The sequence below is a fragment of the Delphinapterus leucas genome, chromosome 9, assembly GCF_059928025.1.
Source record: "Delphinapterus leucas isolate spDelLeu-1000000601 "Yukka" chromosome 9, BTC_Dleu_Yukka2, whole genome shotgun sequence".
Classification (NCBI taxonomy): Eukaryota; Metazoa; Chordata; class Mammalia; order Artiodactyla; family Monodontidae; genus Delphinapterus; species Delphinapterus leucas.
The window spans coordinates 6,492,602-6,614,497 of record NC_143137.1 but is presented as its reverse complement, the minus strand read 5'-3'; the positions used below and the strand labels follow the sequence as shown (position 1 = coordinate 6,614,497).

At 52.5% G+C, this 121,896-nt stretch overlaps 6 protein-coding genes and 1 long non-coding RNA gene across 26 annotated transcripts; 6 read left to right on the top strand and 1 right to left on the bottom strand.

Annotated features, from left to right (window-relative positions):
- The first annotated feature begins 7,392 nt into the window (after positions 1–7,392).
- LRRC61 (leucine rich repeat containing 61) lies at positions 7,393–21,890 on the top strand. 12 transcript variants are annotated; one of them, XR_016394254.1, is made up of 5 exons: positions 7,393–7,690; positions 8,134–9,777; positions 9,881–10,035; positions 10,460–15,516; positions 20,397–20,557. XR_016394254.1 is itself a non-coding variant. In XM_089917236.1 (5 exons), exon 5 carries the CDS (start codon positions 20,558–20,560, stop codon positions 21,332–21,334), a length of 777 nt encoding a protein of 258 aa, XP_089773362.1. In that variant the 5' UTR covers positions 7,520–7,690; positions 9,704–9,777; positions 9,881–10,035; positions 10,460–15,516; positions 20,397–20,557; the 3' UTR covers positions 21,335–21,890. The 12 variants fall into 12 exon arrangements, 7 of the variants coding, with proteins under 7 accessions (XP_089773362.1, XP_089773359.1, XP_089773365.1 ...); XM_089917236.1 differs by having other exon boundaries at positions 7,520–7,690; positions 9,704–9,777; positions 20,397–21,890; XM_089917233.1 differs by having other exon boundaries at positions 7,520–7,690; positions 7,967–9,777; positions 20,397–21,890.
- Positions 21,891–22,162: 272 nt separating this feature from the next.
- Positions 22,163–24,352, bottom strand: RARRES2 (retinoic acid receptor responder 2). Its single transcript, XM_089917241.1, has 5 exons — positions 24,167–24,352; positions 23,832–23,936; positions 22,774–22,875; positions 22,474–22,609; positions 22,163–22,266 (listed from the first exon to the last, which is right to left on the bottom strand). The coding sequence occupies exons 1-4, from the start codon at positions 24,338–24,340 to the stop codon at positions 22,484–22,486; spliced, it is 507 nt and encodes a 168-aa protein (XP_089773367.1). The 5' UTR covers positions 24,341–24,352; the 3' UTR covers positions 22,163–22,266; positions 22,474–22,483.
- A 17,004-nt stretch (positions 24,353–41,356) lies between these two features.
- REPIN1 (replication initiator 1) lies at positions 41,357–48,440 on the top strand. 5 transcript variants are annotated; one of them, XM_089917225.1, is made up of 3 exons: positions 41,357–41,484; positions 42,242–42,356; positions 43,906–48,440. In XM_089917225.1, exons 1-3 carry the CDS (start codon positions 41,446–41,448, stop codon positions 45,615–45,617), a joined length of 1,866 nt encoding a protein of 621 aa, XP_089773351.1. In that variant the 5' UTR covers positions 41,357–41,445; the 3' UTR covers positions 45,618–48,440. The 5 variants fall into 5 exon arrangements, with proteins under 5 accessions (XP_089773351.1, XP_089773350.1, XP_030615623.1 ...); XM_089917224.1 differs by having other exon boundaries at positions 43,903–48,439; XM_030759763.2 differs by having other exon boundaries at positions 41,387–41,484; positions 42,171–42,356; positions 43,906–48,439.
- A 1,919-nt stretch (positions 48,441–50,359) lies between these two features.
- ZNF775 (zinc finger protein 775) lies at positions 50,360–70,469 on the top strand. Of its 2 annotated transcripts, XM_022578191.2 has the most exons (3): positions 50,360–50,417; positions 60,370–60,450; positions 67,762–70,469. In XM_022578191.2, the coding sequence occupies exons 2-3, from the start codon at positions 60,417–60,419 to the stop codon at positions 69,300–69,302; spliced, it is 1,575 nt and encodes a 524-aa protein (XP_022433899.2). In that variant the 5' UTR covers positions 50,360–50,417; positions 60,370–60,416; the 3' UTR covers positions 69,303–70,469. The 2 variants fall into 2 exon arrangements, with proteins under 2 accessions (XP_022433899.2, XP_089773358.1); XM_089917232.1 differs by lacking the exon at positions 50,360–50,417 and having other exon boundaries at positions 60,381–61,857.
- A 7,059-nt stretch (positions 70,470–77,528) lies between these two features.
- Positions 77,529–80,507, top strand: LOC111177016 (uncharacterized). The gene has a single exon (XM_089917240.1). It carries the CDS (start codon positions 79,654–79,656, stop codon positions 80,263–80,265), a length of 612 nt encoding a protein of 203 aa, XP_089773366.1. The 5' UTR covers positions 77,529–79,653; the 3' UTR covers positions 80,266–80,507.
- Positions 80,508–82,876: 2,369 nt separating this feature from the next.
- LOC111182654 (uncharacterized) lies at positions 82,877–97,381 on the top strand. The gene is made up of 3 exons (XR_002646781.2): positions 82,877–83,236; positions 95,325–95,515; positions 96,022–97,381. It is a non-coding gene; the product is annotated as an uncharacterized LOC111182654 (long non-coding RNA).
- A 7,843-nt stretch (positions 97,382–105,224) lies between these two features.
- GIMAP8 (GTPase, IMAP family member 8) lies at positions 105,225–117,028 on the top strand. Of its 4 annotated transcripts, none has more exons than XM_022578137.3 (6): positions 105,225–105,461; positions 105,891–106,078; positions 107,725–108,385; positions 110,014–110,059; positions 112,291–112,917; positions 114,618–117,028. In XM_022578137.3, exons 2-6 carry the CDS (start codon positions 106,011–106,013, stop codon positions 115,292–115,294), a joined length of 2,079 nt encoding a protein of 692 aa, XP_022433845.2. In that variant the 5' UTR covers positions 105,225–105,461; positions 105,891–106,010; the 3' UTR covers positions 115,295–117,028. The 4 variants fall into 4 exon arrangements, with proteins under 4 accessions (XP_022433845.2, XP_022433828.2, XP_022433837.2 ...); XM_022578120.3 differs by having other exon boundaries at positions 105,627–106,078; XM_022578129.3 differs by having other exon boundaries at positions 105,225–105,757.
- Positions 117,029–121,896: the final 4,868 nt, after the last annotated feature.

Below are 121,896 nucleotides of genomic sequence, written 5' to 3'. Positions count from 1 at the left end.
AGTACCTGGCGGCTGGAACCTCTCAGTGACAGGCCACAGAGGGCACGTGATGACCTGGGGTTTCCTGTGTGTCCTGGTGAGCTGGTTGTGTCCGGAGCATCTCCATGGAGACGCCCAGCTAGTGGTAGGATACGTGGGTTTGGTCTTCAGGAGGAAGATGTGGCCTGAAGACGTGCAGTGTATGTCTGTCCCTGAGTTCTCATGGAACCACTCGTGGCAGCCTCTGTTCCCCGAGTCCTGGGGCGCGTCCCCTGCTCTCTGGACAGCTTCTGCAACTCAGGGCTGGCAGACCCCCTCCCAGCACACTATCTTCCCGTCCTCCCTTTCTGCCTGTGCAGCCGTTCAGGGATGGGGAGCTTGGGACGCCCTCCCAGGATCTGTGCCCACCCGCTTTGCATGGATGGCGCTACTCTCAAAGCTCTTACCCCACTCCGAGGGGGACTGCAGGGTGAGCAGGTTTTGTCAGAAATGAACACAACCAGGCATTAGTTACAGAGGGGAAATCAGGTTTTATTCTGAAACAACTGACAGTAGGGAAATGTGAGCTCCGTGGGGTCCATGCCCCTGCAGGGTGACTGGGCACTTTAACAGGAGAACGAGAGCGGAGGGGAGGGGTGAGCAGGGCCAAGTAGAGCCAGGAGAGTGAAAAGTCACAAAGGATGGGTTGGCGTAAGTGTGAGTAGGCCACAGAGACTGGGGAACAGAGGCCCGAGCCTTCCTGATTTCATCTCAGAGGAAGGGTCCTTGGGAGCCACTCCTGGGTTGCAGGAGATACATCTACATCCCAGAGGGACAGAGGAAAGATTCACGGTCGTAAATGCTCTCAAAAAGGGTGGAGGGGCTAGGCGTCAGAGGCCTATGGTCAGGTATTGGCTAGAACAAACAGTAAATTCTTCTGACAGCCCAGAGCTTGGTCAGACAGGAACTGGATGGGGCCAGGTCGTCCCAGGGTTACGGCCTTAGGTGGCCAGAAGCCAGGCCAGGCTGGTCGAGTCTCTTAGTGCCTGGTGTGGACGGACTCGTTGTTTGTTTCAGGCAAGAAGTATCTCCCACCCCCCTTCCCCTGCCAAGTGGGAGGCACATCAGTAAATGTCAGCCTCTGACATAGATGCTCAGAGTAACTACAAGCAGCCAAAGATCCCTGAAGATGGGCAGTGGCTGGGGGTGGGATACCCCTGCACCACCCCTAGTGGCAGAGCGGGAAGCAGCCTGGGAGACCATCCTGGGACTGACCAGACAAGCCTGTGGAGAAGACAAGGCAGGTGAGGTTAGCTCAGCTGCACGTACAGAAGGTGGCCGACAGAGGGCAGTGCCGCCCAAGGGACGGAGACCTCCAGACCAGGTTGTGCTGACACTGGGAGTGCAACGCACTGCACTGATGTGAGAGGTTGTGGCCTTAGAGCGTGGCCCTTTTTGGGAACAGGGATGATTTTCCAGGTGGTACCAGAGCCTGGATGAAACCTCCTTGAACGATGTGTAATGACAACAGCGAGATGCCAGGTATTGCTCGGGGAATCCAAAGGGCAAGAACTAAGGGGCCTTGCCAACTGGATGCTGCTCTGAGGCCAAGCTTCCCAACAGTCTTCCGCGACTTTTTCCCACCTCAGCAACCTGAGATCTGGTACATTCCAGCCTATAATAGGGACACCCGTCAGCCCAGATTCTCAATGGAGAGGAAAAGTTACATACAGAAGATGGCTGTTACTGCAGACCGCAGGGTCACCCCTCCCTGATAAAGCACCTAAAGCAAGGCCCTTGATGAGGGCCTTTGGGTTGCTTTGTACAGAAGTTGGTTCGTTGATAACATTGGAAATACGAGGAGCAGAGAAATAAAGTGGGGTTGGCCATGTGCTGGACGTGACGTCTGTTTAAAAACCTTGGGGTTTCCAGGAATGAAGTCACTTGGCAGCCACCACAGTTTTACTTGACTTGGACCCAGAAGAGTGAGGACAGGTGACCAAAGTCTATGCTAATTCAGCCCACACTCCATGTAACGAACCTGCGTAAGAATCACTCGGAACAAACAAACCCATAGAATGCTGGGACCAAAGCCACACACGTCTGTTAGGACAGGGGTTCCCTACCTCGGCACTGCTGACAGTTCGGGCTGGATAATTCTCTGTTGGGGACCATTGGGGGCGGGGCTGTCCTGTGCATTGTAGGGTGTTGAGCAGAACCCCTGACCTCTGCCCAGTGGATGCCAGCAGAACCGCTGTCCCTGCCCTTGGCTCTGACAATCACACGTCTGCAGCCATTTTGAAATGTTCTCTGGGGGTCCAAGTCCCTCTCCCGCACCCCTACGTTGGGAATCACTACTCTAGAATCTCAACCCCTCAAGTGATTGATAAAAATTTAATCAGTTTATCAACCCAGACAGGAGGTTGGGGAACCTTGAGGGAAGCTGGTATCCTGAATACCAGGGTTCCCCGTGAGCCATTCCCAGCAGGACCTGGAGCTTCTGACCTGGAGACCATGCCCTGGGGAGAAGGAAGCACCGAAGCTTTAGAGGATTATTGGGTGCATGAGCGGACTCTAATCCCAGCACCATGTGGTCCAGCAGAGGCCAGATGGCGGGGGCAGGGGTGGGGGGGGCTCGGCCAGGGGTGGGGGGGAGCATCGCGCAAGCCCAGTAGAACTTTGGCTAACCCTGCAGGCATCTGCCCGGAAAGGGGCTGGGACAGATATTCTCAGAAACCCGCAGAAGCCCCACCTCAGCTTCCTAACCACAGGATTAAGGGCCGGAATTGTAGCATGGCTTCCCCCCTGCTGCAAAGGTCAGCCTTTCTTCCCCTGACAAAGCCCGGCAGACATTAGGGAGATGATTCTCTGCGCCCACCCACTCTCCGTCTCCTAAGCAGGAATACGGGAGGCGGGAAGGGTTACTGCAGAGGCTGCAGCCTTGATCCGTCGTGATCCTGGGTGCAACGGCCGTGCCCTTGGTCTGCAGCAATTGGTTTGGCAAACATATTTTTCTCTTTTTTCTTTCTGCCCAGCCTTCCAGGAGCTGTTGACTGAACAGCCTCAGCTCAGCTTCAAGGTCGAGATAGAGACTCGAGACCTGGGCTCCCTGGGTTCAAAGTCCAGCTCCTCCCGATTACTAGTTGAGTGAAAGTTAGTCTGTCTGAGCCCAGTGCCTGCTTCGTAGAGGTTTTGACTGTGAGCTGAGGGAACGGATTAAAGTGCCTGCCTCGTCAAAAAAATGCCATCAGTAAATCACACGACTTTTACATAGTAACTCTTTACTTCTATGGCCCCCTTCATTCTGCCAGGATCTCAGCTTCCTTCACCTTTTCTTGTTCCCACCATGGACACCACACGGATCCACCCTGTGGAAAAGGAAGTGGCAAGCCCCCTGGGTACTTCGACGTGTGCGATAGGACCTGGGAAGTAAGCACCATGAAAAATACCTGGGGCCTGTGTATGCATCTGTGTTTCTGTGCTTCACGTCAAATGTCCTTAATGTAATCTATAAATGTAGTGTCCTCTTGTTGAAAACAATGCTTTGGGGGAGTGAGGGGAGAAGAGAGAATGGGTACTAGACTAGATCTGCTGAATTCTAAAGTTCTCAGGGAAAATAAACATGTAAGAAATAACCATGGGGACTTCCCTGGCGGTTCAGTGGTTAGGACTCCAAGCTTTCACTGCCGAGGGCCTAGGTTCGATCTCTGGTTGGGGAACAAAGATCCCGCAAGACTCGCTGCACGGCTGAAAAAAAAAGAAGAAGAAAGGAAGAAAAAGAAAGAAAGAAAGAAAGGAAATTTCTGAAAAAAGCAGAGTATTTACAGGGACATTAGCCCTCCCAGATATTTAAAAGTATTATACAGTCACAATATGAAAGGCTACAGAAATGAAGACAGTGGTGCTGGGACATGAATAGACACATCAATGGAAGTAAACGAGTCCAGAAATAAATTGATAAACATGGCAAAGCTAATCCGTGAGGAAAAGATGAATAAAGGCAATGAACAGTGTCGGGACTCTCTCCCTCCCGGCAACAAAATAAATGTCAGCTGGATCAGAGATTTAACAAATGTAAATGAAACTATAAATGTACCAGAAGAAAACACAGGGGAATTAAAAAGAAATTATCTTGGGGCTCGCGCCTGCGCGGTCTGCGCCAACCCCGCGGGCTGCTCGGAGGGACGGAGGGACGCTCCCGCTGGGAATCCTCGGGACCAGCGTGTGGGGAGGTTCCCTCCCGCCCAGCCGTGAATGAGGGATTACCATCCCAAAGAGCTCATTTTTTTTTTCTTGAGGTGTTCGGAGTTAGTCCCACACCACAGATTTTCACTGTTTATTTTTATTTAGAAGGCAGCCTGTTCTCCTGATCAACTGTTAGCATAATTGCTAGCCCTTAGACGCTGAATGATTTACGGTGATGAGAGTGGAGGAAAGGGTGAAAATTATGGTGAGAGCAAGGCGACCATGTACACTAATGTGATTAACAAGTATGTTAAAGTTTGCATTTTGTTTGCTTGTTGTTTGAGTCGAAGATACTGTGACAGGTTGGACCCCTGAATTTTTAATCATATAAACTGGATAGGATACATGCGCTTTGGAGTCAGGTAAAATCTTCAATCCAGACCCTCCAACTTGCTGCATAACTGTGACTTTGGGTCACAGTTAAATAACTGCTCTGAACCTGTTCCTCCTTTGCTTAAAAAAAGAAAGAAAAAGAAAAGAAATTATCTTGTAATGGGGAAGATCTAACTAAGAGGGGCAAACAAGAAATCCAGCAGTGATGAAGATAAAGTTTGATAAATTAAAATTTAGATTTTCTGCAAGGCAAAAAGAAAAAAATTAAATAAAAAAGATAAATGACAAACGGGAAACGATTTACAACTCATGACAGACACAGAGGTCATCAACAAGATAAAAAGGACAGAGTAGGTAAATAGAAAAGGAGTCAAGCAGACGTATCACAAAAGAAGCGGTAGAAATGACTTTTGAGCATGAAAAGATGCTTCCCATCATTTATAATCAAGGAAAGCAAATTGAAACAACAATGTAGCCGCATCAGTACCTATTATATTAGCAAAGATCAAAACTGATAATAGACTAGACACGTATATTAGTAGCCATAGTCAACGTCCCCTGCATCTCCCCATGCTCTGAGTACTTCCATGCATACCAGCCAACTTCCAACTGCCAGCAGTCTTCATGTCCTGTGCCGAAGGCTGGAAGTGCCGTCAGGAAATTATTGCCATCAGCACACTCCTCAACCAATGGCTGATGGGACTTGTATGTACACGCTCCCAGGGTGTCTCCAGCTCCAGGCGCCCATAGAGCAGATGGCTTGCGCATGAGAAATGCATGCCCTGGGCAGCCTACCCAGCGAAGAAACATGGGGAACAGACTAATCCCAAAATGACCTGGAGCCAAGTCTGGCCAAACCTCAGCAGAAGCAGAGTCAAATGAGCAAAAAAATAAATGCTTGTTGTTCCAAGTCAGGGTTTTCAGGTGTTTATTATGCAGGATTATGGTGACATAGCTGACTGATGCAGTGTTATGACAGATAGATCTAGCCCAGGGTGATATACATGTTATGTTTCTACTCCCTTGTTGATGACACTTGCATTACTCCAGGTCTTCCTGTTATAAACAATCAGCATCCCTAGATGTGTCTGTGCAAATGTGCTGGAACTTCCTTAGGATGTATGTCTCCATGTAAAGAGCAGAGTTCTGGGTGATGTTTACTTTCAACATCACAAGATATTGCCCAATGGCCCTCCAAAGAGCTTGTTTACACTCCTACTAACATTATATGAACTCCTGGACTTCATCTGTTATTCAGCCTTTTTCATTTTTTCAATCAGATAATGTGTGTGAAATGGTATCTTGTTTTAACTTGCATTTCCCTAATAATCACTGGTGAGCCTGACTCTCTTTTCATCTGTTTGTTGACCATTTGGGTTTCCAATTCTCTAATGTGCCTGTTCATATTGATTGCTTTTCTATTATCTTTTTTGGGGGGGTATTTTTCCTATTGGTTTATAGAATTTCTTTATGTATTTTAGCTACAAGTCCCCCTAATCCTAGAGAATCTAGTGCCAGGAAGAGAGAGGGAAGAAGACGGTGTGTTTGGAGGGGATGGTGGTGAGATAAAAAACAGCCCCATCTTTTCTACTGCTCTTTGAAACCATCGTTAAAAAAATGAATTATTAAGAAATTAAGAAAAAATATTTGCAACGCACATATTTGTCAAAGGACTTGTATCCTGAATATATAAAGGACTGAACAAAATATAAGTATATAAAGAATATAAAGAATTCAACAGTAAGACAAACCCAGTTTTTAAAAGTGGGCAAATAATTTGAACCCACACTTCACAACAGTTTTTTCATTTTATTATTTGTATCTCCCAGTTTTGCAATCAAGTCATCCTTGGTTCTAGAGTGCCTCTGGGTTAACACTGCAAAGGGACCAGCTGAGCCCATTTTATACGGACCCTCATGCGACAGTACAACTGTGAAATCATCTGTGGCTCCCTCCATCTCTTACTTTAACTCTCCGTGTGACTGAGTCTCGTTTCCTCATCTGTATAATGGAGAAACCAATACCTCCATCTCTGAGGCATGGAGAGAATCAAATAAAATTAAAAATAACTTTGATAAAGGGCAAAGATATATACTCTCATTGCAGGGGTCCTAGTTTTAGCTCAAGCTGGAGGACTGCACCAGCCTGGAGTTGATGGGCCCAGAGTGGGGGTGCTGGAAGGAGATGGAAAGAACTGAGATCAACCCTGGGAAGGTGAGCAGGGAGGACTGCCCAAGGCCCGGTGGTGGCCAAGCCTAGGCCCTTGGATTTGTCTGACTCTGGCGGTGGAAAGAAGCTCAAGGTAGCCTATGAAACAAGAGTTGGGTACTTTGGTGTCCAGGTGGGACCAGGTGAGGAGAGGCATTCTCCGCTCAGCCCAGGAAACGCGGCCTTTTTGGCCCCGGGATAATTCAGTTTGGGGAGTTGGCAGAGCACCTCAGTGGAGGCGCGCACGGACGACCCGTGGGTTGTCGGCGAGGCCTCCGCAGTGTCACCGGGAATTTGCCCCAGGAGATACCCAGGGTGGGTGTCATGAAATGCTGGGTGAGCCCTCAAGGCGGGAAGAGACTCCGACACACGGATCATTAGCATTACCGTGGTCCCTTCCGTCCGCACGTGCGCACAAACCCCGGGCTGCGCTCGGGCGGTCGGGCTGCACTCGGGCAGTCAGGCTGCTGCGGCGCAGAGCCGGGGATGGAAGGGGCCTTACGAATCCGCCAGTGGAGGAGGAAGACTAGGCCACCGTCGGCCCAGAGCGCCTGCGAGTGCTTCCTCCCAGGCCACACAGCTAAACTAGCACTATTAAACACAAACAAAGAAACAAAACAAAGAAACAAAGTCCCCCCACCCCCTCCAAAAAAAAAAACCCCCAGCACTGTTAAACGTGTACAAACGAGGCCCGGTCAGGTGAGAAAAGCGCGCGACTTCCGGCGGAGGAGGCGGTGTAACACCACTGCTTCCGGCCGCTGCGCCTGCGCCTGCGCACTGGGAAAGTGCGCACTGCGCCTGAGCACTCGGTGCTGGCTGCCTGCTGGAGGAACGTACCGACGGCTGGAGAGGAGTGGGCGCGGAGGACCTGCTGACTGTCGCTCCCGGAGGTCGCCCCGGAACCTGGACCGCCCACCAAGCTCTGCAGGGCCCTTGGCGCCTCAAGGTAGGTCCCGCTGCGGTGCGGGGGTGGGAGCGAGCGGGGCGGCGGATGGCTTGTGCTTACTACCCGCCGCGGGGGCGCGGTCGGCCGCCGTGGGAGCTGCGCCGGCTTCACAGCTTCGCCAGCCCCGCTAGCCAGCCAGACTTTTGGCCGTAGGTAAGCCGGGGAGGGGGCGTTGTGGTCACAGACGTAGACTTGGGGGCGAGGCGGCTTTCCCTGACCTGACCTGCCCATCGGGCGGCCCAGGTGTCCCCCTTCCAGCTTCCCTCCCTTTCCCAGTGCCCCGCACCTGAAACACCCGGTGAGGCCAGAACTGGACAGCGGCTCGTATCCATCACTCACTCCGTGCCAAGAAGTGTCTTTAAACACTGCTGCTGTATGCGTACATTAACTCCGTTAATCTTTCACAAGCCAGCGAGGTGGATGCTTTTATCCCTGTTGTATAGGCTCGGAAACCGAGGCACGTAGCAGACGAACACAGCTGGTGGGTAGCAGCCAGAATTTAAACCCCCATAGACCGGCTCTGGACTTCATGCTCTCAATCCATTGTGGAGAGCAGCCTCGCAGAAAAGAGCAAAGGGTTCTGCTGGTGTGTAGTTTAAAACATCTCATTTTATGTCACTTTTGCATATTGTGAAATCTAATGAAGCTTGGTTATTTAAAATCTGTCCCTTAGGATTTAAAAGTAGTCAAATTTGCATGTGGGACAAAACCCCAAAATGTGTAGTGGTTTGCACTACTCTTTTTCTTCCACACATTCCTCTGGTCCCATGCTTTTCTTCATCTTCCATCTCCTCATAGGTGAGCGGGTGGGGGAATGAGAAGCCGAGGACTTGTAGGCTCACCAAGTGCTTTGAAGTCTCCTGGGGTCTGGTGGATAGACAGGCACCACCTCCCCCCCACCCCCGGCCCCAGTGCAGGGGCTGAGAGAAGAGGGGGCTGGTGGGACTGGGCAGAGTGAAAACTCGGAGAAAGGTCTGGCATAGGTATCGAATGCCCAGGGTGGACTGAGCTCTGCATGAGGCCCTAGGGTGAGGCAGGCCCAGGAGAAACAGAAAAGTGACCACTGTGCTTCTGGGCATGCGTGTGGGAAAAGGCCTGGTGAGCGCAGTGAGGAGGAAATCTCTAATCCATGGAGCCAGCACACGTGTAAGTGCTGAGGCACTTCCTGTCTCAGGCTCAGCCAGCAGGTTGCTAACCCCTCGGGAATCTATAGGCTCTTGGACATAACTGCCTTGGGCCCTTCCCCTGCCCACACTCAAGGACCTGCCAGCCACCATAGCTGTCCTTCTTTGCTGTGTCAGGAAAAATAAAAAACTTCTGTTTCATGTGCAAGGATAAACCCACCCACCTGTGCCTTGAGTCCCTCTCCCTCAGGAACTCCTGCCATCAATCCTCCCTTTCTTCCCACTGTACCTTTTCTCTCTTTTGAGACAGAGCCAAGCCTTTTCCCTCCCACCCCAAAGCGTGACCCTTTGACATTGCAAGTGCCTGCATCCCCTGCTTCTCATTGCATAGCCCCGGGGCTCCACTTGCTTCATCTGCTGAAGGGACCCTGTCTGTCCTTTCTGGAAAGTCTTCCCTTGGCTTCCCTAACATTACTTAGGTTTTTCTGTGTCTCTGTCCTCTGCCTGTCAGGCATCTTTGGAGTCTGCTCATCCTCTACCCTGCCCACAGTGTCAGTGTTGCCTGGGCAACCACCCTCCACTCTCTTCTCCCACCGGTGTTTCCCCTCAGTTTCTATGGAGACTTTTACACGGATCTGTATCTTTAGCTCAGACTTCTATCCCCTGACCCTGTATCTGTCACATCTACTCCTGAAGATTTGTTCCAGAAGAACCTCAAAATCACTATATCTGTAACTGAACTGTATTTAGCAGGGACTGGGGTGTCCCTCTGTATCCCCTCCTCCTCCACACCGCAGCCCAAGTATCTGCATGGCTCTCCAGACTGTCCCTTCCGCTCCAGTCCCACCTCTGTTACCTGCTCCTGCCCTCCTCCCCGCCTGCTTCCCAGGGCTGCACCTGCCGCCTGCCTTGTGTGGTCCCACCCGATGTGGCCCTGGAGTCTCCACCTTGTCGCTGTATCAGGTGCGTGTATCAGCTCTTATGAGAAGTGTCACAAACAACTTCTTACTAATAATCAAAGTCCTGGAGTCTGTGGGTGATTTTCTTTTTAAATTTTACATTTTAGATTCGTGTAGACTCCAGGCTGGCTCTCCACAGCATCCACCCTGCTGTCATCCTGGTGTGCTCCAGTGAAGAGCAAGGGGTGCCAGTCATTGCCCAAGATCCCAGACCTGCCCCGGGGACTGTCAGGGGATGAGGTTCCTCAAGCAGTAGCCTGGGGTAAGCGACCCTGCCACGACAGAATCTAAACTCCTGTGTCATAGACTCGATTTGCCTCTCGGTCAGCCCGTGGCCTGGCTCCACAGCACTTACCCTGCTTGCCTTGCCCTGGTGCCAGTAGCCGTTTCCAAGTTGTCTTCTCGTCCTGAGCCCCACGTGCCAGCCGGGCAGTGACTATCTTGTGTTTGTATGTTCAGGGCACGGTGCTGGCTCATGGTAGATATTTGACGAAGTATCGTTAAATGGTCGAGTGGCTCAAGGGTATCTGCAGAGTACAGGTGGACTGGTGGGACAAGGCTGGTCAGGGAACAGAACAGGGTTGGTGCCCTGGGTTCAATTAGTGTGTCCTCAGGCGAAGGCTTTGGGGTGTAGCCCAGGCTGCAGCCTAACTCACAGGTATTTTCTTTTTCTCTGCCCTCATCAGTGAGAGCAGGTGGGACATAGGCCTGGCTTCAGTACCGTGTGCTGTGTTCTCGGGAGCAGTGAAGCCTATGGGCTGCTCTGGTCCTCTGCTCTGCCACCAAGCATCACGTTGCTGCTCTGGGTTTCTGTTTCTTCAATCAAAATAAGAGCGAAGGTTAGTCCCCTCTGGCTCTGACATCTAGAGCCCTTCCCCTGGACCACGACGGTGTCTTGTACTTCATTTACACCTTGATCCAGCCCCTCCACCGCGTCACCTCCCGTGAGCTTCAGACCCCTGGTTTGGTGGTGGCTGACTGGGTCATCGAGTGATGGGCTTGGGCGGTTGCCTCTCGGTTCTTCCGAGGCCCCTGTGGCTGGAAGGGGCTCCTCAGTGTCGCGTTGTCCACCCTGGTTCACAGCTGAGTCTCGCTTGAGCCGCCCAGCGGGCTCGTCCCCAGTAAAGGCCATCCCGCCATCCCTGGTGATCCTTCTGAATGTTTAACATCACTCAGTGTCAGAATGTTCTGGTTTAAACCTCCCCATTTAAGCTGCATCTCGCTCTGGTCTGGAGAGACGCTCACGCTCAGCTGTCTGGGGCAGGATCTGCGCCATCTTACTCTACTCTGAATCTTCTCCTTCCCAAGGAGACACAGCCTAGCTCACTGGGCTTTTCCTTCCCTCTCATTTTCTTTTCTTCTTTCCGCATGTTTCTTCTCTGACTTCTTCACGTGTCTTTTCTTTTGAGAGCCCTGGATTTGGCCTCACCTGCAGGACAATGAACGGGGTGGGGAAAGGAGTTGAGGACTGTGCTGAGGTTTGCAGTCTGAGCATCTGGGTGAGCAGGAGTCCTGTTTACTGAGCTCGAGTTGACTGTAGGCCGCGCAGGTGAGGGGAAGCCTGCGAGGGAGTCGTGAGCTGAGAGGGGCTGGCGGTGCTCAGCCGGTGAAGGTGGCCCTGGTCAGGGAGAGGGTGTGGGAGGAGAGACGAGGCCTGGAGACGAGGAAGCCCAGGAAACACCATTAAGGGGCGGGCGGAGGAAGAGGGACTAGAACAGAGACTGAAAAGGAGTCGCAGGTGACAGGAAAGCTGAGGAGATGTGCTGTCCCGTAGCTGCGGGTAGCAGCATTCCAGGTGGGGGGCGTGGGCAGGTGCTGTAGTGCGGAGAAGCGCACTGAGGCGGGGCACCGGGGGTCCCTGGGGCCTCAGCGGGGGCACTTCAGGGAGCAGCAGGGGCCGGAGCCAGAGAGGAGTGGGCTTCGAGGGGAGGGGCCGCTGGGGGCCTGCGTCACCGGCATCAGGAGCTGCCCCATACCACGTGCTCTGACAGAGGCTCGGGAAGCCTCGGGCCGCGTTGCTCCCCGCTTCCGAGCGACGTTGCCTGTTTATGAGGCCCTGCGGGTGCCAGGCATGGCCCCGGTGCCCAGGACGCAGAGACTGGCCTCCACACCCCCGTGGCCTGTGCTGACAGCGCCAGCGTCCGCAGCTCTTCCCGGGAAGCCTGCCTGACGTCTTGGTGAGGTCCCTCCCGCCGCGGTCCCCCAGCCCTGCAGCGCCACTGCAGCGCCCCTGCACTCCCTGCACCTCGGCTCTTGTCTTCCCTGCCGTGTGTGGGGGGGCATTTTATTCTCATCTGCCCCCCGCCAGCCTGGGGGCCACGTGCACACAGGGGCATGGCCTACCTTATACTGTATCCATCACACAGGAAGACTGCCAATGCCTACTAGGCTCTGGATAAACATTGAAGGAAAAAAGAGGTGTGAGTTAACGTGGCAAAGAACATGGACACAGAAGCCACTCCTGTGCAGAGGGCTGGGGGCTCCGGTCGAGGGCTGCTCCGTTGGGTCTGGAGGAGTGAATGTCGGGCTTCACCCCGGAGGTGGCGTCTGGAGAGTTTTGTCCTGGGATTGGTTTCATATGGTTACTACCCCTTACATCCTCTGCTCTCTTCTCTCCCCTCCGGCCTCACTGTCCCGTCAGTGGGCCCCGGAGTAGGCAGCTGGCTGAGAGCCATTCTCTTCATCTTGCCTTAGATCTTGCCTTGTCTTCTGTCACCTTGCCAGAGGACAGCCTGAGCCTGTCTTCTCATTGCCCCAAGCTCCCAGGCACGTCAGAAGTCGGAAAAGTCAAAAAGCCCCACAAGAAACACACACTCTCAGGATCCATGGGGCAGGAGTCCCCTGTGTGTGCGGACTCCTCCATGATCAGAGCCAAGACCCCACCTGCCACGCTGGCTTCTCCTGGCTCCATGTTCAACACCGGAGCTCTCAACACCCCTTCTGAACTTGGCCGGGGCGCCAGGGAGCACCTGCCAGGGGCTGAGGTCAGACTTGAGTTTGTATGCGAAGGGGAGGAGGCCGCAGTGGCCCCGGCAAAGTCAGAAGCCCCGGCTCCCAAAGGAGGAGTGGGAGGGACCTATCCCTGCAGGGGAAGAGACCAGCCCGCGCCTCAGCAGCAACATGCAGGTCCCGGCACCTGACCAGGCTTTCCTGGAGGAGCAGGAGGAAGGCCTCCTGGGGCTGCGTGTCCGCAGTGAGAAGAGAGCAGCCTGCCCTGGAGAGGCCTGGTCTTGGCCTGGCTGCCCCCTGTGCAAATGGCCACCCCGCTGCTGGGCAGGATAAGCCAGAGGGAGACTCCGGACCCTGTGGCCTCCAGTCCGTGCTGGGGCAGGAGCCCCTGGTGCAGCCTGAGAGGAAGGTGTCCAAGTGGAAGGCGAGAGGAGGGGGAGCTGGCAGGAAGTAAGTCGAGGGACCCAGTGCTCAGCTGCAGTCCAGTCCCTTCTGACTTCCTGCTGCTCCAGGCGGCCAGCCCGGACAAGCTGGAGGCGGGCCAGCCTGGCGAGGATGAAGCAGCGAGGCCAGCCGACATCCTCATAGCCCACCTGGCCGGAGAGGCGCGTCACCTCAAGACGCGGAAGAAGAGGCGCTTGCTTCCTGGGGAGGACCGCGCAGGCCGAGGCCAAGGGCTGGGCTCCCGGGCACTCCCCGGGCCCCCTGGACACCCTGGGTCAGAGACCGTGCCTGAGACGCTTCTTTACCATCAACTGCAGGAGTGTCTGCCGTGTCACGTGCACTGTGTGCCTCCGAGCGTCAGACAGGGCAGAGTTAAGGGGCGGCCCCAGCCTGCAGCTCTGCTCTGTCACTTGGCAGCTAAGCGCGGGCGGGAGGTGGGGAGGAAGCCAGCTGCAGCCGACCCTGGGGGGGAGCGGGGAGGGGGGCCCGAAAAGGAGCAGAAGGACCTGCCCACGGGGGCCACCAGCCGTGCCCCGAGGAGCTGCATTCACCACGCTGCCGCTGGGTGCCTCACCTCTGGAAGATGGTGACGGACAGGCGGGCCCGAGCAGCTGGTACAGGCTCGGCCTCCCCCTCCTACTCCCACCGACGGCAGCTGGGGAGGACTGAGGTGACGTGTGTGCCCCCAGCCAGCTCCGAGCACGGGCCTGGAGCCAGAGCGCTGCCCCTCTCCTTTGTCTTGGCCCCGCTCTTCAGGAGGTTTAGGGCCCAGGTGGACCATTGCTACCGCCTGCCGTCTCCAGCCTTCTTCTCCCGTGAAGCCCTGCCCCTGCTGCACGGGGCGATGGGCGAGCAGGTGCATCAGGGGATGCAGTGGGCCGAGGGCGGCCGCGTCCACCTCACTGTTTCCGTGGCAGCCCGGGTCGCGGACGTGGACTACGCGGCTGTCACCGCCCACTGTGGGGTGACGCAGCTGCGTGGCCGGCAGGTGGCGTCAGGCAGCCCGAGGAGGCAGGCCATGCCTGGGTCCGACGCCTGCCCCTGGACAGGGCTGCGGAGACGGGCCGCGGGAGCTGCAGGGGCCGCTCAGCCTCTGTGGCTTGGCCACAGCTCTGCGCCTGGGCTTCCTGGTGTCGGGCGGCTGCCCGAGTCTGGAGCAGGCCGTGAGGACGGGGCTACACCCACACCCCTCGCTTCGCCCACTGCCTCGACTCCCTGGTGGGAAACTTCTGTGTCACCAACATAGTGTTCAGATCATGCTGGGCACGGCTAGGGCCAGCTGCAGCCACTTCCAAGGCTCCGCGGAAGCCCGGCGGCTCCTCCCAGCTGCAGCGGCAGTGCGGCCTCCCAGCCCACCAGCCCTTCTTGGGGCTCTCGCATCCCTGGGTGTCCGCCTACCACTTGCTGGAGTGGCTGGAGAAACGGCAGCTGGGGAAGGCAGGGGCAGCCCTGTCGGCCGTGCTGCGGAGCCTGACGGACAGTCTGGTCAAGCTCCCGCAGCCCTTCTGGATGGTGGTCCGGGAGGCGAGCGCCGCGCAGGCCGCCTTGAGCCTGGTGCTGCCCCAGCTGCGCTACCTGCACGTCTTCCTGGCGCAGGTTCACGGGCGCTTTGAGGAGTGGAGCACCGGGGAGATGGGCGCGGCCGTGCCGCTGGCCGAGGGCCTGGCCCTGCAGCTCTCCACAGACCACCAGCTCCCTGAGCTCTTCCACCGTGAGGAGTTCGTGCTGGCGACCCTGCTGGACCCTGCTTCAAGGGCAGGATAGAGGCTGCCCTCCCCGAGGGGGCCGACATCAACCATTGGAAGCAAGTTCTCGCGTACGAGGTGAAGGAGCTCGTGGTGTCTGAGTACTCCTGCCGCCCTCCCCTTCCCTGCAGGGCCCCACTGCTGTGCGTGTGGATGCCCCTGAGCCGCGCAGGAGCCAGGAGCCCTGGGGCCGAAGGGAAGGGCCGGGAAGCGCCCGAGCAGAGAAGTGGGACCTCTGGGTCCTTGCTGCTGGGCCAGAGGGAGAGGAGACTCCCGGAGCAGGTGGAGAGCGGGGGGCTGCTGGTCTCGGAGGGGAGCAGCACTTCCCTTTCCACGGGGAGCCACCTGGTCAGCAGCATCCGCAGGAAGTAGCTGCGCGAGACGAGACGGTGGGGGCCCAGGAGGACCGCCTGCTTACTGGCAGAAGCGGCGGGACGTCCGGCCAGACCTGGCGAGACTGGCCACCATCGTGGAGCATGACTCCCCTCTCCCAGGGGAGATGGCTGAGCGTCTTCTCTTCTTGAAGACCAACCTGGAGCATCTCCCGAGCTACACCCGCGCCCCTTATCTTCCCCAGCAGGGACCTGGCCGAGGCGCGCAGGCCGGTGAGTCTGACCGCAGGGTCTGATGCCCTGAGAAGCTGCCTGTGGGAAGTCTGCGTAGATGACGGGAGGGGGCACAGTGTCATGTCCTAGGACATTAGACGGGGACAGCCAGGCTCCAAAACTTGTTTGAAAAGAATGAGGACAGTTTCTCAGTTCTTGACAGATCGTCATTTTCGTTTTCGCGGAGATGTCATCTTCCATCTGCCCACTGCTGGAGTCACTGCCGGCAGTACGTGGGCGGGAGGGCGGGCTCTGGTCGTCGGTGACTCTTGAGTTGTACCATGCAGCGTATGGACCGCGGTGCTCCTTGAAAGTGTCGCTGGGCGAGGGGCCCTACACGCGGCTTGTCCGTGTGTGTCAGGGTGGCAGGCCCTCAAGGTCTGCGTTCTCAGAGAGCAACCAGGCACTGTGCGGGATATCCTCAGCCACCTAGGGCCTGGGTAAGCCGTGGACACTCTTCCTGGAAAGGAAAGAAACCCTAATATGATAGAGTAGCCACTTTAAGAGGGAGTTGCCCACGTGCACACTGGTCTTCTTAGGGTCTGTACTTGGCCGTGGATCCCGGGGTTCCCAAGAGCCCTGGTGGAGGGCGCCGCCCAGCTCCTGCGGGCATGTGATCGAGGAGAGCTGGGACGCCCAGTCATCACGTGGCCGTTGTCGCCTGTAGTTTGTTTCCAGACTACTGGAAGCCTTGGGGTTTCTTCTTTCTACAGTGAAAGCAGTCTGAGGAAGCAAGAAAGGGCATGTATCCCAGTGACTGACCGGCCTGAGTTCCTTTAGGGTCGAGTGCAGGACCTGAGGGCATGGGGCCCAGGCCCTGGTGGGATCAATGGGAAAAGAAGGAAGGGTGAGGCCGGAGTGTTTGGGGCGGGGCTCGTCACACCCAGAAGACACAAGTCCAGCTCCGCTGAGGTGCTGGACCGCTGGGAGAGGGACTTTGAGAGGGAAGGGGGGGTGTAGAGGCACCAAGGCCTAACTTGCACTTTGGCCCTGGCTGTGCAGTTGAGCCCGGGAGCCTGTCCCCTGGCTTCCCCTGTGTCACTGACTAATTCACTGTAGGACGTTCGGAAGTTACTGAGAACGTAAGGAAGCAGGAACAATTCACCGTAATCCTTTCACTCAGCCTCTATGAAAACTGACATATTTCCTTTTCTACCTTGAGGTCATGTCCTCTGTGCTCGTTAGTATGCTGTATTTTCAGTTTAACAGTGTAAATGGCGTTTTCTTGAATAAGGCTTTACACAGATTGCGTTCAGTGGTCGGAGCACCACGATAGGAAGTGAAGTCTCACGTCCACACTGCTCAGGTCGTGTCTTCTTCCCCAGCTGCTGCAGGGCATGTCTGCATAGGCTCCCTGTGAGGAGAGGCCAGCGCGCCTGGGGGAGAGGCTGGGACTAGGGCTGCGCTCCCTTAACGTCTGGACTCTGCATCCAGTGCATTTGGGTGGTGAGATCGGGGCCCGGCCCTGGACCTCTCCCTGTCTCCCTGCCTCCGTTCCTTAAATTGCACGTGGGTCTCAGACTTCAACGAGAATCACCTGAGAGCATCTTAAAACTGAGGCGTCCTGTCCCTCCCTCGCAGGTTCGGGTGTAGTAGGTCAGGTGGGGGCAGGATGTCATGTGCCCTAACTAAAGCAGTCCAGGGGGCCGTGTATTGGTCAGTGCTGCCACCCCTCGAGCTCCTCCTGGGAGAGGCACTGTCCCCTTGCCGTGTGGCCTCTCCTCAGCGGCTCTCCTTGTTCTCGGAGAGGGGAGGCCTGGACCGGCGAGGCACCAGGGTTGGGGGGTGTGAGGAAGACGAGGGCAGTGAAAGGGAGGAGATGAGAAGCTTGACGGTCCCGAGCTTGGGGGCTTGGGCTCTGGAGAGGTGGTTCTCAACCGGGGGCAGTTTTGTCCCCCAGGGATCATTGGGCAACGCCTGGAGATGTTTTGGTTGTCACAGCTTGTGGGGGGATTGCCACTGTCCTCTCGTGGGTGGAAGACAGGGACGCACAGAGGAGCCTCCGCAGCAGAGACTTACCCTGGCCCCAGATGGCGGCAGTGCCGGGTCCGAGAACCCTGCGCTAGGTTGTGGTCGGGAGGGAATGGGGCGGAGGAAGGGGCCCCAGTTCACCGAAGCGGCCAGGTGACTGTCCACCTGAGGCTGCTCCGAGTTGAACCATTTCTTCCCTAGACTTGGCTCTGCCCTGCCCTGGCGACTCACGGCATCCTCTTCTGGCCCATTCCCTACATAGGTAAACTGAGACTCAGAACTGCTGGCTCTGAACAAGGGAAGATGGGCCTCCCTCCAGAGATCCAGAGTTACCTGTTTCAGTCATAGCCTTGTCCGTGTGACCGAGTCCTTTTCACAGACACACGTTGGGCTAGTGCCTCTGTTCGCTCATTTCCATAAGAGGACCAGGGTGATTCTGGTTTTTTAGAGGAACGTTGACGCTGTTGCATGTGGACGAGCCATTCTCACATTGCGCGGAGCCTGCTGTCCGCTGCTGGCCTCTGCGTTGGCTGGGTTTGCACAGGCGTGTGGGCCCCGGCCTGGTTGAAGTGTGCAGATTTGGGGTAAAGCGGGGCACAGGAGCGGAGCAGAGGTCATGGACACGCTGGAGAATCAGGGTTTGACTGCGGTGCTGTTCATCTAACTGCAGACAAGGGCGTGGGACCCAGGGCCGAGGGCACAGAGCCAAGTGCTGGCGGGGCACGTGTCTCCTGCCAGATGGGACCTTGGGGGCACAGGAGGCCTGATGTCCAGTCCCAGTGCCATCTTCCCGCTCCCCTGTCCTCTTCCGCAGAACGTGGGCACGCGCACACCATTCTCTGCCCGCCCCCTTGTTCTTTCTCTCCCTTTGCGCACCACCTCCATCCCCATTGCTGGCGGGGCTCCTCAGGGCACCGCTTCCCCCCCAGCCCGTCGCCCCGGCGGCGGCGGGGCATCTGGACACGGGGCTGGTGGCTCTTCCCTGGAGGCCTGGCGTGTTGTATTCCCCACCCCCGGCTGCTCATCGGTACCCTCCGTTCAGCCTCGAGCATGTGGGTGTTCGCCCGACTTCAGCCCCTGGCTGTACACCAGGACTCCCTGACCGCTTTCACCCCCAACGTAGTGGCTGGGAGGATGTGCGCACCCCTGGAGAGAGGCCCGCAGATACTTGAAGAGGTGGTGTCCCCCCGAGGCTGGCCCGTTGCGCCTCGCTCTCACAGACGGTGCCTGGACCCCGTCATCCTGGACTCGTCGCTGCCTCCTGAGGCCGATGCCACAGGACACCCCAAGTGCAAGACGGGAGCCCGGCCTCCAGTCACATGGCCAGGTTCCGGGCACACGTCCTCCTCCCTCCTCGCCCTCGGGTGGGGTCCTCGTCTCTGGCTATCTGGCTAGTGCTTTTATGGCCCATCTCCGGTGCCCGGTGCCCTGTGGGCCAGAGCAGGTTTAACCAACGTGGAGGTGACCGCATCGCTCGCTGCTTACAAACCCAGCAGATGCTACCCCGGAGTGACCAGGTTTCTTAGCGGGTGCCTCCATGCCTTTTGGACAGAAACGTTGGTAGAAGTGAAGAAGGAGCTGGGCTGCTGAAGACTGGAGGGGGCCTGGGGAAAGATGTAGGGCCCCCTTCTCAGAGACGGGGTGGGGGTCAGATGTGTTAGCAGCCTCACCAGCATCCTGGGGCGTGTGGGAGGAGCTCTGGGTCTGATTTCCTTGGAGGGGGCCTGAGGAGTGGCGTTGCTATGGAAACGCAGCCTCGGGGCCTGGCGGAGGCTCTGGAGCCCCAGGTTTTGTAAACAGCAGGAGTGAATGGCTCCTTGTTTCTCTGCAGGCCTCACCCAGCCTGGCCTGGTCCGGGCCAGAGTCTGTGGGGTTGGGGAGCTGCCACTTGGAGCAGAGGTCTGCTTGTTTTCCTCTCTTCTTAGACCCTGAGCCTTCTGCGCTTGCTCGGCATCGCCGGCGTCCCTCCCCCTGGCCTCCTGCCTCGCGCTCTTGTCTTGCACTGACACCTGGGTTTCTGCCACCCCACGGCCACTGGCGAATAGAAAGTACCCTCCCTCCCCTTTTCTGGATCCAACATAGGTGCCACCCTGCCCCTCCCTCCAGGATGGCTTCCTTGACTGCCCGGCCTCCCCTCCCCAACCCCCCTTTGCCCGTGTTTGCAGCTGGAACCATGCTATCTGGCTGGCAGCAATGGGCACTGTTCTGTTGGTGCCACAGTGAAGAGCTGGTCTTGACAGGCAGGTTCGGGGAGCAAAGGTGAGGGGCCTGGCAGTGCTGCCACTTACTCCCTGTGCCTCCGCTGTCCCTTCCCTCCCTCGACCTCAGTTTCCTCATCAAGGACTGAAGGCTGAGCCCTCAGGCCACACAGCTGCCACCAGAGGTCACAAGTTGGCCCATGGAACGTGGAAACCACTTTGAATTCATTGCTGATTTTTTAAAAAATTGTCAAGGAGGCCCAGGTGCTCTCATTTGTGTTTGCCAATGCATGGCTCTCCCAGGAAGGAAACGAGATTGGCGATGATGGTGACTTGTTATCTCTTCAAAAATAAGTGTAAATGGTTAAAAGGAAACACCTCAGAGTTAATACAGGTAATCGTGAGCAGTTACGAGAAAGGAAAGTAACGAGATTGTGTCGCCGGAGCAGATCTGGGAGACGGGAAGAATTGGTAAAGGCGGGCCTGAATCCCATCCAGCATGGCCATAACCGCCAGGGCCGGGTCAGGACCCCCATAGGCAAGGGCCTGTGCCTGGCCCACCTCCCTCGGAGGGGCTCTTGACCCTCCTGCGCCCTGGACTCCTGTCCTCGGGTCCCGCCGGGCCGTCTAGGTCTCTGGCCCTGGCGGTGGGGGCTGGGCGGTCACTGAGGCGCTCAGAGGCCCGCTTACTCTTTGACTGTTTCTCCTCAGGGACCTGCTGGCCCTTGAGCGGGGGTGTCGGAGACAGGCGTCCAGCCCAGGCCGAGTGGACGGGGCGTCCTTTGGGGTGAGCAGCCCGCTGACCGCCAGTGGCACCTGTGTCACCGTGACGGAGCTGCCGGGGCCCCGGCCACCTGGACCCACTTCGTCTCATGGAGCCTCGGGGTGAGAAGTCGGGAGAGGCCGACGGGGTGCGTGTCACCCCTCAGCTGCTCAAGGCGCGCTCAGGTGAGTTCGCCCTGGAGTCCATCCTGCTGCTGAAGCTGCAGGGCCTGGGGCTGGTGGACCTGGGCTGCCTGGGGGAGTGCTTGGGCCTCGAGTGGCTGGACCTTTCGGGCAACGCGCTCACCCAGCTGGGCCCGCTGGCCTCCCTGCGCCAGCTGGCCGTGCTCAACGTGGCCAACAACCGGCTGACGGGGCTCGAGCCCCTGGCCACCTGTGAGAACCTGCAGAGTCTCAACGCCGCGGGCAACCTGCTGGCTGGCCCCAGGCAGCTGCAGTGTCTGGCGGCGCTGCCGGGCCTGGAGCGCCTGCGGCTCCGCGACCCCTCGGCCCGGCTCAGCAACCCGCTGTGCGCCAGCCCCTCCTACTGGGCCTCGGTCCGAGAGCTGCTGCCCGGCCTGAAGGTCATCGACGGCGAGCGCGTGAGCGGGCGCGGCAGTGACTTCTACCAGCTGTGCCGGGACCTGGACAGTTCCTTGCGCCCCGGCTCCAGCTCCGGCCCGCGAGCCGTGGAGGCCCAGCCCTGGGTGGAGCCTGGCTACTGGGAGTCCTGGCCCACGCGCAGCAGCTCCATCCTGGAGGAGGCCTGCCGCCAGTTCCAGGACACGCTGCAGGAGTGCCACGACCTGGACCGCCAAGCCAGGGACAGTCTGGCCCAGGCCGAGCAGGCGCTCAGCCCTGCCCACGCCACCTCCTTTGTCTTTTGAATGCGCCCTGTGGCCGTGCCCCTTGGGGTTGGTACGCTGTGGCCTCCCTGCTTTTCTTCATGGTTTCATCATGCTGGCCACTGGCCCTGCACACGGGCGTCTTATGGGCCCCCTCGCCTAAGAGCAGCCCCTCTCCCTCTCACACCTCCCTCAGGGAAAATTCCCCACCCATCCATCAGGGACACAGCTCCCTTGGACCCTCCTCAGGCAGCTGGCACCGTGTGAGGCTGTTCTGCACCTACGCTGTGCTCCTGGGAGGAGGCCTGGTCTCCTCGTGTCCATAGCTGCTGCCACTCCTGGCTGCCTGAGCCTGAGGCTTAGTGGAATAAAGTTGCTTGGTCCTAAGGCTAAAGGTGAGAGGCAAGGACGGCGAGCCTCCTGCCCAGCCCGTCCTGGGAGAGGACGCGGCAGAGCTCGGAGCGTGGAAGCCGCATCTTCCAGGTTGGCCTGTGCAAGTGACCCTGTGCTATGCCCCCCAGTCCCGGGTCTCCCTGAAGCCTCCACTGCCATGCCCACCCGTGCCAATCCCCATTAAATACTCATGTTTTAATTTGCATCTCTGCCTGTCATTGCATGTGGGCGTGCTTCGTTTTCCCCGGCGTGGGCCCCTGAAAACGAGCCTGGGTCCCTGCTGCCTCTGGCCTTTCCTGGGGAAGGAGGAGCACACAGCTTACTGGGTGTCCTTCTGATGGGAGGCATCGTGCTCGCCCTCGCCCTCGCCCTCTCGGGGCTTTGCTTCCTCCCCGTGAGGCTGGAGCACTGGGGCCCTTTCCTCCCGCTGCTCTCAGGAGGGAGGGAGGGAATGCGAGGGGAGGAGAGAACGCAGCTCTAGAGCACTTTTATTAGGGACAATGGGACAGTCCTCCCTGGGCGCAGAGAAGGGAGGGCGGGCTTTCACTTGTTAACCTCCCTCACGCTGCTTCCAGGAAATTCTAGAGGGAAGGGAAGAGAAACTAAGACTGGGTATGACGGGGCTGTTTGGGCCCTGTCCCAGCTGTCTTCAGGCTCCCAGCCCCTCTCCTCCTGCCTCCCGCAGCCCAGCCGCAGCCCAGCCGCAGCTCCAGCCTCCTCTCCATCCCTGCCCCACCTGGCTGTCCTCCACCTCGTCCTTCCTCCCTCCTTCCTGGCGGGCCACCTACCAGTCAGGCCTCAGCTGGGGGGCAAGGCTTTGAAGAAGGCGAACTGCCCGGGGAAGTAGTGGCCGTGAGGGTCCTCGCCGGCGCGCTCCGCCCTGCTGCACTGGGCCTCCTGGCGCTCCTGCAGCTCCTGCAGCTCCTGCGGCAGCCGCAACGCTCAGGCTGTGCCCCCTCCACGCCCCCATCCCCCAGGCCCAGAGCCCTCCTCGCCCCTCCATGCAGGCTTCCGCCTCCGACCTCTCCCACAGGCCCAGTTTCTGTCCACCAGCTCCCTCCCCAACCTCTGCTCCGTCCTCCGTGCACTCTTACCCGTTGAACCTGTGTCTCTATGGGGCAGTGGACCATCCGGCCCAGGACTTTATCTTCAGGGTCCAGCTTGATGCAGGCCAGGCATTTCCGCTTTCTCTGGGGAGGGGCGCATAGAGCCCAGAGAGGAAACGGGTGAGTGAGGGGAGGCCTGCGGCCCCGAGGGTGAGAGTGGGAGCTGGGGGGCAGTGTACAATGGGGGTTCCCCTGGCAGGCCAGGTGGTTCCAGGCTCAGCCCACCCTCAGACCGGGAAATTTCGGAAGTCAGACCATCCTGCAGTTTTCTATGAACCCTGAGTGAGTGTGTGTGCACGCGCGTGTGTGTGTGTGTAGGTGGGACTCCTCGTCCAGGTGGATTCTCCCCACCTGACTTCCACCTGAGCTGCTCTGCTGTCATCTGTTATATCTATTCGTATTTTCTTGTAAGATTTGAACACAATGGTCCTGGTATAAAAGTCTAGAAAACCACTAGTATAATCCAGTCCCTCCCTTAACAGATGGAGGAAACTGAGGCCTTCAAAGAACCTGGGAAGTAACAGGGCTGGTGGTTGGCAGAGCTGAGACTGGACACCAGATGGTTGCGTTCCCGGCCCCAGGATCGCCCCCATGGCAGTGACTTTGCCCCCATGGTGGCTGATGACAATCAAGCCCTGTTAGGAATCAGCCGGGGCTGGGCCATCTCCACTTGAAAACACACAGGAAATGGGACATTCACCGGGCCTAAGGTGGGGACCACCCGAAGCCCATACCATGGCCTTCTTCCACCGGTGACACGAAGCCTGAGAGAGGAACTTGGATGGCATGGAAGGTGGACCCACTCTGAAGAGCACGTGTCCTTGGGGGTAGCCCAGCCGTCCCCCCTCCTGCCTGTCCAGGCCCCCAGCCCACCTGCAACCATCACAACCACCAGCCGAGACAGGCAAGTCAGCTGCCAGGGAGGCTGCTCCGCCCTGGGGTCTCCAACCTGAGGCTTCTCGCTGGATCTCCTACTGAACCCCAGTCGCACACCCCCGCGCTGAGCGCATGCCCCATCACACGCACGTGCCTTCACTCACCCCACTGGGCTTGACCTTGCACTCAGCTTTCTTCCAGTCCTTCTTCCGGCAGTTCGTCTGCTGGAGCTTAAACTCCAGCCTCACAAAGGTCCCGGCTGGGAAGGGCTACCCACAGACAGAGGAAGGCCAGCAGTCAGCTGAGCAGGCAGCGCCCTTCCTGGACGTGACCTGTCCCTCCTCCCTCCCCCCCACCGTGAGACAGCAAGTCCCAGGAGATGGCTGGGCTGGCTGGCCCTTCTCTGGAGAGCTGGGCGCCTCTGGGGCCCAAGTGCCTTTGTACCTCCTCCCTGGGAATGTGCCGACCATCCCCCTCCCCTCCCTGGGGTGCCGCTCACCGTGTCCATGGCACTGTCCACACTGGTCTCCCGGAAGGCCCACTGCACGGGCGGATGCTTGTGGAACTCCTCCAGGGCCACCTGCAGGCCCAGGTGCTGGGCCGCCGTGAGCTCATCCCTGCCCAAGCCCATCACGCCCGGCCACAGGGCCAGCGGGAGCAGCAGCTGCCACATGGCTTCACCTTAGTCCCCCTGACCCTGCGAAGGGCATGTGTGGCTCCTCAGCTCATGTGCCAGCCCGCAGAGCCACCAACTCCCGGGCCCTGTGGCTTGGGGACCACATCTGGTAGAGCTCTGGGCAGAGGTGCAGGGACAGGGAGTGGCGCTTTGCAGAGATTCCCCTGGTATTCCCCTGGCCCTTCCCCTCCCCTCCCCTGCCCCCACTGTTCCCAGGTCCAGCTCAGGGCGGCTTTGGCCCTGTCCTGGGTAGGTGCTGAGTTGGCTGTGGTCCTCAGGCCAGCCTTGGGGGCAGCACTGTTGCCCCCTCCAGCCCTCCCCCGCTTTTCTGGCCCATCTTCTCTCCCATTCTCTCTGACCCCAGTCCCCAGACTGCTGGCTCTGTGGGGTCCCGGGCCCTGACCCTCAGCATGCGCCCCCCGACTGGAGGTGGGGAGGGGCAGGCCCAGAATGGAGGCCAGCTGGAGGCTGAATATTTTGGGGAGGACGTAAACACGAGGGAGGGGCCCAGAGCCGGTGGGAAGTGGGAGGATGCTTAACCCTCCCTGTGCTGAAATGGCCCGGTGCCCTTGGCCCTCTGAGCCCCCCACCCCAGAAATGCGGGCCTCTCCTCGGCCCCACCAGGGCTTTCTTTCCGGAGCAGACCCTCCCTCCCTAGCTGTTTTTTCTGGAGCTTTCGCCACCAGCCCTCTCCCAGCCCTCTGATCCCGCCCCCCCCAATCCATGACTGGGGTCTCCTGAGGGCTGGACCCTCCCCAGGAACTCTGCCTGTACAGTCTTCTTGGGACCAGAAAGCCACAGATGTGGAAAGTGAGACCCCCGCGGTGAAAAGCTACCAGGGTCTTGCCTTGAAGAGAGGGCTCACAGACAAGTTGCCCAATCTTGCCCTTTGGAGCTGCGCCCTTTGCCCGCCCCATCCTCCCGTCCAGCTGTCCTGCCATTCTCCCCCCCTCACCTCCTTTCTTGCGCCTTGGGGTCTCTCCTACGCTTCCCCTCCTGAGGCCACGGCCGAGGCCTACTCCTGGCCAGGCTGTCAGCCTCTTCCCGGCACCCCCTCCGGCGTCTCTCGGGTCGGCCCCCATCTCCTCCCCTCCCACCTCCTGGGCCCCTCCAGCTCCCAGGAGCCGAGGCTCCTCCCCCCGCCCCCCCCCCCCCCCCCCCCGCTAGGACCGCCCGCCCTCCCGGGACTTCCCTCCCCATCCCACCCTCCCCTCCCCTCTCCTCCCGCTGCCCCCGCAGAGGAGCCCCAGCTGTTGGCCGGCTCGGCTCTGCTCGGCTGGCCAGGCCTCTTCGCAGCGGATGTGGGACTGCCCTGCCCCCCAGGTAGGGCTGCCCTTTCCTTAGGCCCTTCCCGGGCGACCAGTCCCTAGCGTCCCCGAGACACTGATTTCAGGAAATTCTTGCCAGAAACACAGACATCCTCAAAACCACATGAGACCTTGAGGAGTCATTTGATCTCTCTCCCTGCTTCCCGCGCCCTAAAGCCGCTCTGAGAGGGAAGCCGTCTCCTTTAGAGGTGACTCTGGTGTCTGACCACCTCCAACACCAGCAAACATGTCCAGTCGTGAAGGATCACGTCCCACCCATGGTGGCGACAGACTGCAGCGTCTCATGTGGTGAAGGGTGAGGTGGGATTCATAAGGCTGATGGGGAGTCAGGGAAGACAGGGGTCCCAACTCCTGCTGGTCCTGAGCAAATAAGAACAAGCTCTGGGACTTGGTGTGTCCGTCACCAGGGCTGATCTCCCGCAGAGAGGACCTCATTTAACTGCCCAAATCCCTGGAACTTCTGCTCCCTTCTCTGTGAGGGGGGGGGGGTCAGAGACCCTACCTTTAGGGGTTGTTTTGAGGATTAAATGAGCAAAGTGGAAAGTGACAGATGACCCAGTGTTTGGCACAACTTTTTCTTCCCTTCCCTATGTACGCCTGCCAGGATTCTCCACGTGGAGCTGAAAGCTTCCTTTGCAGTGTGCTCTGGGGGTGCCAGAAAGATCCTTGGCTTCAATTAGCCAGTTCTGGTGGCTGAAATCCCACCATCAACATTTCAGCCCCATCTGTGAGCTGTCGACAATCATTAAGCAGAGATGAGAGCTGGGGTCTTTGTTCTCCAGGAGCTTCCGGGGTGGGGGGTAGAGAGACAATAGGCATGCAGAACACATTTCCCAGCCCAGGGCCTCGTGCTGGGAGACGTCCTGGGGGTGGGTGACCAGAGAAAACTTTGAGCTGAGGACAAGCTGGGACAGAAGTCCTCCTGCCTTTGGTAGGGGCCGTATGAGGCCTGGGGGAACAAGGGAGTCTTGGTGCAGCTTGGTGGCAGCTGGCAAGGAAGGAGGCTGGGGGCTGGGTGCAAATACAGTGTAGGTCACACAGCGAGACCAAGTTCCCTTTGGGTGAAAGGAATGTGAGGGGCGAGCAACCGCACTGCAGGGCAGTCACGGGTGGGGACATGGGAAGGGGCTACTTAACGCACATTCATGAGCTCAGCACCAGGTGACACATCCCAACCCAGGGGAGCGGTGACAGCACTTAGCTACTCAGTAGTGGTTAATGATATTCTCGGGCATCACAGTTGAAAGTGGAGATTCACATATCCGAGTCGTTCTGGCAAAGTTTTCCAATAACCGAACTGAGCACACAAAACATTTTCCTTTAATATTTGCTGCCACAGAGACAAACCAGTGTATGTTTTTTCAGAGAATCAATTTGACCTTGAAGCAAAAGCATATCACTTTCAAAACTACACCTGTCTGAGTTAGGTACATTCACTACTTTTTGTATCAACTCAGTATAATTGACATAAATTCAAAAGAATATTGCATGAATTCAAAAGCAACTATAAATGTATCAAATCGACAAACTATTCTTCAAATTTTTCTTGTAAATTTTGCAGCCACTGTACATCATGCTGTCTACTGTAATTAAAACCCTTTACGTATTGATTCATGTGAGAAAAGTATGCAAAGTCATAATTATTGATCTCTATCAGTAAAAGATTTAATTTGAAATTCTTATATTTGTCTGGACAGGACACAAATGAACTTTTCCTTTCTTTGGAGCTTCAGATGTACCTTGATCATACGTAGTGTGATATTGGTGAGAAAACTTACACTGACATTTAAAATCTTTGATTGCTGAATATTTGGTTAACATTCTTTTTTGTTTCAAGAAAATCTTGGAGTAAAAAAAAAAAAAAAAGAAAAGAAAATCTTGGCGTTAACAGTGCAGTAAACCTTAGTAAAACCCTTCCATGACTCAACCAATGAGTGTTGGCAACGAAAAGCTTCTTAAATTCATGGTCTCCTACTCCTTTCAATAGTCCCCTAAACTGCTGATGTTTCATAGTATTTGCACTTAAGTACCGAACAATTTTAACAACTGTGTCCATGACACTTGCACAGAGTCCGTTCAGAAAAGCGAGCCCAAATATTTTCAGTATTCAGTGGAATGAAGCAATGTGGGAAACGTCGGTCTCTTGTTTGAAAATTCCGACACCTCAGTCACACTGGCCACATGTCAAGTGCTCATTATGAACCATGGTGTCTATATATGTTCATAAATGCGTGGGCTATTTCTAGAAGGAAAAACAAAAAACTTGTAGCAACGGTTGCCTCTGAGGAGAGGAACTGTCTGGCTGAGGTAAAGGGGAGGGAGGAAACTGCATGCCCTTCGTATTTTTACAACTTCATACCGTCTGGGTAATTTGTTGCTTAAAGTGTAAAATTCGTTTTTAGAAGTTTAAAAATCACAAAACAAAGAGCATTTTTGAAAACTCACCCTGGCAAGTACGTAGAGAGTGGATGAGAGGGGACATGTCCAGGTGCAGGATGCCCTCTGTCGGAGACAAAGGCAGTTGTCAATGAACGTGACAGAAATGGGGGCAGTGAAGATGGAGCAAAGCAGGCGGATAAGTGGAGCGCCTGGGAAGTAAAAGGGTTTGGTGATAGACCAAACGTGGGCTCCACGGAGACGGGTATCAGGAGGGAATTCCAGGTTTCCGCCTGAAGAATTGCTCTAAATGATTCTGAGTTCACATTCTTCTTTTTATTTATTTATTTAATTTATTTTTTGATGTGGACCATTTTTTAAAGTCTTTATTGAATTTGTTACAATATTGCTTCTGTTTTATGTTTTGGTTTTTTTGGCCGCAAGGCATATGGAGTCTTAGCTCCCCAACCAAGGATCGAACCAGCAGCCCCATGCGTTGGAAGGCGAAGTCTTGACCACTGGACCACAGGGAAGTTCCACACACTCTTGTTTTTAAAACCTGGGAGGGCTTCTGTGGTGGCGCAGTGGTTGAGAGTCCACCTGCCGATGCAGGGGACGTGGGTTTGTGCCCCGGTCCAGGAGGATCCCACATGCCGCGGAGCGGCTGGGCCCGTGAGCCATGGCCGCTGAGCCTGCGTGTCTGGAGCTTGTGCTCCACAACGGGAGAGGCCACAGCAGTGAGAGGCCCGCGTACCGCAAAACAAAACAAAAAACCGGGGAACTCTCTGAATTATGCCTTATAGTTCCTTTCCCACGTTCTCCCTAATATTTCCTTCTGAAATTTTGATCAGATGCTTGTTAGACCCTCTCACTCTAGCTTCCTTATCTCCTAATCCCTTCTGTATTTTTTTATTTTTCATCTCTTTATTCTACGTGCTGCATTCTGGTTAAATCTTTCATTCATTATTTACCAGGTGTACTAATTTCTGCTTCAGTTATGTGTAATCTGCTTTTAATCATTCTATTAAATTTTAGGTTCCATTAAAAATTTTCTAGACATTCTATTTGCTTCTTTTTCAAATCTTCCTGTTCCTTTTGGTTACTCTTTTGTGCTCTTTGGCCATTCGTATACCTTCTTTGGAGAAATCACTATGAAACTCCTTTGACCATATTTTAACTTGTTTGTTTGTTTGTTGTTGAGTTGTAGGAGCTCTTTATATATTCTGGATGTTAGTTCCTATCAGATATAGGATTTGCAAATACTCTCTCCCATTCTATGGGTTGCTTTTTCACTCTGTTCATAGTGTACTTTGATGCCCAAAGGTTTTCAATTTTCTTGACGTTCAGCTTATCTGTTTATTGCTTCTGTTGTCCAGTTGCTCTGGCTAGAACTTCCAGTACTTTGTTGAATAGAAATGGTAAAAACAGACAGCCGTGCCTTGTTCCTGATCTTAGAGGAAAAGCTTTCAGTTTTTTGCCATTTGAGTATGACGTTCACTATGGGTTTCTCAAATATGGCTTTTATTAAGTTGAGGTAGTTTCCCTCTATTACTGGTTTGTTGAGTGGTTTTATCATGAAAGGGTATTGAATTGTGTCAAATGCTTTTTCTGCTTCAGTTGAGATGATCATGTGGGTTTTGTTTTGTTTGTTTGTTTTTGTTTGTTTTTTGGCCACGCTGCATGCAAGGCTTGTGGGATCTTAGTTCCCTGACCAGGGATTGAACCTGAGCCCTCCACAGTGAAAGCGCAGAGTCCTAACCATTGGACCGCCTGGTAATTCCCCATGTATTTTTTTTCTTCATTCTGTTATTGTGGTTTATTAAATTGGTGGGTTTTAATATGTTGAAATATCTTGAAAGTACCAAGAATAAATCTCACTTGGTCATAGTGTATAATCCTTCTAAGAGCTGCTGAATTTTGTTTGCTAATATTTTGTTGAGGTTTTTTCTTTTGCATCAATGTTCATAAGGGATATTGGTCTATAGTTTTCTTGCAGTTTTGTTTTTTTTTTCTGGCTTTGGTATCAGGGCAATGCTGGCTTCACAGAATTATTTAGGAAGTGTTCCCTCCTCTTCAATATTTTGGAAAAGTTTGAGAATAATTCATATTACTTCTTTAAAATGTTTGATAAAATTCACCAGTGAAGCCATCTGGTCCTGGGCTTTTCTTCGTTGGGATATATTTGATTACTGACTCAATCTCCTTGCCAGTTATAGGTTTATTCAGATTTTCTATTTCTTTGTGATTTACTCTTGGTAGGTTTTATGTTTCTAGAAATTTGTCCATTTCATCTGTTATCCAATTTGTTGGCATACAATTGTTCGTAGTACTCTCATAATACTTTTTATTTCTGTCGGATCAGTAGTAATGTCTCCACTTTCATTTCTGATTTTAGTAATGTGATATTCTTGACCTTATCTTTCATACATTTTATTGAACTTTTAAATTAAAATTTCAGTGTTTTTTAGTGTCAAAAGCTCTTTCCTATTTAAAAATACCATGCTGTAATTATGGGATTTCTTTTTAAAAGTTCTATCTGCTCCTTATTTCAGTTCATGGTTTTGGTCTTTCGTGTCGGAAGCACTCCTCAAATGCCCACTTGAAAGTTTTGTGGAAAGTCCGGGGCCCTGTCAACTGGCGGACTGCACTGTAGGGTGATCGGGTAGTAAGCCTGATTTTTTGTTATTGTTTGAATGATCCGCATTGTTGGTATTATCCATAGGTCTTGTCTTTGTAGCCGTCCAATTTTTCCAAGAGTCCTGTGAGCTTTTGCTTGTGAGTAGTGCTAGGCTGGTTGTGTTCTGGGTGCCAAGTGGGGTCAGGGGGCTGAGAGCCATCATTAGCATGGGGACTTTGACTTTGCCCTTTTGCTCTCATTTGGGCCATTGCCCTCACCTGATTCCATTTTTACAGAGCAAAGCCCGTGGTCTCCAGCAGAGTCCACGTCCTAAGACTTGGTGCTATGCACTCAACCTGATTATTAGAAGAGGCAAGTTTTTGTCTGTGACACGATAATCAAGTGCTTTGTGATCGAAAGAACAAAGCTAGGATGGCTAGTGCTAAGCTGAAAAACTAACAATTGCCTTCTTGAGAATAAACATATGAATCTTATTTAGCTCCAAGGAAAGGATAAGAAATCAGGATGCTAACGTTTTAATGTGGCCGGAAATGAAACTTGGATTTTAATCAGTGGGTGCACTTTACCATTAATGTAACATACAATTATGATGAGGCTTTAAAGGAAATTCAGCAAACTAATAAAAGGAACTTGCACCTTTATCAAATACATTTAAAAAGACGCTTCATGAGTGCAAAATATTTTCCTAAATCGACGTGGTCAGAAGGCAAATATCAAGCTGAATGTCCAACAGATACCAAGGAGCCCGTTAGACGGCACTCCATGATCTACCACTAGATGGCGATGGTGAGCACCAGCTAGGTCTTTGCCCTTAACAATTCCCTATTTTTTAAAATAACAAGGCTGTGGAACTATTTTTCTTACATACTTGCGGTAGCCTATCATCACTTTTTGGTCCCTGATTTAATCCTAAGAACTTCTCTTAACTCCATCTGACCCATAAATCATGCCAATTTGTTGCAGTGGTTTTGTATTCATATATCATATGCATGTTTGTTATGACCGTAAACCAGCGCACAGCAGGGATAATAAGCCGCATCTCAGCCAGCGGAAGGCACATAGGGTAGTTTAGATACTATGAAATTAAACAGTTTTTTTTGTTTGTTTTTTGGCCGCGCCGCGTGGCTTGTGGGATCTTAGTTCCCCCGACCAGGGATTGAACCTGGGCCCCCGGCAGTGGAAGCGCGGAGCCCTAACCACTGAACCGCCAGGGAATACCTGAAATTAAATACTTTTCAAGTGTTCTTTTTTTTTTTTTTTTTTTTTTTGCGGTACGCGGGCCTCTCACTGTTGTGGCCTCTCCTGTTGCGGAGCACAGGCTCCGGACGCACAGGCTCAGCGGCCATGGCTCACGGGCCCAGCCGCTCCGCGGCATGTGGGATCCTCCTGGACCGGGGCACGAACCCGTGTCCCCTACATCGGCAGGCGGACTCTCAACCACTGCGCCACCAGGCAAGCCCTCAAGTGTTCTTTTTTAAAATGAATTTTACTTGGTATATAATTTGTTGGATGTAGTAACTTAATAGAATGTTACTGTGCAGTAGTTAAACTGCTATATTTTATAGCTATATTGTTTATATATATATATATAGCTATATTGTTTAATATAAACAATGCTATATTGTTTTAATTTCTAATAACACCCCCAAAATAAACCTGAAATCCTGGTAAGGGGAAACTCTCTTCTCATGTTTTGAGACAGCGAAGGCAAACCAGTTCTGAGAACATCAGAGACTTCACTGGCCAACTCCGGAGGCACCAAATCTAACTGTGACCCGGATTTGATCTTGGAGCCGATCAGAAGGCATCAAGTTGAAGCCAGGTTTACACTCTGATCCCTCCAACTACCTCGAGTGGTTTTTTTCAAGAGGAGTCTGGGTAGGAATGAGCTAAGGTTAGAGGCAGCATTTTTGTTATTTGGTGAACAGGTACAGATGGAGTTCATAAACAGCCACACATAGCACTCACAGGAAACGAAACACTTGAAAATACACCTGCTTCTGCTAAATCACAGGTTCACAGAGATTCTGTTCAGAATTGTCTTGTGTTTCCAAATCAAGCTTGGCTTTTAGTAGATTTTAAACCAAGAACGGATACACACTGGCCTCTAAATCCATCTTTTGAATTTAGTTGAAGAAGAGACAGCCTGATGCCAGTCTGGAGTACAAAAGACATAGATGAGATTTGACCTTGAAAGGGTAAAAATGTCGATTTCTAGGGGAAAGCGAGTACTTTCTCTCTCGGCTGACACACCAAGGTGATTTGTGGCAGCTTCTCCTGGCAATGTGTGGTCCTAAGACCAAACCCCTAGGTGGTGGTGGTCGTGGTCTCCCGAGCGTGGAGCACCCTCCCCGCTGCTGAACCTGCGACTGGCCATGTCAGTCCCCCTCAGAGCCAGAGGTCCCTGAGGATTCCTGCCCTCCAGTTATTCTGCAATAATGTTCCAGATAAAGGAATACGTTCAAGGCACTGCTGCCTACAATCAGAGCCCTTCCAGTGGGAGAGCTATGGACTGAAGTTTTCTCCCAGGTTCCTTGTTCTTTGCCTCACTCACATACTGATTGGAATTTTTCTATAAGAAAAAGTGTTTTTTTCTGTCTCACTAAAAGTTCTGTCCGTCTCCATTGCCTACTTAACAAGCAGTAGCCGAGGGAGGAGGTTTGAAGTTCACTGGTTGATAATTGGCTGGGGCTGCTGTTTCAGCAACTCCGAGTGGTCTAATCCAGCTCGCTTCACCATGGGATCAAGAGCTCATATTTCCTCTTCCATTTGGTCCACAAACACTCATGGAGTTCCTGCCAGGGGCTGGCACCTTTCTAGGGGCTGTGGCTACGCGGTGGTTACAAAAGACAGTTCAATCCCTGCCTTCATGTGGCTTTACATTGTGCCGGGTAACTAGACAAAAACTAACTGAATACACATCCAAATAATTTCAGGTAGGTGATAAGACTTATGAAGAGCAATAAAGTTGAGTAGGGGGGCTAGAAGGTGATGGGGTAGGAGTGGATGGTGGGCTGAGTAATGGCTCTAATTCCTGTCCAGGCTTTAGTCCCTGCTCAGGCCCTAATCCCTAGAACCCGTGAATGTTCCTTTATATGGCAAAAAGGACTGCAGATGTAATTAACCTAAGAATTTTGAGATGGGGAGATTATGTCGGGGAAATAAAATTGAAAAGAAAATCTTCTGCCTATCCAGAAAAGCCCTGCACAAAGGTAGGAGAGAAAGAAAACAGTTTTATTATTGGATAAGCATTGTGCCAGAAAGAGATGCACGTCACAGGCAATGCACTAAGAGATGGCAAAGACAGAAAGAAATTTCACCCGAATTTTTTTTTGGCTGCGTTGGGTCTTCGTTGTTGCGCGTGGGCTTTCTCTAGTTGCAGCGAGCAGGGGCTACTCTTTGTTGCGGTGCACGGGTTTCTCATTGTGGTGGTTTCTCTTGTTGCGGAGCGCGGGCTCTAGGCGCGCGGGCTTCAGTAGTTGTGGCTCCTGGGCCCTAGAGTGTAGGATCAGTAGTTGTGGTGCACGGGCTTAGTTGCTCCGTGGCATGTGGGATCTTCCCGGACCATGGATCGAACCCGTGTCCCCTGCATTGGCAGGCGGATTCTTAACCACTTTGCCACCAGGGAAGTCCTCACCCTATTTTATAGCCCAGAAGATGCGACCCCACTGCACACGTGTTCTCCAGGGAAAGCATAGCCAGTCCTCGGGTAAGAGGACTTGACCATTTGTCACACAGAGTTCACCCTAAATTTGCCTGGAATTGGGTAGCCACCCGTGATAGCTAATTGCCTTTATGCAAAGGAAACATCCACTTCTTGTATCCTGGTGACGGGAGGAGGTTTGCAGCCTGGAGCCCGGTGCTGCTGGAGAGTTAGGCTCCCACCTCCCACGGGCAGCGGACACTGGCCGCTGTTCCCTTGATGTTTGCATTTCAGAGAGATGGCTCCCAGGTCCTCGAGAAAGACAGTCCTGGGTTGTAAATCCAGCAGGAGGCTTAGTGAGCTTTAAAAAGATTTACATGCACCTCAAAGGGTCAGAGAAAGAACTTCCAATTAGAAGTTTTCTAAAGAAAATGCTCTTAGGGAAGGGCGGGGAGAGTTTTTCCCTTTTTGTACCAGGGAGAATTAAAACGTACTTTTCTTAGTTTTAACTTGCATCTTACCTTACAATTATCCTGGATTATCTGGGTGGCCCCTGAATGTATTCAGAGGTGTCCTCGTAAGAGGAAGGCAGAGGGAGGTCTGACTACAGCAGAGACAGATGTGATAACTGAAGCAAGATGCTACCCTCCTGGCTTTGAGGACGGAGGAGGGAGCCCTGAGACGCAGAATACACACAGGCAGCTCTAGAAGCTGGAAAAGACAGGCCAACAGTTTCTCCTTTAGAACCTCTGCAGGGAACGTGGCCTTGCTGACACTTTGACGTCCACCCAGTGAAACTGATCTGGGGCTTCTGACATCCAGAACCATAAGAGAATAAATGTGCATTGTCTCAAGCCACTGAGTTTGGGGCAATTTGTCCCAGTGGCATCAGGGACCTCCTCATCCGGGTGGGAGTACGGAGGAGAGAGAAGGTCATCGGGGCGCATGTTTTGAGGAGAGGATACTTGAGCCCAAATCTGAACAAAGTGAAGGAGTGCCGCCTATAAAGAGGAGGAGGGAGGGCGTTCCAGGCAGATGAAACAGCAACTCCAAAGGCCCTACGGTGGGATGGAGCTTCTGTGGCTGCGCGGAGGGGCTGGCAGGCAGTCAGACTACGCGGAACCTTAGAGGCCATGGCAGCCCTTTGCTATGTCGTCAAAATGTGGAGTGAGCAACCTGATCTCTGTTTAAAAGGATCAAATGGTCCGGGAGGCCAGGCTCCGGGCGGCCAGAAGGGGCCAGGAGCAGCAGGTGGCAGGAGAGGCTCTCGCTGCAGGAAACCTGGTTTCCTTTTGACCCACTATGTTCTTTTCCTTTCCAAAAAAACGGACTCCTGGGGGCTTCCCTGGTGGCGCAGTGGTTAAGAATCCATCCGCCTGCCAATGCAGGGGACACGGTTCGTGCCCTGGTCCAGGAAGATCCCACATGCTGCGGAGCAACTAAGCCTGCGAGCCACAACTACTGAGCCCGTGAGACACAACTACTGAAGCCCGCTCACCTAGAGTCCGTGCTCTGCAACAAGAGAAGCCACCACAATGAGAAGCCCGCGCACCTCAACGGAGACCCAATGCAGCCAGAAATGAATAAAAATAAAATAAATAAATTTATAAAAAAGCAAAACAAAACAAAAAAAAGGACTCCTGGACTCCCCTGGTGGCGCAGTGGTTGAGAGTCCGCCTGCCGATGCAGGGGACACGGGTTTGTGCCCCGGTCCGGGAAGATCCCACGTGCCGCGGAGCGGCTGGGCCCGTGAGCCATGGCCGCTGAGCCTGCGCGTCCGGATCCTGTGCTCTGCAACGGGAGAGGCCACAACAGTGAGAGGCCCACGTACCACAAAAAAAAAACCCCAGAAAACAAACAAAAAAACGGACTCCTGGAACTAGATACGCAACAGAAGTGTCTTGTGCAGCAGAGTTGGGGGGATGACATTTGATCTCCATCTAGGGCTTCTTTACAGTGTCTGTTCTTGCCTGCGTCCTGCAGGCCACGTTCCTGCATTTAAGGACATTTTGGGGATTGCAGAAGGAGGAGCACTTTGATCTCTTCCTGAAGAGGCTCCTTTCACCCATGGTGCCGGCCTTGGACAGTCGGGCTTTCTCTCCAGGTGGGCAGCTGGGAGGGCTCCCGGGGTCGAGGCTGCATGAGCACCTACGGGTGACAGCACCCGCGCGAGGCTCTCCCTGCAGACGTGGCCCCGCCGAGGTCAGCGTGCGTGTGCTTCCTGCCCCCTCCCCACACGGTCCGCCACCGCTGGGAATGACTCTGTGCGAGGTTCCAAACCAGCCTTGGGGAGGCCGTCTGAAGCCGGAGTGAGTAATACAGCGGTTCCCACTGGAGGGAAGATTTCCTCTCTTCTCTCTTACTCCCCTAGTCATCCATTCAGAAATTAGCAACAAGCATTTGGTTTTGTTTCATACGAAGTACTAACCCAAGAGATACGTCCATTGCTAAACCAGCTTCTCTCAATACCCTCCCACACTGTGGAGAGACAGCAGCACCATTTCTGTCGGGCTCGCGGTCAGGTCCAGCAGCTGGCACAGCAGCAGATGGTGGGCACTGATTAAATATTTGCTGGTGTTATGAGTGAGTCCTGTGGGGAGGACAGGCACAGGCTATCTGTGACATAGATGCAGTTTTCCCTCTTGTAGATACAAGGCTGCTGCTAACCAATACCTGGGTGTTTCGGAACCGAGCAGGACCCTATGGGGGCTTCCCGGGACAGACCCCTCCCCCATATCCTCTGCTTTAGCTCCTCCCTGAAGTACCTAGATTACAGTATCTGATGCACATTTCCTGAGTTGCTTTACAGATGCTAAAATCCCCACCAAATGCAAGCATTTAACTACTTGATGACCATGAGCACGTAGCTCCCAGACCTACTGGAGCCTGACGATTGATAGTGTTAACCCCTGTGACACCGTCCTGTTAACCACCATCAACCAGAGACTTGTCCACGGCTGATCACACACCCTGCGAGTCCCCTCCCTCACCTGGCCTCTAAAAATGCTTCGCTGGCAGTCGGGTGGTTAAGAATCTGTGTGCTTCCACTGCAGGGGGTGCGGGTTTGATCCCCGGCCAGGAAAGTTTCACATGCCCCGAGGTGCGGCCAAATTTTTTTTTAAAAAAAGCTTTGCTGAAACCCATCGGGGAGTTTGGGTTTTTTTGAGCAGGCGAGTGGACCCAAGTTTGGTTCGGTAACATCTTCACAGAGGATTTCTGGAGACATCGTTCCCCTCATCCCCTGGCAAACCCACCTACTTTGCCATCTAATCCAGTAGTCGGGGGGGGGGGGTCAGGCACTGCTGGAGGGAAAGAGGGACGCTCCCAGGGCCCCTCTCAAGTTTCTCTGTCCAGTGGGCCCCTGACCCCGTACAGCCCTATCTTTTTCTTGCAGGCGCGTCAAAGCTGAGGCAATCTCCATCGGGCTCGGCCATTTGACCGTTTGGCCGGTCACGGCACCATCCCTCGCCACATCCCTCTCTAAGGCATATTGAGGGGTGAAGTCCTGAATACCAAGGCCTAGAATTTCTGACTGGCATAAAGGCTCAGGAATCCCTCACCACTCCTTTGCATTTTCTCTCTGCAGAGTGAAGGCCCCGTCGTTCTATACTTAGTGTCCTTTGTCTTTGCCAAAAGAGCAAAGTACAGCAGGTGGATAATTCCTAACGGGGCATGAGGACACTTCTAGTGGGGGCTGGGGACTGGGGAGTAGTTAAGGCGTTGTTTAAGGGAAGAGCCTTTCTGCTCAGAGAGACCGATGACAGACAGATGAAGGCACTTTTTGTGTCTGTGAAGGAATTCCCCTGGAGGGTTCTTGCCGGAATGTATTATATCCAGGAGCACTGATGTGCCACATTTACCCATGAACTAAGAGGTATTTCACAATTACTCTGTGCTGGGCTCAGCACTTGGTGCTTTTCCCAGACACACAACTTTAGTGGTGAAAAGTGAGGCCAGGTTCCTATCAGCCATGATCCAGCTGTGTGGCGTTGGGAAAATTTCTTAACATCTCTGAGTCTCAGTTGTTTGATTTGTAAAATGAGCACTAGAAGAGTATGTTTCCTAGGGTTGTTAAGTGGATTAAATGAGATACGTATGTGAAAAGTTTATCACCATGTCTGACAGAAAATAAGGACTCCCTAAATATTAACTATTATTACTAAGTATTTAGGTAAAAACTCGAATATCTTGATTGCACTCATAGAAAAATCCATTCTTCTGTAACCACCAAACTTGACCTACATGCTACAATATACAGTCTACCATATTTTCTGAACCTTAAAACTCTGACAAAGTATCTGACAAAGTGTTTTTCATATTTGTAAATTTTATTACAGGAAAAGTACAAAAGTTATACTATTTAATCTACAAATAAGAAAACTTGACTGTGAGAGGTAAAATAAGACCCGAACAGATGGAGGGACATGAATCTTAAATCTCTTCAAGTGGATTTTTAAAATAATGACAAGAAACATTTTAAAATATTGACAAGAAATTCTAAAGTTCATTTGGAAGATTAATGAGTGATTTTATTTTTTATTTTTATTTTTATTAGGTAAGAAGTAGATTTATTTAGAGAGAAACATACTCCACAGAGTGTGGGCCATCTCAGAAGGCGAGAGGCAATAAGAGAGTGATTTTAGCCAAGAAAGTTGTGGGGGAAAAAAGGAATCTGTGTCATAGGGGGAGTACTTACACTACTAGATATTAAAACTTACTTTCTGTGACAAAAATACAAGCATAAAATTTCATTTGGGGAGGGATGGTGTGGGTGCTCTAAACATAACACCAAAGGCAGAAACCATAAAAGGCTTTTTACTGTGTAAGGAGTGCCCCCCAAACAATGTGAAATATTGTAAAACTAATTTCCCAACTTTTTTTAAGGTATCGTTGATTTACAATATCATATTAGTTTCAAGTGTACAACACAGTGATTCAAAATTTTTATAGATTATACTCCATTTATAGTTATTATAAAATATTGGCTATATTCTCTGTGCTGTACAATGTATCCTTGTAGCTTATTTATTTTATACCTCTTGTAGATTATACCTCTTAACCCCCTACTCCTATCTTGCCCTCCCTCCTTCCCTCTCCCTGCTGGTAACCACTAGTTTGTTCTCTATATCTGTGAGTCTGCTTCTTTTTTGTTATATTCACTAGTTTGGTTTTTTTTTTAGATTTGACATATAAGTGATAACATACAGCATTTGTCTTTCTCTGTTTATTTCACTAGGGATAATATCCTCCAGGTCCATTCACAATGTTGCAAATGGCAACATTTCATTCTTTTATGGCTGAGTAGTATTCCACTGTATATGTACACCACAACTTCTTTATCCATTTGTCTGCTGATGGACACTTAGGATGCTTCTGTATCTTGGTTATTGTAAATAATGCTGTTATGAACATTGGGGTGCATGTACCTTTTTGAATTAATGTTTTCGTTTTCTTCAGATATATACGCAGGAGTCAATTTCCCAACTTTTTAAAATGGACAAATAGAAAAATGGGCAAAGGGACAAAAGCAAATTCACACAAGAGAAAATACAAACAGTTAATAAATAACTACGTAAAAAAACAAGTCAGTTAACTAGTAATTAAAGAAACAACATTCAAAACAATGAGAAATAACAACTTTAAATTAAATTTGAAAAAATAGCCTGTGTTTTCAAGGATATGGAAAAAGGGGCATTTCTCAAAAGAAAACCAATACATTTTCCTCGAAGGTAGTTTAGAAAATATTTGAAAAATATACTTTGCTTTTGACCTATCAGTTCCCCACTTCCAGAATTTTTAAATCAAGTATATGCAATAAAAGCATATGCCGACTGACCCTCGGCAGCTCCTGTATCATGAATCCACAACGATATAGAAAAGTAGAAAATTTATGTGCATTTATGCTGCGATTAAGAATCATGTTATAAAAGAATATCAAAAAAAAGAATATCTAATAAAATGTCAGAAAATTCACAGTATTGTTCAGTGAAAAAGGCAGAATACATCTTTGTAAGGCATTATCCCAATAACGTCAAACAAGCATAGATAAGCATTAAAAAAAAATGCCCGATAATACATACTAAGATATTAAGTGTAATTGACTCTAGGAGGTAAAGTATGAGAGATTTTTGTATTTCATTTCCTATTAATGCAACAGATTTTGTGCTTTAAAAATAATTGTATAATTAGAAAGTTGCCTGTGTTGCAAAACATAAAAGTACGTGAAAGTGTACAAGCCTGGAAAATCAAGGAAGTGTTTTGTGCGGAAAGCCAAGGCCACCTGCTAGACGATGAGTCACTAACGCAAGACTCGCACCTGACTCCGCACTCGCCAACTGGCTGCGGTGCGTTTCCAAGCGAAACGCCCCGGGGAAGAGGACCGCCCTGCGCCCCGGACCCGGCCCCGCGCCCCGCGGCCGCGGAAGCCGGGACGCTTGCGCTCCGCTAATTTCTGGAAGCGAGGGCATTCCCGTTTCAAAGTTCACCCGATCGGGCCTTTCCTTCCTCCAGCTCTGAACAACCCACAAGGCAGACTTTCGGGTCAGCCGCGCCCCCCGCCAGGCTCAGTCCCTGCGGTATCAGGTTCCGCGGCGCGGCCAAAGGTCGAGGTGTTAGGAGAAGAGGAGGGGGCGGCCCGGGGGTGGGAGGCGCCCTCTCGAAGGCTCGGGCTAGCTAGGAGCGCTAAGGCCAGCGAAGCCGGATCTAGCCGAGTGACCGCAGGCTGACCACGCGGTCGCCCAGGGACGTGCGTCCTCCGTTGGGACAAAGGGTCGGGAAACTGGAGCCGGGCTCATCCCGGAAAATCCGGGCTGTGGTCGCCATGGCAACGGAGTCGGGCCCGCGGCGGCAGCCCCCGGGCCCGGGCCCGGGCCCGGGCCGCGAGGGGGCGCTGGGGGCGGGGGAGGGATCCCGCGCGGCCGGCCCCGCTGCCCGCCCCGCCCTCCGGCCGCGACAGCCGGCCCGAGCCGGCGACTGACCCTCGGCAGCTCCTGTAGTCACGTGGCGCTGGGAACCGGCGGGGGGGCTGGGCACGGGCCTGGCAGTGGTGAACTCGAACCTGCTGCTGTCGCCGCGGCGGGGTGGGGAGCGCGGCCGCCGGCGCCGGCTTTCCGGCCTCATGGACGCGCGACGCGCCTCCGCGCTCCCCGCCAGAGAGGTTCGACCCGGGCAGGACGCGGGGTTCCACGCAGGCCCGTGGTGGGGCGGCCCTACCTGCCGGGCGCGTGACCGAGTGCGCGCTGTTTGGGGGGGCACACTGGACCGAATGGGGGGGCGAGTCCGCGCACCTGCGCACAGGCTCCGCGAGCTGCGCTCTGCGTGGGGACCGGAAAGGGCCCCCTCGGGGAGCGCGGAGCAGTGTGTCCGCGAACGTGGACGGGGGGAACACGCGCGAATACAGAAGGCGGGTGTGGGGTCTCCACGGCCCTTTGCCACCCAGCACGCGCCAGCGGATTCTGACCGAGTCCTGGTCACCAGAGCTCGCCTGCGCAGCCCCCTGGGAAACAGACCTGGAATTCTTGCTGGGAGGAGGGTGGGGGGAGGGGAGCCAGCAGGGATTCCAGAGTTCCTGCCGTAGGCCGGCCTTTTCGCCATCGGCCTGGACAATTCATGCTGTGACCTTAGCAGTGGAGGAAGTGACCCCCAAACGCGGCCCTGTGCTTCCTTGGTGAATGGGGCACGTTCATTTATTAATCCAGTATCCATTAAGGTCACTCTGCCAGGCGGGGTGGGGGGGTGGGGGGGTGGGGCAGGGGTGGGGGAGGGGTGGCTGGCGAGGACACAAAGATGACTGCCCTAGGAGAGCTCACAGCCTCACGCACGTTTTTTCTCCCCTCCCCACAGGTAAGGCTGGCCTCTCTGCCCTCAGAGGTCTGAGCTCTGCCATGGGGGTAGGGGTGTCTTTACTGCTGCAGTTTTCTCTGACGTCTGGGGACTACCAGAGTGTGGGCGGAAGCAGGCGCTCCAGCCGCAGGAACATCCCCGGGAGGAGCTGGAAAAAGCCGCATCTCCAGCTCCACAGCCTGCAGGGTAGAGTGTGGCCTTCTTTGTTGGGTTCTCGAACCATTCCATGGCCCCTGTGCTCAGGCCTCCCCATCCTGGTGGAAGGAGGGTGCCTGTGGGGAAGGGGTCACGTTCTCACATCCTGGGAGTCTTCCCTGTGCTCATTCTGACCGCTGGGAATGAGTCATGTCAGTGCTTCTGGAGAGGAGTACAGGCTCTGCGGAAATGAGGAGGATGTGTCTGGAACTTGTGAGCAGGCAGTGAAGGTCCCAAGGAGTCTATCCGTCACTCCACCCTGCAGGAATCTGCGCTCCCAGGCTCTGGAAGAGCCGAATGTGGGGCAGCCCCTGGCGGGGTTGGGGCAGGACCGGTAGGGGCCAGAGATTACAGTCTCTTCCTTTCTCCCCTTTTCTTGCCCCAATAATCCCTATCACCCGAGGGAGGCAGAGACAGGAGCGCCCCCGAGGGCAGCAGGCTGCGGGCGTTCCTGGGATTCAAGAGCTCTCTCCTTCCTGAAACGGCCTAATTGTGTGTGGGGGTGGAGGAGGGCAGGCGGGGAGGATGTGGGCACAGTCTGGGCAAGCAGTGGCCTGGCATCATGCTGGGCCGGCAGTAGCATCCGGTGTTCCCCTCCTGGTCCTGAGAAGAGCCGCTTTCACTGGCGCTCCAGGCTGCTCCCGTGAGAGACCGAGGTTAGGGAGGCCAAAGTGCCTTCCCCAAGGTTGGATTAGATTAGAGTCCAGGAGAGGATCATAGGAATGAGAGGCCACTGGAATTTCTTTCCGTGAGATCTTTACAAACTCAGGTATTTTAGAGGAAAGAACACTGGCCTGGGAGTTTAGAAGACTTGTCCCCTAGTCTTGCTTCTGCTGTTGGTTTACTCTGTGCCCTCGGGCAAGTCCCATCACCCTGTTATGCCTCACCGTTGCTCCATCTATGAAACAGGGAACTTAATATCTCTGGTCCAGCCTCACTGAGTTGCTGTGAAGCTCCGATACGGCAACAGGAAATAGTAGAAATAAGGAGAGGGCAGAAGGGAAATACTTGGAAAAGCGTAAAGCGCTGTAGGGAGAGGTGACTGCGTTTTCTGCTCCGTCCTAAGGCAGGAATGTTCATACAGCCAGCACTGGAGTGTCTGCTCCATGCCAGACACGGGCTGAGGGGGATTCCAAGGGGTGTCAGGGTTCTTCCTTCTGGTAGTTTCCAGGGTCAGTAAAGACTTAATTAACCCAAAGACTGAGTTCTCCACTGGATAAAATAGTAACTTGATAGTGCTATGTTTTCCGGATGGAGAAACAAGCCACTCATACCCATGATTAGTGATGTGGGAAAGTAAAAATAAATTTAAATATCTTCCAACTTAAAAAAAAAAAGAATTAAAGGCATATATTTGAAATGGTATCTGGAAGCCCAAGATTTAAATCATATGATACGAGGAAATAGAAGAGTAGTCTAGATTCCAGGGCTCCAGGAGTGGAGAGGGGCGAGCTCCTCTTGGGCCTGGGGTCTGCAGGGGAGGAGCTGGGGGCAGGCTGTGTGGCTCTGTAGAGTGACTGTGCCTTTCCACCCCCAGCAGAGGAAGAACCGATGCTGGAACGTCGCTGCAGGGGCCCCGTGGCCATGGGCCCCGCCCAGCCGCGACTCCTTTCTGGGCCCTCCCAGGAGTCGCCCCAGACCCTGGAGAAGGAGCCCCAAGGGCTGAGGTCACAAGGCACTGACGTGGCCCAGTCGGGCAGCCAGGCCCTAGGTCGGGCCCATCGTTGTGCCCACTGTCGAAGGCACTTCCCGGGCTGGGTGGCCCTCTGGCTTCATGCCCGGCGCTGCCAGGCCCGGCTGCCCCTGCCCTGTCCCGAGTGTGGCCGTCGCTTCCGCCACGCCCCTTTCTTGGCACTGCACTGCCAGGTCCATGCCGCCGCCACCCCAGACCTGGGCTTTGCCTGCCACCTCTGCGGGCAGAGCTTCCGAGGCTGGGTGGCCCTGGTTCTGCACCTGCTGGCCCACTCAGCGGCAAAGCGGCCCATCGCCTGTCCCGACTGCGAGAGACGCTTCTGGCGGAGAAAGCAGCTTAGGGCCCATTTGCGGCGCTGCCACCCCCCGGCGCCCGAGGCCCGGCCCTTCATATGCGGCAATTGCGGCCGCAGCTTCGCCCAGTGGGACCAGCTGGTTGCTCACAAGCGGGTTCACGTGGCCGAAGCCCTGGAGGAAGCGGCGGCCAAGGCCCTCGGGCCTCGGCCTCGGGGCCGTCCTGCGGTGACCGCGCCCCGGCCCGGTGGAGACGCCGTCGACCGCCCCTTCCAGTGTACCTGCTGCGGGAAGCGCTTCCGCCACAAGCCCAACCTGATCGCCCACCGCCGCGTGCACACAGGCGAGAGGCCCCACCAGTGCCCTGAGTGCGGGAAGCGCTTCACCAATAAGCCCTACCTGACCTCGCACCGGCGCATCCACACGGGCGAGAAGCCCTACCCGTGCACCGAGTGCGGCCGCCGCTTCCGCCACAAACCCAACCTGCTGTCGCACAGCAAGATCCACAAGCGCTCCGAAGGGTCTGCCCAGGGTGCCCCCCGCTCGGGGAGCCCCCAGCTTCCTGCCGGCCCCCCGGAGCCCTCGTCAGAGCCCGCCTCGGAGCCCCCGCTGAAGCCGGCCCCGGAGCCTTTGGAGGCCCCAGGGGAGGCCCCCGGCCACCAGGCGGAGGCCCCGCCCTCTCTCTACAGCTGCGAGGACTGTGGGCGGAGCTTCCGGCTGGAGCGCTTCCTGCGGGCCCATCAGCGGCAGCACACGGGCGAGCGGCCCTTCACCTGCGCCGAGTGCGGGAAGAACTTCGGCAAGAAGACCCACCTGGTGGCCCACTCCCGGGTCCACTCAGGCGAGCGGCCCTTTGCCTGTGAGGAGTGCGGGCGCCGCTTCTCCCAGGGGAGCCACCTGGCCGCCCACCGGCGCGACCACGCGCCGGAGCGGCCCTTCGTCTGCCCGGACTGCGGGAAAGCTTTCCGCCACAAGCCCTACCTGGCCGCACACCGGCGCATCCACACCGGCGAGAAGCCCTACGTCTGCCCCGACTGCGGCAAAGCCTTCAGCCAGAAGTCCAACCTGGTGTCGCATCGGCGCATCCACACGGGCGAGCGCCCCTACGCCTGCCCCGACTGCGACCGCAGCTTCAGTCAGAAGTCCAATCTCATCACCCACCGCAAGAGCCACATCCGGGACGGCGCCTTCTGCTGCGCCATCTGTGGCCAGACCTTTGACGACGAGGAGAAGCTCCTGGCCCATCAGAAGAAGCATGATGTCTGAGGGGGCAGGGGCGGCGGGGGCCGAGGGAGGTCGGGCCTGGGCATCATTCATACTGTGCCCTGTGCCACTGCTTGTAGGCAGGGAGGGGAGAGGAGGAGTGAGCCTGCCCCGTTAGAGAGGGGTGTCTTCTACCCCTGCAGTCAGGGAGTCCACTTGCAGAGCAGGGACCCCGGCCTCCAGCTGGTGTTTGCTAAGGTTCAGTCCTGACTGACCTGCGCCCTGGAAAAGTAGCAATAGCAGCTCCACCCACCCCTTAGAGCCCTCCGGCTGGAGGGGCCACCAGTGGACAGGAAGACCCCTCTCGTCTGGTGTTAATGCCTTAATGTCTCTGTCTGTTATGAGTTCCTTCAGCTCGTTTTTTGGAAGTAGGTGTGGTTCAGTCCTTAGTGAATGAGCGCCCAGGAGGAAAAGTGGACCAGATGGATATACCTGGGAGAACCTGCCGGCCTCGGGCAGCACCTGGGCCTTTTCCAGTACTGGGAGGCGAAGCCGAGCTGCTCCAGCCTGCCTCACCACATCCCCTCCGTCCTGCCCCTGCACAGGCACCCAGGTTTGGAGAGAACCATCTACTGTTAGTGCTTGGCTCGCCTTCCTCCCAGAGGATCCAGTCCCCTGCCCTGGGCATCTCCCCACCTGTCTGACTTGCTTTACCCACCAGCCTCCCAGCGCTTAGGGCATCCCCTGGCTGTCAGCCACCCTGCGTCAGGGCTTTTGTCTGAACACCGCAGCCTGCCTTCACTCCCTTCAGAACTCGGCATGTAGTGGGGAGGACTGCCCCGTTGATAACGGAGGGCCAGCTGATGGGAAATGGGGGTGAGTTTCCCCTTCAGCATTTCTAGCGTCTGGATGCCCAGCTTCTGCTTGAATACTTAGGTGACAGGGAGTTTCCCCCCCCACCCCCCGCAGGCCCTGGTTCTATTGTAGGATAATTCGGATTGTTAGAAATTCTTCCTTATAATGAATGAAGCCTGCTTCCCTGTAATTTCTACTGTTGGGCCTTGTTCTCTGGAACTAAACACAACCACTTATCCTCCTTTTCAAACTAGAGAATAAAGATCTGGTTTTAGAACCGGTGGCTGAGAAGTGTTCCTTTGTCCTGGGGAGATGTGGAGTTGGAGGGAGGGCAGCAGCTCTCCTCCGACAGGGCTGGGCGTTGGGGTGGGTGACAGGCCGAGTGGCCAGCTTGTCAAGCTTCTCTGCACACCCGCCCGTACTTCCCCGGGCTGGGGTCAGGCACACCCAGCAAGTGGGCTTTCCTCTCTAGGGGTCAAGTCAGCCTTGCTCGGTGTCAGTTGTCAGGGAGAAAACGTCTGACTTGATTCTGTCCTGCTGTGCCTCCCTGGCTGGCCTGCTACGGTTCCCGTATCTGTAGCAGATGTGTACGCTTCCCTGCGCTGGTTGCTTCATATGCATTTGAGTGCCTACCTTTGACAGGTATCAATAGGCCCTTTTTCTGTCTGTCTTAGTAGTTTCTGCATAGATTTCCAGCACCTAGCCCAGAGCCTGGTGCAACCACAATTTGTGAATATGATGGCACCTTGCAAAGAAGTTTACTTAAATTATCTAACAATTTAGAGTTCGGCAGGTACTCTTTTTTTACAGATGAAAACATTTGCTCAAGGTCATATAACTGGTAATCACCAGAGGCAATACAAACCCGGGTGTGTTCAACCCAAAACCCAGGCTCTTGACCACCGCTGCATGTTTATTGAGCAACTGCCGTGCTGCTGCTTTTGGTGAAGACAAGTATTAAATGTCTACTGTGTGCTTGATGTGATGGAAACTGGGGCTTTACAAAAATAAGAGTCTTACCCGTAAGAGGCCTAAGTCTGGGGGGACTTACACCTGTACACAAATCGTGAGTGGAGAGAGGTGGATGAGGGTTTGGTGGGGTTCCAAGTGTGTAGGATGGAAGCAGACAGAGCCTTATGTTGCTTTATGGGGTTAGGAGGCCACTTCAAAACCTGTGTAGTTAAAAAAACAAAACAAAACAAAAACCTGTGTAGTTGATGGCAGAATACTCTCTCAGCGCCTGGGAGCATTGTCTCCAGAAATCCTCACTTAAATATGTCTCTCTAAGGAAGCTCAGGGCTTCAAGTGACGGGAGCAGTGCTTTTTGTGGGGTGACGAGGAAAGTAGCTAGATGTCTGGGGATTATGGGCAGGGAACAGGGGACAGGTCCTCAGGCATCCAGGGTTAGGATAGGGGAGGGGAAGGGTGAAGTAGAGGGAATCTGATCAGGGTTCCTGACTTTTCGAAAAATCATTACTTGTAAAGGAAATGCCCAGCATTGTGTCCTCTAATGCTATGCTGTCTGCTGCTTTTGGGCAGAGATGGTGAGGAGAGGACCAAAGTTCAGGGAAAGCCATGGAAGTGGCCTTGAAGGGGCTGGTAATGTAAGAACAGAGTGAACTTGCCCATGGTTCCTCCCCAAGTCTCTTAGGGGGCCAAGTGGGTCCCAAGTCCTTGCTCAGCAGAGCACATGCTGACAGCAGTCTTGAAGGAGGGACTGCCCCGTTCGAGGGGTCAGCCCTTTGCTGACGGGAGCTGCCCTCTTCTAAAGAGTCCAGGTTTGGTTTTTGTTTTTGTTTCTCCTTCTTTTATAATCACAAAAGTATTAAATTATCTTGTCAAAATTAAACAAAGCGGACAAAATTTAGATTTATTTTTTAATGTAAAAGTTCTTTATTTCCCCCACTCCCCCGACCCCATGGCTTTTCTCTTTGAATCCTGTAAAGAGTTTGAGGGTGGCCTTCCAGACATTTTTCCTGTGCATTTGCAAACTCACACGTGCAGCCTCCCCTTTTTTCGCTTAATGGAAATAGGATCCCAGGTGTGCTTCATTTCTTCCATCCTTGAAGTACCCTTGGTCATGAAATGTCAATCTGGAGGAAGTCTTTCACTCTGTGGAAGGAAGAAACAGGCCCAGAGAGTGGAAATGACTTTCCCACTCATAGCCAGTGGCAGATGTGGAGCTACAATGCTGGAATTCCACAAGTCTTGGTTGAACTCTCACTAGGTACTCAGAAAATAAGATGAATGAGACTCTATTTAAAGAGTTGATGGCCTAGTGATTTCTGGCCTCTGGGCAGGGTTTTACACTTTACAAATGCTTCTGTAGAGGATAGAACCAATTAGGGTCCTGCACAAACCCAGTTGTCCCTCAGTATCCTCTGGGGGTTGTTTCCAGGAATCCCCCCACACTCCCCTCCCCGCCCCCCCTTGGATAACAAAATCTTTGGATTCTGGAGTCCCTTATATATAAAATGGCATTGTATTTGCATATAACCTACACACTCATGTCCTCTTGTATACTTTAAATCACCTCTAGATTACTAACAATACTTAATACAGCGTAAATGCTATATACATAGTTCCCTGTGCCTGGGAAAATTCAAATTTTGCTTTTTTGGAACTTTCTGGAGTTTTTTTCCCCCCCCCGAATATTTTCAGTCTGCTGTTGATTGAAATCACAGACGTGGAACCTGTGGATACGGAAGGCCGACTGTAACTAGAAAATTATTAACTCTTACAGATGAATAAGTCAAAGTCCAGGGGCAGAAAGTATCTTTTGTAAAAACTGCACGAGAAGATTGTGGCAAAACTGATAGAATTGGGTCCCCGGTTTCTGTCGTGTTATGAGGCTTAACGGCAGCTGGGCCCATGGCAAACGCTTAGCAGGCAGCTGCTGACCCATTAGAATAAGGTCCATAGGCTTAACAGTAAGGTTTGTAGCAAGTCTCAGAGTGAGGCCAGCTTCTCTTGATATCCACCTCCTGTCCCAAAGCGGTTTCTGGGCAGCTCCGGAGAGAATCTGCCAGTGGGAGTTGCCCTGGCTGGCCGGCCCCCTTTGAGGTAGCAGTGTGAGGAATTTTATTGACATAAAGGAGCATTTCCTTCCGATCTGGGTGAGTAGATGTGAAAATTCTCTTTCCTGACTGTCTCTGGGAACAGAAAACTCTCCTCGGCCATCTGGACCCCGCCTCTAAATCAGCAGTAACACTCGACCTAGGAACGTTGGTCGCTCTTTCCTCAACAAAAAGGGAGGGGTTGGACTTAATGATGTCTAAGTCTCTCCTGGAGACCCCAGGTTCATTTATCACGCGGCTACGACGTGCCTAGGGCCGCGTGAGTGCGGAGGGCGATTTCTCTCCCGTCGCACGAGACTCGCACATCTCACTCTAACACCTGGTGTGCCGTAGTGCCAAGTGCCACAACCATGTCACATGCACACTCGACTGTGATCGGCGGATCGGGGTTCGTGAGTCTTGTTCCCCCGGATCCCGGCACCAAGGGCGGTGCGGGCGCGTCGCAGGCGTCGGACCGAGAGTTGCCGAGCGACTGGATCGGTTTCAGAGCGCGCGTCTGCGCGGCCTGGACGGGGAGGGAGAGCTCCACGGAGAGGAGAGGGTGCTGCCGCGCCGTCGGGTCACCAGCTCTCCGGACTTGCCCCCGCCCCTCCTCCCCTGGGAGACCGGGCCCAGCGCCCCACGGCCAACGCTTTAATGCCTGGCGGGGCCGCGACTGGCCCCTCGGGAGGCGAGGTCAGCCCGCCCACGCAGGCCATTGGCTCCGGAGAACAAAGGAGCCGCCCCGCAGACTTCTCCGATAGGGCTGAGCTGGTCATCTGAGAGGTGCAGCCAATTAGGTGGCGGGGCGGCCCCGGGGACGGCCAGGCCCGCCAGCCAATCAGGGGCGCGTGACCGCCCCGCCTGCCCCGGGACTGGCGGGGCCGGGGAGCTCAGTGCCCAAGTCGCCCCGGGGTGGCAGTTCCCGTTAACCTTAGCCACAAAGTCAAAGGTATTTATTCCCGTCCCCTCCCTCCGAGTCCCTCTGAATCCGGGCGGGGAGGGGCGTGCGGAGGGACGGACCGTGCCGCGGAGCCAGCGTCCGACCCCGCTCCTCCCGCGCTGTCTCCACCCAGACTCGGGCTGGAGGCGGCCTCGGGGTCCCCCGAGCCCCCCGCGTTCTCAGCCCCGAACTTTACCCCCGCACAGCTCACGGGGAAAGGGGCCCGGGTCGTGCGTGGGAAGGGGCTTCAGGCCGGGTCAGAGCTGGAGCGGGGCGTGAGAGCGGGAGAGGCGCGGAGGTGAGCGCGGGGACTGCCCCCCGGCTCCTCCGGGCGCGCTCTGCCAGAGCCTGTCCCGATATTCGGGAGCGGTGTCAGCCTCCCCCAAAGATCGAGTTCCTGCAGAGCGGGAACCCCAGTGCTCGCCGCAGAGTGACACATAGTAGGTGCTTAATAAATGATTAAATGAGTGGGCCTGAGGATCGGGGGCGAGAACAATGAGAGGGAAGCACCACAGAAATTGGAGGTGTGTGTGTAGGGGTCTCCCCAAAACCTCCATCCTAGGAAGACAGGCATAGGAGCCAAGATCTCAGTGGGGCTGGGGGTAGGCGCTGGGGGTTTCTTCCCTCGTGAAGGTGGAGGGTATAGAGATGCCGCCCCCTCCAGCCCTTTGGGAGGATGGAGCCTGGTGTGTGTCTTGGTCCACCAGACCTGGGGTGGGGTGTGGTCAGAGCCCCGACTCGAGGCCGGCTATGTCCAGGCTCCACTATTAGGTGTGCATTTTGGGTCCAGGTGTTCATCTGTAAAATGAGAATATTAGAGGGTATTAGTCTCCTTTCAATGCTAAGGTTCCATGACTCTATGCTTCTAATCTGTTCTGGACTTAAGTTTCTCTCATCTAAATGTTCCTTTGTTAAAATTTTTATGAATGGTTTACAGTATGCTGGACCTTGTGCTGGGTGTTGGGGAGAGAGAAACACTCCCTGTTAAGATGTTTACAGCCTTCTTGTGGAGACAAATTATTATTATACTATGTAGATGGTACTGGGTTGGGTGGGTGCACAGGTTAAACAGAGAAGGGCCCCTAACTGAGCCTGGTGTATCCACAAAGGCTTCCTGGTGAAAGTGATCCTGGACCTGGGCTGGGAAGTCCAAGACTGATCACAGGTGTCCCTAGACACGGCAAGGTCAAGGGGTTGCATCTGGGGACAATGGGGGTAGGTTGGTGGTACAGTGAGAGGTGAGCAGAGGCCAGATTTTAAATGGTCTTGCCAAGAAATTTTTAGCAGTACCTGCAAGTGCTGGGGACCCACTGAAGTGTTTTAAGCAAAGTAGTAACATGTCTAAATTGTAATTTTAGGAAAATTGCTTTGAGTCTGGGTGGTGGATGGATTGGAGGGGCAAGATGAGGTATGATAGCAGTGCAGTCTCCAGGTGAGCAGTGCTGAGGCCTGAACCAAGGCAGCAGCGGTGGCAGACGCTGGAGGTATTAAAACAGCACTGGTATGATTTAGTGACCTGTGGATTGTGAGGGCTGTGCTCTGCGGTAGTGAAAGGTGGTGGCAGTTTTGAGAGGCCTCGTGAGTCCCGCCTGGAGCGGCAAAGGATGCCCAGGGCCAAGTGCAGAGCTGGTCCAGGCACCTGCTCCCCTGGTGAGGGTTAAGCTGAGGAATCTAAGGTTTCCTAGGATGGGGGTGGCCTGCAATGGAGAGTGGGCCAGGTGGGCAGGAGACCTGAGTTCTAACTTTCTCTGAGGCAGGGAATGTCCCCTCTGGGCCTTGCTTTCCTCATCCAAAAAGGGGGAAACACTCCTTATCCTTGCCAAGCTCCTTTGAATGCAGCAAGGGTGAAAAAGTGTTTATAAATCAAAATGTGACAACTGTCCAAAGTGTTGTTAGCAGTTGGTTTCATCCCTTGCCTTCGATCAGGTAATGGGGGTCCCCAGGCCCTGGCGGGCTCCTGAGTCTTAGATTTGGGGCAGAAGAATGTGGGTGATGTTCTATCCTCTAAAGGGAGACAGGTGAGCAAAGACTGGGGATGGGGATGCCATAGGTGGGGGACAGGCCTGGGAGCGGGGAGGTGGGGGAGTGACAGTCCCAGCAAAGGTGTGCATGTTGGGCAGGGCAGGTGGGGCAGGGGCCCTGGAAGGAGGTGCTTTGGGGACTGGCAAGGGGTTGAATCCGGGACCTCTGGGAGGTGGGCGGGCATGATGGGATAAGGCAGCTGCCCTGGCTGCCCTGGCCGGCCCTGGACCTGGTTCCCAGGGAATGCTGGCGGAAGCAAACTGAAGTCACTGAACTGGGCTCTTCCTATCAGTTCTGACAACTGGGTAGTGGGGAGGGGGTGATGGCAATGCAGTGACCTAAAAAGAATTCATCTTGCACCTTTGTGAACGTTTTCCAGAGTCCTTTCGCAATGTTTCCCTCCCACTGCTTGATATAACAGTTCTGTACAGAGGACCAAGCACTATTTCCATTTGCAGATGGGGAAACTGAGGCCTAGGGAAGGAAAGTGGCTGGCCCGGGGTCACGTGACTAACCAGAAGCAAATCCGGTCCCAAGGTCTCTGGCCTCCCTGTCCTGGGCTCCTTCTGTTACGTGTGGTCTTTCTGTGGGACGATGGCCTGCCCCGCCCTCTTCCTCCCCACCGCTGTCCCCTCTCCTGGGACTGAGGACCCCACGGTGCTTGGGAGGCTGAGGTCTGCAGGTGCTGGAGTAGGAAGGGGGGCATGGGGAGAAGGGGGAGGACGGGCGAGGGCTTGGAAGAGGTAACAGTGAGGGTGCATGGGGACACCTGATCCGGTGGTGAGTAGATCTGGGAAGTCGGAGAGGAATGAGGGAGGAGCAGGGAGGCTGATGGGAGAGAAGGATGGGGTGGGGGCCCTGGAGGGGCTCGGGGATTGTTCTGGGAGTTGTAGAAGGATGCCGGGCATGCCTTATGCTGGGATGTGGAGTGGAGGCAGGCTTCTAGGTGGTGGGTGGAGGTGACGCTCACCTGGTCTGGGCTAGGACCTCGGCCTGCCTGTCTGTCCTCGGGCACCGGGCCATAGAAGGTGGGAACAGCAGTTGCCCTGACTTTCCGATACCATTTTAAAGCCACTTGTTGGGAATGGTTTGCATCTCCTCCTTGGTCAGAAACGCTGGAGGAGAGGAAGGTGAAGTGGGTGCAGGGGTGGGGGACCGATGCCTGGAGAGAGCGCTGATTATCCAGAGATGAGCCAGAGCACAAGCCCAGGGACCAGGAGGGCCTGGGGGCTGTGCAGTCAGTCCTGGGAGACAAAGGCTACACCAGCTCCTCCCCGCAACAAAGTTGGGGTGTGAGGCCATGGGGATCGCCTGAGCTGAGCCGGCAGAAGCGTCCACGGCTCTCTTTAGTCCAGCCCCCTGCCTGGCGCTCAGGGCCCAGACCCAGCCCTGCTCTCCTTACCCCTGGCCCACAGCCTGGCCCGGAGGAGGCCGTCTCCCCACCCAGTCTCCATCTCCCGGGAGAGGCGGTACCTGGAGCTGCTCTGTCAGCACAGCTCTGCAGGTAGCCTTGACCGTGAAAGCTGTCCACGCCCGGTTCCTCTGCGAGGCAGGCTCCCGTTGTTGAGCAGAGTTTGGGATTCCTGTGTGGGCGCGGGGGGCCTCCAGAGATTCTGAAGCAGCTTGAAGGGTAATGGTTTAGGAAGGGTGAGCTGGCCATGGGGTGCTCGGAGAGAGGGCTCAGAACCTTCGGGTGTGGATTGTTCTCAGGCCGCGAGAAAGAGAGAAAAGACCATTTCGAAAGTCTAGTGTGTACCCCAACCTGATGCTCACAGCAAGCCCCCGAAGCAGGCGTTTTCAGTCACCTTCGCCATTGGGAACCTAGGCCTAGAGGTGAAGTGATTTGCCAAGGACAGGTGGGCTAGAACTCAGGGCTCCTGATCCTGGGTCCAGGCGTGCGTGGGTCTGAGGAGAGGGGCAGCCAATGCGAGTGCACTGCGAGGGGCAGACTCGGCCGAGGAGTCCGGACTCAGGTTCCCAGGGGAGAGGGGAACGGCCTGCCGCCGCCTCCTGGCCAGACCCCTGCAGCGTGGCCTTGGGGCTGGGGCTGCACTGGCTGGCCGGGCAGAGCCCTGTCCTCTTTCTAGGGCTTTCTGTGCCCCTCCAGCTTCTCCCCTCCAGCTGCAGCACTGCTGCCTCACGCCGCCCCCCTCCCCTCAGCCTACCCCACCGGTACCCCAGCAGGTGACTGTTCCCCATCACCCACTGTCGCTCCCTCTCCCGGTGGCTACATCATCCCCTGAGTTCCGTTCCTTGGAGCAGTGGACCTGGAGGGATGGTCATGGATTGTGAGGTTACTTGTGTCAGCAGGGAGTCCATTGCTGTTTTCTCCAGTGTGAAAGGGGAGTGATTTGTGCTCGTGCGGTTCACGTTGGCACACTTGTGTCTCTGGATCTGTAGGTGTATGGGTGGATGTTTTAATATTTCAATCTCTCTGTACTTTGCGTATGCAATTTTGCAGGTATTCTCATGTGTATGAGTATCTCTGTAGTTTTGTATCTTTGAACGTTTGTGTACTTAGCCGCCTTGGATGTTAGATATGATCGTCTCTGGATATGTTTGTGTGCATTTAGTCTTTAGATCAGTTTCTTCGCGTATGCCTATGACTGTATTTTATCAATATTCTTTATTGAAGTATAGTTGATTCACAATGTTGTGTTAATTTCTGCTGTACAACAAAGTGATTCAGTTATACATGTATACATTCTTTTTTTTTATTACTATTTTTTTTTGCGGTACGCGGGCCTGTCACCGTTGTGGCCTCTCCCATTGCGGAGCACAGGCTCCGGACGCGCAGGCTCAGTGGTCATGGCTCACGGGCCCAGCCGCTCCGCGGCCTGGGGGATCTTCCCGGACAGGGGCACGAACCCGTGTCCCCTGCATCGGCAGGCGGACTCTCAACCACTGCGCCACCAGGGCAGCGTCTTTTTTTATATACTCTTTTCCATTATGGTTTATCACAGGATATTGACTATAGTTCCTTGTGCTCTACAGTAGGACCTTGTTGTTTATCCGTTTATATATAAAAGCTGACATCTGCTAACCCTGACCTCCCACTCCATCCCTCCCCCAACCCCCTCCCCCTTGGCAACCACCTATGATTGTATATTTTAAATGAAACATCCACTGATATTAACTGAAATCCATTTCCCAGGCCAGGGACATCATTAACCTGTCCTGAGGTATTTGTTGTTGGTGATGAAGCACTGGGGCCAGAGGGGCCCCGTCTTCCCATTTCTTCCATTCGTTCATTCATTTATTCATTCACCCAGTATAAACTGAGCGCCTTCTGCATCCCAGGCCCCGGCAGGCAGGGCCACCGCCATCCTGGAGCTTTATATCTAGTGCAGTGTCGCCCAGCAGAACTTCGTGAACCTGGAAGTCTTCTTTTCTGCTGGATGTTATGGTGGCTCTAGCCACGTGTGACTGTTGAACACTTGAAGCGTGGCCAGTGTGGATGAGAAACTGAATTTTAAACTTAATTTATACACACTTAAATAACCAACATGTGGGTCTAGAGGCCAGACTCCTGAAAATGAGGCCCAGGTGGCTTAAGGTTTGGTACACTCTGCACCTTCTCTTGGAGGCAGCATGGTCCAGGAGCAGGGCCTCTGGCTGGGGCAGGCCCACCCCAGTTCGCCGGTCCTGGCTCCAGCACTTATTGCTGTGTGACCTTGAGCAAACCGCTTAACGTCTCAGAGCCGTGGCTCCTTAGGATGAAGTGGGCGGAGCTTGCCGAGTGCCTGGTACACAGTCGGTCTCCCTGTCCCTACCGAGTCTTGGCTCGTCACCCCCTTTTCTTTCCAGAGCCAGGTCAATACCGAGGTGACCAGGGAAGCCCCCGCCCTCTCAGTGAATGAGGGAAGGACAGACAGAGTCTCCATCCCCCCGGAGGACTCCGAGAGCACATCCTCAGGGTGAGGGCTAGCTGGAGGCTGCGGGCCCTCGCCCATCCCCTTCCAAACGCTGGCCTGGGCTGCTCCCCGGGGGACTTGAGCTACTGGTGTGAGGGCGGTCAGCTTGGTGGGCAGCGTACCTTGGGAAGACTGCCTCCTGTGCGTGGTTTCCTTTGGGGAGGGACCGTGCGCATGGGTGAACGGTGGCACATGGTGTCGCCCTGGGTGGGGCTCCTAGCTGAGCAGGGCCTGTGAGCTGGGCCTTCGGCTGGAGTTGGGGAGATGCATCCCTCAAAGCCTGAGCTACCGGTGGAGGGCACGTGGCCGGTCCCTACTCCACTGGTGACAGAGGACACATGAGGTGCCATCTCCTTCTTCCCCATGTGGGGCCTGAGTCTGTGAAGAGAGGTGTACTTGGCTGGTGGAAAAGGTCCAGGGCCCTGAGATCTGGAGGGTGAGGAGTGACCCAGACGTGTCCCTGCACCGCCTCTCCCGGCCCATGGCCTTTGTGCACCCCCAGCTGCTGTCTGCCTTCCCCCCAAATTTCTGCTAAGATCGAACCCCTTTGATACCTTCCCTGCCCCCAGACCTCAGCACCTACCCCAGGCCACAGTCCCGCCTTGTGTGACGTGGCAGTTGTCATGGCAGCTGTCCCGCAAAGCCTCCCCGTCAAGGGGCTCTCATCCCAACTGCGGCCTGACCCAGAGCCAGGGGCTGGGAAGGAGGAGGTGACTGGGGCCCTGTCCTGAGACCCACCCGCTGCATGTGTCCCACCCTCCAGGGGACCTGCTGTGCAGGGAGGGCAAAGGTCATCAGAGATTGGGGTCGGGGAGCTGGGTGTGGCCCTTAGGGACTCGGTGTGGGCACTGGTGGATGGGGATCGGCCCCCGTTGCTGCCTGTTTTCTGGCCAGGGTCTTCTGCTGGGCGGCCTGCTCGCCGTGTCCCTGGGCATCTCTCTCTCCAGTCAGCTGAGTGATGTGTCTGGTGGGGCGAGAAGAGGTGTGCAGTGCGGTGCATCAGGGTGGGGTGTGCGGGGGCCTGGTCGGCCTGGAAAGACGCTGCCACACGCAGGGACCTTCTGCCGTTCGGCTTGTCTCAGGGGTTTGTCTGAGGACACCTGTTGGCCTGTTTTCCAGACACATCCCACCTGAGCACACAGGTGGAGATGGGCCCCCAAGACATAGCCCCTGCCCCCTGTTCCTGTCCCCTGCCCTCTCCTTTCTTCCTTCTTCCCCTCGGGCCCACGAGGGTCCTTTCCTTCCATTTCCACTTCTGTTCTTTCTCGGACCATGAGCTCTGGTGCAGCTCAGAGACTCCCTGTGAACTGGTCACCAAGAATTGAAGCCCTTCTGCCACCTGAGGCGATTTTGAGTCCGTAACACCTCTCAAGACAGAATGGATCAAGTAGGACTGATTTGATTTGGCTTAAGGGGCCTCAGTTGTGTTGTGTAGGGGTTTTGTGAATGAACTCAAGTCCCACCCGCTGTCCTCGCCCTGAGTTGTGGCCCGAGCCTCCACCCCCCTGTCTGAGGTTCCCCATATCAAAGCGGCCTCTTTGTCCGCCAGTCCTTTGAGTCTCCTTAGGCAGACATTAAATCTCCAGTTGGTGAGAGGCTACCCCATGGCCTGGGATGCAGAGTGACCTGGAAGGAAAATGTGGTGCTAAGGCAGGAGCATTGGCATCCATCAGGGGCCCCAAGGGGGGGCCTTCTCCTGCCCTCATTTGTGGCCCCCTTTTCTCTACACCACAGGCAGGTTTCAGTGTCTATAGTAACCCACAGCAGGAGCGCGTAACAGACCCCTTTTGGGGAAATAGAATTAAAAACCAAATCTCCTGCCAACTCAGAAAAACTCCCCACAAAAGGAGAGAAAGAAAACAAGTTTTTAACTGAATAAGCATTAGACTGGAATGTGGTGCACATCACAGGCAATTTGCTAAGAGACTGTAAACAGAAATCTCACCTGTTACACAGTCCAGCAGGGGCAACCCCACTGCACACGTGTTCTCCAGGGAAAGCATAGCCAGTCCTTGGGTAAGAGGACTTGACAGCACCATTTGTCACACAGGGTTCACCCTAAATTCGCCTGGAATTGGGAGGCCACCCGTGATAGCTAATTGCCTTTATGCAAAGGAAACATCCACTTCTTGTATCTTGGTGACGGGAGGAGGTTTGCAGCCCCGAGCCCGGTGCTGCTGGAGAGTTAGGCTCCCACCTCCCACGGGCAGGGGACACTGGCCGCTGTTCCCTTGATGTTTGCATTTCGGAGAGATGGCTCCCAGGTCCTCGAGAAAGACGGTCCTTGGTTGTAAAGCCAGCAGGAGGCTTAGTGAGCTTTAAAAAGATTTATATACACCTCTAAGGGGCAGAGAAAGAACTTCCAATTAGAAGTTTTCTAAAGAAAGTACTCTGAAAGAAAGGGGAGGGTTCTCTTTCCCTTTCTGCACCAGGGAGGGTGAGTTTTCTATTTCTCAGATTCGTATCTCCCTGACACCCCTGCCCCCCACCTCTCCGGGCAGGGTCCATATCTCCAGTCTGGGTCCCTGTCCCCGGAGTAGCTGCTGGAAGGGGACCTGGGAGAAGGAAGCGGGGAGACCCTTAGAATGGGGTTTCTGGGAGGCTCTCTGGGGCCTGAGGTGTGGAGCAAGGGGAGACCGGCTTCCCCGAGCCCGAGCAGTGGCCGAGGAGAGGTTCCTGGTCCTGCAGCGTGAGCCCAGCCTCCCGTCTCGTGGGGCAGAGGCTGGGGCCTGTTTGGGAGTGCAGGGGGTCCGGGGGTGCAGGCATAGGAAACGAGATCCCCGACCTCGGGGGAGGCCGCCCACAGCACCACGTGCAGCGGCCACATCCCTGAGCGCACGTAACCAGCAGCATGTTCGTGCCACACACGGCTGTTTGGTGCCCTCCACGTGCGGGCTCTGGCCCTTACCCTGGCACTCGGCAGTGAGCCCGGGAAGTCCTGTCCTCGATTCCTGTCGGGGAATAAGCAGAGAAGTAAATATCCTGTCCGGTGGCAAAAAGTGTCAGAGGAATGGGAGGTGGGGCTAGGGTTGTGACTTTACACGGGGCTGCCAGGGAAGGCCAGTCAGAGGAGGTGACGGTTAGGCTGGGGCCTGGAAGGGGCAGGGGCCGCGCCAAGGGGTCAGAGCAGCAGGACCCATCCCAGTCACGTTCCAGGCACCAAATGAGCCAGTCGGGAGATGTTCAAAAGACTGAAGAGGGGGCTTCCCTGCTGGCGCAGTGGTTGAGAGTCCGCCTGCCGATGCAGGGGACACGGGTTCGTGCCCCGGTCCGGGAAGATCCTACATGCCGCGGAGCAGCTGGGCCCGTGAGCTATGGCCACTGAACCTGTGCGTCCGGAGCCTGTGCTCCGCAACGGGAGAGGCCACAACAGTGAGAGGCCCGCATACCGCAAAAAAAAAAAAAAAAAAAAAAAGACTGAAGAGTAAAAAAAGATGAGCCCCAGATTGGTGGATGAGGGATCAGGTCCCTAGGACCCAGGTTGGCCACGTGTGTTCTTGCCCAGGGGTGGGGGGTGGCTGTGAGGCCCCAGAAGGGTTTGTACTGGAACCTGGACGGGGGCTTTGAGAGACGGGGTGGCTGGCGATTTTGGAGGGACGGTTCTTCCCTCCAGGGTGTCCTCGTGACCACGTTGCAGGGTAGGGGGTGTCTCTAAGCTTATTTGAGTTTCCTGGTCCTCTCTTGTGGCATCCTTCACACCCCACCCCGCAGGTGATGAGAGTGTGGGCATGAGGCTGTGGTCTGGGAGTTAGAAGCCTAGGGACCTTGCCCAGCTCTGCCGTTCGGCCACCTCTGTGGCTTGGGGCATGTCAGCGGCCCTCTCTGGCCTCAGTTTATTCTTCATAAAATGGGAATTATACACATTTTACCCGCCTAGCAGGTATATGTGCTTTTTAAAAAAATCCTGCTCATTTCGACAGAGGTCATAGAAAAGCTTTTGAAAAAGAGGAACTGCTTCCTGTGAGTGGCATTTGTCCTTGTCCCACAGGCCAACTCTCTTTCCTTTGCTCCCATCTCACCCACAGACGGCCGGGCAGGGAGCCGCTGTGCTGATGTCGAGGGGCCTCCGGGGATGGAGAGTGGCCTGGCTGGCGACAGCAGCACAGGTAAGAGAAGAGGGGCAGGTGGGAGCCCACCACGGCCCCTCCCCAGCCCCGTCTTCCCCGTCTCTCTGTAGCTGAGCAGGAGTTGCTGGTGGCCTGTAGAACCACACGGGGGGACCAGGACACTGAGGTCACGTCCAAGGATGGAGCAAACACAGACTAGGGGGCTAAGAACTGACAAAGCCCAGCCTGTGCTTGCCAGGCAGGGACACACACACACACACACACACACACACACGGACACACATACGCACGGACACACACTCACACACACACACACACACCCCGTGCAGAAATCTGCTGGGGGAAGATCAGGTGTTTGTCAAGCGCTAGATCAGGGAGTGCTTGGTGTTGGCGCTGATCACACACCGAAAGCCAGCGGTCCGGGGAGGACACGTGGTCGCAACAAGCCCTGCTGTTGGTTGGTCAGGAGAGTGTCTCCAGTTCGGTCCATTAAGCTTCCTGGGGTCACACAGTTCATGGTCTGTGTCAGCTGATGCACTTGGAGCCGGTGGTGAGGAAACATAGCAGTTAATCCTGGTGTCTCCTGGGCAGGGGGCAGGTGCCGTTGAGAGTGGGAAGTGCCCTGTGGAGACCCCTCCCCAGCCACCCGCTTACCGCTTCTGGGATGGAGCAGCCCCTGGTCTGAGACCCGCTCTCAGCCTCTGTGGCAGGCCCTGTTCTGGGTGTAGCTGGGCTGCACGGTGGCTCTGGCCCCAGGAGAGGGCACCGGCCCAGGCCTGGGAACTCTGCCCCTCGCTCAGCACAGTGACCAGGCTTCTTTACCTCCCACCCCTTCCAGGGGAGTTGCCCTATGGACCCCAGAGCCCCCGCCCTCCCAGGACAATCACTGCAGTGGGCCTAAGATGAGACAAAAATCAGGCAATTGGATAAAAAAGAAACAAAACACCAGCTCAAAGGAGGCAGTATGATATATGGACACCACACTGCTCTGGGGCAGTGAGTTCAGCCACCCCACTTCCCAGTCCCCCTCAACCCCTGCCCCAGGCTGTCGCTTTGAACACTGAGAGCACTCGAGGTGTGTGTGTGTGTGTGTGTGTGTGTGTGTGTGTGTGTGTGTGAGGCTGACATTACAGTAATTACAGGAAAACCTAGGGCAGACAGTTCCAAACATTTCAGCTGAAGGACCCTTTTGCCCATGTAAACTCATAAGGGAGATCCTAATGCAGACGTGAGAGATGGGCTCCACCAGGGCCTTCTCTGCCCCGTACCGCAGCTGCAGCTTCGGGAAGAGGTAGAAAAGCACCGGCCTGGACCCTGGAGCCACTGGGGCCTGGGGGCCCCCGTGAGCTCAGCCTCCACAGGCTGCCACGCCTGCTGGCCAGGCTGAAGGAGTGACTCTTCTGGAAGGCCAGAGCTTTCAGATAATTGGGAGCTCACCTCTTTCAGGTACCTTTTACTTTATATTTGTTTTATATGTTTTTTTAAATTGTGGTGAAATATACATAACATGAAATTTACCATTTTAACCATTTTTAAGGGTACAGTTCAGTGGCATGAAGCACATTCACGTTGTGGTACCGCCATCACCACTATCCATTTCTCGAATTTTCCCATAATGTCAGAAACTACCCATTAAGCAATAGCTCTCCTTTTAGCACCTTTTTATTTTACCTGAACCATTTAGAGCTTTTTATGCTGACTGAGGACCAGTACCTTTGGAACAGGCAGGCACAAGCCTGTTTTCCTCTGTATCAGTGCCTGACCCCTACGGGAAGGTGCCCGTGACGACTGAAGTCCCAGCAACACACGTCACAGGTCTACACGCGCCACCCCTGGGCTTCAGGGCCTCCTCATGCAGCCCAGCCACTGTGATGGATATCAAGGCCAGGTTTGATCAGGGAAAGGCAGTGGCTTTTGTGGGGCTCTGGGGCACCAGTGGGTGCCCTATTGCTTGGGGACAGTGGTGCCCCTCTGACTGGAGTATGTTTTGGATTCAGTACATGACCACCAATTTGGACAGCTAGCCCTGTTAAATACTTCTGCTGGCCAACAGTTCAGTGCATCTAAGGAAACATTCTTTGAATCAGTGAAGCTCATTACACATGGGCTTTCGATTCCTGCCGTACACAATTTAAATCACCACTTTCATTTTCAAATTATTCCTCCTGATAAAATGACCTCTCACAACCGAGCATCTGGGGAGGCCTCACAGCGTCGTCTCGCCAGGTGGAAAGCTGGCCCCTTGCAGGTGCTTTCTGTGACCCTCCCACCCTGCCATCTCTGCCCCCATGGGCACCACATCGGTTTCTTTGCCCCCACGTGGCCAGTGAGTCTGTGGAGTGGAGCAGAGCTCTTTGGCCTCAAAACTAAAGGCCACCAGATTAGAGGGGAAGTTTTCTCTTTATTTCCTAGGATATTTTAAAGACTTTAAAATTATAATGTTTGAATTTTTATGAGAATATTCAAATAACATATAAAGTGTAAATCCCCTTTGACTTCTCCATCTAGTCCTGCTATGGTCCATATCACCTGCAGGGTGGCCACCATCTTGGGTTTGGTGTGAACCGTCCTGGATCGGGCATGTGTATGTACACAGAGAGGTATGGTTTTATTTTCCATAAGTTGGATCAGACGACTGATACTGATTTTCAGTTTTGTTTTTTTCTCTTAAAATGTTTTCGAAATCTTTTCACATGAGCATATACAGCTCGTTTCAATCACTGCATAGTATTCCACATTATGACGGGAGTGAAAATTTTATTAGACTATTATTGGTGGGTAATTAGGTTGTTCCCCCCTTTTTCCTAATTACAGATAGCACTTCAGTGAATATACTTAGGCGTTCCTCTTTGGACTCATATGTATTTCTTAGGATAAACACCTAGAGTGAAATTGCTGGGTGGAAGGGGTGCAAGATTGTACACATTTATAATTTTAATAAGCACTGTCAAGTCGTCCTCAAAGAGTCTGAATTCGTTTAGGCCCCCATGTTGTACTTATCCTCCTATGTAATTTCCATGTGTATAAGTCGGGATGTTATCAACCTCTTCAATATTTGCTGCTGTGATGGGTGAAAAGATGCTACACTGTTACTTTGCTGGTTACTAGCGAGGGTGCACCTCTTTTTATCGTATCTATAGGAGTCCTCTATATACTCTGGATATTAATACTGTGGATACTGAGTCCTTTATATACTCTGCATAGACGTGTGCTGTGCAGTAGGTGGCCAATAGCCACATACGGTTATTTAAATTTAAATTTAGATTTAAATTTAACAAAGTAAGTTCAGTTCCTCGGTAGTACTAGCCACATTCCAAGTGCTCTGTAACCACCTGTGGCTAGAGGCCACATGTATCAGACAGCTTGGATGTAAAATGTTTTCACTCTGTGGAAAGCTCTGTTGGAAAAGGCTGCCCCACACGATCATTTCTAGTTCACTCATATGCAGTATCCTTTGTCGCACAGGGGTTTTAAATTTAGTTTTTATGTTTTGCATCCTGTTGAAGAAGATTACCAATTACCTCTAGATTCGAAACAAATTCTCCTAATTCTTCTAATACTGTATTTGCTTCTTTTAAACCAGCACTTAAATCCATCTGGAACTGATTTTTTTTTTTTTTTTTTTTTTTTTTTTGTGGTATGCGGGCCTCTCACTGCTGTGGCCTCTCCCGCTGTGGAGCACAGGCTCCGGACGCGCAGGCTCAGCGGCCATGGCTCACGGGCCCAGCCGCTCCGCGGCACGTGGGATCTTCCGGAACTGGGGCACGAACCCGTGTCCCCTGCATCGGCAGGCGGACTCTCAACCACTGTGCCACCAGGGAAACCCTATTCTACACTTTTAATGATTGTTTTTAGCCTTTTTTTTTGGTGGTGGGAGGGACTCTCACAGCCTCACCTCACCTGGCTCACTATGGAACAGCCATGTCAATACAACTGCATCAGTCAAGACTTTTATTAAATGGACTTTATTTTTTAGAGCAGTATTAGGTTTACAGAGAAAATGTGCAGAAAGGACAAAGAGTGCCCTATACCCTCCTCTACAGCTCCTCCTGTTGTTAACATTTTGCATTAGAATGGTGCCGTTTTCACAATAGATCCATTACAGTATCATACAGAGGAGTTTCACTGCCCTAAAAATCCTCTGTGCTCTGCCTGTTCATCCCTTTCCCCTTGACCCTTCAACCCCTGGCAACCACTGATCCTTTTACTGCCTCCACAGTTTTGCCTTTTCCAGGACGTCCTAGAGTTGGAATCATAGTGTGTAGCCTTTTCCGATTGGCTTCTGTCACTTAGTCACATGCATTTAAGTTTCCTCCATGTCGTTTCATGACTTGAGATCTCATTTCTTTTTATCACTGAATAATACTCCATTGTATGGTGTACCACTGTTTATCCATCCACCCAACGAAAGACATCTCTTGGATGCTTCCACGTTTTGACTGTTATCGATAAAGCTGCTATAAACGTCTGTGTGCAGGTTTTTGTGTGGACATAAGTTTTCAGCTCCTTTGGGTGAATACATAGGAGAGTGATTTGTCGGATCGTATGGTAAGAGTATCTTTAGTTTTGTAAGAAACAGACAAACTGTCTTCCAAAGTGGCCTTAACATGTTGCATTCCCACCAGCAATGAATGAGAGTTCCTGTTGCTGCACATCCCTGTCAGCGTTTGGTGTTCGGTGTTTTGGATTTTAGCCATTCTAATGGGTGTGTGGTGATAGTATTTTAGCTTTTAATGTTGCATAAGCCAAATTCTTCCCTGCTCATTTTTAGAATTTCTGGGTGATTTACACACATAGTAAATGTTATAATTTACTTAATTAGGATTACACTGAATTTAAACATTTTGGTATGGAGAGCTTCTTATCTAGGAGTATGATGTACCTGTTGTTTTATTTACATTCTATCCCTTCAGTAAAGTTTAATAGTCTTCTTTATGTTTTGCTGATATATTAGGTATACTTACAGTTACTTTATTGCCGTTTTGAAAAGTTATGCATTCTAATGTTTTTTATCTGGCAGTTTTGTTGAAACTTTTATTTCTAAAACTTCATCAGTGGATTCTCATGCACATTCTAGGTTAATAATTATCAGCAAATGACAGTTCTCTCCTCCTCTCCAAGATTTAGATATATCTTTCTTTTTTCACCTTGCTCCTAACCTGAATAGGCTTCTAACCGTCTGCCTTCGGTTATAACATTTGCTGCCGTTTCTAATACAGCTCCTTTGTCAACCTAAGAAAATTTCCTGATGTTCCTAGTTTGCTAAGAGCTTCCTTCCTTCCTTTTTTCTTTACCCCTCCCTCTCTTCCTCCTCCCGCCTTTCCCTTTTCCTTCTCTCCCTCCAGAAGTGATGTTGAATTTTATCCTGGGACTTTTTCACATCTATTGAGATAGTATAAGGTTTTTAATGTTTAAAAGGTTAATGTCATGAACTGTGTTGAGTCACCTTCGCTTTCCGGGAGAACATCCAGCAAAGCCATGATAGATTGTTCTCGTAACACTGCCACACTTGCTTTGCCAGTGTTTTTGCTTGTTTGTTTTTTGCATCTACTTTCAAAGAACGATAAACCTATACTTTCCTGCTACCCCACCCTTGTCTTATTCTGGGTCATGTTAACACGTGAGCTTCCCCCCTCCCCCTGCCCTAGTCATGGTCACAGTTTCTGTAAGCTGAGAATAGTCCTTGCCGTGAAGTTTTAGTAGAACCTCTTTGTACGGTTCAGTGGCCAGTTACCCATTTTCGAGGTTGAACTTTAGCTTTCTTTTCAGTCTCTTCTAATTGTTTCTATAGACATGGTTTCTACCTTTTCTTGAGTCAGTTTTGTTAATTTATTTTTCCTCGCAAAATCATCCATTTTATATAGATTTTTCAAATTGATATAATATCTGTACATGGTATTTTGCGATTTATCAGAATCCTTTGTTTATCTTTATGTTCCCTTTATCCTATCATCTCTGCTTTTGTCTTTATTAATTCCTTCCTCTTACTTCCTTGGGGTTTGCTTTGTTGTCTTTTTAATATTGGCAGTGGTTTTTTGTTTTTTGTTTTTTTTTTCTGGCTGTGTTGGGTCTTGTTGCTGCACACGGGCTTTCTCTAGTTGCGGCGAGCGGGGGCTACTCTTTGTTGCAGTGTGCTGGCTTCTCATTGTGGTGGCTTCTCTTGTTGAGGAGCACGGGCTCTAGGCACGCGGGCTTCAGTAGTTGTGGCTCGCAGGCTCTAGAACGCAGGCTCAGCAGTTGTGGTGCGTGGGCTTAGCTGCTCCGCAGGGGCATGGACTCGTCCCGGACCAGGGATCGAACCCGTGTCCCCTGCACTGGCAGGTGGATTGGCAACTGTTGTTTAGAGTTTCTCTTCTTTGTTCCCAACTGTTTCATTTATTTTTTATTGAACATAAACTTTTTCTTGAAGTGTAACACAGAAAAGTGCACAGGTCGTGGGCTGTATAAATTCCCCAAGTGAACACGCCCATGTAACCAGCACCCAGATCCAGAAGGAGAACATTGCCAGAGCCCCAGAAGTGCCCCAGGCCCCCTTGCAACCACAGTGCCCTCTGTCAGGGGGCCGTTACCCTTCTAACTCGTCCATTAGTTGCCAGCTTTTGACCTACATATAAATGGAATCAGACCGTCTGTACGCAGTGTCTACGGCAAACCTTTTCCATCATGGCTTCTGTCCAGGAGCCCCGAAGCAAAGCGGCCTCTGGCCTGAGCACAGTGTAAGGGGTGGGTTAGTACCGGAGCGTGCTGCTGCTGTGTAGGATTCGTTTAGTACAAGGACGACGCAACACGCATTCTGGGTGCCGAGACCTTTCTGGCCTACTTTCTTGTTCATGGTTTCGTTGAAGAAAGGTGAGGTTGCCAAGAAGGTAAGGTGCGCTGCGCACGCACCACGGCTGCTGCCCTGGAGAGGCCTGGCAGTGATGTGGGGCTTGACTGCCCAACCCCTGGGGGGACTTGACGTGCACTCGTCCAGCAAGTGTCCAGCACATCCATCCCCTTAGGAAGAGAAGGAGATGTTTTGAAACTTGGCCACTTTCTGCTTGCTTCCTGGGTCGGAAGACTCCCCTGGGCCTCAGGGTGGAGGAGGCGGGCAGTGGGGTCGTTGGCACAGCAACGCTCACCTATCGTTTCTTCCTTGTCTTTTTTCTTTGCCCTCCTGCACACCCCAGTCTCCCCTTTATTGTCCTTTCCACCCTCCCTCCTCTCTTCTTCCTCTGCATCCTTTTCTCCCGGCCCTATTTTCTGCCAAGCTCTGCCCTCCTGACGCGTCTTCCTGCCCTCTCGCCCTTTCCCTCCACCCCACCGAGCACCGAATGACTCTCGCCGTCTCTCTCCCTCTGCCTCCGGCAGGAGATGTGCTGGTCATGAAGATCAAGCAAGAGAAGCCAGAGTGGCTGCTGCAGACGCTGGGGCCACAGGCCGCGCTTTCCCAGAAGGATAAGGAGAACATTTTCCGGCAGCGTCGGAGCCTCCCACTATGCCAGACCGTGGGGAAGCCTCGAGCCTGGGGGGGACAGGAGGAGACTGGGGGTCCAAGGTGGGCCCCTCCCCTCGAGCAGGACGGCGGGCCGGCAGGCCGGGCTCCGGGGGTGACCCCCAGCCCCCTGTGCCCCGCTCTTTCTGCCGGTGAGGGTCACTTCGTGTGCCCGGACTGCGGGAAGAGGTTCAGCTGGTGGTCGACCTTGAAGATCCACCAGCGCACCCACACCGGCGAGAAGCCGTACCCGTGCGGCAAGTGCGGCAAGAGCTTCAGCCAGAAGCCCAACCTGGCGCGCCACCAGCGGCACCACACGGGCGAGCGGCCCTTCTGCTGCCCCGAGTGCGCTCGGCGCTTTAGCCAGAAGCAGCACCTGCTCAAGCACCAGAAGACCCACTCCCGGCCCGCCACCCACCCGTGCCCCGAGTGCGAGCGCTGCTTCCGCCACCAGGTGGGCCTCCGCATCCACCAGCGCGCGCACGCCCGGGACCGCCAGGGCACCCGCGCTGGGCTGCAGACGCTGCTCCGGGACGCCACGGCCCACCGGGGCTGTCGCCCGCGGCCGGGGCCCCGGCGGGGGCGCCCCGAGTGGGCCTGGCTGGGGCTCTGCCAGAGCTGGTGGCGCCAGCCCGGGGCCCGGACCGCCGCCCCCGCCGAGCCGCGCCAGTTCATCTGCAACGAGTGCGGCAAGAGCTTCTCGTGGTGGTCGTCGCTGAACATCCACCAGCGCATCCACACGGGCGAGCGGCCCTACCCGTGCCCGGAGTGCGGGCGCCGCTTCAGCCAGAAGCCCAACCTGACGCGCCACCTGCGCAACCACACGGGCGAGCGGCCGCACCCCTGCGCGCACTGCGGCCGCAGCTTCCGCCAGAAGCAGCACCTGCTCAAGCACCAGCGCACGCACCTGCCCGGCGCCCCGGCCGCGCCACGCCCCAGCCGCGCCGCGCTGCGGGCCCACCAGCAGGCCCACGCCGCCGCCGCCGCCGCCGCCGAGCCGCCCGCCCAGGGCGCCCCCGGCCTGTTGCCGCCGCCGCCGCCGCCGCCGTCGCACGGCCCCTCGCCGGCCCAGGGGCCCGGGGACGTGCCGTGGGGCCGGGCGCGGGCGGGCGGGCCGGGCGAGCCGCGCCAGTTCATCTGCAACGAGTGCGGCAAGAGCTTCTCGTGGTGGTCGGCGCTCACCATCCACCAGCGCATCCACACGGGCGAGCGGCCCTACCCGTGCCCAGAGTGCGGGCGCCGCTTCAGCCAGAAGCCCAACCTGACGCGCCACCGGCGCAACCACACGGGCGAGCGGCCCTACCTGTGTGCCTCCTGCGGCCGCGGCTTCCGCCAGAAGCAGCACCTGCTCAAGCACCAGCGCGTTCACCGGGGCGCCCTGGCGCCCACCCCCAGCGCCAAGGGCGCGGCGCTCTAAGGGGCCTGGACCCAAGCAGACCCATGGGCGGGATGGGATGCTTGCGTGGTGCGTGTGGGGAATGACCAGGAATGGTGGCTTTTAGAACCCCCGGGGGTAAGACCCTATCAAAAGGTGCTTTCTTCAAGGCTATCAGACCTGAGAACAGAATTCCACAAGCATCCCAAAACGGGGGCCAGGAAAAGTCCCGGGAAGGGCTGAGGGAGGAGGTAAGATCAGACATCCTCACCCTGGAGCCTGGATGTGTCTGTGATGGTTGAGGCCCGTCTGTGTCCTTCCTTGGAGGTGGGACGGCAGCCCTCGGGCATTGAGTGCGGGGGCTGTCGACGGCCCTGGGCGAGGCTCCCTGGGTGAGATGGCGCAGGTCTGGACTGGTCAGCTGTGGCACCAGCCAGCTGCGCTCAGCTGCCAGATAGCCCAGGGGCGTCCCTGTGGGGGAGTCTCAACAGACTGAGTGCCCAGATGGGAGCTGGGGCTGGGGAGGGGCACGCCTATGCCCGTGCGAGGCCAGTGCTGAGCACTTAATGGCTACTCAAGACATGTTTTTGGAAGGAGGGAATGGTTTGATGGTCCTCAGCACCAAGTGCCCTGCTGCCCAGGGTGCTGTGGTGGCCGGCTTGACCCTAGGACTGGTGTGTGTGTGTGTGTGTGTGATGGTCAGGGGCTGGGACTGGGGGGCGGGGGTGGTCTCAGCTGGGGTTTGGTACCTTGGGGAGGGACCTGCAGCAGGAGAGCAGCGAATGTGCTGCCCTGACTCGGTGGGCACTGCCCGGGATCCCTATCAACGCCGGTGTTGCAGAAGAGAGAAATGAAGGATTGATTGTCTCATGTGGTCTCCTTTCTAAGCCACCCTTCCTGTTCTCTGGGTCCTTGTGTGCTTGGAGGGATCCATTTGCCCCAGGACGAGGGCAGGGAGCTTTGGCCATGAGCACAGCCAGTCCCCATGGCCAGTTCTTGCTGGGGGTGGAGGGCAGTATTCTCTCCCCTGTTCCCTCTCCAAGACAATCTGATCACTTCCCACATACCCCCCTTGACCTCTAGCCCCTCAAAAGTCACCCCTCGTACCCTTCCAAAAGCAGGGTCGGCTGGGGCCCTAGTGCTAGCAGAAGAGCCCGGGACTCCAGCCCGGCTGTAGCCTTGGACCATGTCTTCCCACAGGAGGGGAGGGGATTGCAGAGGGCGTGGGTATCGGGGTACCAGGGTTGGATAGCTGGGAAGTGAGAGGAAAAAGGGGAACACTAGGGTGATTCTGTAGGAGGAGAAACTGTGCCTTCCTGCCTCCAAGGGCCCGCCTGGTTCTCCCTTGAACTCAGAGAAGTGTTATCTTCTCCAGGAGCTGTGCGGTCACCCTGGCTTCCGTTCACCCCTCTTCTCAGGTTTTGTTTAATCCCTTTCATCTGGCAGGAGCTCGAAGTGCTGTAGCATCACAAAAAGACATATGGAGGGGCTTCCCTGGTGGCTCAGTGGTTGAGAGTCCGCCTGCCGATGCAGGGGACACGGGTTCGTGCCCCGGTCCGGGAAGATCCCATGTGCCGCGGAGCTGCTGGGCCCGTGAGCCATGGCCGCTGAGCCTGCGCGTCCGGAACCTGTGCTCCGCAACGGGAGAGGCCACAACAGTGAGGTGCCCGAGTACCGCAAAAAAAAAAAAAAAAAAGACATGGAGGTGATCCAGCTTACCTGGGTAACACAATTCTGGTGATGGTTAATGTTCAGCCAGGGCCGCTGACTCGTGGTCCAGGCCTTTGATCACAAACCATGCTGTGTGAAACCTCACGAATGGGTGAGGTGTGCCCATCTGGGAGTTCAGGTCTGAGGACCAGCCGGGGGCCAAATCAGAAGGGTTTTCCTAAGCACGCTCTGACCCAGCCCTAGGTGCTGCTCTGTCTCCCTGCAAAGCCCTGCCCCTCTCCTGCCAGCCCTGCTCAGGGAAGCAAAATGCTTGGGATCTCATCAAAACCCACTGTAATGATGGAGTATTTGCTTCCTGAAATTCTGAGGCCAACTCAAGCAAGCCCTGCTCCTCCAGGAAGCGTCCCAGAGGTACCATGTCTGCATTAGAGGCCTGTTAAACCACGTTCCTGAGCGGCAGGGCAGGCAGATACTGAAGAGATCAGTTGAGCAGGAGTTTCCATACAATAGGATGTGTTATCGTTCCCAAATGGCCTGTGTTTAGTGATCAGATCAGACAGCTGCACTGGTAAGACCTGGGGTCGATGAGGTCCAATTGCAGCTCCCCTCTCCCTCCAAAGTCATGAGAATGAATGCCTGTTCACTGACCCCAGGGGACCTGCCTCTTCAAAAATGGGTGCTTTGGGTCACAATGGGGACAAGGCCAAGTCCATCAGGGTGAAGAATTACCGAGGTGCACGTCCCATTGACCAGGTTGGGATGGCACGGTGGCACAGCAATGATTTACTAAACAAGTCTCCAGTGTGCCGGGCACTGTGTCAGACCTCAGGGATGCCGTGATGAATAAGCCATTGTCTTAGTCGGCTCGGGCCAGCATAACACCACCACAGGCTGGGAGCTTTAATGACAGACATGCATTTCTCACAGTCCGGGAGGCTGGCAGTCCAAGATCAGGGTGCTGGCAGAGTCTTTTCCTGGTGAGGGCTCGGTTCCTGGCTTGCAGACGACCACCCTTTCTCGGGGTTTTCACGTGGTGGGAGGGCGGGAAGGAGTGGGGGAGAAGTAAAAGAGAGAGAAAGGACCTGGTCTCTGTCTTCCTCTTCTTAGACACTAATCTCACCAGGCGAACCTCACTCTCACGACTTCATTTAAACCTAATTCTTAATTGCCTCCCAAAGGCTCCATCTCCAGATGCCACCACATTGAGGGTAGGGCGTCAACATATAAATTTGCGGAGACACAATGCAGGCCATAGCAGTCACAGACCCCGCCCTTGAGGAGCTCCTGGGCCTTTGTGGAAACCCATTTTGATACACAGCTTGGAACAATCTCTACGGTCAACTCTTCAACAAATCGTTCCCAGCCCCAGCTCTGTCAGCAAGGCGTTCTTATTCACCATCTCATGGTGAGTTATGACCTGGGCAGGGCAGTGATACAGGGGAGGGGGAGGACGACGGTGGGACTAGTCCAGTGGGTCATGTTGCAAGTGGATGGCAGGTCCCAGGTCTCCTGTTAGCCTAAATCTCTTCCGCTGTCACGATGGCAGTCTTCTCCTAGGGAGGCCTGGCATTGTCAACTTCAATTTTAATTCCATTTCATTTAAAAATAAACTAGGTCAGAGAAAATTTAGGAAAAGACACGCCATAAAAATCAAAGACAAGAAGGTCAGACCTACCCTCGTGGCTTACAGTTCAAAATGTTCCGGAGCATGCTGAGATTAAAGGCTTGCATGGGGGAACAGAAAACAACCATGAGTAAATAAACCAAGATCTTAAAAGACTTATTTATAGCCTGTCCACAGCCAGGTAAGTGCCTGTCTGCGATGGGGACCCAGGGCCAAGCTTGCAACACACCAGATGAGCTTGGTGGGGTTGGAGTTCCAGGAACTGCCCTCGTCATCCTTGTGTCCTTTGTTAGGAGCAGCCTGGCAGCTAAGACAAATGACTTAGGTACGGGGAAAATGCTCCTCCTTGGCAAGGAACGTGAGCTTCGAGTCAGCTGGCCAGGCGGCAGCCTGCTTGGGAGGGTGTGGTTCCAGGCTGCCCAGCCCGAGGAAGCTGCAGGGAGAGGTGCCCTGACCAGGGGAGAGAGCGGGACCGGCAGGGACTTCGTAGAGAGCGCCTGGCAGGAGTAGGGGCTGCTAATGAGGCCTTCGGTTTTTCTTTTTTTTTTTTCGGTTTTTCTTTTTAAAGTAATTTGGGTTTGGTGAAGAACTATCCTTGACCTTTGGCAAGAGGAGGAGTGTTGTGGTTGAAGATAGTATGTTTTCTCATATCACTGCTCTTACGAGATCCTAGCGGAGGGAGGGAAACGAATGGGTCCCCATGGGCTGAACTCTGGATTTAGAAGAGAATGGTGGGCTTCCCTAGTGGCGCAGTGGTTGAGAGTCCGCCTGCCGATGCAGGGGACGCGGGTTCGTGCCCCGGTCCGGGAAGATCCCACATGCCGCGGAGCGGCTGGGCCCGTGAGCCATGGCCGCTGAGCCCGCGCGTCGGGAGCCTGTGCTCCGCAAGGGGAGAGGCCACGACAGTGAGAGGCCCATGTACCGCAAAAAAAAAAAGAGAATGGTGTCTCCCGGGTCACTCAGATCTGGAGGGGGTGGTACCCTAGAGCAGCACCGTCCAGGAGAACTTTCTGTGATGGTGAAATGTTCTGTATCTGTGCTGCCCAAAACCATGGCCACCAGCCACGTGTGGCTGTCGAGCCCTTCACTGTGGCGGGTGAGGCTGAGGACCTGAAATTTCAATTTTATTTGATTTTAATTAATTTAAATTTAAAAAGCCACACGTGGCTATTGGACAGTACAGCCCTGGGAATAATGCTCCTATTGAGAAGAAGTAGAAATGTTTTCTCTCACCCCTGCCCCTCACCCCAATCTAGAAAGAGCTTTCTTTCGACGTTGGGAATAGTGGGTAGAGTCAGTTCTGGGGCTAAATTCTGGCTTTACCATGTAAGCTGAGGGACCTTGGGCAAGGGACCTATGTAGGGCATGTAGTGTAGTACCTGGCACACAGCAGGCAATAAATGATAGCTGTGGTCACTTTAAAAATAACCTCCCCGTGTGGCTACTTGCACAGCATTTGTGGCAATGGAAGTTGTACCACGGAAGAAGAAGGAAAGGATTTTCCCCAAACAGAGCTCAGTCGCCATAGAAATTAACTGGTATGAAGCATACTGCAAGCTTAGAGGTTGAACTGATGTCCTAGGTCACATCTTGGGTTTTAACTTCAAGGAAAAAGAACTTTGAAGCAGATATGAACTCGTGCCCAGAGCCCCACATCACCATTCAGGTCTCGCAGTGCCTCCCAGCCCTCAGAGCCAGGTCTGGGGCCCCTCATCCCTCACATTACATCGGCACACCTGCTGGCCGAGGGGCCACCTTTTCCCTCCACCACTCTTAGGTGGAATCTGCAGGCGTGCATTCATTCATTCAGCAGACATTGACCGAGGGCCTGTGATATGCTGGGCACTTGGGGTACAGAGATGCTGAAAACACAGTCCCTGCCCTTTGGAGCTCAGGACCTGGTGGGAAAACAAAAGTGAGCTAAATCCCTATCTGAAGTCAGCACGGGTGCCTTAGGGAGGGATGTTAGGGGTCACTGTCCAATCTGGGGAGACGGGAGGAGCTGGTGGGGGGCAGCATGGTCACCTAGCTGAGTGCAGAAGCCCTGGGGATGCAGCCCAGAGCCGGGGGAGCCGGAGGATGACCAGACTGATCTCTGCGAGGGACCACGCGGGTCCGGAAGAGTACCTGGGGATCGTTTGTCCAGCCGGTGTACCCTGGAGGTGGGGGAGGGAATACCGTGCCCTGGGCAGGACTCGGCTGAGCTGATGCCTCTTCCCAGAATGAGGTCACGGGCCAGCTGTTCTCGGCTGTGAGAAGCCCAGGCCTTTGTTAGGGCCGGAGTGCAGCTGTCACATGAGCCTTGTGGAGTGGAGGGGATCGCCATGCCCGCCTCTGGCCCTGCCTGTGGGAAGAAGCATGGCTGCATTTGCAGAATGTCTCTGCGCTTCCATTCTATTGTGCTCACCACAGCACGTGAAAACGGAAGGGGAGATGCGTGTGGGAGTGTATGTGTAGGAAAGCAGAGAAACGAAGTGACTCAGCAGAAGTCACACACACAGACGCAGGGCAGGGGCTGGAGGCCTCCCAGAGCCCTCGGCATTCCCACTGAGAGATGAATTATAGGTGGTGTTGTCGGCTTTCCCCTCCCCCGTCCCCAGCTGTGTTCCTTTCTATGTTGGCACAGGTTACCTAGAAAATGCGGCTAAAAATATAGGTGACATCCTCAGGTATATTATTGATTTTGCCTTTGAAAAAATCTGGTCATTTACTAAGTGTCCCCATTTCTCCTGCGGCCTGCGGGAAGGATGAAAGCTGATCCCTCTGGCAGGTGACAACTTTTGCAACAAGAGCTGGAGAGCTGGGAGGCATGGCTGTTCCATGGACCAAGCTCCACAGGCCCCGGGGCAGAGTGTGGGTATGGGTTATCATCAGTGGTTAGGGGGTCCTTTTGTTAATGCCAGGGGAGCGCCCTGGGGTAAACATCTATCCTGGTGGGTTCATTTGTTTGGGCTTCCCAGAATTCCCTCCCTGTTGCCTCTATTTGAAATACCAATCTCCTTGGGATGTCTCACTCATGAAGCTCCACATACCTCGGTGAGGGGCTACAGGAGCAGCATGGATGGGGGTTGGGGTGGGGGTGGGTCCTTGAGAGGCTGAGAGTGACCCAGGGTGGACCTGCTGGGATGGACTGGTCCACGGGGTGAGCTGTGAAAGCTGGCAGGCCTGACCTTCAGGTCTGGTGTCGGGAGAAAGGGATTGGTTTTACTCCGAGGGTTGGACCCCACCTGGAATTCATTTCCCAGGCTCTGAAAGGCACACTGGGCGCCTGCAGAGTTGCAGGAGGGACCTCCTGAGGCTGGGAGGCCTGTGTCTTCTAGAGCCCCTCATCAGGGATAATGCCACCCTAACAGCCATATTCCACAGTCTGCTGTAAGGAGCCCTGCCTGGACCTTCCAGAACCCCAGGGGCTTCATCCACCTGGCAGCGACAGAGGGCCGGGAAAGAAAAGGCTAGCTGATGTTCCTCTAGCACTTTTAATTTAAAAACTCATTTTCCTTCTCCAGCTTCAGTTTCTTTGTCTATAAAATGTAAATTTGGAGGCATTTTCTCACTCTGGATGAGATGATTACTTCTCATCCTGGTCGGCACACTGTTTCTGTTTGCAGGTCGAGATACCAGAGTGATGCCAGGGAGAGTGAGCTGGGCCTGCCTACTGAGCTCTGCCACTCAGAGCTGTGGGTCGCAGGGGAGTAGGGAGGGTGGGGGAGGCGCTCTGGGTTTCAGTTTTATTTTACTTTCCCATCCATGAAATGGGATGATAATACCTGTATAACTTAGACGGCACAAGATTATTGGAAGGCTCCCGCGAGATAATATATGACAAAGGACATTGTAATAAGAGAAGTAATATATAAGTAAGCGGTATTATTAAATGACATTTGGAAACGAATTCAGCCCCGCCCTGTCCACGCCAGCTGGTTCCCCTGGGTGTTATAAATGGCTCTTTCACAGGATATCTTTGTCTTGACTATAATGGGCTCAGTTCTGAAGAGGACTGGACCGTAGGGGTGTAAGTGTCTCCTCTATTCCCCCATTCATCCTAATAGCATAACCCGAGCCATATGGTAGGGTGGGCTCTGTCTTCCACCCATGAAACCCCTGCTCAGAAAGGCTCTGCCGGGGGCGTTCCTGCGTTCACTCCCTTCTCTCTCTTGCAAGGAAAGGCTCTGTCCCTCCAGCGCCCCCAGACCCAGTTTCCTAGGCGCTGGGGTCAGTTTGCGGGCCTGACCAGGCTATTAGCCCTGCCGTAGGATGAGGGAGGTGAGGATGAGGCTCTAACTGCTGAACTGGGGCCTCGGGGAATCCTGAACCGGGAATGGCTGGGGCAGGGGGCCCGGAGGGAGTTGGGGCGACCCGACCCTTGGGGCGTTCTGTCCCCGAACCGGCCCCCGCCTGGTTCCCTCTCCTGTCCCGGCGGGCGCTGGGCTCGCAGCCCTCCCTGTTCCGCCAGCCGGGTTGTTGGCGAGTTAGACCTCCCAGCCTCACGGGGCTGCTGTGCGGCTGCGGCGACGTCGGCGACTGCGGCGTTGCGCAGGAGACGGAGGGCTGGGGAGGCGGTGCCACGTGAGTCCCGGGCCAGGCCAGGACTGGGGCCTCGGCGGGAGATTACCGTATTTACCGAGGCCAGTGCCGGCCCGTGGGGGCGGGTCACTGCAGGCGCGCTACCGTATTTGCCGGGAGCCGCGCAGACCCTTTCCGGGAGTGGCGAGCGCAGCGACTTAATTATGTATTTATCCATGGTTGCGTGGTTCCCCCCGGGCGCTGCGGGAGCGGGAGGGCGTGGGTTGCATGAATTCCCTAAGGGAGCCGGTGCTTGTAGCGGAATGGGGTGGGTTGCTGCAGCAGAGTGGGAGGCCTACATATCTTAGTGGGGGTGGGGTTGCGACGCAGAGTTTACCATATTTCTCCAGGATCGCTCCGGCCTCAGGAATTGGCAAGGCTGTGCGCGGGGGGGTCGGGTGGGTGGGGTCAGCTCTTTTGATTAATGCCGGTATTTGAAAAGGACAGCGGTGCGGGAGGCTGGCCGTCTTTATGAGGGTGAAGGAGAAGGGGCGCGGGAGGCGCTGCGGAGAGTTACCGTATTTGCCTTGGGCAGCGCAGACTCGAGGAAAGAGCCACTGTTGGAGGCCGGAGGAACTGGGGCGCAGCCTGGTCTGTGAGTGTGGGATGGGATGGAGGAACCTTGGGGAGACGGGGGGGGGCAAGGCCTTGGACCCTCTCGGCGGGCGGGGCCCTTGGTCAGGGGTATAGCTGGGGAGTGGGGAGGCTGCCCAGAGACAAGGCCGGGCTGAGATTGGCCAAGGGGACGGCGATGATCTGTCTTTGCAAATGTCCATGCAGCTGCCTGGGGAAAGACTTGTGGGTGGGGTCTATTGCAAGTAGTACTTGTCCCCTTCTCCTGGGTGAGTGGCGTTCCACCCCAGCCTGAGGGTAGGGGGAGACAGAGGCGGTGCCTCTGGGACCCCACTCTGCCGATAGGTCCACTGAGCTTGTGGTTAGCAGAGAGATCTGGAAGTGTGGAGAAGGTCTGCATGGAGGACCAGGGGAAGGGCCAGCAAGCTTCCCAGTTGGGGGTGGGGGAATGCAGGGGAGTGGCCAGCTCCTTCCCTCCCAGCAGGCCCCAGCGCTCTACAGAGCAGGAGCCTAGGGTTTTGGGGAGGCATGAGGGTGGTGGCCGCAGACAGTGCCCCAGAAGCAGTGGTCCTTTGGGTATTGATGGCTCTGTGATGGTGGCCAGGAGGGTGGTGGTCTTGTGTGTGTGTGTGTGTGTGTGTGTGTGTGTGTGTTTTGAGGGGAACTTAGCTGGTGAGCAGGTACTATGTTGAAAAGAGATTTTGACACTGAGGAAACTTAAGGCCTAGTCTTGGTTCACCTTGCTGTGTGACCCTGGGCAAGTAAGTGGGCCCCACTGAGCCTTAGTTTCCCCATCTATGAAATGGGGTTCAATAAACCTGCCCCTTCTTCGGGGCTGTTGTGAGGACAGTGGGAAACAATTTAAGAGGAACACAGTGCCCTGGGAAAGAGGATCCTTAGGAGAACCAGTGTGAACGGGATGGAACTGAACTTGGGGGTGTTTGTTGAGCTTTGAGTGTTCCTCAGCCTTGGGCCAGGCTTTGCTGGGGCGATGCCAGATGCCAAGAGGAATCAAGCTGAGACCCGCCCTTTGGGAGCTCACAGTGTGGTTCAGTGACTTGCAAACCTTTTACAGGCATGCCTCATTTTGATAAACAAAGAGCTGCTGAGGTTACTTGCAAGTTTACGGGGCTTTTGTTTCTTTTTTGAAGCTTTGCAAAAATATCTTTAAACCACTGTTGACCCACCCTTCCCTCCAGATTGGGGATGCACCTCCCTACCCCCCTTCTTGAGAATCTGGTTGGAGAGATAAGACGCATCCAGGTTCAGTATAACTTAAAATACCAGGAGTCCCTGAATATCGCTCATCAGCGTTTATCCAAGGCCTTGTGCGGCAGGCCCAGTGCTTGATGCGGGGCATAAAAGGAAGCAGCTCTGGGGCTTCCCTGGTGGCGCAGTGGTTGAGAGTCTGCCTGCCGATGCAGGGGACACGGGTTCGTGCCCCGGTCCGGGAAGATCCCACATGCCGCAGAGCGGCTGGGCCGGTGAGCCATGGCCGCTGAGCCTGCACGTCCGGAGCCTGTGCCACAACAGTGAGAGGCCCGCGTACCGCAAAAAAAAAAAAAAAAAAAGGAAGCAGCTCTGTCCTTTAGGTGCTCACAGGGCAGGGAGACAGAGGTGGTCTGACAGAGCAGCATGCTGCGTGATGAGTGAGGGTCATAGGGTTGGGTCACGTGGCTCCGGAGGGGCTGGAGAGGTCAAGGAAGGATTCTAGCAGGAAGTGTCATTTTAGAAAGGCCTGAAGGAGGGGTAGGATGTGATTAGGGGTAGAGGAGAAAGAAGGACATTCCAGCAGGGGGACACAGGCTCGAACAGGACTGGAGAGTGGCAGGTTCTGGAAGCCGTGGGACCCCAGGGGAGTGTCCTCCCTGAGGCTGGGACCTGGATGATCCTCGGGTGCCCCCTGACTACTCTCTCTGCTTCTGCCTCCCCAGGGGCCGGTGATTGCAGCCGGAAGTGCCCATGACCGAACTGGCGTCCTCCGGGGACAGGTCCCCTGTGGGGGACGGGGAGGAGGGCCTGGGGGACGATCGAGGCCTGGTCATCCACCACCCTGCGGAGGAGCAGCCGCACCGCTGCCCACTGTGCGGCCAGACCTTCTCGCAGCAGCCCAGCCTGGTGCGGCACCAGAAGGCGCATGCCGGAGTGGGCCGCGCGGCCGCCTTCGTGTGCCCCGAGTGCGGCAAGGCCTTCAGCGTCAAGCACAACCTCGAGGTGCATCAGCGCACCCACACGGGCGAGCGGCCCTTCCCCTGCCCCGAGTGCGGGCGCTGCTTCAGCCTCAAGCAGAACCTGCTCACGCACCAGCGTATCCACAGCGGCGAGAAGCCGCACCAGTGCGCGCAGTGCGGCCGCTGCTTCCGCGAGCCGCGCTTCCTGCTCAACCACCAGCGCACCCACGCGCGCATGCCCGCGCCGCACCCGCGCCGCCCCGGCGTCTTCGGGGAGCGGAGGCCCTACTTCTGCGCCCGTTGCGGCAAGAGCTTCGCGCGCGAAGGCTCGCTCAAGACCCACCAGCGCAGCCACGGCCACGGGCCCGAGGGCCAGGCGGCCCATTTAGGCCGCGTGCTCTGATGCGCGCTGGACCTGCTGCCTCCGGCTGTTTTCTGCCCCAGAGCCGCATCCGTGACCTCTGGAGATGGCGCTGGGCTTCGGCCCCCTCTCTGGCTGGGATCCCGGGAGACTGGGAGGGCTGGCTTGGGGTCTCAAAGGAGTGGGCCGCCTCCTTCCGCTCCTTCCCCAGGACCCTCTGGCTGGCTGCACACGGCTGCTTTGGGCCCCTGCGTTGGTTTTCCTCCGCAGGCCCACCCAGCTTAGAGCAGGTGAGACCCGGCGCTGGCCAGAGCCCGTCTCAGACTTGTTCGGGGTCAGGTGGGGACAGGTGAGGGAGGTGGGGCGTAGTGAGCTCCTAGGTCTACGACTAGCTTCTTACTAGATCTTCAGTTCCTGAATGTCAGAGTTGAAAGCGACCTGGAGAGGGTACTCTCCACAATCCTCAAGCCCACCCCCAGCCCCGAGGGTCTCCTGGCACCAGCGCTTACTATTTGGTACCCTTGAGAAGTCATTTCACTTCATGACCCAGTTTGCTTATCTGTGAGTTGGGGCTAACGATGAGGGGTCCTCCTCCCTGGTATATTGTGGGGATTGTAATTGCTGTTAGCAGACAAGAGAGGGTGACGTCATTAATTGAGCGCCCCAGTGTGCCAAGCAGTGTGCTGCGCAGGGCTCTCGGGAAGAGCACAGACACAGGCCCTGTCCCCTGGGGTGCTCGCTCATACAGGGTGATGCCGACTGTCGGCTCTTGTGGGGACAGACTGCAAAGTGCTCTGGGAGGCGAGGTGAATGGTGTCGCCCAAGGCAGTTTGATGGCTTGAACTGGGTCCTGGGGACGAACAGGGAGAGCAAGGGTGTGGAAGGTTTCCAAGGCAGGGGTCCTACCTTGGAGACTCACATTTGCTCTACAAAGGACTTTGCGGCAGAGAGAGGGGACACTGAGATGTTTAATGGGAAGAGCCCAGTGATCTCAAGTGCGGCTCAGGGACAGCTGGAAGCACTGAGGAGAGATGGAAGTGGGACGGGCAGGAGCCTCGAGGTCCTGGGGTCATCTGGGCAAAAGAAAGGGAGGCTCCCCAGGAGGCTTGGCCGAGGTCATGCAGTGAGAAAGGGGAGAGCCAGGACCCGTCCCCCGGGCCTCAGATTCCAAGTTGATGCTCGGAGGCCTGGGCTTCTCAGCCATTTGGCAGACAAGGACACTGAGACTCACCCAAGCTGACCCTAAATCACACGTAGGAGGTAGCGGTGCAGCGGTAGAAACCTGGACCTCATTTTGGGTTCTGGACCCCAAGACCCTTCATTTCTACTGGATCATTGTTAAGAGAGGCTCTTACAGGTGGGAAAATGGGACTTTGGGGATGTGGGAATGTGAGCCTGGGCAGGGGCATTGCTAGGGGCTGTGGGTGTCTGAAGGGGACATGGCATCCTGGGTAGTGGGTTGGGAGGAAGGAAGCTGGGGGCTGGCAGAGGACCTGCTCTCATAGAGCCCTTGTTCCACGCCCAGTCCCATGCTCAGCGCTGGAGACCCATCCCTGCGCTCTGCCCTTCCTTAGAGCCATGGGGCTTCTCAGCGATCAGTTGTCCTCTGCCTGCTGCCCCTAGGTGGCTGTTGCACTGTGGACTAGTACTTAGTGGTGGAGATTAAGAGATTAAATCGGGACCCAGGACATCTGGAGCCAGTCACCAAGTGCCCTGAACCCACGTTGTCTCATTGGTAAATGGGATTAGTAATGCTTGGGTGCTTGGTAGGGGCTAAGAGGAATCAAAGCCCTGGATGGGTGCAGGGGGCCCATGACTGCTCCCTCGTAGCCCTGGAGAGTTGGCTGACGGGGGCTGGGCAGGGCCACGTCCCACTCCAGACCTGACCCTGGTCTCTTTGCCTTTGTGAACAGATGAGGACTTTACAGGACCTCTGGGCTGTGCGCAAGGCACATCTGACACAGTGACTAGGAATGGGGCCCTGGGCCAGTGCCCCGGCATGAGGACACGTCCCCTAAGAAGACCTACCTCGGGAGGTGCCAGCAGAGGGACACATGGAGCCTGGAATTGGAGGCAGGTTCTGCGCCCTGGTGGAGAAACTCCCCGGACCTGCTGGGAGTCACAGCCGCAGAAGAGCTCGTGCTGACTGCCTGGCTGTGAACCTCCGCTCTCCCGTGGCAGCAGGGACGGTGCCTGTGTGGGACGCCTGCTTCCCTGCTCCCGCCTGGCCCACCAGAGACGGGAGGTGAACCGCCTAGGAGGACACAGCAAGTTGGTAGCAGACTCGGCTCCAGAGACAAGACCTTCCCCCAGGCGTGCACATACCTGCAGGCTTCACTCCTTTCAGAGCAACGTTCTTAACACTTTTGGGGTCGTGAAGCCCTCTGACAAGATGGCAAAGGTTATGAACCTTCTCCCCAGGAAGACACAGATAGTCACGTAGATGCAAGAATCTACGAGCAATCCCAGGAGCTCCTGGACTTCAGGCCGAGATCCTTGGCCCCGGGACTAACCCGCCACTCCTTCCTTACCTGACACAGAGCCCCGGGTCAGGGCCTCCATTCGAGTAGCATTTCATCCCCTGCCCTCCCCAACCCCTGCCCTTCCTTCCCTTGTTCAGGAATAAAGAATTCTGAGGAGGGGCCTCTTTTAGTCACTCTTTTCTCCCAGACCTAACAAACAGCGCATCAGGTTTCTGGAGCCTCACTTCCCCAGATGTTGCTGGAGGCTCGCTGGGCTGGGCTGGTCTTCTCTGGGTTGCGGTTGCTTGCTGGGGCTGTACCTGGCTGGCGCTCGGCAGGATAGGGGGAGGGCTGGGGAGGAAGTAGAGCCTCCCTGCTGGGGCCCCCTGGCTCCGGGCAGGGAGAGAGGCTGGCAGACAAGCTTCTGTGTGTCCGGACTTCACAGCAGAACAGGAGGAGGAGGGGTGCCGGGCCAGCAGCAGGGCTTCACACCTGCGCAGGTTGGCCTGGAGCTCCCCAGCCTCCCCAGACTGGACCACCCATCAGAAAAGGTGGGACTGACTAGGGCGGGGCTGGGTTTTGATGACAACCAGGCTTCATGAAGTAGCTTATGGTTAGTGAAACCCTTGGAGGTGGAGAGAGGCCTTTAGTCCTGAAATGTAGGTCAAATCCCAGGGACGTGAGTGCTGCGGGGCGTGGGGGAGTTGTGTTGAGGTGAGAGGTCCCAGGGCTGAGCTGAGGTTTGGTCAGGGTTGCCAGGAGGCCCCCATGGGTTCCTGTCTCCAGTGCAGTTTGCTTGTAGGTTCTTACCGTCTGCCATATGCCAGGCTCTGGGATAACAGGCTGCTCTGGGGGAGGTCAGAGAAATGAGGCCCTGTGCTTCCAGAACTTCCTTCTCTCTGATCCTTGGCCCAACCCAGGGGACCTTCACAGATGCCCCTTCTCCTCTCATCTCCCTCCTCGGTCCTGCCTCTGTTTCCCCTGCTGTTGCTCTGGCCTGTGCCCCCCCACCCCCCAGCTAAGCCCTCTTCTCCACCAGGCTGCCTTCCCGACCACCAAGCCCACGTTCCGCCCTCCTCTGAACAGTCCCCGTGTTAACACACTGTCACACGCCTGAAATTCGTGTGGAGCCTTATGCAGTAAGTCCCCTACACATGAACCTTCAAATTGCGAACTTTCAAAGATGTGAGCGTGCATTCCATCAGCGTCAGGCGTGAGTGAAATTGCAGCTTGCCCTCCAGTTGTGTTAGCTGGGTACCTAAGCTAACTTTGCTGGACTTATGAACAAATTGGACTTACGAACATGCTCTTGGAACAGAACCCGTTCGTATGTAGGGGACTTACGGTACTCCCGTTTCCCGTGTGTGTGTGTGTGTGTGTGTGTGTGTGCGCGCACGCGCGTGTGCATGTGAAATCTCCACTGAGACTGGGAGCTCCCTGAAGGCAAGGGCTGTGTCATTCCTTCTTGAACCCCAGCAGGGTCTAGCACAGGGCTGGGCTCACAACACTCAGGAAGTACTTGCCGACTGGCTGGTGGGTCCAGTGCTGGAGGCTGTGGGATGGGAGGTGATGGGAGGTGTGACGGGGAGGGGGACGTGGGTCCTCTGGTGAGTGTATCTTATTGGCTGTGGGCTGGCTTTCCTGGGCAATAACAGCTGCAGGAGGCCTTGGGTTCTCCCCTCCTCGGGGCAGTGGGACAGGAGAGACCCCACCCCCATCGACTCCGCAGGAGCGTGTGTCAATGGATGTCCAGGCTGGACGTCTCCATAGGTTGCTGACGCTTGCTGGAGCTGACCAAGGGGAATCAATGTTCTCTCAACATCACCTCATGTGAGGAGTGGTCATTTGGGGCTCAGCTGGGAGCAGGGAGGTGGCCTCCAGCTCCACCTCCATCATTTCTTGAGGAGTTACGTTCAAGGTCACATAGCTCCAAAGCCACAGCAGTGAGTCAGCTCGGGCTCCCCCATATGGATAATGCCCACTACTTGGATGTGCGTAATGGATACTGGGGCCCCTTGGGGTAGTCCCCCGGCAGCTTGCTCAATGCACAGCGAGGCAGACCTGCTGAGAACCTTCGAGGTGGTTCCCTTAGCACCTGAGTGCTGGGCCGCTCCAGGGATGGCCCGTCCCCACCCAGAGGCCCTGGCTGGTCGCGTCTCTCTCCTGGCTCTGGTCTCCTTATCTGTTCCTCCTGCCTCGTGGGTTGTGAGAATCGGATGAATGTGTATATACACTGTGTGCACTGCAAAGCCCCACGTAGGGGCAGGGGTGCCGTCATTGTCCTGCCACTGTCTCGTGCTGCGGGTGGGCCTGGCCACTGGCACTTCACAGCCTGGGAGTCTTCTGCAGCAGAAGGCTCTGGAGACTGGAGTTACACCAGGCCTGCCACCGCGTTGCCGAGACTCGGATGAGCGATCTTCCTCCTGTTCCTGGTGAGGGGCTGGGCCTGCTCATAGCCAAGGCTCACTCCAGAACCTTCCTTCTGTGCCTTACTCTTTGATTCAGACTTGGGGTTGCATCAATTGTCTCTATCAGCCAAAGAGGGTCCTGAGTGGTAGTAACGCAACGACAGGGTCTTTTGAGACCCGGGGCTGATGTAGGTGAATCAGGCAGGATCCTTGTTCAACTCAAATCCACGAACACCATAAAGGGGAACCGCAGGCTCCGTAACTGAGAAGGGCGGGGACTTGACCGTGACGCCGGCTCTGCTCTCCTCCATGTCAGCTGCCTCCCCACCTCGCGGGGCAGGAAGGCGCGGGCAGTAGCTGGGCCCTCCGCCAGCTCAGGCTCAGCTCCTTCCCTGATGGTCTGAACCCCTTGCAGGGCTGACTGTCGTCGGCTGGAATCGGTCGATGCTTGCTGCCAGGGCAGTGACTGCACCAGGCCTGGGGAACGCCACGCACTGGATGGCCAGGCCTGGGCACACACCGCCTGGAGAGGGTCAGCTCCGCCTGGAGCCTGTGCTCTGTGCGTGGGGAAGGGATGCTTCACCAGGGAAGCCCAGAAGCGAGAAGGCGGGCGAGTGGACTCCAGGTGGCTGCCCAGCAACCTGGTGGCTTGTTATAACCGCAAGATCGCAGCCCCGCTCCCGACTCTAATCAGAAACGACATTTAAAAAAATATATACAAAAACACCACCGGGTTTTTTATTTATTATTATTTTAAAATATTTATTTATTTTGGCTGTGCCGGGTCTTAGCTGGGGACACAGACTCTTTAGTTGGTGGCATGCATGCGGGATCTAGTTCCCCGGCCAGGCATCAAACCCGGGCCCCCTGCACTGGGAGTGCAGAGTCTTATGCACTGGACCACCAGGGAAGTCCCAGAAACTGCCTTTTAACAAGATGCCCAGGCCGTCATCGTGTGTGCAGGTGGTCTGCCCTACCTCACTTCCCCCCTCTTTGAGGGGGACCTTTTGACTCCGACATGCCATCGACCCTACTGTCCAAAGGGAGCAAACTGAAGCGTGTTTTTTCTTAGGCAGCTTGTGAGGTGTAGAGACGAGACGCTGCCTCCACCAGGGTCCAGGATCCCATCCACGGTCGCCCCCCCTCCCCTGCCCTGGGGACCAGAGCGTTCATCAGCCATGCCCATCCTGACCTGGCCGGCCCAGCCTGGCTTTATGAGAATTTTCCATTAGCACAGAAGACAGCACAGGAGAGAAAAGCCCAGGAAAAGGCCAGCCCCGAGAAAGCAGAGCAGTTCCTCCACCTGGTCTCTTGCACCCACCTTATGAGCCCCCTTCAAAACATCACGAAGCCTCACTTTCCTCACCCTAATAACGCCCAAGTGAGAGGATGTGTGCCATGGATGCTGTGTGCCCCGCTGGATCCCCTTTCCAAGCTATTGTGGGCATCGGCTGTTAATGGTTCACAGCTGCCTAGCTCAGGGGGCTGCCCCCGGTCCACCCCTACCACTGCGAGTGACTGCTGACCCCAGAGGGGCCAGCTCCAAGTGCAGCCTCTGCTCGGGGCTCCCGAGGGAACAGGCGACACTGGGTTCCTGTTGAGACCACGTCCCTGGCTCCTTCCCCCACCTGAGCCCACTTCCCACTTCCCTTCTGCAGCGAGCACCTCCCAACAGTTCTCGCTCCCCTTGAACAGAATCCTTGACTCAGGCTTTGCTTCCGAGGACCCCAACCTAAGGCAGTGTCTCAGCGAGATACACGCTCCAAGGATCTTGCACAGACAAGAGATCGTGACTAGGATCTTTGTTTAGTTCTGCGTGGTGCTGTAGGCTTTCATCAAAGAGCTGCTGGTAGATGGACAGATTGGAGGTGGCCATGTGCTTTGTGAGATGGTGAAACCCCACTGCTTTTCTCGACCTAGCTTTAGACTTGGGTAGCATTTCAAACGCAGATGCTTCAGACCAGCACGTTAGCTGTTGTGTTTAATAATAATCATTTTAAAAAGGCTGTTGTTGGTCAGAACACCTGGGGACAGGGGCCTCTGAGATGTGGGAAAGACCCGAGGGGCTGAGCTGGTCCTTCCCCAGCCTGTGGAAATCTGCTAGGAGACAAGCAGCAACTCCTGAGATCAGGTTTCAAGCATGTGGGTTCAAGAGAGCCTTAGTTTATAGGAGCAGCGTGAACTGTGTCGGTGTGTGGGACAAGAGGCGTTCCAGAGCCAGGTGGCATGATGGTGCATGTGGGTCCTGAGAGGTGGCAGAGACAGTGGCTGAGGGACGGAGGGGACAGGCAGCCTCCACTGCATGCAAGCACTCCCGGAAATTACTGGGGGTGTGTGCGTTGTGGTCTCCTGCAGGAAGAATGGACGCCATAGAGTTCCGGGGGCTGGGGAGCGCTCAATCTTTATTTGCACAAAAGAAGCAGCATGCTTCAGGCTGGTGGAGCGGGACACCATGGCCGTCGCTTTCCCACCTCGTCTCCGCGCTAGCTCGTGGTGCCTGCTGCTTCGAGGATAATGCTTGTTCTCTCTGCTATTGCCCTTGACATCTCCGCCCTCTGCTCTGTGTGTCCCTCTCTGTCTCCCCCACAGAATCCCAGAGACAGATTTGGTGTGACTAGTCACCATCCCTTGGACAGAGTTCATTCTCCCCACACTTCGATGTGGCTTGTGAGCCTTGAGATGGCATCCCGGGGGCAGGTACACTCCGGAACCAGTAGCTCCGGCCAGGGTGATGGCAAAATATGAATCCCGGGAACTCTGAGGGATGCCTGAGCACATGTTCCCAGGAGGGGACTGACAGGGTCCGGGGCTGTCTGGCTTGTCCAGCCGGTGCTCTGGTTTCTCCCTCACTTTTACTGTGCAAATCTCTCTGCAGCCCCCCAGTGACCCGGTAGATGGCCTTGTTGCATGAATGTTGGTTTTGATTGGATTCATGCCCTGCGAAGGATGCTGGAGTTGGAACAAAAATATCCCTTTTGGATCTTCTTTCTGTTCCTATTGCCTCTCCCTGGTTGGTATATGTTTATAGTCACTTCTCCCTAATGCCTGGAGAGGGTTATATAAAATGGGACTGCTCTCTTGGCCATCACTGGAGCATATTCAGGAAATCTTGCAATATGAGAAAATCAAGAAACAGAGCCAGTGAATACAGCAGTCCCACTTATTGGACAACGTTAAAAAAAAACCAGATATCACTGATAGATCGTATTCTGTGAATACAATCTGTGAATATTCTGTGAATGCAATAAAATTAGAAATACAGGTACACCTCTGAGATATTTCTGGTTCGGTTTCAGACCCCCGCAATAAAGCAAATATCGCAACGAAGCAAGTCACATGAATTTTTTTGTTTCCCAGTGTATATAAAAGTTCTGTTTATACGGTAGTCTGTTAAGTGTGCAGTAGCATTATGTCTTTAAAAAAATAGTGTACACACCTTAATCTGAAAATACTTTATTGCTAAAAACTTCTAACTACCACCTGAGCCTTCAGTAAGTCGCAGTAGTAACATCAAAGATCACTGATCACAGATCACTGTAACATAAGTGTTAACATATTATTTCATATTATAATAATGAAAATGTTTGAAATATTGCGAGAATCACTCAACTGTGGCACAGAGACGTGATGTGAGCAAAGGCTGTTGGAAAAATGACGCAGATAGACTTGCTTGACGCAGGGTTGCCATAAATCTTCAATTTGTGAAGCGCAATAAAACGATATGTACCTATAATTAACCAAAAAACCCACAAAAGCTTCTGTACATTCAGGAATTTATGTGTTTATGTAAAAACACACTCATTAATAATTTACAGATTACAGAAGAAATTGTAAGGGAAATGATAAAATATTTATGAAAGAATAACTATGAAAACACTATGTTTCAAACCTTGTGTCACGCAAGAGGAAAATGTTACTCTTAAATGTATTCGTCAGAACAGAGGACATTTTGAAAATCAAAAAGTCAAGAGTTTAACTTAAGAAGTTAGGAAACGAACAACAGAATATGTCCAAAGAAGGAGAAAAATAATAAGAAAGATAAAAGTAAATTAAGATAGGAGCCCAGATAGCTTTAACTGGGAAGGTTTGTCAACCTCTAATGATGAGGTAATTCTTCATATACAAACTGTTCCAGAGAATAGGGTGAAAAATACTCCCAAACTCTTTTAATGAGGCTGGTAAAACCTTGACAATGAAACCAGACAAGGACAGGACAACGAAGGAAAATTTTCAGCCAATCTCACCCATGAGTAGAATCGCAAAAATCCAAAATGAGATATTGGCAAATAAAATCCAGAAATATATTTTAAAATGCATCATGACCAAGAAGGCTTTATCAGACATATATAAAGATGGTTCAACATCAGAAAATTCTATTAAAGAAATATACCACTGCAGCAGGTAATGGAGAAAAAACATGAAAATCTCAACAGATGCAGGAAAAGCATTTGCTAAAATTCAATTTATTTGCAATAAAAAAATCCAAACCCCAAACAAGCAAACAAAACAAAAACCAAACAAAGCTTCTTTTTTAAAAAAATTTACTTATTTATTTTTGGACGCATCGTATCTTCGTTGCTGCATGTGGGCTCTCTCTAGTTGCGGCCAGCGGGGGCTACTCTCCAGTGCAGTGCGCGGGCTTCTCATTGCGGCATGTGGGCTTCTCATTGCGGTGGCTTCTCTTGTTGGGGAGCGCAGGCTTTAGGCGCGCGGGCTTCAGTAGTTGTGGCTCGCAGACTGTAGAGCACAGGCTCAGTAGTTGTGGTGCACGGGCTTCGTTGCTCTGCGGTGTGTGGGATCTTCCCGGACCAGGGCTCGAACCTGTGTCCCCTGCATTGGCAGGCGGATACTGCGCCACCAAGGAAGCCCAAACAGAGCTTCTTTTTAGGGTTACCTCTGTTGTCTGTTCTGTGCAATCCTTCCCCCTTCCCATTACACTATACCTTCCTCCTCTGCTGCTTTTTTTTTTTAATTAAAAAAAAATTTTTTAAGTATAGTTGATTTACAACATCATATTGGTTTCAGATGTACAACATAAGGATTCAAATTTTTATAAATTATACTTTATTATAATAAAATATCGGCTATATTCCCTGTGCTGTACAATGTATCCTTGTAGCTTATTTATTTTGTACCTCTTGTAGTTTGTACCTCTTGTCCCCCTACCCCATCTTGCCTCTTCCCACTTCCCTCTTCCCACTTGTAGCTACTATTTCTCTATATCTGTGAGTCTGTTTCTGTTTTGTTATATCATTCACGTGTTTTATTTTTTAGATTCCATGTATAAGTGATAACATACAGTATATTTCTTTCTCTGTCTGACTTATTTCACTGAGCATAATACTCTCCAGGTCCATCCATGTTGCTGCAAATGGCAAAACTTGAGTCTTTTCTATGGCTGAGTAGTATTCCATTGTATATATACATCACTTCTTCTTTATCCGTTCATCTGTTGATGGACACTTAGGTTGCTTCCGTGTCTTGGCCATTGTAAATCGTGCTGCTATGAGCATTGGGGTGCAGGTATCTTTTTGAATTAATGTTTTCATTTTCTTCAGATATATACTCAGGACTGGGATTACTGGGTCATAGGGTAACCCTATTTTTATTTTTTGAGGGTCCTCCATACTGTTTTCCATAGTGGCTGCACCAGTTTATCTCCCCACCAGCAGTGCTGGAGGGTTCCCTTCTCTCCACACCCTCTGCAACACTTGTTTGTTGTGGTCTCTTCCTACTCTTCTTTATCACACTTTCATGGGTAAGCCTTTGCCCTTTTTTTTTTTTTAAACATCTTTATTGGGGTATAATTGCTTTACAATGGTGTGTTAGTTTCTGCTTTATAACAAAGTGAATCAGCTATACATATACATATCTCCTTCCTTTTGCATCTCCCTCCCACTAGGCCTTTGCCTTTGTTCCCTCTTCCTGGAATATTCTGCTCCCAGATATTCCCAGGGCTCTCTTGCCACTGAGGTATGAGTAGAGCTGTCATCTCATGGAGGCCTTTTCTAAACACTCTAGGTCAATAACTCCCCATCTATTCTTTTTCACATCAACCAGCTCTATTTTCTCTCTTGCATTTATCACAATCATGACCTTGTTTATTTACCTGTTTGCTTGTTCATTATCTCCCCCTTCAGATGTAAGCACCAAGGACAGTACAATGCCTGGCACACGTCAGGTGCTATATAAATATTTGTTGTGTTAACTGACACGGGTTTTTTGGCCATTACTGGGGCATATTCAGGAAATTTTATAATATAGCAAATTAAACTTATTAATAGTTTCAAATGTAATGAAATACTTTTGAGACTACATGTAACAGCAAAGTTGATATGTTGCTCTCTGTAGATATTTATTGATTTCAACTTTTCAGTTTTCTTTTGGTATTTTGCAATGAAAAAATAGTCTGCAACATTTTTATAGTTTTGCAAAACCTATAAGCCCTAGGCTTTCTGTCTATGATGTCTAATGGAAAAATGGACCTATTGGGGGGAATTATGTAATTTCTCTCTCTTTTTGTCTGTGAATCCAATAAATGGAATTTATTTCGTTTTTAAGGGGAAAGTTGTGTGAGATTCTTTATTTGGTTGACTATGTGGTGAGGTATAGAGAGCTTACATAAGCTGCATAGTGAGTTAGCCACGCCAGACTTTTCTAACAGATGCCAATGGGAGAGTGGCGCCCTCTAGCGCACATTTGGAGAACTGATGCTGAGTGAATTGGACTTTTGTTCTCTAAGGCCAGCCTGGCCACGTTTTTATTATAATGCACAAGTCAGGGACCATGTAGGCGGTCAGTAAATACTTTCTGAATGAATAAATGGAACCATGAGGCTTTGCAGAGTGCCCTATGGAAGTGAGTAAAAAACTAAAATAAAATCAGAGTTGTAAAGTTAACTGTCCCCTTAGAGATGAAGTGAAGGTTGATGACTAATACAGGGGAGAAAATTGGAGGTAATGAAATTCGACACGTTTCTTTTCTGAGTTTCCAGAAGGGAGAAGGAGAAAACATAGAGTAACTTTCCAAACAGAATGAGCCAAAAAGCCGGCAATGAAAGTTTGCTCATGAAAGTGTTAGAGGGACTTTTAAAAAGGGAGTAGACCCCAAAGGAGTTGATACGCCAACTCCATCGCCTGGCTGGGTCGACCACAGTATGCGAGAGAAGGAAGCACGTAATAAGAGCGGGAAAAACAACCTCTAGCTGAAAAGTTGTGGGCTGTTTTCATCTGTAAGCAAATCTTTAAAATGTAGATGTTACACTTACATGCAGAATCTAAAATATGATACAAATGAACCTATCTATGAAACAGAAACAGAATCACAGACATAGAGAACAGACTGGTGGTTGCCAAGGGGCAGGGGCTTGGGGGAGAGATGGAGTGGGAGGTCGGGGTTAGCAGATGTAAGCTTTTATATATAGAATGGATAAACAACAAGGTCCTACTGTAGAGCACAGGGAACTAAATTTAATATCCTGTGATAAATCATAATGGAAAAGAGTATATAAAAAAAGAATGTGTATATGTATAACCGAATCACATTGCTGTACAGTAGAAATTAACACAACATTGTAAATCAACTATACTTCAATAAAAAATATTGATAAAATGTAGATGTTATTGAGGAAATTTGAACACTTATTGGATACTCGATAATACAGAATTGTTAATTTTTTCTCAGTTACAATTAGGTTATTGTGCTTACGTAATAAAAGGATCTTTAGCTTTCAGAGATACATAGGGAATGAAATGATCTCTGGGATTTGTTTCAGAATCGTCTGGGGCATGGGTGTGAGAAGGTGCAGTTAGAGATGAAACAGTGTTGACTGTGTGTTGATGATTTGAGGCTGGGCGAGAGGGGACCGGGACTCATTAGAGCCTTCTGTCTACCATTGTCGTGTGTTGGAAAACTTCCTTAATAACCAGTTGAGGTATGTTTTTGCCTAATCCTTCTGGCTTTTTGAAAGTTCCCTTCTTAATACTCCCGAAAAAACGGGAGTGTTGTGGATGTTTTGGAGCAGAGGAGGTGTTTGAGGCTGACTGGGAGTGTTGGTTTTGAGCCCTTTCCTTTTGTCCAAGAGATCAGGATGGCTAAGAAGGGGGAGGGGCTAAGAAGATGCCCTGCTTAATTTACATAGGGGGTAATGTCATTCTACTAGTCCTTTCAAGATGGGGAAAGATGATCTCATTAGATAACTGAGCCGAATCATTTTGTGGTCGGATTGACTTACGGATAGATTAACTGGAAAATCTGCAAAGTTTTCCAAATGCTACTGAGAAAATAAAATTGCAGCAAAGCCCTCTTTGCTGTGCATCGGAAACACAGCAAACATCGGATGAACCGACGTTTGACCTCTAGAATGTTAATTCTACGTTGGAATGCTTTGAGGGTCTTTGTCGTTGTTTTTCTTTTCTTTTTTTTTTTTTTTTTTTGCGGTACGCGGGCCTCTCACTGTTGTGGCCTCTCCCGCTGCGGAGCACAGGCTCCGGACGCGCAGGCTCAGCGGCCATGGCTCACGGGCCCAGCCGCTCCGCGGCACGTGGGATCTTCCCGGACCAGGGCACGAACCCGTGTCCCCTGCATCGGCAGGCGGACTCTCAACCACTGCGCCACCAGGGAAGCCCTTTTTTGTTGTTTTTGAACTAAATGTTTTTAAAAGGAAAAATGGCATAAATAATTTTTGAGAGAATCCCAGTTCTTTAGAGTGACTATGTTCCTGCTCTGATCCCGCGGGGGAGGGCAGCGCGGTGCCTCTGGAACAGTAAGAGAGCAGGTGGGGGACACTGAGCCCCTGTCGGTACTTCAGAGGTTGATGCCCAGCTGTAACAATACTGTGAGTGAATTTTTGGAAGTAATTTCCGTATTTGCCCTAATTTAGAAAAATTCTGAGGAACACTAGAAATGACTAGGGATCACATCAAGAAATGCAGCGTTAATGTCAACTTCCAATAGAGACAGGTTCTGGGCTCCACGTTCTGGGTCTTCTTTCTGGACAAGGTGGGGCGGGAGGTGGTGCCATGGGACTGGTAGAAGCAGGTATTTGGATTGAAGAGGCTTCCGCTGACTTTTCAGTGGCCACTAGACAGAAATGGCTGTGGTAGGAAGAGCATGGGTCTTGGTGTTAAAACTGGGTTAGAATCCCAGCTCTGCCACTTCTAGCTGTGATCTTGGGGAAACTGGCTCCTAACAGGAATTGTCTGGTTTTCTGCACTCCAAAGGTTGCCTGAAGTAAGGCACGAATGCCTGTTGGCGAGCGTCCCCCTCTTTCTTTTTTTGTTGTTTATTGCTAACTTAAAAAAAATTGAAATACAGTTGATTTACAATGCCATGTTAGTTTCAGGTGTACAGCACAGTGATTCACACACGCACACACATATATATATACACATATATCTATTCTTTTTCAGATTCTTTTCCCTTATAGGTTATTACAAAATATTAAGTATCGTTCCCCGTGCTAGACAGTGGGTCCTCATTGGGTATCTATTTAATATATAGTAGTGTGTATATGTTAATCCCATCCTCCTAAAATATCCCTCCCCACCTTTCCCCTTTGGTAACCATACGTTGGTTTACTATGTCTGTGGGTCTATTTCTATTTTGTAAATAAGTTCATTTGCATCCTTTTAGATTCCACATGTAACTGCTATCATATGGTAGTTGTCTTTCTCTGCCTGGCTCACTTCACTCAGTATGATGCGTCCCCCTCTTTCCAAAGCACTTCCTTCGATGTCGGTTTCCAGGCTGCACCCCTCAATCCTCCGTCCCAGCTGAGCACAGGCACCACCCCCTCCTGGCCACCTGCTTCCCACCCAGCAGGTGGAGGAGTTGCATGATGGGGAAAGTCAGGGGGACCCTCGGGCCCAGAGGGGCATGGCTGGCCCCAGGGTTCTGAACCTGGGTAGGGGTATGGAAATGGAATTGTGAGTGGGTTGAGATTTCCAGGACTTCTAAAAGGGCCCCAATAAACCCTCCCGAACTTTCACTCGAGGCTGGAAGAATAAAATGAGGAATTTCTGTTTCTCTAATTTGAGGGATTTTAGAAATGGAAGTTGGGGCTCCAGACGTTTCTTCGCTTCCACAGTGAATAGAATGGAGGCAAATTTTCCTTGGGTTGGACTTAGTGCCTGAAACCCTTCTATTGGTGCCAGCTTCCAGCTGTTAGCCCCCCACATTGGGTGGGATGCTGACTCTGAAATGCCCCCCACACCTCATCTTCCCCTTCCAGATACTGCAGTCCCACATGGTGAGGCCCGGATCCCTCCTTTCTGGCTGGAATCGTCCTGGGGCCAGATGAGATCCGAGGAAGGCTGTGAGCTGTGGTAGGCACTGTGCCATCCAGAAACAGGGGAGCTGAGGAGGCCCAATTGGGCTGGAAAGACCCCAGTCTGTTTGGGTCTGAGGCCTCACCTGTAACAGGTATATCTTGGTTGAAGGCAATGTACAAGATGTTTGAGGGAAGTGCTGTAAGTTCATTGCACAAAAATAAAACCACGTACAGTGCTGGTGTGGAGGAGACCGAGAGAGGATGCAAAGAATGTAGGCCTGGAGATGGAGAGAGGATGCAGGAGGGTGGGTGTGGAGATGGAGAGAGGATGCAGGAGGGTGGGTGTGGAGATGGAGAGAGGATGCAGGAGGTGGGTGTGGAGAGAGCCTAGTGCTGGGCTCCCAGGGGAAACGCCTGAAACAACCCAAAGGAGGGTCCACTCAAGCTAGACTCTTGCAACAGGCCAAGCCCAGTGGGTTTCTGGGCTCTGGGCAGTTGGAGGAGAGAAGGGCAAAGTCAGACCAAGTGTGCCTGGAAGGCGGCTCCAGGCAGGGTGGGATTGGAGGTTGCGGGGAAGATGCTGGGGCCCAAAGCCAGGATCCCCTTGGTGGGAGACGGCAGAGAGGCGCTGAGCCTGAGGGGTGCTTTGGATCCACAGGTCCTCCAACTGCAAGGAGGGGTGATGCCCTCAAGTTGGCGACCAAGGGGTCACTTCTGGAGAAAGCCCAGAGCTGCAGGAAGTGGCCAGACACCTGCTCCACTGTTGCCAGCTGGGACCCCGCAGGATTTTCTGTACCTCCCCAGGCAAGCTCTCCCTTTCTAAAAGCAAGATAATAAAACCTGCTTCCTGTTTTCACTGATGTAGATTGTGATTACTTGGTGGGTTATTTTTAGGAGAGTTGCCAACATCTTCCGAAGAACAGCTAATTCCAGGTGCTCTGTGGGGCCCTGGAGAAGCTGCAGGAAGATTGGATGCCTGATGCCCGGCTTCTCTTATAATTCATTAGGCTTCTGGAACGCATGTGGTGAAAGACAGAAAACATTGTGACGAGAAGTCAGGGGACCTGGGTGTCACACCTTGTGGTGAACTTTATTTTTTATTAAATAGAAGGGTGACTTTTTAATTTTTTCTAGCTTTATTGAGATATTCTTGACATATTATATATGTAAGTTTAAGGTGTATGATGAGATGATTTCATAACCGTATATATTGCAAAATGTTTACTACAATGAGGTTAGTTAACACCTCTGCCCCTCACCTTTTTGTGTGTGTAGTGATAACGTTTATCATCTAATCTCTTAACGACTCTCAAGTATATAATGAGGTTAACCTCATTCTCTGCTTCTCAGAAGGTGCTGACTCAGTCCTGGGCACCAAAGAGGGAGGCTTGTGGGGACCCCAAGGCCACCGGCTGCAAGCTAGGCTTTTGGAGGGCTTCCCTGGTGGCGCAGTGGTTAAGAATCCGCCTGCCAATGCAGGGGACATGGGTTTGAGCCCTGGTCCGGGAAGATCCCACATACCGTGGAGCAACTAAACCCATGCGCCACAACTACTGAAGCCCGCGCGCCTAGAGCCCGTGCTCCGCAATAGGACAAGCCACTGCAATGAGAAGCCTGTGCACCACAACGAAGAGCTACCCCTGATCTCCACAACTAGAGAAAGCCCGCTCGCAACAACGAAGACCCAATGCAGCCAAAAATAAATAAATAAAATTAATTAAAAAAAAAAAGTTCTTAGGAGTGTTGAATTGTTCTTCATTATCTATCCATACTTATCTAAAATGCTCTGGAGGACTTCCCTGGCAGTCCAGTTGTTAAGAATCCACCTGCCAATGCAGGGGACGCGGGTTTGATCCCTGTTCAGGGAACTAAGATCCCACATGCCACGGAGCAACTAAGCCTGTGTGCTCTAGAGCCCATGTCACAACTAGAGAGCCCGCCCTCCGCAACTGTTGAGTGCACATGCTCTAGAGCCTGCATGCCGCAACTAGAGAGACGACCATGTGTTGCGATGAAACATCCCGTGTGGCACAAAGAAGATCCTGTGTGCTGCAACTACTGAACCCCACTCGCTCTCCAGCCTGCATGCTGCAACTAGAGAGAAGCTCATGTGCTGCAATGAAAGATCCCACGTGCCTCAAAGAAGATCCCGTGGGCCACAACTAAGACCCGACGCAGCCAAATAAATAAATATTAAAAAAATAAATAAAATGCTCTGGAAGTGGGCCATGGCTGGGCTGTGATCTGTCTGAGCCCGGGCGCTGGCCCTCAGCCAATGAAGCAGGAGCACCTGGGTTTAAGATGCAAGAAGTAATCGGCCTCTGAGGTCTCTTCTGGCTCCTGGCTTTTTACCTGTTTCTTTTTTTGTTTTTAATTAATTAATTTATTTTTGGCTGCGTTGGGTCTTTGTTGCTGCGCACGGGCGGTGAGCAGTCATTGAGGTGCGTGGGCTTCTCATTGCGGTGGCTTCTCTTGTGGAGCACGGGCTCTAGAGTGCAGGCTCAGTAGTTGTGGCACGTGGGCTCAGTAGTTGTGGCTTGCGGGCTCTAGAGCACAGGCTCAGTAGTTGTGGTGCACGGGCTCAGTTGCTCCGCGGCATGTGGGATCTTCCCGGACCAGGGCTCGAACCCGTGTCCCCTGCATGGGCAGGCGGATTCTTAACCACTGCCCCACCAGGGAAGTCCCTGGCTTCTCGCTTGTGTTTCGGCCCCACTTGTTCCTGGTGCACCCATGTCGCCTTCCTCTGCTCATTAAAAATCCTGCTCTTGCCTCCCCACCAGCCAGCAGCCTGGGTGGCAGGGACAGACGTCCTTCTGATAATACCAAGGTGGTAGAAAAGTCCTGCCAGATGTGATGATAGCACCTGCGCATGGAGCAGCGGCCCTTGGCATTCACCATCTGGCCTCCCTCCCAGCGAGGGGACTACAGCCCCGAGAGACGCCTCTTCCCAAGGCGATGCTGAGTCTAGACACCTGCATCAGCATCACGTGACAGAAAGGGGAGAGAAGTTAGATGGCAGCTGGAGGGGGAAGCGGGGTGAGAGAATATTCTTTTTTAAAGATAGGAGAGGAGAAGGTAGGAGAGTTATGGGGCTGGAGGGTGGGGGAGGTGAATGGACTACAACACAGAGGGATGATGCCCCGTTAGAGCCCGTTGAGGGTGGTGATCCTAGTGTAAAGTCACTTCCGCCAGTAGGTTTGTGTGTCTCCCCTCGGCGCCCTCAGCGGTGCAGGCGCAGGCGTGGTGTTGATGAATCGGCCCCACGTTTCGCCCAGCTCATTCATGTCCTCCTCCGCCTGACAGCCTTAGACTGCCCTCTTCCGGACTCTTGACCTCCCTTTCCTTGAAGCATTTACTTCAGAAAACTTGTAATTGCAAACTCTTTCTCTGCCGCTTTGAGATGTAACTCTTTTTAAAAGCCTCCTGCCAGTTTTACAACCCAGATCTATCTTTCTCAAGGATGTGGGAGCGGTCCATCCCTTTGAAATGTAACCACCAAGGGAGATAGCGCCCCATCTCCCTTCTCCCCGGAGGGTCAAGCCTGACTTTGATGGGCTCCAGTGAGCACACATGGCCTTGTTACACTGACAGCTCCTCTGACGTCCTCCAGTACTTTTCCAGCAGCTCACCCCAGCCTTGAACATCCTTCCTGGTGTTTCAGCGGTGGGTTCCGTCTTAGTTCTGGCCTCTCTCCCCTGTTATCAGAGCCTTGAACCGTCTTCCTGGCCTGGTCGCCTTTGTCTGCTGCTGCTGTTGCTATTGTTGTTGTTTTAGCTTATTTTATTCAGGTAGAGTTGATTTACAATGTCGTGTTAATTTCTGCTATATAGCAAAGTGATTGAGTTATACACACATACTCATCTTTATCCTGTTTTGTTTTAGTTGTTTTCAGTGGGAGGGTTGGTGTGAATAACATGGGAAACAGGCATCAGTCATGACCTTTTGGCTTTCTCTGCCTGCCCTGCCTCTAGTGCCTCAGACTCAGTGTCCCCAAGCTGAGGCGCTTGTCTTCCCGGAAAACCCCAGTCTCTCACAGCCGCAGCTGCACAAAGGCCACTAGAAAGTGCTGTGACCCCTGACATCCCACAGCTAAGCCCTGGTCCGGGAAGATCCCACATGCCGCAGAGCAACTAAGCCCGTGCGCCACAACTCTGAGCCTGCGCTCTAGAGCTCGCGAGCCACAACTACTGAAGCCCGCCCACCTAGAGGCCATGCTCTGCAACAAGCCCGCGCACCACAATGAACAGTAGCCCCTGCTCTCTGCAACTAGAGAAAGCCCACGCGCAGCAACGAAGACCCAAGGCAGCCAAAAATAAATAAATAAATGTATAAATAGGCATATTATTTCTTTTCTTTATTTCTTCTTTTATACAGCAGGTTCTTATTAGTCATCAATTTTATACACATCAGTGTATACATGTCAATTCCAATCGCCCAATTCATCACCCCCCCCTCCCCGCCGCTTTCCCCCCTTGGTGTCCATACACTTGTTCTCTACATCTGTGTCTCAATTTCTGCCCTGCAAACTGGTTCATCTGTACCATTTTTCTGGGTTCCACATGTATGCATTAATATACGATATTTCTTTTTCTCTTTCTGACTTAGTTCCCTCTGTATGATAGTCTCTAGATCCATCCACCTCTCTACAAATGACCCAATTTCATTCCTTTTAATGGCTGAGTAGTATTCCATTGTATATATGTACCACATTTTCTTTATCCATTCGTCTGTCAATGGGCATTTAGGTTGCTTCCATGACCTGGCTGTTGTAAATAGTCCTGCAGTGAACATTGGGATGCATGTGTCTTTTTTTTGGCATTACGCGGGCCTCTCACTGTTGTGGCCTCTCCCATTGCGGAGCACAGGCTCCGGACACGCAAGCTCAGCGGCCATGGCTCATGGGCCCAGCTGCTCCGCAGCATGTGGGATCTTCCCGGACCGGGGCATGAACCCGTGTCCCCTGCATCGGCAGGCAGAGTCTCAACCACTGTGTCACCAGGGAAGCTCGGGTGCATATATATTTATAATTGTTATATCTTCTTGGATTGATCCCTTGATCATTATGTAGTGTCCTTCCTTGTCTCTTGTAACATTCTTTATTTTAAAGTTTATTTTATCTGATATGAGTATTGTTACTCCAGCTTTCTTTTTTTTGTGTGTGTGTGTTACGCGGGCCTCCCACTGTTGTGGCCTCTCCCATTGCGGAGCACAAGCTCCGGACGCACAGGCTCAGCGGCCATGGCTCACGGGCCCAGCCGCTCCGTGGCATGTGGGATCTTCCCGGACCGGGGCACAAACCCATGTCCCCTGCATCGGCAGGTGGACTCTCAACCACTGCGCCACCAGGGAATCCCCCAGCTTTCTTTTGATTTCCATTTGCATGGAATATCGTTTTCCATCCCCTCACTTTCAGTCTGTATGTGTCCCTAGGTCTGAAGTGGGTCTCTTGTAGACAGCATATATAGGGGTCTTGTTTTTGTATCCGTTCAGCAAGCCTGTGTCTTTTGGTTGGAGCATTTAATCCATTCACATTTAAGGTAATTATCTATATGTATGTTCCTATGACCATTTTCTTAATTGTTTTGGGTTTGTTTTTGTAGGTCCTTTTCTTCTCTTGTGTTTTCCACTTAGAGAAGTTCCTTTAGCATTTGTTGTAGAGCTGGTTTGGTGGTGCTGAATTCTCTTAGCTTTTGCTTGTCTGTAAAGCTTTTGATTCCTCCATTGAATCTGAATGAGATCCTTGCCTGGTAGAGTAATCTTGGTTGTAGGTTCTTCCCTTTCATCACTTTAAGTATATCATGCCACTCTGTTCTGGCTTGTAGAGTTTCTGCTGAGAAATCAGCTGTTAACCTTATGGAGTTTCCTTGTATGTTGTTTGTCGTCTTTCCCTTGAGGCTTTCAATAATTTTCCTTTGTCTTTAATTTTTGTCAGTTTGGTGACTATGTGTCTCGGCGTGTTACTCCTTGGGTTTATCCTGTATGGGACTCTCTGCACTTCCTGGACTTGGGTGGCTATTTCCTTTCCCATGTTAGGGAAGTTTTCGACTATAATCTCTTGAAGTATTTTCTCTGGTCCTTTCTCTCTCTCTTCTCCTTCTGGGACCCCTATAATGTGAATGTTGTTGCATTTAATGTTGTCCCAGAGGTCTCTTAGGCTGTCTTCTTTTCTTTTTTCTTTATTCTGTTCCGCAGCAGTGAATTCCACCATTCTGCCTTCCAGGTCACTTATCCGTTCTTCTGCCTCAGTTATTCTGCTATTTATTCCTTCTATTGTAGTTTTCATTTCAGTTATTGTATTGGTCATCCCTGTTTGTTTGTTTGTTCTTTAATCCTTCTAGGTCTTTGTTAAACATTCCTTGCATCTTCTCTCCACTTCATTTAGTTGTTTTTCTGGGGTTCTATCTTGTTCCTTCATCTGGTACATAGCCCTCTGCCTTTTCATCTTGTCGGTCTTTCTGTGAATGTGTTTTTCGTTCCACAGGCTGCAGGATTGTAGTTCTTCTTGCTTCTGCTGTCTGCCCTCTGGTGGATGAGGCTATCTAAGAGGCTTCTGCAAGTTTCCTGATGGGAGGGACTGGTGGTGGGTAGAGCTGGCTGTTGCTCTGGTGGGCAGAGCTCAGTAAAACTTTAATCTGCTTGTCTGCTGATGGGTGGGGCTGGGTTCCCTCCCTGTTGGTTGTTTGGCCCGAGGCAACCCAACACTGGAGCCTACCTGGGCTCTTTGGTGGGGCTAATGGCAGACTCCAGGAGGGCTCACGCCAAGGACTACTTCCCGGGACTTCTGCTGCCAGTGGCCTTGTCCCCATGTTGAGCCACAGCCACCCCCCCGCCTCTGCAGGAGACCCCCCAACACTAGCAGGTAGGTCTGGTTCATTCTCCCCTGGGGTCACTGCTCCTTCCGCTGGGTCCCGATGAGCACACTACTTTGTGTGTGCCCTCCAAGAGTGGAGTCTCTGTTTCCCACAGTCCTGTCGAAGTCCTGCAATCAATTTCCACTAGGCTTCAAAGTCTGATTCTGTAGGAATTCCTCCTCGTGCTCCGGTTGGACCCCCAGGTTGGGGAGCCTGATGTGGGGCTCAGAATCTTCACTCCAGTGCATGGACTTCTGTGGTATAAGTGTTTGCCAGTCTGTGAGTCACCTACCCACCAGTTATGGGATTTGACTTTACTGTGATTGCGCCCCTCCTACCGTCTCATTGCGGCTTCCCCTTTGTCTTTGGATGTGGGGTGTAATTTTTGGTGAGTTCCAGTGTCCTCCTGTCGATGACTGTCCAGCAGCTAGTTGTGATTCTGGTGTTCTCGCGAGAGGGAGGGAGAGCACGTCCTTCTACTCTGCCATCTTGGTTCAGGGCTGCATATTATTTCTTAATAATAAATATTGTAACAAACAAGGAGTCTGTTTGAATAAGACATTTTAATTACATCTGAAAACTGTCAACATGTACAAATTTAGTTACAAGACACTTTTACTGCCATCTGTCAAAATTGTAGTAAGCACACATGTCCTATCTTGGAAATAAAACAACCTATAAAATATTTTTTTTTGAAATAAGGAATGCCTATGTTGTGAGTAGCACTCCCTTTGATGTGACAACTTGGAACACTTGTAAAAGCAACCCTGAATGACTCTTTTTTATTCTTGTGCTGTTTCTAGCTCCTAAATCTATCGTAAATCTGTTCCTTTTTCCACGTTCATTTTCACTGTCACTATTTTCGTTCATGTCCTTGTTTCTAGCTTGGACTATTGCAGTAGCCTCTCAGTGGTCCTGCAGCCTGACCCCATTTCCTCCACGTGCCCAAGCTGCTCTTATCACTCTGACTGCCTGTGGCATTTGCCACTCTCCCTCTGCCTGAGTGTCCTTCCCAGGGAAATTTCTACCTGCCCTTCAAGACTGCGGGTAGGCTTAAGCTCCCCTGTGTAGCTTCTGCCTCTACTGTGCCTGCTAATCTCCTCCATTAAAGTCCCTGGCACAGTAAAGGGCTGGTTTATGGGTTTGTTGATAAGTTTGCTTCCCACTTGGTTGTTTCTCCATCTTGCGGAGTTGACAGCCTTCCTCTTTGCTCCCATGGCCTCCTGAACACGCTTCTATGGCAGCGCATGTACACTTTTCATATCCACAGCTTTAGTCTCTTTTCCCGTCATATGATTGAGCTCCTTGAGCCAGGGATGTGTCTGGAGAGTCTTTGAACCTCTGTGTCTGATACAGTGCTGGGTCCTGGTAGCTTCCTCCTTGTTTGCATAACTTGTGCCTTCCAGGAGGAAGTACACATGTTACATATGTACTTTCTGGAAATCCAGTCCCTCTCCCTCCCGCCCCCTTTGAGAGTCTCGGAGGGGGAGGGGAAAGAGGGGTGTCTTACCTGCAGAGTCCTTGCAAGAGCCACCTGGGGAGTGCTTTTGCTGCCCTTGTCATTACCCACACAGCCACTAGGGAGCAGGAAAGCCCCATCCTTCCCCAGATCCGGGCCCAACCAGAATCAGCCGCCTTCCCCACAGAAGTCCATTCTCCAAAAGCTGATGTGCTGAGGATCATTTTGCAAAATCGTTGACTCAGCGAATAATCAACGGCTGATTCATCGAGGAGTTATCTGAGGCTTTGCTTTTATTCAGAGCGCTCCCCAAAGCTTCATATTTCATCTAAGAAAGAGGGAGCTTTTTCTTGATCTCAGTTTACTGTGTTCTCTGTTTTGGGGATATGGTATCCCACCAGGCCTGTGACCCTGCCTTCACCTGACCTCCACTTCTGGGAGTGACACAGCTGGGATGATTGATTGGCCATGTGGCAGGCTTCTGTCTGATGGCTGGTTTTTTTTTTTTTTTAATTAATTAATTAATTAATTAATTTTGGCTGTGTTGGGTCTTCGTTTCTGTGCGAGGGCTTTTTCTAGTTGCGGCAAGCAGGGGCCACTCTTCATCGCGGTGCGCGGGCCTCTCACTATGGCGGCCTCTCTTGTTGCGGAGCACAGGCTCCAGACGTGCAGGCTCAGTAGTTGTGGCTCACGGGCCTAGTTGCTCCGCGGCACGTGGGATCTTCCTGGACCAGGGCTCGAACCCGTGTTCCCTGAATCGGCAGGCAGATTCTCAACCACTGCGCCACCCGGGGAGCCCCTGTCTGATGGTTTTGATGTGTTGATCTTATGTGAATTGATCTAGTGCCCCAGGGAGGGTGGGGATTCTTCCTGGACCTGGTCCTCCTTACTAAGAGGGTGGGGGCATGGGAGACCCTCTTTCGGTTTCCCCTCCAAGGTGTAGCCGTGTCACCCCAGCCCTTGGTAGTGGTGCCAGCAGACTTAACTTGAAGACCAGAGGGGAGGGGGACCCCAGGAGACACGGCAGCCCCTCAAAGCCCAGTCCAGCCCCCACTGCTCCTCCTTCCATGGAGTCTCTGGAAGGCTCAGCCCCACGTCAGACAATTCATAGACCCAGCCTGGAGTGACAGTGTGAGCTCAAGGGCCTCTGCACCGTGATTGAAAGTCCTCTCACACGGAGGACATTAAGCTAAGTGAAAAAAGCCAGTCACATAGGACAAATACTGTCTGATTCCAGTCACAGGAAGTATCTAAATCATAGACACAGATAGTAGACGGTGGTTACCAGGGGCTGGGGAGGGGGGAGCAGTATTGGCATCTAATGGGGCCAGAGCTCCAGGCTGTGGGATGGAATAGTTCTGGAACTCTCTCAGCACGATGTCGAGAATGCACCTGAAGCTGCTGAGCTGTACCTTTAAAGATGGCTAAGATGGTCAATGTTACATGTGTGGTTGTTTTTTTTTGTTTTTTTTTTAGCACAATAAAATAAAATAAGGCCTTTTTCTGTGTTTCACTTCCTTCTCTAGAAGGAAGCTTTGAACGCTTATGGCTCACAATAGGGTTTCGTTTTATGAACTCTTGGAAAGCATCAACGTTCTAGCATTTCAAATGTTTGTCTAGCTCCGGGAAAGAACACTTTCTCCTGGGAAGCAGCGTTGGTCCGAGGCCCCGAGTTTCTCCGGAGGGGGCGTTCGGGGAGAGCCCTCTGGAAGGCAGGAGAGGAGCTGTTACAGGAGGCTGTACGGGCTGCTGCAGGGCAGACGGAGGGCGAGGAGTTGGTGGGAGAAGGTAAACTATGTCTTTCGGTTTTCACCCCAATCTCGGGAAAGGGCAGGGCTGAGCGGTGAATGCTGGGACCTGCTGGGGCAGAAACACCTGCTCCGGGCTCCGGGCCCTCTCCCCACCCCCAGCTCTCGCAAAGCCTTGAAATGCCCCCGATTGTTTTCCGCACAGCCGCCTGTGCCGTCGGCACAGCGATCCTTCTCGAGGGACACTTCCGAAGCTCGGCTGGGGCTCAGCCCGGGTCCCCTCAGCCCCAGCGGAGCCTCCGCCTTCCACCTCCCACCAGCCTTTGACCGCGCCGGGTAGGTGGGCGCGGTGCCTTCCTGGCTCAGACCGCCTTGACCCAGACGTTCTCACCCTGCGATCTGGCATCACTTCTGAACTTCCCCTCCGACTGCATTGGACACCTATTTCTAAAAGGCTCTTCCTCCTCAGAAACACTATGTCAGGAAGATCCTGACCCTGCGAAGCTGGTCCAGACCCTGCTTTCCTCTCCCCGCGCCGCTGCTCCATCCTCTGAGGGGATAGAGTAGCCGCTTCAAACCCAGCCGAGCGATGCAGAGACGGAGGCGCGAGGAACCTGGAGGTTCTGAGACTGTGACAGGTCAGGGGACAGGACCGAGGTACGTGTGTGCGTGGTGGCGGTTTCTGTGCTGGACACGTGAACATGAGGACGGGAAAGGCGGCCGACGCAGGGCGGGGAGACAGCCACCTGGAAGGCTTGATTTCAGGGGCTCTGGGGTGTTCTTCCCGCCCCAGCGCAGGTCTCCCCAGCCTGGGGGGCACAGAGGTCACCCCCCTTCCCGGGGAGTCGTGTCTGTGCGCAGCTTCCTAGGAAGAGGCGGGTCTGGGAGGGGGCTGCTCGCCCCACCCAGGGCAGAGATGAAGGCCTGGAAGAAAAAGGGGGGTAGGTCCGCTCCTCCGGCATCCCCTGACTTCACGACTGCGACACAAAGCAAACTCCCACCCTCACCCCGGGGAAGTCAGCGGGAGCTGCCTGCCTCCTTGAGCAGAAGCCGGCAGGGAAGCTGGCCGTTTGGACACTGATTTTCCACATTCACTCTCGTGATATTTCCCAACCCTTGCACAATCAGGATTCCATTAACTGATCATTGAAAGTGGTCAGTGTTTGCCAAAAACACTCTTTCTGATTTTATCTAAATTTAAGCCTCCTGGGCTTTCACCCATGAACTCTCTTCCTTCCTCCTGCCGGGCTGGGACTGAGCTCTCTCCAGGCCGGGCTCCGGAAGCTTCTCTGACCACCTTTTTCTGTGCACCTGAACTGCCCCTGACGTGGGACAAATCCCTACATCACTGGAAGCTTTGCTTGGGTGCCTGAAGCCTCGTCCCCCTTGGGCTCTATCCTGGGAAGAAGGTGGAGGCTGCTTTAGAGTCTCACAAGAGTTCTGGAGAAAGCTTTCTTTCTTTCATTTTTTTAAGTTTTTAAAAAATTCTTGAATTTTATTCTATTTATTTTTTTATACAGCAGGTTCTTATTAGTTACCTATTTTATACGTATTAGTGTATATATGTCAATCCTAATCTCCCAATTCATCCAACCACCACACCCTTCCCCGCTTTGTGTCCATACATTCGTTCTCTACATCTGTGTCTCTATTTCTGCCCTGCAAACCGGTTCATCTGTACCATTTTTCTAGATTCCACATATATGCGTTAATATACGATATTTGTTTTTCTCTTTCTGACTTACTTCACTCTGGATGACAGTCTCTAGGTCCATCCACGTCTCTACAAATGACCCAATTTCATTCCTTTTTATGGCTGAGTAATATTCCATTGTATATATGTACCACATTTTCTTCATCCGTTCGTCTGTCGATGGGCATTTAGGTTGCATCCATGACCTGGCTATTGAAAATAGTGCTTCAATGAACATTGGGGTGCATGTCTTTTTGAATTATGGTCTTCTCTGTGTATATGCCCAGTAGTGGGATTGCTATGTCATATGGTAATTCTTTTTTTTTTTTTTTTTTTTTTTTGCGGTACACGGGCCTCTCACTGCTGTGGCCTCTCCCGTTGCGGAGCACAGGCTCCGGACGCGCAGGCTCAGCGGCCATGGCTCACGGGCCCAGCCACACCGTGGCATGTGGGATCTTCCTGGACCGGGGCACGAACCCGTGTCCCCTGCATCGGCAGGCGGACTCTCAACCACTGTGCCACGAGGGAAGCCCGGAAGGTACTTTCCTGTTGTTCTTCTATCCACTCTGTTTGTGAGTTGAACATTGTTGTGTTGCTTTTGTCCCAACAGAACCAGTGGAAACCTGTGTCAGGAGAGAGAGTCAGAGCCGGACTGCTCCATGTTGGAACTGAGGCTTCTTCTTTTAGGGAAACATGGCGCAGGGAAAAGTGCCACAGGAAACACCATTCTGGGCAAAGCTGTGTTCAAGTCCAGGTTCAGTGAGCAGATGGTGACTAAAACGTGCCAGAGAGAGAGTGGGGCCACGCAGGGGAGGGAGGTTGTGGTCATCGACACCCCTGACCTTTTCTCCTCAATAGCTTGTGCCAATGACAAGGAAGGCTACATTGAGCGCTGCCTGGAGCTCTCAGCTCCCAGCCTCGACGCCTTCCTTCTGGTAATTCCCATCGGCCATTATAAGGTGGAGGACAGAGAAACAATCAAGGGCATCCAGAAGGTGTTTGGAGCTAAAGCCAGGAAGCACATCGTTATAGTCTTTACTTGGAAAGATGATTTGATGGATGGCTTGCTGGAAGATTACATTGAAAGTGACACGTCTGTTAGGGACTTAGTTCAAAACTATGGCGGCCGATACTGCGCTTTCAACAACAAGGCCAGTGAGGATGAGCGGGACGCCCAGGTGAAGGACCTCCTCTGCAAGGTCCAGTGTTTGGTGGATGAGAACCAAGGACCATACTGGGTGAACTTCAGAAATGAAGACAGTGGACTCCAGGTGAGGATTCTTGTGAAGGCCTCCAAGGGTCTCTGTTGTTAGAGCTAGCGGGATAAAGGCACAAATAAGTGAAATGTTGCAGAGGCTTTGTTTAAAGGGATATTTATCCATAAACTGGAAAGATGAGGCTACTTTGAGTATTATACTTTATTGGCAAATTAATGGATATATTTAAGAGCTTATCTGACTTTACCCCTCATAGTATTGGACACATAAATGACTCATTAGACCCTCTCTTCCCTTGGCTTCAGTAAAACTATCCTTTTCTTGTTTCTTCGTCCTCACTTGCTACTCCAGAGAGCGCTGAGCCCTCCTCTAATGACCTGACAGCTGGCATCTTCAGGGCTTGGTTCTCGCCCTTCCTCCCTTCTCTATACTTGTGTCCTCAGGTGATTCCGCATTTTTACAACTTTGAGCTTCATCTGTTGCAAACAGTTTCCAAATTAGTAACTCCAGTCCAGGTCTTTCCTCTTGAGTTCTGACTCCTTTGTCCATCCAATTGCTATCTGACATCGCTCTCTTAAAGAATCTCAGAGTTAACACGTCCAGACTTTTGTTTTTCCCTCTTGAATCTCTGAGACTTCAGTTTTCCTCTCAGCTCTGTCAATGGCTGTCCTGCCCATCATGCTGTTCAAACCTAAGCCCAGATGTCAGCTTTGATACCACGGCCAGCTTGCATCTGACTTCCAGGAGATCATCGTCTTGTGTGATTAAGGCACCTGGAATCCGCCTGCTTCTCTCTGTCTCCACTACCACCATCTGGTCCAGGGCAACCTCTTTTCTTGCCTGTACTATTTTACACATATTTGCATAACAATTTTCCCCTAATTTATTCTTGTGCCTTACCCTCCCCACCCCCATCCATTTCACACACAATAGCCAGATTGATATTTTAGTTGATTTTAAAACTTCTGATTTCATGCCAATTTAAATGTTGGGAGTGAGGCTTCCCCAGGCAGGTGAAGGGGATGTTAATTATGTGTTTAGCTCTTCATCCTTCATTGTCTCCATTTGCCCATGTGGATGGGGAGGGTTCCAAATTTTACTGGATCTCACGTTTGAAGAAGCTTCATCTCTATACTGGGGGTGCAGTAAGGGAAGAAGACATTGGAGATACATGGGGAGCTTGATTTCCAATCTCCTCCCTTCCCCTGTCCCTCAAATGCACGGCACATCCATCACTTGACTAGTTTCTTCTTCCAGGGAGTCCAGAAGCTTTTCTTAAGCGTCTGGATTTTCTCCAGGAATAGCAGGAACTCTGGGAGACACTGGAAAGAATTACTATTACTATTGGGGACTGTGGAGAAGTAAAGTTAGAAAGTGCTTCAGGAACAATGCCTGGGTTAGATGGCATTTGTGGGACTCCTCTGAGTGAGAACAAAACCCACCTTCTTACTTCTGGGAAACGTGTTGCAGCAGCAGCGGGGTCTCAAGGTCAGCTTCATCATGGACAGGACTACACATGCCAGCAGCGACCATGACCATGACCATGACCATGACGTTCATTTGACCACATCCTAATCATCGAATTACTCTGAATTATATACTTGTGTCTCCGTCCCTTTACTTTGTGAAAAGCTGAGATTTTAGGTCTGTGTGCATCATATTCCTCTTTATTTTCTTTCTAGGATTGTGTGAATGAAGCTACATCTCAGAGGGAGGACCATCCACATGGTAAGATAATTCTTAAAAAAATGTTAAGCTCATATCTGTATTCTTTTGAATGCATCATGCATCAAAATGAAGTGGAAAAATTATCTAGATAAGTCAGAACAAATTGCACCCTGGAGCCCTAGCTCAGGTTGGTGCCCACAGTCTGTCTCCCAGGGAACTGCTAACCCTTGTGAGTAGGTGGGGCACCCGCGCGGGTGTCCCCGGCCTTCCCTGAAATGTTACAGAGCTGGGCTTGTCTCTTGCAGCTTCTTCCCTGACTCAGCCTCTCCTCCCCAGCCTGGGACCCAGCACTACCCAATTTTGGACTCCTACCGGGAGGCAGAGATCACTTCTTCATGGATAACACTAAACAGAATAACACCTGCAGAATTCAGTGATGGAGCTCAGTATCTGTGTGATGATTGCCGTTAATGGTGCATCGTGCACACTGCACACGTCAATACACGTAGATCTACCTTGTTCTGTTCAGTGGACGTAATGTGGTCCATGGTATGCGCATACGTGACAGATACACCCATCTCTTTGTTGTTGGACTTTCGGGTTATTTCTGGGCCAGCTCTGTGCAAGAACTGAATATTTCGTAGCGAATAAGGTAGATGAGATCTCTGTCCTTGTAGGACTTCCCAAAATCATAATTAAAATTTTAATGATAATTATTGCAAGTGACATTATATGCTGGGATATATATATATAATATAAATTATTCAATCCTAGTAGCATATAATATATAATCCTCATAACCTCACAATATAGCCCTTAATAACAATCCTATAAAGACGGTGTTATTTTCGTTTTACAGTTGAGTAAATTTAGCCAGAAATACGTGAACTTAGACAGCAGTAGGGAGTTAATATTCTGTCGATGCCCATCAGCCAAGACCCCCAGGAATATTCCTGTTACTGAACAAAACTGGGTGGACTGACTTGTGGCAGTGAGGGAATATAGCACATCATGGGGACCAAGGAGCATCTCAGAATGAGGGTGTTGGCGAAGACTTTTTATAGGATGTGGGCTTGTGTGAAGTGATTTGGGGGGAAGTAGAAACTCTCCCAAGGCAGCATAACACGGACATGGTGTCACTAGCATTTCAGCTGCTTTCTTTAAATGCTGTGTTCTTCCCCCTTCCCAGACTTGGGGCTCAGACGCTGAGTATCATCCACTCTGATAGTGCCCTGGGTGATACAGACTCGGTGACTATCCTTGTAACCGTGGGCTCTGTCATGTGCCCAGTGGGTCTGGTATTGACTTGGGATCATGGGAGAAGTGGTGGGGACAGTGTATGTGTGGAGAGACAGTTTTGTGGTACAGGTTATTACAGTAATTTACTGAGGTATAATTTACATAGAGTGAGATGCACAAATCTTACGTGTACAACTCGAGGGTTGTTTACGTATCTACACATATGTGACATCATCTAGATAAAGATATGGGGCATTTCCATCACCTTAGAAGTTCTTACTGTCCCTCCCCAAAGGGAACCACTCTCCAGGCTTCTATCAACATGGATTAATTTTGTGTGTTCTTGCACTTCAGATAATGACATCATGTAGCATGTGGTTTTGTGTCTGACTTCTTTCACTTAGCATGTTTTGGCGATCCATCCAGGCTGCATGTCAGTACATCACTTTTTGTTAAATTGCCGAGTTGTATTCTATGTTATGAACATACCCCTGAGATGCATTTTTTTGTTTAAGTTTTTAAAAATTAATTATTATTTTTTTATTTGGATTGGCCGCCCTTCACGGCATGTGGGACTCCCGGTTCCCTGACCAGGGATCAAACCCGTGCCCCCTGCAGTGGAAGCACAGAGTCCCAACCACTGGACCACCAGGGAAGCCCCCCACTACGATGCATTTTAAACTCATTCTCCCCAGTTCTGCCTTAGCCCATGAACTTCACACCCCAGTAGTTAACTTCGGCGGCAAAATAAGAGGGATCCTGAGGCTCATGGCCAGTGAAGGCCAAGTTCAACATTTTCATGTTCCTGGGAAATCTGAAGCCCTTTACACCTCTCTTAAGTTGTTCATGGCCCTTTTCATGGCTTTCACTTTGATGGGTAGCTTCTGACTGGGTCTAGAGTTCTACTGGTTCAGAGGACCACTGCCGTTCTCTATAAAATCTGACAAGAGATTTCTAAAATCTCAAAAGAGATTTATGAGAAATCCTAAAACCCGTCCACATCTCTGTATTCAAATGTAAGAAGAGACTCTGAATCTGTCCTTTTGTCCCAGGGCCAGGGGCGGAGCATCACCAGGCTACAGGATGTGAGCCGAACCATGAGCCGTCAACACTGAAGGTCCTGCTCGTGGGGAAGCATGGTGTGGGGAAAAGTGCAGCTGGAAACAGCCTTCTGGGGAGGTGGGTCTTTGAGACCCAATACAGCGAAAAGCCAGTAACCCAGAGGTGTAAGTCCGAGAGCAGAACCTGGAGAGGGAGGAAAGTTTTGATCATTGACACTCCAGACTTCTCATCTGCAAAGGATGTTGAACAAGACATTTTGAACAACACCTTTCCAGGTCCCCATGCCTTCCTGCTGGTGACCCCGCTGGGATCTTTCAATGAGCGCGATCACATGGTGCTGAGTACCATCCAGAGCATTTTTGGAGATAAATTCATTGAGTACATGATTGTTCTCCTCACCAGGAAAGAAGATCTAGGGAATCAGGATCTAGATACGTTCTTAAAAATCAGAGCTGAAAGGCTCTACGAGCTCATCAAGGAATGTAAAAACCGATGCAGCATCTTCAACTATAGAGCAACGGGAGAACAGGAACAGTGCCAGGTGGACGAGCTCCTGCAAAAAATTGTGAGCGTGGTGCAGCAGCATGGGGGCAAGCCGTGCACCTTCAGGGGGAAAGGTAAACGCTGTCTAGAAAACCTTTTCTGCATACTTAAAAATAGATATAAATGTACAGGAACTTTGTTTTCTGAAGGGCATAGCGGAGGTCCAAAGGACAGGTCTCTTCTGTTAGCTGACTCTTTCTCCTTTCTGTCTCAAATTCTACTAAATTTATGTACCTGTGCATGCACTGTCCTGACCTGGTCTATAATTTTCTCCTGACTTTTCTCCCATCTCTTCAACTGGATGGTGAGCATCTTGAGGGAAGGAGTTTCCAGTCTCTTGTCTTCCCCACAGCGTATCTGTTGCCCAGGGCTTAGCACTCAGTGCTGGTGCTGAGACAGTCCTGGTTCATTGGTTTTACCCTTCCCTTCTTCCTCCCCTTCCCCCACCCCCCGCCTCTTCCTTTCCTCCCTGCCCTCCGCCTTTCTTGACCTCTTTGTTTACTCTCTTGGTTCTTTACTCTTCCCTCTGTTGGAGAAGGGGGGGCTGTTTTGACCGGACAAGGACAGGGAGCCTGAATCCTCATGATGGTCATGCCCCACATGGCACTAGGTGGGCTTTATTAGTCCAGCCACACTAACTTACCTACTGCTTAAGCAGAAGTCCCCTTGTAGTCCACTCAGTGCTACAAATTCTATTGACCTGAGCTGAGATTCTTCCCATTCTACTCATCCCGTTCTCTTCTGCTTCAAAGATCCTCACCTGGGAAGAACATCAGACCAAAAGGGGCATATCTGTTTGTTGTGCTCTTTCACATTCTTAATGGGGAGCCAGGTGCTGGGCAGCCTCCTAAAAGCACAGACATGTGGGAAAGTCAGGAGGGGCTGTGTGGAGGAAGCACGATTTGAAACAGGCTTTGGAGAATGGGTAGAGTTTGCATGGCTGAGTACAAAGCTCCAGAGAGTACACTAGCAACTTGAAGCAAGGAGGTAGAACTGAGCATCTACTTGTGAGAGGACAAAGGGGCATGGTCTTGATGGAGATGAGGGCTCACACCTCTAGATATGGGATGGGGAGTTTAGACCAGATTGCCGAGGGGGTGAGAACCACACCGTCCGAGGGCATGGAAGAGGGACTTAATCTATTTTTTAATCCTGTATGTTTAACTATGAGATTGTGGGTTCAGGATAAGCAATTGAGTAATTTCTCCCAGAAGGAAGAACGTGCGATGGGCTTTCCTCTCTCTTTGTTTTGAGGCAGATATCAGTAACTTGGTAAAAACTCACAATCGAGAACTGTGAGACCTGAACGGAAGAGAGAGATCACAGTACAAGTGCAAAGTCATAAGGAAAACCCCAGTAATACATGTTGCAAGATCTTTCTGCATCTATCATCTCATTTATAGGGAAATTTTTTTCTTTTTTTTTTGCGGTAAGCGGGCCTCTCACTGCTATGGCCTCTCCCGTTGCGGAGCGCAGGCTCCGGACGCGCAGGCTCAGCGGCCATGGCTCACGGGCCCAGCCGCTCTGCGGCATGTGGGATCCTCCGGGACCGGGGCACGAACCTGTGTCCCCTGCATCGGCAGGCGGACGCTCAACCACTGCGCCACCAGGGAAGCCCCGGACTGTGTAATTTTGACAGGCTGTTCCAGTGCTTGGGGATGGAACTTTCCGAGCATCCTTTGCTGTGATTAATGGCAGTAGTCTTGATCTTGAGATGAAAGTTGTAGGCAGATCAGCCCATGGTCACGAGTCTTTCCCGCTTTCTCTTCTGCAGAGTCCCTGTGCATCACCCTCGTGGGGAGGAGCGGAGCTGGGAAGACTGCCAGTGGGAACACCGTCCTCGGGAGGCCGAAGTTCCGCTCTCAGCTGGAAGCACAGCTGGCCACCAAGACATGCCAGAGCGGCTGGAGGGCGTGGGATGGGCAGGATGTTGTGGTTGTGGACACTCCCCTGCCCTGCCTGGTGTCCGGAGCTGAAGGGGGTCCATCCCAGGTCGATGAGGAGGTCAAACGCTGTTTGTCCTACTATAAAGAAGGGAGTACGGTTCTGGTCCTGGTATTACAGCTAGGACGGATCACGCGAGAGGACAAAAAGGCAGTGGCGGAATTAAAGACCATCTTTGGAGAGGAAGTTATGAAATACACGATTGTGCTGTTTACCCGGAAGGAAGACTTAGAGACTGGGAAGCTTGAAGATTATGTCAAAAACACAGATAACAGATATCTTAGGGACATAATTGAAAAATGTAAGGGGAGATATTGTGCTTTTAATAACAAAGAAACTGGCCAAGCCAGGGAAGAGCAGGCAAGAGAGCTTTTGTCAGAGGTTACTAACCTGATAAAGTGCCGTAGAGAGCATGAATATCGCCATCCATGGGGGAATGTAGGCAAAATAATGAAAAATTTTCAGCCCCCAAAATTACTGAATAATTTAAAAAGTATATTACTATAAAATTACTAAATAACTTAAAGGGTAAGTTAGTGTAGGAAGCCCCACATTACTAAATAATTTAAAAGGTAAGTTACTATAGCAAGCTGAAATGCCCGGGGTCTCTTTAAGTTAGAGATACCCTCAGGCTACAAGCATGGTGGGGGGCATGGTAGGACTGGTGGGATGGGAAGAGGGTCCATGACTTTGAGGGCTTGAGAGGTAAATGCATATCACACTGTGGGGCTTCAGCTCTTTGTAGGTAAATAAGTTGTCAGGCTGGGGCAGGTAATAGGGGATAACAAAGGAGAAAGAAAAAATAAGGCGGGAAATCTGAGCAAAGCCTTCAGGGGTTAATTAGGCTGATATTAAGGATCAGAATCAAGTCACAAGAATCACTTCATCTGTGTAGACAGATCGGAGTCAGGACAGACACTGGGACTGAGGCCAAGGCCAGCCTGGGGTCAGAATACAGAGAGTCACACAAGAACCAGAGGATTCAGATACATGAAGGTAAGACAATGTCCAGTCAACTCCTGGGTGTGGCAGAATGGAGAAGCTGGACTCCTGTGGGCCTCTCTGATGCCCAGCACTGCTTGCCAGGTGCCCTGAGCTCTCCATCTCCACCGCGGCAGCACTCAGGGCCTTCCTTTCTTCACATGATGGCTACTCCTTACTTCTTTCCCCAGTCCAAGCTGGAATGGAAAGTGGGACCTAGTCTACCTTCCTTTGCTGTCCCTGAGGAAGTGAACAGGAGTCTGTGAAGTATCAAAAGATTTTATTGCCAATCATTCACAGTGAAATAGACTAGAACAAAAATTAGAAGCATGGTAAAATTGTCAAGATTAGACGATCTTGCAAAAATTTAAAATTCTAAGTAAAATTCTAGATTTCCTCTAGGAAGAGTTATTGAGAACTCCTTTATACTTCTCTCTCTCTTTCCCTTTCTTTTTCCCTCTCTCCCCCACCCTCCTTGTCCCTGAGGCTTAGGAATTAGGTTAAAACTCAAAGAGGGGCTTCCCTGGTGGTGCGGTGGTTGTGAGTCTGCCTGCCGATGCAGGGGACACGGGTTCGTGTCCCAGCCCGGGAGGATCCCACATGCCGCGGAGCGGCTGGGCCCGTGAGCCATGGCCGCTGAGCCTGCGCGTCCGGAGCCTGTGCTCCGCAACGGGAGAGGCCGCAAGAGTGAGAGGCCCGCGTACCGCTAAAAAAAAAAACACAAAAAATCCCAGAAAACTCAAAGAGGTCAAATAATAATGGCTTAAACACATTAGGGGTTTATAGTGTCTTACATTAAGAAGTCCAGGAGTAGGCAGTCTGAGACCAGTGTGGCATCAACGTTCCAGCTTCTTTCTGCCTTTCTGCCCCCACCCATCGGCATGCAGCCTCCATACTTAAGGTTGCTTCTTACGGTTCCAAGATGGTGGTGTCCTACTCACGGCTAAGCAGGTTATATTGAGAGCTGCCTGGTGTGGGTGACATGTGAGAACTATGGAGTCTTCTCCCAGATGTAAGGTCAGATGTTTTCAATATTAACTGCTTTACACATGCTTTGAGGACATGATCTATGTCACCATCTGCTTTTTTAAAATTTCAAAGTATCAGGTTACGTCAAGATTAACCCATTGATAAGAGCATGGAATGTCACCATTAATACTTTTGTACTCTGCATAACCCTTAATACGATAAATTCTGGTAAGTGTGTATAAATATATTTAGTTGAGTGAAATAATAAAGATGAATTATATTATGAATTCACCTCTTCTTTCTGATTCCTATTTTTCTGACTTGGGGGAAGAGCATGCTTCCATGGAAAGGAAATGAAAATGTTTAAATACCTTGACTCTGGTGGTTTTTGCATCTTTGATGCCTGAAAACCTTTAAACTGGGTGACAGTCACTTCACTAGGCCTCTGCCAGTTCAGGAATCTTCTACTCTGAGCATGTCATTACAGCAAGGACAAACAGATGTAACCAGTATTAGAGCCAGGTACCTGGGAAGAATAAAGTCTAGAAGACATTCTGCGCCTCTTCCCAGAGCTTCCCTTCAGCTTGAAGGCAGGAACAAATCCCAGAGTGCTACCCATGATTGAGCAGGTGACACTGGACCTGCATGAGGTGGGGAATGTGTGGGCTGAGCAATGTGATGTACATTGCCAGAGGAGAGAAGAAAGAGGCAGGAAGAATATTTGAAGAAATAATGGCTGTGAACTTCCAAAATTTGATGAAAACCATTAATGTACACATCTAAGAAACTCAATGAACTTTAAGTAGGATAAATTCAAAGAGACCCACACCCATTATAATCAAACTACAAAAGACAAAGACAAAGAATCTTAAAAACAGCAAGAGAGAAGTGACTCATAACATACAAGGGATCCTCAACAAGATTAACATCTGATTTCTCATCAGAAACCATAGAAGCCAGTGGTCCATAGGATCGTATATTCAAAGTGCTGAAAGAAAAGACTATCGACCCCACATTCTTTATCTAGCAAAACTGTTCTTCAAAAATTAAGAAGAAATTTAAAACATCCCCAGATAAAGAGAAGTGGAAAGAATTTATTACTTGCAGAGCTACCCTACGAGATAAGATCCTGAGAAAAAAGAACAAAGCTGGAGGTATCACGTTTCCTGACTTCAAACTATACTACAAAGCCACAGTAACCAAAACAGTATGGTACTGGCACAAAAACAGACACATAGATCAATGGAACAGATGAGAGGGCCAAAAAATAAACCCACGCACATATGGTCAATTAATCCACAACAAAAGAGGCAAGAATATCCAATAGGGAAAAGGCAGTCTCTTCAATAAGTGGCATTGGGAAAACTGGACAGTTACATGTAAAAGAATGAAAGTAGAACATTTTCTCAAACTGTATACAAAAACAAACTGAAAATGGATTAAGTGTCTAAATGTAGTACTGGAAGCCATAAAAATTGTAGAAGAAAACATAGGCAGAACACTCTGACATAGTCTTAGTAATAGTTTTTTGGATCTGTCTCCTCAGGCAAGGGAAACAAAGCAAAAATAAACTAATGGGGCCTAATTAAACTTAAAAACTTTTGCACAGCTAAGGAAACCATCGACAAAACAAAAAGACAACCTACTTAATGGGAGAAGATATTTGTAAATGATGTGCCAGATAAGGGGTTATTACTCAAAATACATAAAGAAATCATACAACTCAATATAGAAAAAAACCCCATGGGCTTCCCTGGTGGCGCAGTGGTTGAGAGTCCGCCTGCCGATGCAGGAGACATGGGTTCGTGTCCCGGTCCGGGGAGATCCCACATGCCGCGGAGCGGCTGGGCCCGTGAGCCATGGCCGCTGAGCCTGTGCGTCTGGGGCCTGTGCTCCGCAAGGGGAGAGGCCACAACAGTGAGAGGCCCGTGTACCGAAAAAAAATAAATAAATAAATAAATAAAACCTTACTCCTCATCCTTCCCACTTTATATTGAAAGGTTGGAAAAATCAATTGAACAAACATTGAAACATTTCCCGTGTATTCAGAATATTAAATAAACTAAGATGAACATCAAATGTGGGCCAAAGAATATTTGAGGTACTCCATGAGGTTTAACAGGAAGATATATTTGTACTTATTTCTGGTATCCAACTTGTTTTCTATGAATATTTAAAAGACTCAATTCTAAATCTTCTAGCTCCTGGAGAAGGTCTGTCTCTTTTTGAATTTTCTCCAACTGTTTTTTTTTTTTTTTTTTTTTCTGTTTGCTGCCTGTTGTTTCAAGTTATTTGATTGCTTTTGAGACAGGCTGGGACCTGAGACCCTTTGCTACAATGCTGCAAACATTGCACCTGGACACACCTCTCCTCAAGCTACAAAATGCAAAGAAACTATATAGGACTAAAAATAACTGCGTGCATGCGCAGTTGGGGCAAATTCTGGCCCCAAAGGATACAAAGAGACCAAAAAAAAAAAAAAAACCCCAAAACCCCACAACTGCCACTTTTGAAGAGCCTGGAGCAAAAACAGGGTGTTGGGAGCAAAAGCTGTGTACTGTGCATGCCCCCTGCACTCAACCACCAGAGGGGTGGGCAAAACATCTAAGCCACCCCTCTGGCCCGACCCCCAGACACATTCCTACCCTCACCCTTGGGGAGCGAGCAAGCAAGGGAACCTGCTGTCTGTTCCCCCTCCCCCCTGCCGCAGCAGGGGCCCCATAAAGCCTTGCCTGAATTTCTCCTCCGGCCTCTGGTCAATTTCTATTGACTGGGGAAGGTCAAGAACCCTGGTCGGTAACACTTTCAGTTTCTTCTCTAGGTTCCTGCCTTTCCCCCCTCTATCTCAGGGTCTCATGATGGTGACTGAGACAAGATATTTTGTGATGTGCTTCCTGTTTTGCAGCTTTCGGCCTCATTCTTCTTTATTTTGTAGGGGCTGTTTATGATATCGTTATTTTGCCTTTGTGGTTTCACATTCTGGGGTGGTTTCTCATGCAGCTTGAGAAGAGTACTTGTTTGTTTCTTAGAGCTGAATTTCTAAAAGTCATTCCAAGCTCTTCACTGGGTACTTCACTTAGAACTGCTTTGTAAATTACTCATTCCACTGGAAATACTAAGAAAATGTTTGCTAAGAAAGCGGCTGTATTTCTGCATTTGATTACAGGTTGTGCCTGTGCAAAACAAAGCTAGTAGAATGCAGTTACATTGCACCCGTCCTCATCTGCAGAGTCTGTAAAACAGAGGCCACTGGTTTGAAAATATCTTTTTTTACACCCCGCACCTCCCTTTGTCTCCTTGATTTCCAAACCCATATAGTACTAATGGCTGTATGAAAGCTTTCACTAGACTGCATTACAAAACCAGTTCCAAAGTGAGATTTACAATCACATAGCAAGTGGCAACAAGCAAATTTTTGCTTTGACAAGAGTTTAGCTAGAAAGTCAAACTCATCATAAATGGGGTCATGTTTTGGTAGTTGCTTTACTGCACTTGCTTCATTTGTTGCAGTGTAGAAGGATGTTTGTTATCCACAGTTGGAAACTGTTGTTTTGTCAACATCTGTGCTAGCTATTAGCACGGCAGTAGTTTTACATTCTATAGCTCTGAATTTTTATTGGCTGTAGACACTTTTGTGGCTAAAGTTTCATGATATCCACTAAAGTCAGGTGCAGATTTACTCTAATAAAATAAGGCGTACCCTTATTTTCAGGAACATACACATCCGATTGTACGGTTGAGGTCCTGGGGATAATACAAAAGCATTGATCTTTTTTGCCAACTAAATTTATATGTAATATATAATCGAATATAGTCATAATTTATTTATAACATTTCCAACGTTTTATTATCTTTCAAGAATCTGTGGATTGACAGGAGCTGGTTCTGCTCCATGTGACATTGGCTGGAGTTGCAGTTATCTGGGATCTCAATGGAGCTGCAATGTACAAGATGCATGACTCACATGGCTGGTCAGTGATGCCGGGGATGTTACCCTAGGGCCCACATGTGTGTGGTCTTTTCATACAGTTTGAGCTTCTCATAGCATGGCAGCTGGGTTCTGAGAGGGACTGTTCAAAGAACAGCTTTCCGAGAACCCCCTAGTCTTTTCAGAGAGAATTGCTTGCACCTCAGTTTCCAAAGGAGAGAAATACGTATTTAAATTCCACTCCCTGGGAAGAGTATTCACTCCTTCTCATAGAATGAGGAGTAATTTAGGGGGAAGAACTTGGGGGAAAGCCTGACATCCACTGATCCAGACATTGGACTAGTGTTTTGAAACCGTGTACAAAAGTCCTTGTCTTTTGAAGCAAAATGCTGACTCAAGAGTGAATGATTGGGGAATGTGAAGATGTAGAGACAATAGCTGTTGGGCTGGGGAACTGGTAACAATTTAGACTATAATTCTGCCACATTGCAGAATCACGGAACTCCCAGTTCCCTGAAAGACATAGATAAAGGCCTGACACACATTCCTAAGTTGTTTGTACAGGAAGCTGACTCACCAGATGAAAACTGCTGACCACAAGCACATGGACCCCAGACTGGTTGGAACCAGAAGGTTGACGATGCTTGAAACTTCACCTTGATGCCAACCAATCCGAGAATTGTCCATGAGCCGATCACACCCTGCTCCTTGAACACTATAACTCCTCACTACCCTCTCCAGGGTGGGTCACACAGTCTTGAGTCTTGAGGGCATTAGCCCACTGTGGCCCCCTTTGCCTGGCAAAGCAATAAAAGCTACTCTTTTCTACGTCACCCAAAACCCTGTCTCCGCATTTCTATTCGGCATGGGTGAACAGAGGCTGAGTTTCTGCAACAGTTTCTTTGCCTCAGATCAGGAAGCAGGCTCCACATCCCCTCTCTTGTGTTCCTGGGTCCCCCTGTGCCCATGTGCAGTCTGCTTGGTGCTCCCTGTTTCCATGCTCTAAGTTGACCAGAGAAGATCTGTTTCTGGCAGACTCAGGTTAGTCTCTCCTCCTCAGGCTTACTCTCCTGAGTCTCACATGGTCCGGATGTTTGTTAGACCAGCTCTGGACCAGCCCTCTCCCATTCAGGGAGGTGGTTTGCGAAATGCCATTATGACCTTTGATTCCTGCTGCACTTCTTCATCCCAGCACTAGGGGGCTCTGTGCTTTGGATGAAAAGGTGATAAT

Excerpts from the sequence above, each read along its gene's own strand:
- LRRC61 (XM_089917239.1), top strand. The coding sequence starts at position 20,558 with ATGGAGCCTCGGGGTGAGAAGTCGGGAGAGGCCGACGGGGTGCGTGTC.
- RARRES2 (XM_089917241.1), bottom strand. The coding sequence starts at position 24,340 with ATGTGGCAGCTGCTGCTCCCGCTGGCCCTGTGGCCGGGCGTGATGGGC. Across the intron at positions 23,937-24,166 it reads TGGACAGTGCCATGGACACG|CCCTTCCCAGCCGGGACCTT; the intron begins GTGAGCGGCACC and ends GTCTGTGGGTAG. Across the intron at positions 22,876-23,831 it reads GCAAGGTCAAGCCCAGTGGG|AGAAAGCGGAAATGCCTGGC; the intron begins GTGAGTGAAGGC and ends GCCCCTCCCCAG.
- REPIN1 (XM_089917224.1), top strand. The coding sequence starts at position 41,446 with ATGGACGCGCGACGCGCCTCCGCGCTCCCCGCCAGAGAG. Across the intron at positions 41,485-42,241 it reads CCGCGCTCCCCGCCAGAGAG|TTTTCTCTGACGTCTGGGGA; the intron begins GTTCGACCCGGG and ends TTACTGCTGCAG. Across the intron at positions 42,357-43,902 it reads CCAGCTCCACAGCCTGCAGG|CAGAGGAAGAACCGATGCTG; the intron begins GTAGAGTGTGGC and ends TTCCACCCCCAG.
- ZNF775 (XM_022578191.2), top strand. The coding sequence starts at position 60,417 with ATGGAGAGTGGCCTGGCTGGCGACAGCAGCACAG. Across the intron at positions 60,451-67,761 it reads GGCTGGCGACAGCAGCACAG|GAGATGTGCTGGTCATGAAG; the intron begins GTAAGAGAAGAG and ends TGCCTCCGGCAG.
- LOC111177016 (XM_089917240.1), top strand. The coding sequence starts at position 79,654 with ATGACCGAACTGGCGTCCTCCGGGGACAGGTCCCCTGTGGGGGACGGG.
- GIMAP8 (XM_089917212.1), top strand. The coding sequence starts at position 107,561 with ATGTGGGATCTTCCTGGACCGGGGCACGAACCCGTGTCCCCTGCATCG. Across the intron at positions 107,653-107,724 it reads CCACGAGGGAAGCCCGGAAG|AACCAGTGGAAACCTGTGTC; the intron begins GTACTTTCCTGT and ends TTGTCCCAACAG. Across the intron at positions 110,060-112,290 it reads GAGGGAGGACCATCCACATG|GGCCAGGGGCGGAGCATCAC; the intron begins GTAAGATAATTC and ends CTTTTGTCCCAG.